General features: G+C 39.2%; 2 protein-coding genes across 3 annotated transcripts; both read right to left on the bottom strand.

Annotated features, from left to right (window-relative positions):
* Positions 1-3,392: 3,392 nt before the first annotated feature.
* On the bottom strand, positions 3,393-66,893 carry TTYH2 (tweety family member 2). The gene is made up of 14 exons (XM_070934727.1): positions 66,762-66,893; positions 48,874-49,046; positions 32,066-32,177; positions 25,587-25,807; positions 23,762-23,857; positions 22,502-22,574; positions 21,452-21,521; positions 20,054-20,109; positions 18,540-18,632; positions 16,901-16,993; positions 16,653-16,795; positions 15,501-15,686; positions 11,342-11,420; positions 3,393-4,017 (listed from the first exon to the last, which is right to left on the bottom strand). Exons 1-14 carry the CDS (start codon positions 66,891-66,893, stop codon positions 3,937-3,939), a joined length of 1,608 nt encoding a protein of 535 aa, XP_070790828.1. The 3' UTR covers positions 3,393-3,936.
* An 11,071-nt stretch (positions 66,894-77,964) lies between these two features.
* RPL38 (ribosomal protein L38) lies at positions 77,965-85,623 on the bottom strand. Of its 2 annotated transcripts, none has more exons than XM_070934728.1 (5): positions 85,541-85,623; positions 85,307-85,334; positions 82,655-82,715; positions 80,343-80,465; positions 77,965-78,043 (listed from the first exon to the last, which is right to left on the bottom strand). In XM_070934728.1, the coding sequence occupies exons 2-5, from the start codon at positions 85,307-85,309 to the stop codon at positions 78,018-78,020; spliced, it is 213 nt and encodes a 70-aa protein (XP_070790829.1). In that variant the 5' UTR covers positions 85,310-85,334; positions 85,541-85,623; the 3' UTR covers positions 77,965-78,017. The 2 variants fall into 2 exon arrangements, with proteins under 2 accessions (XP_070790829.1, XP_070790830.1); XM_070934729.1 differs by having other exon boundaries at positions 85,498-85,555.
* Positions 85,624-144,179: the final 58,556 nt, after the last annotated feature.

Raw genomic sequence — 144,179 nt, forward strand, 5'->3', positions numbered from 1 at the left:
ATCAACAGTTATACATGTACTTTCACTGCCTGGAATATTTTGGTCCAGGGAAAACTGTGTCAACTAATTGTGTCAGTTAGCATCATCACAATACCCTAACCCCCATCATTGGCTGGGCTGTATACAGTATAAACAATATGTATACAGTATACAGTATAAACAATAAACCCCACACTCAACAGCACAGATGATGTTACCTAATTGGGTAATGAAATGTATGCAAGCAAACAACCAAGGATTCCATCAATACATCAAAAAGGTCAGTTGATGTAGTAGGGGTTTGCCGTCATCAAGAAACTAATCACATATTGTCCATTTTGGACAAAGCTAGATGATAGACTACACATACACATTATGCTTTTAGCAACAATTATTGGACCTCACAGTCAGGACAAAAACTGTATAGGAACTTTTTTTCACCCCTTTCCCCACTGTACAAAAGATATGTTTAACTCCCACATCTCATTTCAGTTGGGGAAAGGAAATTTTTTGTTTAAAAAAAGAAGTTAAGTACAATAAGTAATGCCAGGTTGCTTTAAGAAAAGAGAACTGGAGTCCATTTTGAAAGTGTAACACTTGACGCTCTTGGAGAGCCAAATTAAGACACAGTTAATTGCTTCAATCTTCAATCTTAGGAAGGTGGGTATGAAGGTCATGATGTATAATTCAGTTATTTCCAATTTGAGATTTACGGTAAATTTTGCTGTTCACTGTAAATTTTCTTATAAAAGAACAGAATAATTCTAATGTTCTATTGTCACCAAAGTATATTATGATATTAAATTGAGAGTCTGAAAGACAATTAAGACTTACTGATTGTTAATTTATGCTCACGGTAGTTTTAAACTACTGTTTAGCATACTATTTTCCAAATCAAGGCAAGTCTTTTTTTGGTAGGCCTTGATTACAGTATAAATTACACACACTGCAGATATCTTCTTAAGAAGCATCTGCTCTGCTTATATATGCTTGCCTTTTCAGGTTTCTTTCAGTTTTATAACACCATATACCATACTACTATTTTATTTAATAACGTAATTAAAATAATGCGTGAATCTATTAATAGTGTGTCTTTTTTATTTTTGCCATCTGTAGTACTTAAAGTACATCTAATAATAACTAATCCCAAACACAAAGCTTTACATTGAAAACAACTGAAATCAAACTAAACTAAAAAAAAAACAGGAAAATGAAACTCATATTTTAGTATGTGTTTATTATCAGTTTCCCAGTCAGTACATATAAATCAGGCACAGCTTTGAAGTAGCCTGTGATAGTTAATTCACATGCATTTTTTTGTTTGTTGAAAAAAAAACAATTGTAGTTATCAATAGCATTACTCATAGCATAAAATTAAGATTCTCTTCTCCCTCTGCCTTAAAAATGTAGCCAATTACATATAAGATGGATATATAAATTATGTTGCTGTACGTGATAGGTACAAGTTATCCTTGATAGAAAGACACAGTATGTAATTGTTGTCAAGTAATTAAAAATCTTCATGTCACATTATGCATCTTGGAGGGCAGCTCTCTACCTTTACAGTTGTTGTCATTGTAGTGGTTGTCAGTGGCAATTTTGAACAATGTGCAAATTGTCCAAATATTATGTTGAGACCACTGGAAACGCGCATTTTCAGCAGCCTGTGAAGATATTCTGAGTTCTTTGTACTTAGTTGAGGAAACCCACCTGTTTTATGTTTCCAAGAGAGTGCTCACATATTACTTTCACTTCCAACTATGCCTAAGTAGAAAAAGATAAGCTAACTCATTTGGGAAAATTTAGCATAATCCAAGAAAATGTAACTTGTTAACTGTAAAAGGAGTTGCTTTTGGCAAAAGTTGAACAGACCTCTAAGAGGCTTTGATTCTTCAATTTGATATTCTGTACTTTGATTTCCTTCCTTCAGTGCTTCTCATCTCCTTGGAATCCCTCCTGTCCAAATGTTACTATTTCTTTTACTTTCTCTCTCCAATAGTAGATAACAAGAATCTGATTCTGTTTCAGAAAAGCCCACAAGATCTTTGTTACCTGAGGGGATGATATGACGGTATCTCCTGCCCGTGATTGCTCATACAAATGGTGACTAGACTGGAAAAGAAATCTTAACACTGGTAGTTGAAAATGGCTGCTGAGACAAAGGACAGACTGCCTGGCACTGTTTTAACCTCCAACACTTTGTCATTGCTCATCTCCTGGTGGCTGAGATAAAATGAGAGCCAGCAGTTCTCAGGACAGATATGTCAACAACTGTTCTACTTCAAGGACATGAAGAGCAGGATAAAAAGCAGTGGGAAGGGCAGAAAGAACAGCAGTGGCTATGAGAAGGAAACTACACTCTCACAGTGACAGAGGGAAACTGACTGCTTATAGCAGTCTGGGTTCAGTTTAGTTTGCAAGGAAGAATCTTAAAAAAATTAGATTGAGTATCCAAAAGACTTCTGCTGAGTTTAGGACTGACTAGCAGTCCTGTCAAGCTGTGTGAAACTGGGGACTTCTCTTTAGTCTTGAACTGGGGAACCTGACACTTGATTCACTTTGCCCAGTGATAGGACTTGCCCTTACAAGACACAAATGTGAAATGTGTGCAAGTAACAATGGAAGTTATGAACAGTTCCTAATTTCAGTTAATTTCAGATATTACAGTTCTTTCATGGATGGAGAAAGCAAGACATTATTCGGAAGAAACTGTACTGTCCTTTTCAACACTACCTGCATATTAGAGTAGCCAATCCAGCCCAATCCAAAGTTCCCTGGTATTTTTTTATTTCCTCACAAAGTAAGAAAAATGTATTTTGGAATATGTCAGCATTTGCCACACAAATACATTATCTTGGAAGGTTAATTTTTGCCTTTACTTTTAATTCCCTTTGGGGGGGGGAGGGGGAATCAGTGCCAAAATCAGAAGTTGGCTTGCAAAGTACATAAAAAAGGTGTAATTATTAATAACAGAAAACTATAAAAACAGACACAAAAATTATGTTCTTTGGGTAGCTAATATAAAACATAGACTAAAAAAAATAGCAAACCAAATGAAGTATGTAATAGAACAAAAAAGGCATTTGTTCTAAATAATACCTGAGGCCACCACAACAGGAGTTGGTGAAGTTCATGTCAATTCTTGATGCAAAAGAGTGAGTGACAAGTGGTAATATTGTGCATGGATTTTTGTATCATAAAATACCAAACAGGTTCTATCAAAAAGGATGATGGATGATACACTGCCAAGCCAACAGTAAGTTCTGTGCAGAGGCCTCGTCAGAGGACACTAAAAATTCACTCTTCTGTCAGCATTGCATGTGATTCAGGAGTGAGGCGCATCTTCTTTCATGGCAATCTCTTGCCCCATTTCTCTGAGGTTAGCATTGTACACCATGTGTCAAGTATTCTCTTTACTTGTACAGTGTACTGGTCTTATTATCTGCCCTAATAAAACAAAAAAAAAAAAGACAGAACCGCCCTATCAGAGATGAACAAAACTGCCCCGAAGTTGGTGCAGAAGAAAAGGAAACAGGACTTATAGCATTAATTGCAAACCCATGGCAGGCCTTATTCTAATTTCACATCTCCCTGCTTCTCCAATATAACAGAACAAAGTTTGTTATAAAGCAGTAGTGACAGGAACTGAGCAAGAAATCAATAGACCTCTGACCCTTAGCTCATTGGATGGAGGATCCGGGTACCATCCTGGGTCTGCAACGGAGGAAGACGTAATATTGGAAGAAGAAAAGCTGCCAATCAAGCACACAGGATAATCCTTGAAGAGTACCTGGATTGCCAGCAGGAGTTTTCTTCAGGCTGATCTGTTTTCAACACCTTTGAACACCTGACCGGTTTGCTAGGGAAGCAATCTTATTCCCAGCAGTCTATGTGCCTTCAGTTATTATTGGGTTTCACTATAGCATCGTGGGTGGTTTCTTCTCTACGATCTGAGTGCTAGGCTGGAAATTCGTTGCTAGGCTGTCGCCGGAAATCATCATTAACCGCAAGATAGGTGGCTCGCATACTTGGAGAATACTAGGCAGAGGAGAGAAAACGGGAGAGAAGTTATACGTTGTGATTTCAATGACAAGTTTAGGATTTTACTGATAGTAACTACAGAAAAAAACAACTAAGATTCCTTCTAAAGTCTCACAGATGAAATACTAGCTCTACAGAACCAACCAGAAATATATGTGCTGATTATTTGTACCATCAGGAACAGAAGAACATGCTTGACCGTTAGCAGCAGAGGTGGAGTGGGATGAAATGACAACAGAAAGGCAACTAGAAAGCAAATGTTGGTAAGACCTAAAGATCTTGTGATTCCAATGAGAAAATGGGATAGGCATCCAGCTGCTATTCTCCACTACTGGGATACAGCAGTAATGGAGAAAAGGAGAATCTTTCACAGAAAAGTTGTGAGTTGATTACACAAACACTAACAGCAAAGTATACATTAGACCAGTATTGAGCTTTGTACTTTTAAAAATTCAACAGAAAATGTAAAAAAATTTCTTTTCCATCAGAGATACAGAATATAGAAGGGACCTAGTTGCCCAAGCAGGAGACCCTATACCATTCCGGACAAACGGCCATCCAATTTCTTCTCAAAAACTTCCAGTGATGGAGCATCCACAAATTCTGAAGGCAAGCCTTGAAGGAGTTAGAAACAGAATAACAGAATTGGAAGGGGCCTTGGAGATCTTCTAATCCAACCCCCTGCTCAAGCAGGAGACCTATACCATTTCAGGTCATCTCCAGTCCCATTATCAAGAAAAGCCTTTAGAGAAGATGACAGAATTAAGTTAAGTTCTTTTCCCTATTAATTTCCCTATTTCGGTACTACCTCTAAGGAGTAGAGGTAAGGGTTGGGTTTATTAATACAGACAACCCAAAAAGTGATAGGAACTAAATGGGATCACAAATTTCTAGCATACTGGAAATATAGCGCTAAGGAACAACTGTGTGCCTATATACACACACTTTTTCCTAATTGAATCAGTGACCCATAATAAAATTAGAGAACAAACACCTTTCCTAAATCTGTATTCTTCGAATGAGTTGGAATTACAATATGTAGAAACACCCCCCCCCCCCATTGCTGTACAGAACTCACCGTTGCCAATGCGCCATGGGCAATTCACCACAGCCAGATCGCCATGGGACAATTCACCACGGGACAATTCAACAATTTTATTTCATTATTTAAAATAATTTAAAACTTTTGCCCTGATGCAAGTTGGCCCGCAGCAAGTTGCCCATGCTGAATTGTCCCATGGCAAGTTGAGCATGGTGAGTTGGCTGTAGTGAGTTGTCTTAGACCAGGTGTCCTGAAACTTGGCAGTTTTAAGACTTGTGGACTTCAATTCCCAGAATTCTCCAGCCAGCATAACTGGCTGGCTGGAGAATTCTGGGAGTTGAAGTCCACAAGTCTTAAAGCTGCCAAGTTTGAAGACCTCTGTCTTAGACCCTTGCTGTAGCTTCAGGATATCTGGGAGACATTAAATTAGAGAATGCAGGACTGGAAAATATAATTGGTAAATATGAGTGCAAGAATTTATTATGAGAAAGTTGTGTCTTTCCAGTCACAGAAAATTATTCACAGACTACTTTTCTGGAACAGAATAAAACTTGAAAGTGTTTCCTTAAGGCATTTAAATCTTATTCAAATTGGACTACTTCTATATGGAAAAGAGCTACATTTAATTTTACCATCAGCTTTGAGGTTTTTGCAATAGCAAATATCTGCAACACTGAGATTAAAGCCTCCAAAAACTGGCACAGCCCCAACTTTTAAATGCCCAAATTAGAAATAGTTCCTTGAATATTTAAACAACTGTTAGGCTTGAAAATGGATTGTGGCAGCTTGTAATGCAAATATCAACTAGTCTTCCTGATCATTCATCAAGCAGGCAGCCTCTCTACATATGCTTTCCATCTTTCAGGTAGATTGATATTAATTTTAATAATTCACATCACAGGGCATTTACTCCATGAAGCATATACATTTCTCAGAATAGTATACATATAAAAATCAGGGCTGCATTTAAACATGGATTTAATTTCCATTTCTCTAGACCATCACAACATAAACCTGAGTCTGCTTACATATCGGATGAGAACGCAGTGTCGCATGACTATGCAGAATGCAAGAATTCAGTTGTGACATTAGAAAGAGGCAGCTGTTACTCTGTTTACCTCCTAGTGACTGAACTAAAATGTACCCATTTCTCTGTTTTATGAGGCATGCAAAGTTCATCCATATAGAATGATGGCGAATGGCTTAGGATTTGTCTGTCTAGGGAATCGCTCGTCTCTGGAAAACTGGTTCCATTAATAGATCAGCAGCTTCAGCTTCCTGAGCTATAGAGCAGGATTATTCTGCTTTGTCACCTCAGAAGAGAAACTCAAGATCTTCCCCATTTGTGGCTGAGAGGGCCAGAGGCAATCTTTCTCCATTCCTTCTTGAATAGCCTCTCCAAATGAACAATAGGCACCAACTCTGATGCATTTCAAGAAGGCCATTAAAACAATATTGCTCCCCAGAGTTATTAATGGCTAATTTAGACATCGCCATTGTGATGTGATGTTAGTAGGTGGGTATTTAATTTATTGTAACTGTTTCATTGATTTGGTGTTTTATTTTGTGTAAATCACTGGCAGTCATACCTAGAATACAATATATAAAAAAAATTAAATAAAGTGTCACCCTTTGAAGTTCCTTTGGCTAGTTCATCTTTCAAACAGCTAACTCACCCCTCTCTTATTTATTATCAGAACTGTTAAGACACAATTATGCAGAGGCATAATTTGTATTTGATGTTTCATTAACATTAAAGTCTTATTTTTAATACTTATGAGAGCCTGGTTGTTGTGGTCCACCAGCAGCCTGTGGACCTGGCAGCAGATTCGGACAGTGAGGAGGCTGGGAAGGACCATCGGCCAGTCCTGGAGTCAGGGGAAGGCCCGGACGAGGGCTCTGCATCGGAGGCAGAGATGAGGCCAGGGCAGTGGTGAAATGTAAAATTTGTTACTACCAGTTCTGTGGGCGTGGCTTGGTGGTGGTTGTGGTAATGTGACTGGGTGGGTGTGGCCAACTTTTTTTTTTTTTTTTACTTTTAAAAGCATTTTTTCTATAACCTCTTTGGCCGAAGAGGTTGTAAAAAAATGCTTTTAAAAGCCTCTGACGATCCCAGCTGAGCCACACGATCATCAGAGGCTTTTTTTTTTTTACTTTTAAAAGCATTTTTTTGGCCGAAGAGGTTGTAGAAAAAATGCTTTTAAAAATAAACAAAAAAAACAGCCAAAGGACTGGTTATGAAGAATTTGTTTTGGACTACACTGAGAATGAATTAATTCTCAGCTGTTTTAATAAAATAAGTTTGTTCAGGACTGAATTGTGTTTGGTAATCACTACTTGGGCTTCGGTCACAACACTGGTCTGGGTTCAATTTAGTCAGCTACTTTGGTGGTCTTTGCAGCTATATAACAAATGACTGATTCACACATGCGGTTGTCATAATGTGTTTGGTTTATGGCTTATCATGAATTCATGGTTGTGGTCTATACTCCATGCTTTTGTTATTGGGATAGATTCAGACATCATGTAAAGCCAACCCTTCTCCCCCGCCCCCCAACACCCCAGGAAAGAATTCAATGAAATAAGATTGTTTTGCAGGGCTCAGGAAACATGCCTGCTCTGTGGCAATTTGTGCTTTTTGCACTGATCTCCCCCCAGAGATTCATGTGGCTCCTACTCTTTTATCATTCAGGAAACTATTAAGACCTGGGTGTACTGATTGGGGATAGGATAATTTTGTCCTTCCGTTTTATTCTGTTTTGAATACTCTGGACTTCCAGTCAGTGGTATCTTTTATATGCTTTCATAGATAAAGCATATTTGTAAGCCGCTTAGTCTTTTAGGACTCAGGTAGCCTATATATTAAATAAAAAGAAATAATAATAATGTGGCAAATGACAACTTCAGATAGGGACATAGGAAGTGGAAAAACATTGGCGTTTTCCATTTCTTCTGTACTTTACATGTGCATCTGCTCTAGTCTGTTACTTATCAAAGGCTAGGGACATATTTTATTCATTATAGATTAAGTTGCTGAATAATTTTTCCAATAACTTTCCTGTTCTTTTAATTCAAGTTTAGGGCTCAATGATGTAATTATTCTTTTTTATGGTAGTGTTGAGCATTTCCATCATTGGCCCAGAACTGACTGCAGCTTGTATTTTTTTTTTAAAAGAAACACAAGCTGTTCAGTGCCTTGGATCCCATTTTTTGTCTTCCTTGGAAACACCACTTCTTAATCTTTCTACTTTTGCACTTTGGTTCCAAGTGAAACACTTTAATCCAATGGAAAAGTAATGTCTGTACCGGAGGGAGGGAGGAAGGAAGGAATTTTACTTTCATGGTGATTGGTATTGTACTAAGATGAAGTCTTCTGAATTAGAATTAGGTTCATGGTATGCACTATTACCTTCAGTTGGCAGTAGAAGCTTATGGGGGGAATGTGATCAAGTGAAGTTCGGTCTCAACCATGCAAGAAATAGTCAAGAACTGAATGCAAAAGTACTGGTAATGCAATCCAAACAGTAAGAGATATCAATTAATATAATGCTAGTCCTATGCGTAACATACATAAGGAGAGAGAGAAAGAGATAGTATTACCCCTTTTAATACTTACCAAACCTAAATCTGTGTATAAACATATAAATAACTTCTCACTTCAGAGCCTCATACTTTTACCATGGGTTTTTTCATAATATTTTAATAGGTGGGAACCGATCAAATTCACTCAGTCTGGACACCTTTCACGCAACTACAGAAAGGCAGCAATTTTCTCTTGCTCTCTGCCTTTGTAATAGTTCCCCATTCCACTTCTCTATACAGATTTGGGGAAAACACTTCTAACTGATGAAGTACATTGTAATTTCCAAAGTTGTAGGCTTTGTTAAATCTGTTCAGCCTCAAAGGCCGCTGCTAGTTTGATGTTTTATTGAAACATGGCTGTCCTGTGGGAACTTTCCAAAAGGAAATCTCCAGCTGAGTAAACCATAACAGGAACAGACCATTTGGAAGGCTCACTGCATCAAATTCAAGAGCTTTTACTTATTGACTATTTAAATCAGCATGACTGGAAGTCTGGAATAAACTTTTTAAAAAATGTTATTCCCAGCATGGGTTCTCAGCATGAAGGCAATTGGGGAAGCAGCACTACTCAAGAGGGTTTTTAATTTTGCCCATTTGAAACACCACAATCAATCCATATGCAGCATGCATTGTTATGGGGAAAATTAAACAACCTGAAATTACCAGAAATTTTCCCCACAATTCTGCCCTACAAAAACCTTGAAAAGGTCTCCGTTGTCAATTAATGTAATCCACTCTGCTAAACATTTCCAAAATATGGCATTCTCCAGATGTGCAGGGACTGCAGTTCTTTGAATTTTCAACCAGCAAGACCAAATGCAGGGACTTATGGACATTGCAGTCCAAACACTTCAGGAAAGGAATGAATTTGCGGAAGGATGCAGTGAGTCTAAATTAGGGGTGAAATCTAAAATTTCTTACTACCGGTTCTGTGGGCGTGGCTTGGTGGTGGTGGGGTAATATGACTGGGTGGGCGTCCCCATTTTTTTTTTACTTTTAAAACCATTTTTTCTACAACCTCTTCGGCTAAGAGGTTGTAAAAAAATGTTTTCAAAAGGCTCTGATGATCCCAGCTGAGTTCCCTGATCGGCAGGGGCTGCCGATCAGGAACTCAGCTTAGATCGTCATAGCATTTAAAAGAAAAAAAGGTTTTTTTTCTTTTAAATGCCTTTGACGAGCCACGCGATCATCAGAGGCTTTTTTTAAACTTTTAAAAACATTTTTTCGGCCGTAGTTGTAGAAAAAATGCTTTTAAAAGTAAAAAAAAAAAAAGCCTCTGATGATTGAGTGGCTCAGCTGGGCATGAGGGAGGGGGGGCGCGGCGGGGATTTTTGCTACCGGTTCTCCGAACCACCCGCCTCCATCGCTACCGGATCGGGCAATCCGGTCCGAACCGGGAGCATTTCACCTCTGGTCTAAATGCAAACTAATGGCAATTTTAAATGCCCAGAGTCCATAGATTCTACAGTATTTGTATATTGGGAGGTTGGGGATATTTACAGCACAGGGAAATCTCTTATGAAAAAGTAGGGTGGGGGGAGGAGGAAAGCACCCCATCCCTCCCAAGATATTTTAAAAATGCAAGCACCTTAAAAGACAATATAGCTCCAAAACAAGTTAACTGAAAAACAAAGCAAGCATTGCAATTTGAAAGATTTCAAAACAACCACAAATAAATCTTATGTTAAACAAAAAAAGTGATATGCATTGTAACATTATATATTTGAAGAAAAACATTTTATAAAAGTAGAATAAGATGGGGAGAAAATAAAAAAGATACCCACTCATTTTCTAGATGAACAGAAACGTGCAATTCTTGCCTCTACAAACAAACAACGTTAAAGATGCAGGGAAAAGCCAATTTGATCTCGTGGTTAAGGGATCAGGTTAGACACTAGGAGACTGTGAGTTCTAACCCTGCCTCAAGCATGAAAGCCAGCTGGGTAAGTTTTGGCCAGTCACACGCTCTTAGCCCAAGCTACTTCACAGGGTTGTTGTTGTGGGGAAAATAGGAGGAGGAAGGCATATTAGGTATGTTCGCTGCCTTGAGTGATTTATAAAAATAATAAAGGTGGGATTAAAAAAAAATCTAAAAAACCAACTGAAATATACAAACTGTGTAACATGCATTGAATAACACAATCACGCAAGCTATAGAAACAACAGCCAAAGTCTGCCGATGTGATAAGAATTGCAGCACAGCCTCGCACAACAGTTTGCCTGAATGACTAGCAGCCAAATAGCAATGCAATGCAATGCAACACGACATTTTCTGCTCTTTCGCTATACAGCTGCCTGAAGCTAGCCAGAAAGATGCCATCTCAGTGGGAGATACATTCTACATTGTGTCTCATTGATATAGCTAAAATAATTGTGGGAATAACAACAACAATAACAACAAAGCCAGCTTCCAGAAAGTAGGGAAGCAGCAATTTTCATCTTCAGATAGCAGTATAGATTCTGGATTGTTGTTCCATTGAAAGGCCTGCATTTAAATCGTATACTGCCTGTTTCTTCAGGGGGGGAAAATCCCATAAACTAATATTTCATATTTTCTGACAAAAGCAGAAGGATTTTTCATCGCAGTTTTTAAAGAAAATATGTTTGTTAAATTGATCAGGAGTGTTAGTAAAAGCAGGGGGGAGGGAGAATAAAGGGTTTGTTATAAAATGATTTAGCCTCCGGAGCCCACCATACCGTGGGGGGAGGTGATCCTCTTCCAATCAGGGGGACGTTTTCATACCGTGGATTCCCACCAAAGAGCACAGCTTGGTTCCTGCAGGTAAAGAGGAGTCAGATCAGGAGGACAATCTATTAAAAGGAAATCTGTTATGGGCTATGAAATATTCCTGACATTTTCACAGAAGCAGGGGATCCTTGTTGGAGGCAGAAGCCTGTGGGAGTGGGAAAAGGTGGGAGTGTGGATACACAGGGTATTATTCACGCTTGTCTTTGTGTCGGAAGTACCTGTGGTGCTTCCAAGTTGAAACAATTAGCCAGTGACATCACTGTTGCTCGGGGGGACATCCGGTTGGGGGTTCTTTCATGTCCCCATTAATATGCTCACCAAAGTGGTATCTATCTATCTACTTGCGATTACATGCTTTCAAACTGCTAGGTTGGCAGGAGCTGGAGCGAATGACGGGAGCTCATCCCGTCACGCAGCAGCACTTGGATCTCAAGCCATTTATTAATTTTGCCCCTCGCAGCACCATGAAGATAGCTTAGAGAGGGAATCAGCAAGCATTCATAAATGCCCTGATCATCGTCTTTTTTGCCCTGGTATTTTCCAGATGCATTAGATGGGAACTTCCATCATTTCTAGTTCAATACTCAAAGATACAGCTGGCTGAGGAAAATACAAATGTTACTCCCAACACAGCTGAAGAACGCCTGATTGGGAGAAGCTACACCAGCTCTCATGAGTTGTCTCCTTGATCTGTAAAACACCGTGGGGAAGGAATTCATTCTGGAACTAACTCCTCTACATTCAGTGAGCACTATGTACCCTGTTTCCCCAAAAATAAGACATCCCCTGATAATAATCCTGATCGGGCTTTTGAGTGCAGGGCAATAAGCCAATCACTTATTTCAGGGTTCAAAAAAAATATAAGACAGGGTCTTATTTTCGGAGAAACACGGTACTGCGAAGAACACTGAGCCTTGAGAACAATAGCAAAGGACATGTGTATCCTCTTTCTTTTATGCACAATGGGTGTGAGAGGAAGGACATCCAGCAAAAGTCACTCAAGGATAGACAAAAAGAGCAGTAGCTAACAATCAGGCTTATCAATGCTCCAAGTTTATTTTACAACATCCTCCAAAGGAGAAAGAGGATGAGAAGAATAAGTTGGTTGCTTATCAAGTTAAAATTTAATGCAGCCTTTCCTAAATGTTCTTCAGACATGTGGGCCTCCCATTCCCATTATCTCCATATGGTAGGAAATTTGAACATGTAATCAAGGTTACTAGGTTGAAAGGCTGGCAACTCAGAAGTTGTACTGAACTGTGAAGTAAGTGTGAATATACAGTAGTGGCCAAAATTGTGAAAAACTTTTGGGAAAAGTGTACTTTCTAAAACTAGCTAATAACACCACTTTTTTGGGGGGAGTAGTACAGTGGTGGGTTGCCCCCGGTTCTGACCGGTTCTATAGAACTGGTAGTAAAACCAGAGGGAGGCTCCACCCACCAACCCTGACATCATGAGAACGCTTCTGCGCATGCGCAGAAGAGCGCGCGCGGCCCCGTTGCGAACTGATAGTAAAGGTAAGTAGAACCCATCCTTGGAGTAGTACTATAAAATTATATATCAATGGAAAGATAATTAATCAAGAATGTAATGCAATAACTTTTATGAAGGGTTTGCTATTAGAATAGCAGTTACAGTATAAAGAAGAAAAGTGAAACACATAGAAAAACCGAGATATATAAAAATTATACATTAGTTAATACTAAGTTGGGTAACATTTAGCATGAATTATGGCCTTACAACGTTTTCCCATGGAGTGAATCAAATCTTTTAGTTCTGCAGCTGTTATAATGTGAAACTAAGATTGAATGATTGCTTCTATTAACTGTGTTTTATTGCTGGGTCGCTTCTGACTAACAAATTTCTTTAGTCTGCTCCATAGATTTTCAATTGGGTTAAAGTCTGGGCTATTCCCAGGCCATTCCAGCAGTGGAATATGATTATCTTGAAACGCCAAAAAAAAAAAGGTAATGTTATTAGCCATCAAACCTCAAAAATACACTTTTCCCAAAAGGTTTCCACAATTTTGGCCACAACTGTAGTGCAGGGCATTCACGGGCCTATATTCCAAGTGGGAAACCAACTTTTCTGCAAATCGTCTTTATGTGGCAAAATTTATATGCCTGTGAAATCTCAGGTAGTTTTTAGGTAGCATTGTTTCCCTCTGAGGATTTACTATAATGTACAGTATCCGAAAGAACAGTTTTGAATCAGCTTCCATTTTTAACCCAGATCTGGAATCAGCAACTAGGGTATGTTTCTGAGGTCACAATTGGAAAAAAAAATCATTCAGCAAAGAAATCGCATAATCTCTTTGTCTTCCTACCTAAATTGGAGCCATAAAGGTGGGCAACACAATGCTCCCTTCCTCAGCTCTGTGACTGGGCAGAAAAGAGACAATTTGTTCGATTGCTCCTTAGCAGAAGCACTTTTCTTTTCTAAGATTTTGCAGCAAATGGTTCAGAGAGCTGAAGGTGGGAGACCAGATGGTTTTCACCAGTTATGAACACAGAAATGGGAAATCTCCTTCCCGCCATTTTGGATGGACTTTCTCCTCCAATGGACCTTTTCCATTGTTAAACCTCACTCAAATTCAGAGGCAATTCAATGGTAACACCATCTCCCTGAAGGAAACACTAACAATTATGAGGGTACTGAAGATGTGGGTTCAACAGCTGCCTGAAATCCAAAGTAGGATTAAGTTGTACACAATACACATCTGTATAGTGACAGATGGGATATGATGCCATCTCCAGAGCTTCCCCACCATGCTCTTTTCTGGTGGCTGCTGACATCTATGGCCTGAGAATCTGTACTGGAGCTAGAAGTTACTACATTTTCACAGAAAAGATGGTAGTAGCTGTATGTATCTTCTCATGCATAGATGAAAAATAAAGATTCACTTGAGTCAAAATAAATTCCTAATGAAATCCATGTATTTTGCTTGACCAAAATATGGAAATGGTTGCACTGTCTTCAAGATTTAACTTCTAGCCTAGCCTGCAGCCTTAGGATTTCTTAATAATCTCCCATCCAAGGCCTAAGCAACTCCGACAATGTTCGACTTTTTTGACATCAAACATTCCCCCCGTTTTTCTTTGTATTGCTATCTATTATTTCATTCCAAGCCAAGTCATAGAAAGGTGCAAAAAGGAAGTACCATGTATACTTGTAGATGAGCTGAGAATTTTGGGTTTCAAAATAAATCCCCAAAATTGGGTTCAGCTTATCTGCAGACCAGTCTGTCATGGCCTTTAAAATCATAGTTTTATAAATGCTGACATTGCGCTTTCAATTATCTGTCCACTGCTATAATTAATAATACAAGGACTGACTTATCCACGGGTGACCCATTTTCCATGGCATTTTTGGTTGAAATTTCAAGGGTTGGCTTATCTGTAATTATAAACGGTAAATGGCCAAGACTTCCTCCATCAAAAGTCAGCACATTTTCCAACCAATCAATCCATAAATATATTTAAACAAAGATCTTTTCATAAAAGGACATGCAAATTTATATGACAACTCAACAAGAAAAAAAACCCTTCCTGTGTTAAATTAAAGGATCACACTACAGTAATTAACGAATAATAAAAGATGCAAAAAGTAGGACAACAGCTTGTTTCACACATCTTCTCTAGGGATATTTTAAGAACTGCATCTAGTCTTTATTTTTAAAAATGTTTTCTCCAACATACAGTTCAAAAGTACGGCTTCTCAATGTTTTTCATCCTTAAGGCCGTCTTCTTTCAATAAGAAGGCAATTGCTACAGTTTGAATACCTAGCAGCTGTATAAACCTGGATTTGGGGTCTCGTGGCTGGGATGTCAGGACTATGGAGGACATGGGTTTACAGCTATTAGGTTGGTAAAATGGGAAAACATAATGGTTTTCAAAGAAAGATGGAATGATGGAAGCAACAACAAAAGGCAGCCCAAATCTGAACGGGGACAGACAGTATCAGAGTATATTAAGCTAAGGTGGAGAACACCAAATAGCAGAGGCTATGTCTGTTGCCACCTTGAAAACCTCACAGGAGAGGATGTGGGCTTAAGTACTGATTATTGCATAACTTCTGCATCTTCTACTAATTCCATGCATACTTACATGTACTCAGACACTGGTGCATTGGAGATGGTCTGGGCAGGAGGCTGAAGGCTTGTCTGGCTGCCCAGGCTGCTACTGTAGCTACAGAAACTACGGAGTTGCCCACGGTTGGGATTGTGGGCAGCAATACGTCGAGCCTGTGGGTTGAAGGGGTCCTCTTCGTCTATGTCATCATAATCCCGATCCCTAGAAGGAAAAAAACAACAACAACAGGCCAATTTAGAAAATAAAATAAAATCTGAACACAGGGGATAGTTAGGAACGGAGTGGCAAGTGAGAAGATGTAACACTCATTCCTGGAGGGATAGGGTATTTCAGTTACTTCAAGTATCCCTTAATTTTAAGGTTTCTTTTGTAATGTTAGCAGAGACCAGGAAAGGAACCATAGTATCTGAAAAAAGAGAGCTTTTGTTCCACTGTAGAAAACCCAACTTTAAGGGACTGTTCACATTAATCAGGAAGCAGGAAAAAAAAAGCAGAAAGAACTGATTGTGCTTCCTTCACCACTTTTAGGTAATGAAAGAAGAATGAACATACAGAAGTTATCCAAAAATTGATGTTTTTATGATCAGGAATGTATTATTTATTAAATTTATATGCTACTCATCTCATTGTTGAGTGACCCTGGGGAGCTTAAAACTAAGGAATGCTAGAGAGTCCCTATACGTGATGCTAGATAACAGGGAGAATATTCTTGTGTTGTGTTTTTCTCTCTCATAGATGAATTGCCTGATTCTCTCCTCCTCTTACTGTTCTCTCCATCCTCTCTCAACAAATGAAGGGTGAATATGAGAAACCCGGAAAGACACGAGAGGTTAACTATTCAACAACTGATGAATGCATTCTGGTAAGTGACATTAAGTGGCCATAACATTACTAAATAACCTTATGCTATGCTATTTAGTCAATATCTCCCACTGCATAGACTCTAGAATGCTTCTTTAAGTTCTTCAATATGCATAGCTCTCAATGAGGACGGGACAATAGCTCATAACTCTGCAACTTTATTGAAGGAGAAATCAGACTGATGTTCTGGTTGTTGCAGAACATCACCCATTTTTATTTTATTCATCCCTTTTTCAAAACATCCCTCTGTCGTCAGCAAGGTTATTTTGACTTTGTGGTAGCCCTGGGAAACTTATTCCATTTTACCTGCTGGCTAAATGTTTCCAGGCTCGAGGCATGGCACATATGATGGTGGAGAAGGATACAGCAGCCATCAGAGAGAAGAGGGTGAGGTAGAGCAAGCCTTCCACCCCATCGTAGCAGATCCCAACCAAGGCATCCAGGTAATCCTTTAGTGAAAGGAAGGGAGGGGGGGAAAAGAAGAAAGGAAGTGTCTTGCTCCTGTGCTACGAACACCTTTGTACCCAAAGCAGAGTGTGCCTTATGCTGCTTACCTTGTGAAGGCCCCTGCAGTCCAGCATGGCAGTCAGCTGGTGGAGGTTGATTTCAGAGTAGTTCAGTAACTTCTGTATATCAAGCAGGTCTTTCTGCAGCAAGGGCAAAAGCCGTCAGAGAAGGGGCATATATTCTATTGGAAAAGGAACAGTGTTCACCATACCTAGAATGACTGTCCAACCATCACTGTGAATAGACTACCGATTGTACTGCAGTTGTAGCCTATCCTTCCCAGCTGGCACACACAATATTGCCTCTCTGATTTTATCTTGTGATATCAAATTGGGCTGAGAGATGGTGAATGGCCCAGTGACTTTTTTTTTTTTTTGGCTGATTCCAAATTTGGAACCCTTATCCTTCCGATCTTAATTTAACTGTTGCCCAACAGTGGTTTTATAGAAACAGGGATAACTTTAGAGCTTTAGTGCTTTTACAAAACCTCATGAAGAAGAAAAGGGCGTCTTCTCTTGGTACTGCTATTAGTTATTACCAGGGATTCTCTCTCATTTGATTAAATGCTAAAAGAAAGGAAAAAGAACTACCTTATTGTTCACCTGTCAGCAATAGATATAGACAGAAAGTCATCTCACTTATGCATGGAGGCATTGCTTGATTTCAGATACTTTTGCTAAAGCTCCATATGGGAGCTCAAGGGCATGCCTGTCAAAGCCCATGGAACTGGCAAAACTGAGGAAGCAAAGACAACCTAATTTTCAGGAAGGCATATGTAATGTTAGTCTGAGATAACATTATTTTTGAAAACTGTCAGCCACAGTTATAGTAAGTTATTAATTTGGACTCTCTTTGAAACACTTTTTTCTCACAACTTTCAAATCTGGACCATGCAGCCTCTTCTCAGATAAACCAGTGGCTTCATCCCCTGCTCACAATCTCTCACAATGCCCTAGGACAAGTTTCTCAGATACCTGAGGAGCCTATAGGGACAGATCCACCTACCCTCTGAAGCAATATTACACTTCATTTCACACGGCAGACAAAATGTGACCATGCGTTATGTTCGACCCCAACTATCATAAGCCTTTGCTACGGTTTGCAGGTTGCTCATTCATGTTATACAGAACATCGAATGACATTTCCTGTCAAAAACCAGTTTGTTAAGCAACTGGCTTTTTTTTTAATCTAGCTGAAGAAGGCTTTGAAATTTCATCTACATCTGAAATATACAAATGGATACAATTGCTAACTCTTTTCTGTTCATATGAAATTTCACTCCATCTATTAGAATGGCTTCCAGTCGCTACAGCACTCTTTCCAACTTTATATTCTCTGGATATGTTGGGAGTAAAGCTCATAGAATTACTACCTGGAGAAAACCAAATCAGTGAAGACTATGATTACAGGGGATCCTAGACTTGTACCTCTGCTACTGTATGGTCATGGCACCTACATCCTGTCAACCATAACCTATGATTTTTCTGCTGCTTGCTTTACCTTCAGGTAGTTCATAAGAATATTCAACATTTCCCTGGTTAAATATGTACCCATATTTTGTAGTTGTCAAATACTGTTTCTGAAAACAGCAGGTGTGTGACCCACTTCTAAATGTACGTAACTCAGAAGCTTCCATCAAAGAACCTTGCCTACTTCCATAGGAAAAGACAACATTGTGCAACTTACTTTGGCTGTAGGGAAAAAAGGCACTGCAAACTGCACAAGACCCTGAATCTGGATCTGCATAGTTGTGAGAGAACGCTGGTAAATAGTCAGGGCCTACAAATAGAGAACACATCATGCAAGGTATTAGTCTTTTTTTTCTACATAAATCTTAACTTAAGGTACAGGTAATCCTTGACTTATGACCACAATTGAGCCCAAAATTTCCACTGCTAAGAGAGACCGTTGTTACCTGACTTTTGCCTTGTTTTACAACTTTTCTTATTTATTTATTTATTTATTTATTTATTTATTTATTTATTTATTTATTTAATGAGATTTATATACTGCCCTATCTCCAGCCGGACTCAGGGCGGCTCACAACAGTAAAAAACATCTAATGAAAAAGTTAAAAAGAAATTAAATCCAAATCTCATAATTTAACAGTTAAAAGTGCAATTAAGATTAACAAGTTAAAAATTAAAACCCCATCAGTCCAGGCCAGTCAAACGAAACAGCCACGTTTTCAGGTCCTGACGGAAAGAGCGGAGGTCGGGGGCCACCCGGAGCTCCAGGGGCAGTTGATTCCAAAGGGTAGGTGCCAGAGATATTAAGTGGATCACTGCAGTTGTTAAATTAGTAATGCTGCTTTACGTGAATCTTGCTTCTCTATTGACTTTGCTTGTCAGAAGGTTGCAAAAGGTGATCATATGACCCTGGGAGATTGCAACCATCAATAAATACAAGCCAGTTGCCCAGGGTCTGAATTTTGATCATTTGATCACAGGATACTGCAATGATTGTAAGCATGAAAAATGATTGTAAGTCACTTTTTTCATTGCTGTTGTAACTTTGAATGGTCACTAAACTAATGTTTGTAAATCAAGGATTTCCTGCAAACAGATTAAATACTACCCTCTTTCAACAACTAGGAGTCAGTCCACACTCTTTTACATCAACATTCACAACATCAGAAAGCTTTCTCTCCCTGGAAATCCAATGAACTAAATGGTTCTCTTACCTACAGTTCATAATTAATACCTTCTATGTAGAGGTCCAACTTTCCAGGACTTACTGAGATTACAGAAGCCACAGCTCCAGATTGAGTAAGGAGACATCAGAAGCTGGATCTTCCAAATTAACCAACATGTTCAGATAAGGATGTTTCCTTACCTGGGGAGAGCCCTGTGGAATGCAGTATTGCAGGCAAACTCTGCCCACACACCAAGAGTTCGATCCTGACGGGCTCAAGGTTGACTCAGCCTTCCAAGGTCAGTAAAATGAGGACCCAGTTTGTTGGGAGCAATAAACAAATAATGCTTCTAAATTGTAAACAGACCAGAGAGTGCTGTAAAGCACTAAGGGGCAGTACATAAACCTAAATGCTATTGCTATTTTTGTGGAGAGTAATGTTCATCAATTTTCCCTGCCCTATCATTGAAAGCAAGCTGATTCTTGGAATAAAGAGCCAGGTTTCTGTTTTCATTGCTATTGGGGAATCCTTTGCCAATGGCGTACAAAGGCAACCAAGTTCTTACCTGTTGAAAGGGGTTGGTCAGACTCTGTCTACAATACAGGTAATACTGTACGATTTCTACGAAAGCAAAGTGCAAGAGGAAGAGAGTTATTGTAGTTATTGGTTAAAGTGTGACACTTTTAGCAACTTCTAAGCCATACTGAGTCAGCACTGCTCAGCACCAGTTGAGACAACACTGTATGGAGTGTCTCAGTTTACAATGCTGGCGTTGTCTAATATATGTTGAAAAAATAATGCTGCAGAAAAGTTTGTATCTAAAGATTTTGCCAGACTTTTGACATGCGCAGAATGAGAAGCAATATTTGAGTAAATCTATTTTCATGTGCCGCATAAATCATAGCCTGCCATGAATGTATTATTTTGTAAAAATTTCAGCTTTCATTAATGATAAAGCTACATCTTACACCATATCTCATAAATACTGCCCACCTACCCGCATAAAAGCAACTGCAAATGGTAACTAATAAATGATTGGTTCATCAAATCTCTATCCCTACTTAACCCTTCCACACTTGCCGATTTTTCCAAACCAATCTCCCCTACTAATCTGAAGTTCTGCCTTAGTATGTTAAGAGACATAGCAAATGCCAAAGATAATTAGCAAATGGTCACTTTGCATAATCTCCCATCCCTACTAAATTTACTTAACCTTTTCTCTTTCACCCAACCCTTCAAAACAAGTTGGAGCAACTGCTAAACTGTGGTTCTACATTAATAAAAGGAAATAAAATGAAATCTGAGTCCCTAGTTTAAGGGAAAAAAATATCAAAACTTCGGCAAACATTAACAAAAGGGATGTTTTGGCCCAGGTTCTATAGCCAGGAGTATTCTCTTTTTGCCTCTGTTCACTGGATATGTTAAACTGGTTTGGGGAGGATAATTTAATGCAGAAGCAGAGTGGGGTAGTTTTTACCTCAAACAGCCATGGGACTCTTGTGGGGTAAATTAACTCTACTTGGTCAGTGTTCTCATAAGATGTCAGTTAATGGACTGTTAAGGTTAGATCAGAAGACCTCCAAAGTTCCTCTTTCTATGATCTTTCCATGCTACCAAATCAGAAGTAAATTTTAGAATGGCCCAACAAAAGAGGTCTCTCTAGGATCTACTTGTGTGCTCCTTGGTTTTTTTAACACTTCCATACATAGTCACAAAGTAGGTTGGAAAAGCACAATCACTTTCCGAGCACTTTTCACTTAAATATTCTGAGCACTTTCCACATAAATATTCACATTATCCCTTAATTAAAGTGTGGTACCTTAAATCTCTGGATTTTGTATACTGATGTTTATCTATGCAGGGCTGGCCCTAAATCTACATCACATTTTATTTCTCTTCAGTCAACTTTCAATTAAGGGTTTTTCCTCCGCTACTCAAATGATGGCAAAAGCAATATTTTTACCTGCACTGAGGTCACTTTTTGTCATATTCATAATGAATTTATCTGGGGACACGCAAAAGTCACTGGTACCCTATAAGAAGCAAAATTTTTATTTATTTATTTTGTATAATTTTTATTAAAGATTTTTTAAAAAGAAGATAAAATTAATGTTTTTTAAAAGGAAGTTGTTATCATTATTTGAAGTTGTACTTAAGGAGGTTACATGCTGATTTACATCTGAGGTTACATCTGGCTTAAGAAATTGTTTCTACATATCCCAGCATTGCCAAGTGAATGGATAGACTGCACAGGTAGAATGTGCATATGAATTTAAGATATTAAAGCTTCCTATGAATATGCATTTGTTTTAAATTTTATTCTTCTATGTTGAATTTGTACACCAATTATATCTGTATGAAAACAATGCATAAAAAATCAAGGTGTTTATAAAAGTTGACTTTTCAGATAAGAAAGAAACCAGAGTAATACGCAGGCTGCAATAACTGTTAAATATCTCATGCTTAGATGAAATTTACTTTCTGATACTCCCATCTGCCAAAAAATTAGAGAAACCAAAGTTTGTAAATAGCAGAAAGGAAACCATTAAATTTCTTCCTGGCTCACCTTGAAATCTTGGCAGAAGTGCCACTAACTTACAAGTAGAGCATTTTATGAGATTGGCAGTGCTGAAGGCACATGGCAAATTAATTTTCCTCTGCCTGACGCAGAGCAGGCGGGCAACCAAGCAAAACACCTTCAAGATGACTTCTGCTCATTTTAAATAACCAATCTCCTTGTTGCTCAAAATTCCTCCTGCTACGTGTGCATTGTGCTATGAGAAGGTATGATTCTGGAAACACAAAAACAGGAAAGGCTGCAGGAAGCAAGGCAAGGGAGAGCAAAACACGTCCTCCCCAAATGAACAGGCCTTTTAGCTGTCAGAAAGTTGGAAAGAATAGTTGGGAGGTCTCCGGTGGTCAGGACCTAAGGCATCACAGTAAACTTTGTGCATTGAGCCCTTAAAACAGCCACAGTTTGACGTTAAAGCTCGAGTTAAAGTGTCGGGCTTACCACTGCTGCTGAAACATCTGCTGCATAGGAAGCCCAGCTGAGACAAAGTGTGAAAAGTCCACAGCACAGCATCCTGTGGGCAAAAAATATACAACAAAGAATCAAAAGGAGACCTCAGAAAGGTGACAGCAAGACTCTGCACCATTGGTTTGAGCACTCTTACTGGATAGAGTCTTATGTTGCTGTTCTTCTTGCTCCTATAACATCTTTTAGGACAAGTCTTGATTATGCCTATCATAGAGATGCAGAGCATAACCATGCATGGAGAATATTGCCTGTAAATCAAACGGTGCAGGTGGGAACTGAAGTTAAACACCTTGAATCCAGTTCCAATTATTTTGTCTGCACAAACTGATGAAATGCATGATTGTCCTGGATATTTTTATCCAGATCACAGCTTCCAGTCTTACTAAAATCTACCCCCTCCTGGACATAGAGCTCTCTTTCTCGTTCACAGAAACAGAGAGTGGGGGGAGGAGGGAGGGAGGGGGGGGAGGAGATACCTGCACCGGAAAATGTATTTTTAAAATCAATACTACAACAGATATCCAAGAAACCAGTTTCCTCTAACTTGCAATTCTGGTAACTTCATTCATATTAAATTTGTGTTGCTTTTCCAGCCTGACTGGAAACAGCAAAGTCCATATGGAGTGGGAGTTAACAGAAAAATTATCTTCAAAAACAAGAAAACATATTAGTTTTTGCAGACTTGGGCTAGCTATATGTTAGAACAGCTGTGCCATAAAAGAAAGCAGATATCTAAGGTAAGACTATCAATCCCTCACTGAAAACTATTATCCTTTATTCTGTCCTTTTATTCTGTTGCATTTGCTTGTTCTGGTGCGGTCATTCTAATGAAAAGGAACACTTCCAGGAGTAAAAGAGAAAGCTAGTCTAACAACATCCTATATCACAACTACAGTGCATTCCAGAAACAGTTTCTAAAATTCAGATGGAAAATTGCTGGTTGGTGTTTTCATCCATAAAGTGTAGTCAGGTAGGGTTGTGATAGGTACAATAGAATGCAATGTAGGCAGCATGGAACTCTTGGATCCCTTCCACGTGAGCCTACCAATTCTAAGAAACCCTCCCTAAATCCCACAAGCGGAGACCTTTGCCAGGTGGTTTTTCTCCAGGGAGGAGTCTCTCTCTTAGGGTCCAAGATCATCAGACTGCATTAAAGACTTGAGTGCCTTGCGCATGGCTGTAAAAGATACCTTTTCTTCCTCCCTCTCTTGTGGAATGACTTTGTGTACTCACGTAATAAGCAGACACCTGGAGTGCTTTGTCAGCCCAAGGCAAGCAATAAGACAAATCACCAAGTCCAGAATGAACAGCAAGAGGTAAGAGAGCCATCTGGAGAAAAGAAAAAAAAAGAGAGAAAGAGAGAGAATGCTTGGGTAACTCATACATCCCTGGAGAAACTTAGCAGGAGGAGGGATGGTGAAATTTAAGCAGGACGCTGTTCTTAGGCTTTGTGGGCAACACCTCCGCAGAACCATGGAACAACAACAATATGGCATTTCTACAAATTATCCAAGTTTGTGAAGGGCAAACTCCTCCTCTAGAGACCTGAAGACAGACTGCTGAAATTGAAAGGGAGACATTATCTAAGGGACATTCAAATGCAAATGGAAACATATATGGCTAGCAGAATCAAACAGATTTGAGAAGCTGAGACTTCTCCAGTGCAATCATACTTTCTTGGGAATAAGCTATACTTACTTTGAAGCTAGCAGGCAGGTGATGACAGGTAGTAATAGACTTACAACCGTTCGTTCAGTGACTGTTCAAAGTTACAACGGCACTGAAAAAAGTGACTTACAATGTTTTCACACTTATGACCGTAGTAGCATTCCCATAGTCATGTGATCAAAATTCAGACGCTTCACAATGGACTTCTATTTATGATGGTTGCAATGTCCCCGGTGTGTGTGTGTGTGTGTGTGTGTGTGTGTGTGTGTGTGTTTTCATGTGATCCCCTTTTGCGATCTTCTAACATGCAAACTCAACGGGGAAATCAAATGAAGGTAAAGAAAAGTCAGGTAAGGTAAAGAATCTTTACCACTAGGATGCAGCGATATGGTGGAAATGTTAGCATTTTAATCACTTAAAATATCATTAAGTGTTGTACCTTATGATTCTTGATGAACGTATCTTTTCTTTTATGTACACTGAGAGTATATGCACCAAGACAAATTCCTTGTGCGTCCAATCACACTTGGCCAATAAAAAATTCTATTCTATTCTATTCTATTCTATTCTATTCTATTCTATTCTATTCTATTCTATTCTATTCTATTCTATTCTATTCTCTTATATACCTACATAATTTGGTATTTTTTTAAAAAAGAAAGCTGTTTCATGCTGGAAAGAAAGAATTAAGCAAAAAACACAGTCACTTGACCAGAATGAAGTTCCTCCTCCTATCTGTCCAATCACTGCCCTGTGATTGGACAAGGCCCATTCATTCCATCAGGGGTAAAAGGAAAGGAGGGAAAATAGCAGTAGCAATAGCACTTAAGACTTATATACTGCTTCACAGTGCTTTTACAGCCCTCTCTAAGCGGTTTACAGAGTCAGCCTATTGTCCCCAACAATCTGGGGAAATGAATGAAAGAATTCCTGTCTCTGTAATGGTGCAATGAAATCCACAAAGTGCTATTTTAAGGAGTCAGTCCATTGGTACAGATAGGATATCATCTCTGCTGATCGGCAATAATTCTGCAGGATATCAGAGCGGGCACTTCCCCCATCCCCTGCCCCAGGAAAAGCCAGCAATTGAACTATGGAGCTACTGTTCTCTCCAGTAGCTTCTGAGGCCTGAAGGAAAAATCCCTTTGAACTTTCAAGACCTTCTAGATTAGCTCAAACAGCTTCTAAACGGAGACCTCAATCTTTCCCCAGCCGAAGGCCTCTTAAATATATTTGACTTCATTTTCTGCATTTCTCAGTCAAGAGTCATCCTGAGTTGGGAACATGAGGAGGAAGACATCCAGCTTGGAGAAGGCTGAAATCCACAGACTCTTCAATAGCTCCTTACTGGCAATGTATTTCTCTTGCTATGGTGACCACGCTGACTTACCTATAATATTCTACATAGCTGACATCATTGGCAATCATGGACAAGTCTACAGTGACATCACTCCACACAGGAAGCCCTGACAGTTGCAGCACAATATTGCCTGCCATCTGCTGCATGAATTTGAGCGTTTGTACATATTCACTGTGGGTTGCAAAGATCTCATTCAGGCGAGCCACATGTTGCTCCAGAACTACTTTCATCTGTGTCGTAGTTCCTGAGACCTGCCAAAAGACAATAAGCAGACCTATGAGAACCAGCAGGCAGATAGCTTCAAACCACTTGTACAGCAGAATGACCACAATGACCTTGACTTATATAGGTAGTCCTCGACTTACGACAATTGAGCCCAAAATTTCTGTCGTTAAGTGAGAATTTGTTAAGTGAATGTTGCCCCATTTTATGACATTTCTTGCCACAGTTGTTAAGTGAATCACCGCAGATGTTAAGTTAGCAACACGATTGTTAAGTGAATCTGGTTTCCCCATTGACGTTGTTTCTCAGAAGACTGCAAAAAGTGAACACATGATCTTCAGACACAGCAATGGTCATAAATATAAACCAGTTGCCAAGCCTCTGAGTTTTGATTACACGGTCATGGGGATGCTGCAAAGGTTGTAATTGTGAAAAGTGATCATAAGTCACTTTTTTCAGTGCTGTTGTAACTTTGAACGGTCACTAAATGAACTGTTGTTAAGTCGAGGACTACTTGTATATTGATCTGGATAGGCCAAGTCGTCTTATGCAATTATCACCCCAAGAATAAAGGCAACACAAAGGAGATGGTGACTAACTTTCTTCATTTATACATATTATAATCTAGAACAGCTTTCCTCAGGCTGGTGTCTTCCAGATGCATTACATATCAATTCCCATAAATCCCCAGTGAAAAGGCTCTTCTCACAATAGTAGATAATGAAATTATCCTTCTGAAAAGCAAGTTAAATTAGCACCATGGGACTGGAATGAACCAAATCTATCTAGTCATCAGGGCCTGTTCACAGGCTCATCTTTCAGCTATCTTCCCATCCATTTTTTTTAATTAAAGGAATATTGGGAAAGGAAGGAGGGGCAAAGCAGCAACAAATGGACATGAAAATTGCTGGTCATTTGCCTACAATAGCAAGTTCAGGTTATCTCCTTTGCTTTCCATGCAAAGGTACAGAATAAATTTCTGCAATCCTGATGCGTAAAGTAGAACACCTAACATGCCAAGAAGTCATGTATTGAAAGGTACCATATTGTAGAAGGCCAATTTGTGTTTCTTCAATCTTCAACTGAAAAACAGTATTTGTGGAACCAGTATTTTTGTATATACGTTGTGTGTGTGTGTGTGTGTGAGAGAGAGAGAGAGGGGGGGGGGGAAGAGAATGAATAACGGAGAAGGAAAGATCTAGACCAGGGGTGTCAAACTCAAGGCCCGGGGGCTGGATCTGGCCTGTGGGATGCTTAGATCTGGCCCATAGGGCTGCCCTGGAAACAGCGAAGGACCAGTCCATGGTACCTCTGCTAGCGAAAATGGAGCTCGGGAGGGCCATCCGCAGTCCTCTCAAGCTCCGTTTTCGCTGGCAGAGGGTTGCAAGAGGCCGTCGCAGCCAAAAACGGAGCTCGGGAGCCCGTTTTTGCTGGCTGAGCGCTTGGGCCACCAGAGGAGCCCCCGAAAAGAGTGATGTCGAGCTGGCCACCCCCACCTTGGCCATGCCCAGCCCAGCCCTCCAAAGTCAAACACAACCCTGATGCAGCCATCAATAAAATCGAGTTTGACACCTCTGATCTAGACATACTGTACTCGTAATCATAATCATAATCTATTCCTCAGATTATTAGTAGACCACCAGCATACAGGAACGGAAACATAAAACAGAAGAGTCTCTCTGTGCGTGATGTGGGTGGTTTCTAAATTTGATATATAAATATAGCATCAACCCAGGAAAATACAAATAAGAATTTGTTTAGCACGATTTCACTAAAATGAGAATGAGTTACATTCTCCAATCTCATCACCTTGTGGTGCTCCTTGCTCCTTAGCTTATAAGCATTACTATTTAGTTGTGGCCCTCTGCCAAGAATTCCAGGAGAACTTCTAATAAGCATGACTCCCAGATACCACAGGTGATAGGCTACTTTTCCTGGGCATGATGCCACTTGAAATGCTCTAGCATTGCGTTCTTAGCTGCAGCAGGAAGACGCAAAAAGAGATGCTGGCAAAATGCCTAAGCTCTAGCAAGGCCTTTGAGAGGCTGCTGAAATTAGTCAATACAGGTACAGTTCTATAAGAAAGTACCTGCTCCCTTTCAGTTTTTCTGAATTGTTAAGTTTCCCTCCCCCCCCCAACGAATATTCTCAGAATTCATATGTGTTCTACAGGGATCAACCTGGGGGAAAAAATATCCCTTAGATAAAAGTGGTTGTGCCACTTTTAGTCACATTAACTGCAACCAAACACTTCTTCCAACTGGCGTTCTATCTCTCACATTAATGTTTGGAAATTTTGACTCACTCCTCTGTGGTGAATTGTTTAGATGCAGAAGTATCTCAAGGTTTTTGAGCATGATATAGTCATTTCAGGTCCTGCTGCTATATTTCTATGAGGCTTGGGTTGGATTTTGATTTGGCCATTCCAAAGCAATGTATTTATTTATTTTTTATTATTTGGCAAATGTATATTGCTGCTTACTCTCTCACCGCGACTCAAGGCGGCTTACAGGAAATAAAAACACAGTGTAAAAGAAAGAAATAAAATATAAAAATAATAAAATATTAACCCCCCTCTCCCCCACCCTGGCAACAACACACACTCATACCAGCCATTTAATGGGCTCCATCCCACTCTGGGTTCCTCAGACCCGATGGCAGAACCACATCATCAGGGCCTTCCGAAAGAGTGTCAGAGTGGGGGCCAGTCTAATTTCTGGAGGGATGATATTCCAGAAGGAGGGAGCCACCTCAGAGAAGGCCCTTCTTCTGGGTCCCACCAGATGTATCTCCTTGGGGGATGGAACCCACAACATTCCTTGCCTCCACACTCTAGTAGATCGGGTGGATGTGACTGGCAAGAGATGGCCCCTCAGGTGACCTGGTCCCAAGTCATGAAGGGCTTTCAAGGTGAAAACCAGCACCTTGAATTGCACCTTGAAGCAAATCAGCAGGAGAGGTGACACATATGCACACCGAGGCCTGTACAAAACCATGCGGGCTGCTGTATTTTGTACCAACTAGAGCTTCCAGATGCCTTTCATCTACAGCCCAATATAGAGTGCGTTGCAATAGTCAAGATGGAAGGTGACTAGGGCATGAGTGACTGTGAGTAGGGATTGTTGGTCCAGGAAAAGGTGTAACTGGCGCACATCCTGCAGTTGCATAAAGGCTCTTCTGGCCACGACTGCCATCTGCTCTTCGAGCAGGAGCCGTGAGTCTAGGAGAACCCCAGATTATGCACTGGGTCTGTTTTGGGCAGTGCCACCCCATCCAATTCTCCCTGGACCAAAGAACCCCAAACCAAGAGCTACTCGGTCTTGCCAGGGTTCAGTTTCAAGCCATTGTTCCCCATCCAGCTCCTAACAGCCCCCAGGCATTGCGAGAGGGAGGTCACGGCATCGCTTAACTCACCATGGGCTGAAATATACAACTGAGTATCATCAGCATATTGATATCTCAGTCCATGGTGAAGGGTGATCTCACCTCAACGGCTTCCTATAGATGTTGCAGAGAGAGTTCCAGCGAGAGTACTGAGCCCTGTAGGACCCCACAAAGCAGTGGGCGAGGTCTGGATCTCCCGCCTCCTATCAACACCAATTATAATAGAATAACAAAGTTGGAAGGGACCTTGGAGGTCTTCTAGTCCAACCCCCTGCTCAGGCAGGAAACCCTATACCTTTTCAGGTAAATGGTTGTCCAATCTCTTCTTTAAAATTTCCAGGAGCATTCACAACTTTTGGGGCAAGCTGTTCCACTGATTATTTAACTGTCAGAAAATTTCTCCTTAGTTCTAGGTGGCTTCTCTCTTTGATTAGTTGTCCTTCACCCATTCTTTTGTATATTTACTTGTATGTTTGGGTCACTGACTTATTCACTTAACGGACAGATGGCCTGATATTATTCTGTAGAAGTCTCTGAAACAAACCAAAATGTATCCTTTCTTCAACAATGGTAAGTCATCTAGGCCCTGAAGCTGCATACCATCCCCAAACCATGACATGATTACCTCCATGTTTGACAGCTGAAATGTGGTTCTTCTTGTGGAGCATAGTGTTTGTCAGTCAGTCCTCTATTAGACATGAACACATCTGTGTAACCTCAGAAGTTTTACTTTTGATATTTGTTCATAGAACATTTTGCCAGACATTTAGGGAGTCATCCATGGATGGATTTTCTGACAAACTTGAAATGAACCACACTGTTCTTCATAGTGACCAGCAGCACTCAACATACTAAAACTATCATGAATTCTATTTTCATTCAGAGCTTCTCTGATAGTAGTCATTAACACTAAATTTAGCCAAGTTGAAAAATGCCTGCATATCTCTGAATTTCTTCAGGACATTTTTGAGATTTCCTGGACAATTTTAAGTTTTGCTCTTTGTCTGATTTTGACAGTCCCCCTCTTTAAGAAAGTGCACTATTACCTCAATTTTCCTCATTGCGAAATAGTTTCTGATTGTGAGTCTGGAGTCTCAACTCTTGAGAAATGGTTTTGAAATCTCTCCCCCACCCCCACCCCCACCAATAGGCAACAATTTTTTTGAAATGGCAATCTTATCAGATTTCTTTTAGTGGGGCATGACTTACTTGAGACATCTGAGTGGTGACCTCTGTGACGAGGGAGCCAAAGTTAGTAGTGTATTTATTTAGGATTGAGCTGAATCAAACTAGCACCGATTATTTAGTGAGATACACAATTGGTCTTAGTTATTCTTTAACTGAATTTACAGTTTCCAGTGAACAATACTAGAACATCACATTTTTGGATCACTTTATGAAATAAATGAAACAAGGACCCTATGTTTGTCTTCTTATTTCAGACTCCTTTTATACTGTATGTCATAAGGATCCACATGAAGCTCTGATAACATTTGTTGGCAAAGATATGTAAAATTACAGAAAATCCCAAAGGGATCCTATAGCAGTACAGCAAAAGCAGGATGAGACAACTAGAAGGATGTTATGTCACCATCACTCCATGGCTACATTCCCACTCGCTCACTCATATCCTTTTGGCCCTCTCAATGCTTCTTTGTTCAACAGTCTTCCTCCCCCTTCTGTTTCAAGCAATCCTTCCTCAGACAATATATTCTCATGGGTTATCTTAGCCCAAATCCTTACACTATGATCTCAGCTCCCTTCAACAGTAATAAAATAACTTCAGATAACTGCTCTGAAGTTAACCGGAGCCAAGGCATTTCTTGATAGCACAAAAATCCATTTAGTCCATTTTACTGACTAACCAAAGTGAACGTTTCCAATCTCAAATTCAGATTTCTGACTTCCCGTTTTTTGCAGCCGATATGCCTTCCGGAAAAAGGGAAACTATCAACCTTACTTATATCCAACAGAGACAGTATATGATGCAACTACCTCTTTCACATTATGCCATTCTGAAGTACAGATGATAGTAGCTTCAGGGAAAAATATAATGATAGACTGTGGAACTGTTGATATAATCAATTCTTTGCCCAGTATTAACTGTCAGTTTCACCTCACCGAGAGGAATGAACCACTTAGGTAAAATTGCAGGAAATCTGTGCCAAAGAATTTCAGCAGCTGTAATGATTCAAGAGCAAGCCTTATTTAAGTAAAGGGTATTCAAGCCCACTTAGATATAATTTTCTTCCCTGCATTCTTCTCAAGGGCTCTTTTTTTTGTTCAGGTTGGCTTGTCTTCACCTGCCCTTTATTTTACAACTGCCCAAATTGCTATCAACTTGGCTATGAAATAATGCAATTTCCTTGATCAAGTCTGCCAGCTTGATCAGACCAGTCAGAGAACCTTTTCTTCAAGGCCCCCACCAACAGGAGGTGTGTGACCTATAGGAGGTGGTATAGGATCTCCTGCTTGAGCAGGTGGCTGGACTAGAAGATCTCCAAAGTCTCTTCCAGCTCTGTTCTGATTGATTGACAACAAATACCTGAAGGTGGACATTCCGTCACATTCTTTTCCTATGGAGTAGCTTACTGGTGAGATGGCCACAATTCTTATCCGAAAGATCCAAAACCTGTCCAGAAATGTTAAGATCAAGCTTTCCTAGAGGGTCATTTGAGATTGATTCTAGAACCATCAATATAAAATTTCCAGAAGTTCTTAGCAGGAAAGCTAGCCCTTTGAAGTAAGAGAAGAGATTTCAACAATGGAAGATCTCTTGGTATTAGCTATTCCAATGGATGACCATTCCAATGGAATCTTATTCTCAGATACTGTAGCTGCTTCAACTTCCAGCATTCCACAAAACCTATCTAAGGCTGTTCCCCTCAGAAGAAATGCCTTACCAGTGAATCAACCCCTGAGAGGGTGTGATTAGCATTATCAAGGGCGTAGATCAGCTGATAAATCCCATCGTTGGTTTCACTGTTGCCATAAAACCCAATGCCAACAGCCGCACTAAAAAAGAGAGAGGAAATACAGAAATGTGAGTAAACAGAAGAAGTTATAAATCAGGGCCATTTGTAGCAGCATCACCAAGTTTCAGACTGAAAATCATTAGTGTGTTCCATCTATTGAAAAGATATTTTTTTTAAAAAAATCCTTCAAATCTTTCCTATAATAGAGGTGTCTCTCTCTCTCTCTCCCTTCCTCTCTCTCCCCCTCCCTCCCTCTTCCTCTTCCTTATTCTTATTCTGTGAAACAGCTTGAATTTCTTTTTTTAGAACTGGCCTGTCAAACTGGCAATCTGCGGAGGCCACGCCCACCCCGGATCCGCAAAGGCAAAAAATGTCACTCTATCTAATTTTTACATTCACTCTTTCTACTTTTTCTTTTGTAGAAGGGAACAATAGCAGCATTCTTCCAATTGTCTGGCACACATGCAGCCTTTTACACAAACAAGCTACATAGTCACTCCATAAACAAACCACATCCCTATTTTAACATTTCTTCAGTTATACCTGCCCCCTTATTATTTTCAGCCTACTCACAGCATTTATGATTTCTTTTTCATCCGTTATTCTGGAATGTTAACATTTATAGCATTTAAAAAAGTGGATTTTATCAAATCCACTTTTATATCACTCCCATTTCATATGAATCTCCATTCCTTCCACAATTCTCTTCCTTCAGCTTCATCCTAGATTGTAGTTCAGCGTTTTAATTTTTTGCGCTTACTCTCCTCAAGGCTCCTGGTTTATGCCTCTTCGCTCATTTCCACCAAATATTCTTTGCAGCTTTTTTCTTTCTATATACATTATACAATATAATTTTAATTATCTTCATTTTTCAAGAACTTGCTCTCAATTCTCTTTTTTTCTTCATCCACAATCTCTTTCACTTCATTTCTTCAGGCTCTAAAGACTGGCGTCTTTGCCAAGGCCTTTGCCAAGTGTGATGGAAACCCCCTTTTCTTTTGTTCCCATTGGTTTCCTCATTTCTGCCTTCTTCATTCTTCTTTGTACAGGCAGTCCTCGATTTACAACAGTTCATTTAGTAACTGTTCAAAGTTTCAACAGCACTGAAAAAAGTGACTTGTGTCTGTTTTTCACACTTATGACTATTGCGGCTTCCCCTTGGTCATATGATCAAAATTCAGAGGTGTGGCAATGGACTCATATTTATGACAGTTGCAAGTGTCCGGGGGGGGGGATGTGATCAACTTTTGCAACCTTATGACAAGTAAAGTCAACTGGGAAGCCAGAATCATTTAACAACCTTGTTACTAACTTAACAACTGCAGTGATTCGCTTAACAACTGTGCCAAGAAATGTCGTAAAATGGGGCAAAACTCACTTAACTGTCTCGCTTAGCAACAGAAATTTTGGGCTCAACTGCGGACGTAAATCGAGGACTACCTGTACTTTGTTGTTTCCTTGTTTAATACTTAATAAACTTTTATTATTCACCTAGCATCCTTTTCTTAATTCTCATTGTTGCAACCTCACATATCCACGTGGCAGCCCAAAATATTTTACTCCCTTCCAAGCAATTTCCACATGCTGTTTCCTTTCATCCCCTTTCCATTTCTTCTGTGGGGAATAGATACTAATTCTAATTCAGTTTATTGTCTGAAATGCTTCACAAGGAACATGACAGGGAAGGGATGAGAAACGGAGACACACTGGGCCAACATGAGAAATGGTCTACTTTACAGAAAGCATGGACGGGCACTTGAACTACCTACGATTCGTATAATTTTTGTCCTCCAAAAGACTGTATGATGGCCTGATGATCAACACGGTCACTTGGCTACTGTTTGGAAAAGGACTGCAGGTTTTCTGCTGACATTAATGGCATGACACCAAGCAATCTAATTTCTGCCAGCCAACTGTTAATGTAATAGTAATAAGAAATCAGTGAACTGTTAACAGCTGGAAGGAAGCTTCATTACTTTCTCTTTCTTCTGAGTAATTCAAGACAGCAGGACAAGGGAGGGAGAGACAGAGAGAGCCAAAGTGTCTGAGGGGAACTGGGTGGTGGAGCTATGAAAGGGTTCTAATCCAAACTGTTTCAAATTAAATATAAATCAAGTCAAATTGAAAACATTCTGCTTTGAATAGAAAAGATCTGCTTTGAGTGCAAAACAGGAGGGTTTAAACATTTCAAATATGCTCCCAAGTTTGAATTGGATCTGTTACAGTAACAGTACAACAGAGTCAAAAGGAGGCCTTCTAATCCAACCCACTGCTGAAACAGGAGACCCTATACCATTCAGAAAAAAATGGATGTCCAATCTCTTCTTAAAAACCTCCAGTGACGGAGCACCCACAACTTCTGAAGACAAGGCATTCCACTGAATAATTGTTCTGTCAGGAAATTTTTCTTTAGTTCTAGGTTGGATCTCTCTTTGATAAGTTTCCAACCATTGCTTTTCGTTGTGCCCTCAAGTCAGTGGTGAAATCCAAATTTTTTTATTGCCAGTTCTGTGGGTGTGGCTTGGTGGGCGTGGCAGGGGAAGGATACTGCAAAATCTCCATTCCCACCCCACTCTGGGGCCAGCCAGAGGTAGCATTTGCCGGTTCTCCGAACTACTCAAAATTTTCCCTACTGGTTCTCCGCACTGCTCAAAATTTTTGCTACCGGTTCTCTGCACTGCTCAAAATTTCCACTACCAGTTCTCCAGAACCTATCAGAACCTGTTGGATTTCACTCCTGCCTCAGGTGCTTTGGAAAATAAGTTGACCTTTTCCTCTCTGTGGCAGCTCCTCAAACATTGGAAGACTGCTATCGTCACCCGTGGGGGCCTTCCCTTTATTAGACTACAGTAGACATACTCAGTTCCTGCAATTGTTAATCATTTTATCCTGCTTCAGAGTTACTACTGTTGAGTCAGGTACCACCTATTCTATACCTGTGCATCTGTTTTTTCTTGCCTAAGTGTAACATCTTACTTTTCTCATCACTGAATTTCATTTTATTAGATAGGGCTCTGTCAAGATCCTTCTGAATCTTGAGCCTATCTTCTAAAGTGTTGGCTATTCCCCCCCCCCCCAAGCTTGGTGTCATCTGCAAATTTGATGAGTTCCCTTTTTATCTCCTCATCCAAATTGTTTATGAAGATGCTCAAGAGTATTGGGACTAAGAGAGAATCTTGGGGTATCCCACTGCATGCTTCCCTCCATGTTGATGTTGTTCCATTGAAGGCTACACATTGTGTGCGGTTGGTCAGAGAAGGTTAAGCTGTCTATCCCACTTTTTTTTTAAACCAAGAAGTAGACTGTGATTTATTTTGCAAAATGCCTTACTGAAGTCCAAGTATACAATGTCCACATCATTTTGCTGGTCCACTAATTTAGCCACTTTGTCAAAGAATTCAGTAAGGTTTGTCTGGAATTTCCAGTAATAGCTTTACTTGTTTCAAGGTGTTTGCAGATCCATTGCTTATTTTTTTCAGAATTTGATGCGAGACTGATTGGACTGATTAGTTTCCTGGATATTTTTTCCCCTTTTTGGAAGATTAAAATCACATCAGCTCTTTTCCAGTCCTCTGTTAGTTCCCAGGATCTTTGAAAGATATGGTTCAGTAGTTCCAACATCACATCTGCCAGCTCCTTCAGAATTCTGGGATATAATCCACCTGATCCTGGTGATTTGAACTCATCTAGAATGAATAGATGTTGTCTTACTCCTCCTAGGAGAACCACTGTTTTTGAGCAAAAACCCAAACCAACCCATTTTCAAAATGCTCAATACAACCATTTCAGCTTCATGCATTCTTGCCTAGTTGCTCTATGTTCCTATTGGGATGTTACTCATTCAGGACAATTCAATTCATATCCCTAGTACATGAGCACATATAAGTGAAACATGTACACATGTAGCCTTTTGAGTAGGTAAACTTGTAGCCAGGGGATTGCTCACCCATGAAACTATTTTTGTGTAAAGAATATTCTAAAACCTGCCTGTGGATCAGCTTCCAGCTTTGGGATTGATTGGCATTTATATCCATTGTATCCATTTATAGGCATTATGTAAGGCAATCTACTGTAAGGCAGGCTTCAGTTCTATTCCTTTATAAGATGCTTTTAAAACGGAAAGAATTGAACATATAACATATCTAATACAAACTGCAGACATTGCAAAATAGATGGAAAAAGGGCCCGAACAATTTGCTTGTCTATTTCAGGTGCCTTCTTATAAACAGAACATACACTTTTTAGTCCAAGGATTTTTAAATCACTGAAAATTAATAAATATTGTAAATGTAGGACCTTGCCAACTTACAACCTGAACAGTTTTCAGTAAATTTATAATTTAGATAAGGGCTAAGGTCTACAATATTTCAGCTGTTCTGGATTAAATTCCCATACTTTCCAGCTAGCCAGGAATTAGGAAAATTGAAGTCCAAAATATTTGGAATCAAATTGGGGACAGATGAAATTCCCAGCTAATTCAACAGAGGATGGTCAACCTCATTTCATTCCCTCTACTTATAAATGAGTTTGTAAACTGGTTTGCATCCAAACGCTGAGAGATTGAGGCTAAAAAGCAAAAACAAAAAACAACCCCCCACACACAACCCCCACCTTTTTTGTTATGAAGAGTTATGAAAATTTGCAGAAAAATGTTGCTTTAGATGAAAAATATTTTTATGGTAAAGCTTCAATAGGGATAACTAAGACTGTTTCCTTCCAAGGAAAGAAATGCTGTTTGGGGAGAAACATTCACTAATTCATACCATATTCATTTATTCAGAATAACCAACATGCTCTATTTTGTCATTCATCTTTACTGCAGATTAAAATATTTGAGCCAGCGCTGTCCGGAGATGACGTCCAGTATGACGTCACAGAGAACTTTATCCTCCCACTGAAGTGATACCTATTTATCTACTCGCATGCTTTCGAAATGCTAGGTTGGTAGGCGCTGGGGTGAAAATGGGAGCTCACCCTGTCGCATGTAGCTCGGGTCTCAAACCTGGGCTGTGGGCTTTCCAGCAGACAAGTCCAGCATTTTAACCACTGAGCCATCACACTGCCCTAAAAGAGGCAAGGATGATTAAAATTTAATGATAGAAATTAAAAGGCAGTGGGACTTACCCAGGGGTGAAATGCTCCCGGATTGGACTGGACTGCCCGATCCGGTAGCGATTTTTCCCCTGTGGTTCGGCGATCCAGTAGCAATCACTGCCTGGGTGTCATTACTTCCTGGTTTTAACCAGGAAGTAATGGTTTTTAACCAGGAAGTAATGTTTTGCGCATGTACAGGTGTGCACATGCATGTGACGCACACGCGTGTAAGCAAAGTGTGTATGTGAGGTGCGTGCACTTCCAAACCGGTAAGGAAGGTAAGTAGATTTCACCCCTGGACTTATCCTATTAGCTGTTTGCTCCTCTGTAAGCCCCACAAGAGGCCGCAGAGCCATTTTTTCACACCTTTTCAGAAGGCCAGGAAAATAGGGGTCCACCTCAATTGGGGGGGGGTGTCAATGTTCCACAGGGTGGGCTCTATTCCTGGACCCCAGCAGTCAGAGTTCTTTAGCTGCCAGGTCTGCAAATACTTCCCCTAAATGAACAGGTGAGGGCTGATGTAATGGAGAGAAGATGGTTCTGTAGGTAACCTGGCTCTATGCCAACATAAGGTTTTAAAGGTCATAACTAATATCTTATATCCCTCTGCTCCCAACAGTTCATTAGCATCAGTGCTTGCTTTTATAGAGCTGCATGCAGAGGTTTAGGCATTTCTGGTCTGATTTGTATGTTTCACTGAATCCCTTTGTGAAGAGATCTCTATTCAAAGAGGATTTGTTGGAGCGTACAATTTTTGCACAAGCTGTACACTCAGCTCTTACCGGACTGTTTTTACAAGTTCTGCAACACTGATATTTCACTCCCACCTCTATTAGTATTATTTATATTCACAAGTACTCTTTAATTTGCTATTATATTATCAGAAACATTTACAGTGCAATATTATGCTTGATTAATATGCCCCTTCAAGTGCAAAGAGGTTCCACCCTTTCAGAAAGTTTAAGGTAAATAAACAATGTCCCAAAGTATTATTATCTTTATCAGAATTCAGTTTCAAATTAATTTTTAATAATTTACATAGAATTCAGACACCAAAACTGCCATGAAATGGCAAATGAACACAGCAATTTAAGCACTTCAACCTGCGTAGAGTTTCAGACATTTTAAACCACTGATTTCATGCATGCTTGCTTTTGCACAAGTCTGGGATGTAAATGATATAAACATTTCAAATTTCAACTCTCTACATTTATCTTTCCCTGAGGATTTTCTCTGGATGAGGGGTTTCTCTAGCCTGGGTTATGGTATATTATGATATTATGTGGATTATGTAATAATAATAATAATAATAATAATAATAATAATAATAATAATAATAATAATATATTCAAGGTTGACTATTATTATTCAAGGTTGACTCAGCCTTCCATCCTTCCGAGGTGGGTAAAATGAGGACCCAGATTGTTGGGGGCAATATGCTGACTCTGTAAACTGCTTAGAGAGGGCTGTAAAGCATCGTGAAGCAGTATATAAGTCTAAGTGCTATTGCTATTGCTATAAGATGCCTGTTGGTGTTGTGAAGCTGAGTTCATGAATATATAAGTGCCTTTGGAATAAGAACAAGCCCTTTTGTACTATACTAGAAAGGGTTTTTCTACAACTTTTTACTTTTAAGTGACCTGAGGTAAATCCACCATTGAAAAGAATAGAAGATAAAACAAAAATGCCTTATTACTAGCAACTAATGTGTAGATAGTAAAAGCCTCAAAATAGATAATACTATTGATTAAAGAATTATCCCAGAAAATATGTTTGCTATAAACAAGATGGTTATAATTACATACATCCATTTTTAAACAGAGACTTTACAGAAGAAGACATCAAGCGTATTGTGTTTTCTCTTGATTTGCCTGAGGATAAAACCTGGCAAGTTTTAAAATCTTTACAATTTTCCTATTTTTTTTTAAAAAAAAAACTATTGCAGCTAATTTAACAGTGTAACTTTATACTTTCTAGTTTTCTTGGGAGAAGTGCAGAAGCTTCTGAAAAAAAACTTGGTTGCTTAGGAAGACAGAGGAAATGCAGGAGGGTGAATGTCATTGTTAATTACTTAGCGGGATTATACGGGGAAAGCTATTTAGTTTGTGACTCCTGTTCAACTATCCTTGATGCCTCAACCAATAAAAATGATTCATGCCTGCCAGCTTTCCTTTTATTTTTTAATGGTTTCCCTGTTTCAGATGGGCTGTACTTTCTAAACGCTGATGTGCATTTCTCCAGTTGAACTGCACAGAAGAGTACTCAGCTATGGCTATGTTTATCTCCTGCTCATTAAACATTGATGCCAGCTTTGAATTACATTCCCTACGTGGAACATTTTTTTAAGGCTTCCGCGTGGAAGTATGTTGTAGGAGATTACAGACCATTATAGAAAGCATCCCTGGCATCTCTCTACTCTTCCACAAAAAAACCCAAGCAATATTGACTTGGAGACGCAACAGGGCATGGCCTATCCATTTGGTTAATGCATCTCACATGCTGGCAATAACATATAACATCCCACATGCGCAGTGACATGTAACAAAAAATTCATGGTCAATCATAGGATACTTACTGAGGCAATTTTTAACCAGGGGAGTAAATTCTGTTCTTCCAACCCCCTGGGGAAAAAATTAGTTGGCTCTCTTTTTTACTATAATTACTTTATATTTTAAAGTAATTTCATCCCAGAAACATGTAATCTGAAATCATAAGGAAACAGATAGGCCCTCCAAAACAAAGCCCAAAGAGCCAACAAAAGTTACTTTTTAATTAGACAAAAAAATTAAAAAAAACTTGGAAATAATCATATTAAATGTAATTAATGCAATCTAAAGCAGGGGTCCCCAACCCCCGGGCTGCAGCCCACTATCAGGCCGTGGCCTATTTGGAACTGGGGTACGTGAGCGGTGGGCTGGCGAGTGGTAGGCCGGCACACCAGGGGTCAAATGCTCCCGGTTCGGACCAGATCACCCGATCCGGTAGCGATGGAAGCGGGTGGTTCGGAGAACCGGTAGCAAAAATCCCTGCCCCACTCCCCATGCCCAGCTGAGCTGCATGATCATCAGAGGCTTTTTTTTTTTAAAGCATTTTTTCTACAACCTCTTTGGCAGAAAAAATGCTTTTAAAAGTAAAAAAAAAAAAAGCCTCTGCTGATCCCGCGGCTCAGCTGGGATCGTCAGAGGCTTTTAAAAGAAAAAAAGCCTCTGCTGATCAGGCAACTCAACTGGGATCGTCAGAGCCTTTTAAAAGCATTTTTTACAACCTCTTCGCCGAAAAGGAAAAATGGTTTTAAAAGTTTAAAAAAAAAGTTGGCCACACCCACCCAGTCACATTACCCCACCAAGCCACGCCCACAGAATCAGTAGTAACAAATTTTAGATTTCACCACTGCAGCACACATGCACATGCGCACATGCATGTGCATGGTCCCACCACCCATGCAAGTTGAGCCATCTATGCATGCATGTGTGCATGGCGGCCCACTGCTCATGCAGCCCAATTCCCCTTTCTACCCCACCTCCTGCTGATCTAAAGCATCTTTAATCAACTTTAGTTTTTGTTCTTACACTGATCACATCCAGAGTGTGGTTTTTTTAAACCAAAACATACACTGTTCTATTACATTATTGCAAGTTACAAGTTATTCCATTTTCAATATGCATTCAAAATTACAGCCAAATAAAACCAGAGGTATAAATTAAAGACAGGATTGTATACACAGTATTGTAACTATTTTGAGGTCACTGCATTTGTTACCAGTTGGCTTCCTGACACAATTTATAAATCCCACTACAGTGTAGTGGGAACTTAAGTGAGCGACTCTTAATCAAGTAGGTTTCTGTCTATTCAACTAATTGTCTAGAAAGAACCTGTTCAGAATCCCTCCTCCAGGTGAGATGCAAGCAGTTTGGGTGCTTGGGTGACATCTTGTAAGGGTGACATCTTGCAAATCTGAAAGTATATTTCTCCCCGTTTCCTTTGCAGCCTAAAAAACCGGGGAGTTCTCTTGTCCCACCCACATTCTGAGCCTCTTGCTCCATCCACATTCCTGCTGTGGATTCAGTTGCTTTTTATCTAACCCTATGCTCTGTCTGTCAAGATCAGGGGTGTCAAACTGGTGGCCCACGGGCTGGATGCGTCACACACAGGCCACGCCCACCCAAGCTCTGCAAAGGCAAAAAACATCATGATATGTGACACAATCGGGTTTGATACCCTTGGTCAAGATCATTCCCACATATCATTACAGGGCCCTCCTGGAAAGAGCTAACTTGCAGATTTACCTGAAAGTTTGGTGTGAGGAAAACGCTGGACATCTGTTGATTCTGCTCCAAATTGGACTCTAGCCTCGGAGCAGGTCCTCAATGGTGGCTAGAGTTCAGTGTGGCTTGGTTATCTAGGACTGTGATGGCCTGGTTTGTACCAGGCCTTGTCGCCTGGTACAAGCAGGCTTGCCTGTTTGTCTTCCAGGTTTCTGGCGCATATCCGCGCGGGGCGATCAGCTGCTCTTCGCACACACGGCAGTGCCGAAAACTGGTTTGCACAAGTGCGCTGGCCAGTTGATTGTCGGGTGTACATGCACGCTAGAACCCGGAAGTTTGGCTTTTTCGGAGTGCGGTCCTGACAAGTGTGCGTGCGTACATGATGTTTCCGCGTGACCTTTTCGGCACTTGGTGCTGAAAAGATTCTCTATCACTGATCTAGGAGAAGCTTGATCCTGATGATACAAGACAGGGTACTTGTAACCAGGGTGGATAAAAATCAATGATTTTTTTTTTAAAAATCAAAAAAATTGGATTTGATTTAAATTGGATTTTTTTGATTTAAATCGGATTTTTTTGATTTTTATTGAATTTATTTTAATAAAAAACTTTTGGGGTAAAAATCTATCGTAAGAGAGTTTTCTATTTAAGATCCATAAATAATTTAGTTTATTCAGCATGAAATGGAGCTTAGTTATGTAGCATGAGGCTGTATATTCTGCAACACTGGGACTATCGGTGAGTCAACAGTGGGTCAAAGGAGTAGCAGAGATGACAGTTGCTCTTTAAAAATTATGATTTAAATCGAGTTGATTTAAATCAAGCATTTTTACTAGTGATTTAAATCATGATTTAAATCAAATCCACCCTGCTTGTAACTAATGCACAGCTTGCTTATTTGTGCATTAGATCCATGCCCCTCATGGTTAGCTAATGGTGGTGAATTCTTCTTTGAGATGGGGATAGTTCCACCATCTTTTAAAGAGGCAACAGCTCACCACTCAACAGCCCATTGCCCAACTGTATTGGATAATTTTCATTTGGTCTCCAACCTTCCCTTTTAAGGGAAGATGGTTATATGATAGCTGGTAGATTATGTAGACTTGCAAGATTTATATCAGCTCTCCCTGATAAATCAGTCAGAAAACACAACTAGATGAACTAACTCTACTTTATTGTAGAAATACATTAACAGAGTTAATGTATTTTGAAAGTACAAACTTCCCACCACACTCCTGTTTTATCCACTTAGGCAGGTCCTTCCTGTTTCTTTCTCTGACTCTTAAGTCAGCCTTATAGTCTGTTTCTTAGGCAACATTTCTTCCCTTTGTCCCCCAAGGTCATCCACACATTACATGTAGAAAGGCAAGTCTGAATCATATACTTGGACTGCAAAAATCCAGATGACCACTAGATAGCAGCAAAATATTAATATGTCTATATTTTTTTGCTGCCATCTAATGATTATCTGGATATCTGTAACCTAGATATAACAACCGTTTCCTCAATTTTAAGTAGGTTAAGGAGTAAACATGAACAAAAAAAAACCCCTTGTGATTCTCATCTCCATAGAGTAAATAAATAAACATTAACAATCAACGACCAACTCAAAAACAAAAGGAAAACAAATTGTGATAACATGTTATAAAGCAACGTATCATTTAAAATCTAACGTATCAAGTCAATAGAACTGAAGTAACTTTAAGAGAGGATTCATGCCAAATACAAGTTTCAGTTTGATCATATATCAAGATTCCCCACTGATGTTTCCAAGCACATGGCAAGCAGAAAGTAAGACAGAGTTAAGTATATGGCATAATATGTATAACTTCATTCAGACTGTTTTTGCTATTCACTTAAAAGTCAAAGAACCAGATTTCCAGCTATTGGTATTCAACTCCTTACATTAAGCAGCTGCAATCAAGACACCCTAGGGAACTTAAAAGTACTTAGGTATTTTATTTCTCTGCTTCCTCCCCATCTTACTTGTTCAAAGTTCATACAATTTATCTGATTCCATGGAGATGGTTTTGCAAAGTTTTTAATCAGCCCGAAGGTCTGGAAATCACGTGCCTCTGTTCTGGGGAAGGAAGCAAGTCATGGGAAGAGCATGCTGGTTTAATCATTATGTTTATTCCTAAATACAGATAGTTCTATTCAGCAAAGAGAATTAGAGGGGGTGGGGGTGGGGAACCCTCCTTCACCTTGGGAGGCTCAGATGACTCTCAAACAATTAAGAACTAAAATCTTTGTAAGCCTTGGTTGGAACAAGTAACTGAATGATCTAATTGAGAACAGTGTTTATAGAAGAGCAACCAGCAGAATTCAATGGAAACTCATCAGAAAACACATGGAAAGGAAATATACGAAGCACATATGTGCTTGTTGCTAAGGTTAGCCAGATGGTGAAACAGAATGCCTATTTCTAATATTGCAAGTTCTTAAACAGAATAAAAACCAAAACATTAGCAATAAAAGCCAGAAGTAACTTGACTGGCCTGGTTTACTTACTGTGCTCAGCTACCCCATAGTTTGTTTGATTTTGATTTAAGATGTTATCGGGTTCATGTTTTCACACAACACTTTGTTTACAGGCTTTATCTGCTGATCCAATAAGAATTAACCCTGAGCGGTTAATATATAAATTTGGGCACTGTGATTACTCAGTAAACATAATCAGAATAACCATGGCAATGTATGAAGCCAGCTACTGTTTGAAAGTCTCAAATAGCAAGATACATTTAGGGCATATCTATTATCAGTTTTTATGCAAAAATGTGATAAACAGTTGAAACACCAAATCTGCTTGGAACAGGGCAGCATAGAAATGAAGTAATTAAAAAAAAATTAATGATGAAAGAAAAGGGTCTTTATTTTCTCTAATACGTCTCTTCTTAAGGTTGCATATGCACGGTTTAAAAAGTGGTTATTTCTTATTGGTGATGTGGAGGAAATGTCAGACAGAACATCAAAAATTCAGCTTTCCATGAAAGTGGACAATTCTTGCCACTTTATGTAATTTCACAAAAGACCTACCGACCTTCCCCAACTTGAAGCTTTCCCAATGTTTGACTACAACTCCCATCAACCCTAGCCAGGCCTAGCCATTTTGCTACTTAAGAGATGACAGCTGTTAAGTAACTAAACATATCCAGAAGACATTCTTTCTTTCCATGGATTGCCACTACTTGCAAACTGCATCACTCTTCCATGATTCTTTCATCCTGGGTTTCTGTATTCTGCTTTATTGTCAAGTATAATGCCACTCCAGACAAGAAATCGCACAGGGGAGGAATACAAACAAGGTTAATAATAATAAAAAAAGGAACAGAAACACTCATTAAGTTCAGTGAGCAGTAACAAATGAACTTCCTGTGGCTGTCTTTTGTCATTTGTTTGCTTTCATCAAGAAAGTTGCAAAAGTAGTTTAGCAGAACCAGGTTGATTAGGGGCTGAGGGGGAGAAGACATACAATTGTCTTATTTCTGTCTGGACTTTGTTCAATTCTTCCTAATCATTAGCTTTTGCTGTATCCTTTAGATGAACTAAATGCCTTTCGGCAGGTGTCTTTATCAGTGACAAATCTGGAAGGCATAGGTGCACCAATTTATAGGTTGCTGAGTAAAGATAAGATCAGCTGGTCAATGTTTTACGCTTAAACTGGCCCAGTTCAAAGGAAACAGAATGATACTATCAAAAGCACTGGAAGGTGATGTTGTTTGCATATGCCCACATTTGGGCCTTGAACCACAATTTAGAAAGCAACATTTGACCCCCATCTCTATGTAAGTTTAGGATGAGAAATAGTCTTGTTTATAAGATGGTTAAAATATTCCTTGATCTTACAGGGCATGTAATGTAACATTTGAAAATCTTCTTTTCCCTCATATTTCTAAACAGAGCAAAACAGAATTCAGTTGTCCATTTCCAAGTTTAAACTGTTATGGATGTTCAGGTGCTGAAGACGACTAGGTCCTATTTATACGGACAATTCTATGATATATTCCTGGCTTAACTACTTAGCTTTATCAAAGGATTAATGGGATCACTTGCCCATTTTCATATCTTGTTTTAAATTAATCAAGAGGATAAGATTTCCTATCATGTGCAACGTCTATGACTATAACCGTTTCATTCAGAAGGACAGTGAAGACGGTCTCACACAGACAGGAAACGTTTAGAAGATCATATTCAAGTCCAGCAGATGAAGATATAATCTCTCTTTCCTGAGGCTCCCAGTTACCTTCACCTCTAATTCAGAGTCTATATGCAAATGTCATGGGACCCTTGGAAACCAATTATGCCATCCCTTTGGAAGAAAAAGTAAAAACAGATTCCTTAATTGTTTGATTTCCTTTAGCTTCTTGGAATTTGCTACAAGGGAGATGAATATTGGAGCACAATAGACTTCTCATCCTGGCAAATAGTTGGGGAAGAAATGGAGGTAGTGACAAATTTTATTTTCTTGGGCTCCCAGATCACTGCAGATGGAGACTGTAGCCAAGAAATTAAGACACTTGCTCCTGGGGAAGAAAGCTATGGCAAACCTAGACAACATACTAAAAAGCAGAGACGTCACCCTGCCAACAAAAGTGTGTATAGTCAAGGCTATGGTTTTCCCAGTTGCAATGTATGGCTGTGAAAGTTGGACCATAAGAAAGACTGAGTGCCAAAGAATTGACGTCTTTGAACTATGGTACTGGAGAAGACTCCTGCGAATCCCTTGGACTGCAAGACGATCAAACAGGTCAGTCCTAGAGGAGATCAACCCTGATTGCTCTTTAGAAGGCCAGATCCTGAAGATGAAACTCAAATATAATGAGAAGAAAGGACTCACTGGAGAAGAACCTAATGCTGGGAAAGACTGAGGGAAAAAGAAGAAAGGGACAACAGAGAACGAGGTGGATGGATGGAGTCACTGAAGCAGTAGGCGTGAGCTTAAATGGACTCAAGAGGATGGTAGAGGACAGGAAGGCCTGGAGGAACGTTGTCCATGGGGTCGCGATGGGTCGGACACGACTTCGCAACTAACAACAACAAAAAGACTTCTCAGCAATATTAAAGAAAAACCTAGAATTATGTGTGATGCTTTGGGGCACCGACAAATGGGCCTTCTTCTCTGAGTCAGGCATGGAAGTGAAGCCAATGAACCTCTCCTTTATATGGGTGGCAGGGGGAAAAAGAGCAGGTAATCAAGCACTTGGCTAATAGAAAGACAGTGAGGTGAACCATTATTACCATTTCATTTATAGAATTGGGAAGACAGTTTCTTTGAAAGCATTGAGAGGTTGTGGTGAATTGATTATCACCATCAAGACAGAGTATAAATGGATGAGCTCACCTTTCAGTCAGATCCTCAAGATAAACATTATTTCTTGGACCACTTACTTCTTGGTGATCAAAACTTGTGGCTTGTACAATTATCTTTCTGAAAAGCATCCTCACAAAAACATAAAAATAAAAAACTTTAAAACAGGCACAAGCACAAAGAAAAATATTGCTAAGGTATCTATAGCCTATGGAACAAGAACTACTAGAGGCAGAAACCAGATTCAGGGTAGGTAGGGAGCACTTGAGATCGCATTGTTAACATTTGATGGATAATGGAAAAGGCAAGAGGGTTCACAAAAAGAGCATTTACTGCTTCATTTGTTTTTAACTGTGTAGATCACAAGGTATCATTGACAGCTGTTAAAAATAGGATGATACCAAGCGATCACATCAGCCTATTGAACAATGTACAGGCTGATTAGGAAGCAATCAAAGACAATATGGAGCAAATAAATATTCCCAAATTAATGGAGGAGTGCACTGACATTGTTTTATTGCCCCCTTTATAATCTGCATATAAATGAAATGAACGTCACATAAATACTGCAGTACGGGAAATGGAATTTCAAATTATAATTCTAGGAAGAAACTTTAATAGCATCAGATATGCTGGTAATACCACTTTGATGCCTAAGGAGTCTTTTGTTAAAGGAGAAAGAAGAAACTAAAAAAGTCAGTCCTCTTCTGAATATTAAAAGAAGTACATTATTATAAAGCCATGCCCATACAAATAGGCAGAGAAGTAGAATAAGGAACAGATTTTGTCCTTCTCGCTAAAGAGGATGATAACTTTATCCATGAAATAAAAAGGCATCTGCTGCTGGGGAGAAATAGTATGATAGATCTACTCAAAAGATTAAAGTGAGGAGATATGCACTGACAACAAAGCCATGCACTATTAAGACCTTCGTTGAAAGTTGGACCACCAGGAAAGCCAAATGGAAAAAAAATAGTTTTTGAATTATGTGGCTGGAGAAAAAAAGTTAAGAATATCTTAGAATGCAAAGACAAATCATGAAATACTAGATACCAAACAAATAATGAAGCAAAAGCTTAAGTGACTTGGAGACATGAGTCATGAATCACAGGAGAAGAACCTTCAACAAATAGTAACAAGAGTTGGAAGGGAGCTTGGAGGTCATCTAGTCCAACCCCCTGCTCACGCAGGAGACCTACGCTAGGGATTCGAACCGCCGAACTGTCGACCTTTCTGATCGACAAGCTCAGCATCTTAGCCACTGAGCCACCTAGCCAGGCTCAAAACAACCTTCAAAACAACCAACAGAAGGCAAGGAGGTTACATATTCACTAATGATAAAAGCATGGATTTAATGGAACAAATGTTTACTTCTTCATCAGGAACATAGTAAGTTTTTGTTCAGTTGCCAGACCTATATAGGTATTATTTGACTTACAACCGTTCATGAAGCAACAGTTTGAACTATGACATCACTGAAATAAGTGGCTTACAACTGTGGTTTTTGAACTTAAAACTGTTGTAGAATCCCCACAGTCACAACTGTGGTTTGGGCGCTTAGCAACTGACATTTATTTACTGCAAGTGCACATCCTAGGGTCATGTGATGGCCAATTGTGAGCTTTCTAGCTGGCTTCCAACAAGCAATGGAGAAAACTGGACTTGCCTAATTTTTTCATTCCAGAAAAAATAAAAAGTAGAAAAGCTACAGTAATAATACTCAGTATCTTATTTTGCAGTAACTTCAAATCTGTGATAGCTTGGGAAAGTTTCCTTGGACACAGATTTTATATTCTCAGGTTTTTTTTCAATCTTATACACAATCTTATCACAAGAAGAACAGGTGAAAACCCAGTGGGAATTTATAGTATTTAGAATAAAAGACCAATGGGTCTTCCTATGGACCCACTGCTTAATTGAACGCTGTATTCTTGAGAAGAACCAGCCCTCAGGATACCAAGGTTCTTGAGTTACAACTTTTTATAGAGGATACTTTTAAAAGCTGTCACTGAAGGAAGCTTTCAAAGTTTTCCCACACCCTTATTACAGATCAGGCTGAAAAAACTCACCAACACATGAGAGCAGCTACCACAGCAGTCCAGGTGATGCAACAAGAATTGGGCTTCTTAGTCTCCGACTCTTCCTCCTTCTTGCAGCAAGATAGGCAGATGAGATAGATGCCAAGGAAAACAAGGTTGAGACCCAAGAAGAGAACTCCGGTCAGAGCCAAGAGGATCAAGGACTATGAGACAAGAAGGGGAGAATTCTCTTTAAGCCTCTGTTTCTGGCTTTAAAAAAAAAAACCCAAGTAAAACATTTTCCTGCCACCGGTCAAAACATATTATATATTTGATGCTGGAACCAGAGCTACTAGCCCTAATGCTAATCTCTAGCTTTGGTCTTACCATAATTTCAGAACTAAAGACTTGCTTTTTATCATCACTTGACTCTTGTAAACAAACAGTCAAAGAATGGATAGAAAGATTCAGCAAGTGGACTTCTTAGACACCACATATAAAGTTAGTTTAAAACTAGCCTTTCTAAAATGAAATTCACTTCAAATTTGTCTTGCTTAAACTACTGGAAAGCAAAGGAACAGAAAAGAGATCAAATGTGTTAAGATCTATTTTCATCCACATGCCAACCTGTATAGTTTAAATTTGGCAATCACCAACTAAATTGTTAAATTCTGCTATGGCATCCACTTAAATAGCTATTTATTTACTACATCAAATATATACTTTTCCAGTAGTTAAATAAACATGGCAAATTAAATTTAATGGAACTTAAATAAGAATCCCTTAAATAAGAGTCGGGAGGTTAAAAATGATCCTATTTTATTTTACTTTATTTATTTTACTATTTTATTTTATTTTATTTTATTTATTTCTACCCTGCCTTTCTTATTTTTACAAATAACTCAAGGTGGGGAACATATCCAGCACATTTTTCTCCTCACCTCCTCCCTATTTTCCTCATAATAACCACCCAGTTAGGTGGGTTGAGCCCAGAGAAAATGATTGCCCAAAGTCACCCAGCTGGCTTTCAGGGTTAAGGCATGACTAGAACTCATGGTCTTCATAAAAGATGTTCATATTGCAGACCTTAAGGCTCATTACATTTGAAAATATGCATGTGTGATAAACACAAATCACAAATATTAGCAATATTAGCCACTACCAGGTGTATACCAGTGGTGAAATGTAAAATTTGTTACTACCAGTTCTGTGGGTGTGGCTTGGTGGTGGTGGGGTAATGTGACTGGGTGGGCATGGCCAACTTTTTTAAAAAACTTTTTTAAAGGATTTTTTTATAACCTATTCGGGCGAATAGGTTGTAAAAAAATGCTTTTAAAAGAAAAAAAAAAAGGGCTCTGATGATCACAGGTGTGACGCATGATCGTCAGAGCCTTTTTTTTACCTTTTAAAAGCAGGAAGTAACGACACCCGGGCAGGTGGGCGGAGCCTCGCGCCATCATTGCTACCAGTTCTCCGAATCACCTGCCACAATCGCTACCGGATCGCCCGATCTGGTCCGAACCAGGAGCATTTCACCCCTGGTGTATACCCAACTGTATCAGTCATTTGTGACTTGAGTGGTTGAAAGGGGGAAAAAAATTAAGAATCGTCACCTGTTTTCCAAAATCATAAGAACTGGTCTTACTTGCTGGGGATAAGTAATTAAATGACCATTAACAAGCTTTATGTGCCTAAACAGTAGTACCATTCTCCTATAAGAGGTCATTATGCCTCAGGCAACTTTACCATTAATAGCTGCACAAATATAGGCCGATTCAAGGCCTTTTTATGGCTGGCGGTGATGCAACTGCCTATTTGCTGATTTTTAAAAATGTTTTCCAACCCATCATCCATTTAACTCTGTAACACAGAAGTGGTTTTAGTTTTGCACACTACATTTAGAATGCCTGAAGCCAGCCAAATGCTCTACATGAAAGATGGACCTCTCTTACCGTCTGAAACAATTTTTTGGGTTATAAACCATTCTGCATTTGTAGGATTACAAATGGGCCATAATAAACATTAGGAAAAGTGCAGTGCTAAAATGCAAATGAAATCCCCAATTAAGCAGGAAAAAAATAGAATGGCTTCTGATAAATCACATCCTTCTCTCACAAGGCTCTCAAAAAAGAGCCTGGTGGTGCGGCAGACTAAAGCACTGTTATTAACAGTTATTAACATCAGCTGCCTGCAATTACTGCAAGTTCAAATCTCATCAGGCTCAAGGTTGACTCAGCCTTCCATCCTTTCTAAGGTAGGTAAATTGAGGACCCAGTTTGTGGGGGCAATAAGCTGACTTTATATAAAAATATACAAAAGTATGAAGGCTATTGCTTAATGCATTGTGAGACGCCCTGAGTCTCCGGAGAAGGGCGGCATGTAAATCAAATTAAAAACAAAACAAAACAATATGGTGTCTATACTCGGTTATTATCTGTTACGCCAAATCTCTTTCTATCTTTTGTGATTATTAAAATGTTGGTTCTTTATATTTTAGAAGAGTTGGTTCCAGAAAGCAGGACGAGTCATCCCTTTCTTTCAAAGGTAACATTTGATAATACGTCCAAAAGTTTTTCCAAAAGCCTATCCATTCTTGCAGAACCTTTGCTGCCATCCACACTTTTATTGGAAATATATACAAGATATATAAACTCCATTTTGACTCAGTTGATTTACTTTCTCTTGAAGACTTCGAACAAGATACTAAACTGTTTTGCAGAATGTACAGGTAATCCTCGTCTTACAACAGTTCATTTAATGATCATTCAAATTTACAATGGCACTGAAAAAAAGTGACTTATGATCGTTTTTCACACTTATGACCATTGCAGCACCCCCAGCATTATATGATTTACGTTTGGATGCTTGACAACTGACTCACACTTATGATGGCTGCAGTGTCCTGGAGGTCACATGAACACTTTTTGCAACCTTCTGACAAGCAAGGTCAACGGGGAAACCATTAAGATTCGCTGAACAACTGTTACTAACTCAACAACTGCAATGATTCACTTAACAAACGTGACAAGAAAAGTCGTAAAATGGGGCAAAACTCACTTAAAACATTTCTCACTTAGCAACATATTTTGGGCTCAATTATGGTCATAGGTTGAGGACTATCTGTATGCACCTGATAATAGATTGGCCCATCATGCACAACATTTTTTCGGATGGATGATTTCCAGTCCTTTCCTCACCCTTCCACTTTGATCTATATTTTTTCATAGAAGCTGCATTTCCTTACAAATAGTCCTTGACTTACGTATGACCACAATTGAGCCCAACATTTCCATTGCTAAGTAAGACAGTTAAGTGAGTTTTACTGCATTTTATGACCTTTCTTGCCACAGTTGTTAAATGAATCACTCCAGCTGTTAAGTTAGTAACACACTTGTTGACAAAGTAACTAAGTTAATGGCTTCCTCACTAGGTTTGCAAAAGGTGATCACGTGACCCTGGGACATTGCAAACTTCTTAAATATGAGCCAGTTGCCAAGTGTCCAAATTTCGATCACATGACCATGGGGAAGCTGCAATAGTTGTAAAGTGTGAAAAGTGTGGTCATAAGTTCCTTTTTTTCACTGCTATTATAAATTCAGATGGTTGCTAAATGAATGGTTATAAGACAAGGTTTGCCTGTATTTACCTCCCTCCCTCCTTCGTTGCTTTGTTCCTTCCTTCTTCCCTCCCTCCCTCCCTCCCCTTCCCCAATCTGCAATAATTTACAGTGATATTTTACGACATCAAATGAAACAGTATATAATTAACAGAATACATCAAGGCAGAGGATAATATAACAAAACAAATAAATAACAACCAGATTGCCAATATAATCAATTACGACACTGTAACATCAAACTCCAAGAGCCCTGAATAAAACCTTTTATCTTAGCAGCCTTATGGAATGATGCAGTCATTGCCAGATGGATCTCTGGGGGAGTCTGTTCTACATAGTGGTTTAAAAAAAACCCATTGACTGTAATAGACCGTATACTTCCCTTACAAGGGGGACACTGAGCATCCCCAACTAGGATGAGCACACATTTGACACTGCTTACAATTGACAATATGGGAATCATCAGGGCTTGCTGGGAAATATTGCTGATGGGATGCCACAGCTGGCATCAAAGATCAGTGCCAATTATGCATTTAAGTAGAAATGCAGATAGGTTCACACTACTTGTACGTTACAAATGGTTGGTGAATCTTATTTTGCAACAAATAAGAGATCTATAGTATTAGAAGTTACTGGATAGTGTACTTCTCCACTGGATAGTGGAGAAGTACACCTGCCCTCCCTGCCATATGGGTTGCAACTCCCCAGAGCCCAGTAGAGGTAGTCCTCGACTTATGACCACAAGAGCTCAAAATTTCTGTTGCTAAGTGAAACATTTGTTAAATGAGTTTTGCCCCATTTTACGGCCTTTCTTGCCACAGTTAAGTGAATCACTGCAATTGTTAAATTAGTAACACAGATGTTAAGTGGCTTCCCCATTGGTGTTTCTTGTCAAAAGGTCATAAAAGGGTCATAAGAACATGACCACAGGATACTGAAACTGTTGCCAAGCGCCTGTGACCACGGGGTTATGCTGCAATGGTTGTAAGTGTGAAAAATGGTCATAAGTCACTTTTTTCAGTGCTGTTATAACTTCAAATGATCACTAAATGAACTGTTGTAAATTGAGGACTACCTGTAATTAGCTGGCTGAGAATAATGAACTGCTCATTGCCTTCTTTCTTTAATTTATTATTAAATTACTAAGGCTAATGCCCTTCCCTGTGGATATACTTTACGACAGTATCTTGGGCATCTGTGCAGCTTCCTATACACTCTTTCAAATGCTTCCCTGTTCAGGATATTTACATCAAAACTATTTAGGACATTAATAGAATTTATACTATCTTCCTTCCAAAAAAGAGCTTGGAAGACTTTGCTAACAACTTTCCACATACTCACCAGTTAAACTACTGGGCCAGACTTCATTAGTTAATACAAGGAAACTGTGATACTTGCCTTCCAGTGGAAGATTAGAGGTCTCAAAACTTAAACTTTCAGCCTTGTTGCCATGATTTCACTGTCAGAGGGGTGTGCATACGTTATGTATGTGTACCATATATGCATTTACTATTACAACATAGCACACGCTTTCTAAGAAGAGCGCAGGTGAAGTGCAGATTCTTAATCACATGGAGGCCATTTAGGGCAACAACTCATAGTGACTGTAATATCTTCTCAACTTTTTCAAGCCTCTCTTCAGAGATGTGGAGTATTCAGGAGAAAAAAAAAGATTTTCCAAGAGGTTTTTAGGAACATTTTCCAATGGCCTAATTAACCAGAAATTTACTTGGACTGTTGGGGTATATCCCATTAATTTATTTTAAACATAGGCTGTTTTGCCTTTGCATACTTTACAAATTCTAGTTTTCCATCCCTCCTTGCATATTGAAATGTTCCAATCTGATGGGCTCTGTCTTTACTTGTTAGGTTGCTAATTATTTTTTTTAAGCAAAGCAATTTTTGGAAACAAAGATTTTACCGGGAAATCATAAGGGTGGGAAAGTTTTAACTCTATCACATTTTGTTTGCCGTTCTTCCTAAGTGTTCAGAGCCTACCCACTGAATCTGAATTTTTTCTCACTTTTCCTTATGAGAAAACATGTGCATGGCAACTTCATAGGTGTTGCTGTTTTAATCACAGTGCTTTCCATTGCGCATATAAATGTATCCCTGTTGGTTTAGTTTCTGATGACATGTTTGAAAGCAATATGTCACCCAAGAGTCAGATGAATGTTAGAGAAAGTCCATAACAACATGGCACCTCTTGTCTTGGCAACTGGGTACCTATAGTCCTGACAAGTTGGGTTTCGGCTCAGGCCAACAATACCCTTACTTGGAGCCCTTGGACAACTTGCTTGTGCTCAACCCAACCTATCCCCCTCCTCCCAAAGGGTTTTTTTTTTTAAAATAGAAAGAGGGAATGCTATGCAGGCTACTTTCAATTCCTGGAGGAAATCAAATAAAGAAAATATTCATTTCAGATCTAAATGATAGTTCAGCTCCAATTACAAAAATAAACTGAGAAAATAATAGCAATGGCACTTAGACTTATATACCGCTTCATAATGCTTTACTAGCCCTCTCTAAATGGTTTACAGAATCAGCATATTTCCTCAACAATCTGGGTCCTCATTTTACAGTCCTAGGGAGGATGGAAAGCTGAGTTGAGCCGGTGAGAATCGAACTGCTGGCAGTGGGCAGAATTAGCCTGCGATGCTGCATTCTAACTGTTGTGCCACTCTTGCAATGAAGCATGAAGGGCCTTGGAGGGTATAACTTACAAAAAGCCTATTTGTGATAGGCTGTAAATGATCAGTCCCTCCCTACAAGTCTCATAGGACAATATAGAACAGTGGCAGTCTCCATACAAAACATTTCTAACAATATTCCATGGTCACACTCATTGCAAGACAGCAGTAACTAGGCAAATGTGAATGAAGCTGCTGGGAGGTTAGGTCATTCTACAGTACCAACTGTGCACTTGTTCTAATCTCAATGAAGGACACTGGATTTGAACTTTAATGCTATTAAAGTCTGCAATCTGGCTACCTAAAGACCTGCATTCACCTTGCATGAACTTAAGTGGGACTTTTAAGACGTCACAATTTTTCTTTGACATGTTGTTGAAGCAGACCAATTCATCAAATATCAGAGCAAATTTCTCTTTATTTTTCTAGAGTACCATCCTTGGGTAAATTCTGATTTTATTATTTATTATTAATTAGTTATTTGGTTTAAAATGGGATTTTATTGTACATGTTTCTTAACTTGTGTTCGCCGCCCTGAGTCCTTCGGGAGAATGGCGGCATATAAATACATGTAATAAATAAATAAATAAATAAATAAATAAATTAGAGCTCTTCTTTGTCTGCTTAAATGCACTCCAAAAATAATATTTAGGTTTTATTAATGTTTAGAATGGTTTTCAATTAGCCTTCAGCCATTCCACTTTAATATAAGATAAAGGACAGTTCAGTAAAGATGTTAACTCAATGTCCAGCACTGGGCACTCAGTATCAAAATGCTGTACTCAGATGGACCAGATGTTCTTAGCCAAATAAAGAAATACATAACATTTTAGTTGTTCGTTTATTTAAATGTATTGGCCGCTCAACTCAGCTGGACTCTGTAATCTAGTAGCAAAGAGGGATTGTATTAATGGATGCATTAAAACAGTTCTCCCAAGAAAAATAAAAGCTTTCCTTTCTTCCACTGATTGCAGAGGCTTTGGTGCTGCTTTTGGAGCCTGTCAAACAGAGAGCCTTGCATGACACAGGGGCCAAGCTGGAGTCCCCAAGCGAGAGGCAATTTGTTTAAAACTAAATCACAAGGATTGCTTTTGGACACAGAGCAGCTTTTCTGTTGCTGAAACCTAGTTGCTATCAAAAGGCATCTCTGACCCCATTAGGACAGAAGTATGCTTTGTCGGATGGTGTTAAGACTCGAGGTTCCCATTCAGCACCTTCAGATGAATGCTGGAGCAAAGGGAAGAAGGGAAGTGCAGGCACACTGGCATACAAAATCCCTTAAAAGCACAAACATCAGCCAGGATGACAAAGGAAGCCAAAGGAGACCCTACACAATAAAGACATTTGTAAGAGCACGATTGGGTGAGGGAAGAGATATTTTTCATAGAATGTAGCCCCAACATAAAACAACTGCAAGTATTTATTAACCAAAAGCCAGCTTTTTGCGGCAAGAAAAAACTTGTAATTTGACGTGAAAGAAGAACAGAAACTCTCTCTTGCTCAATGCAATATTTTGGGCCTTCGGGGGTGAAAACCTCAAAGTCCCTCACAGGAAATATCAAGAATGTGTAATCTTATGACTGCTTCCTTTTGATCTACATCACCCAATTCAACCCACCTCCCTTTAAAATATTTCAGGCCATCTTCAAAAGAATCCAAGTGGCAGTAAAAAAAAAATCCAGATGGAAGGGTTTTAATCTACACTTGCAAGAACATTTCAAGGGGACAAAGATCTCTTTGTACTTTAGTGATAACTAAATGTACGTAATTTTTTTTTAAAAAAGACCATAGACTAACATAGCATAGTGAAAATGTTTCAATAAAACATATTTTCAAAAAACAGATGATGGGTAGAAATAGAGACATGTATTCATCACCTTTTAAACACTATAATTTGGTAACTAACTGAACATAAATTTTGTCAGCTTCATTCATCAGCTGTCTTTTTTTTTTTTTAATTTGATTTATATGCCACCCTTCTCCGGAGATTCAGGGCGGCTTACAATGCGTTAAGGAATAGCCTTCATACTTTTGTATAGTTATACAAAGTCAGCTTATTGCCCCCACAAACTGGGTCCTCAATTTACCTACGTTAGAAAGGATGGAAGGCTGAGTCAATCTTGAGTCTGGTGAGATTCAAACTTACAGTAATTGCAGACAGCTGGTGTTAATCACAATGCTATCAGTCTGCTGAGCCACCAGGCACCAGGTCTTAATTAGAAAAGTTTGGCAGTGGTATTTTAAAAACTAATAATAACTGAAACGAATCTTCTATGAAACAGAACTTGTTTTTTTTTTCTTTGTAAAGAGACAGTAATCCAAAAACATAGTGATTCCATGGGATTCTGAACAGCTTCTATTCCATTTTAAAACAAAGTACATTTTTAAACCATTGTAATGCAACTATTTATTTACTTTGTCTTCTCCATATCAGACGAACAGGAACCATGTCAGCAGAAAAGAAGAAAGATCCATGAAGGGAGTCCATGTGGGGGATAAGGGCTGGTATAGATGTTGCAATGCCAAGGAAAATCACCGAGATGTGGTATCTGAAATTTCCATGGTCTATTCATGAACACATCTCTCACACTCTGATTACTTAGGGTGCTAATTTGGAATCATTGTTCAGCTCCAGCATCTTTAAAACCAAAAGTAGAACCATCACTTGGAAATTGGGTTTGTATCAAGTCCAGCTAGGTTGCCATCTGATACAGAGATTCTTCATAGCTATATGCAGAGTATTTGGAGTAGATAGATGACCAGCAAGACCAAGGTTAATAATGCTCATGGATGCATGTAAACAATCTTTCCGACATCAGTTCTTCTAGAAAGTGCTTTTGTAAATAAGTAAATCTAGATTAGAAGTCTGTATGGAATTACATACTTGCAGAAGATGCCCATGTCAATCAAATTGAGCAGAGGTGGCGCAGTGAGTGCTGTACTGCAGCTACTTCAGCTGACTGATAGTTCAGCAGATCAGCAGATCAAATCTCACCGGCTCAAGGTTGACTCAGCCTTCCATCCTTCTGAGGTGGGTAAAATGAGGACCCAGATTGTTGGAGGCAATATGCTATTTAGTATACTGTCTTTGATGTAAGCTGCCCAGAGTCGTCGGAGAGTGGGCGGCATAGAAATATGATTAATAAAATAAATATGATTAATAAAATGCCAGTTCTGGGACTGCAAAGGGTCAACATGCAGGGTGTGATGGAACTGGAAGACCTACAAGCGTGCGTGAAACAAAACAAAAATTTGTGTTTACAAGGTTCTAATCACTTGACTTGACAATAGCTATAGATTTTAATAAGATGTGATGTGCTAGGGAGGGAAAAAAACAAGGCTTTTACTTTAATCAATGCACATCTTGGAGACATATTCCTTTTCAGAGTGTAATAGCCTGCCAGAATCAAAGCAGCAGACAAAGGATGCTTGATCATGTGAACAGGGGCTTGTAATTGGCAACCACTGTCCCCATAGCCTATATCCTTTGCCTGCAATGAAAAGCATGCAGTACACATTTCCCTGCCACCATCAAGTGCTCTTGAGATGAGAAACAAACATCAGAAATCCCCTAGAGTGGGCAGCTGTGCCATGCACCATTGTTCGCTTCTTTGCTGGCGTTAAATCTAGCCAAACGGTGCCAGGTTTCTATGAGGCAACAATCCACAGCCTGGGCAGTATCTGCTTCTCCTTGGGTAATTTCCAACCCTGAGGTCAGGAGAGTGTGGGAGGAAGAAGAAATCATTCTACTTCCTTCCCAACCCACCAACTTCACATGTTCATAAATGGCTGCTCAGTCTCGTCTTGGCAGGATGCCCTTTAATGTCAGGTCAGCAAAGCAATAGTAGTGCTATCTATTATCAGCCTATTATTGGACAAGACCAATTTTGCAAACAGCATCCCTTACTCACTCTCTCTTTCCTAAACTTACAGTCACCACAAACCTCAGTAAGAGAATGATGACGCACCATTAAATGAAATATTCAACCTACCAATGAAATGTATAAATTCTGGGCCATAACTTTTCTCTCCTCTGCTTTTTTATTCTTAGTCTCAATAAAGAAGGAAGAAAATCAGAATTCGCACTATTTTTTGTTAACTCGAGAAGGAAGAAATGTCATTCACTGTATCACTGGAATATAATCTGCATACTGACTCCCAACTTTGATTGTAGATTAGTATCAGTATCAACCCAATTGATGTGACTTGTTAAACCAAGACTGATGGCAGAGGAATACAGCTACTCCATAGCTGTGGGCCACACTTGGCATTTAATTGCATCTCAATGGCCATATTCTGAAAGTAGTGGGCAATGTCAAGACAGTAATTTGTACTCAATTATAGTTAAATAAAGTTTATATGATTACCACCCACTTAGGTATTGAATAATGTTTACCTTCTATTGCGTTGCAAATTCCAGTTCAGTAGTATTGGAATTTGGGAGGTTATACCATTGATAGTTGGGGGACATTAGGCCTCAGGATTTCACCTCTAATTCAGGGCTTAACATTATGCACAAGATCAGAATTTAAAGTGAGCCCATTGAGACTTGTTCAGTACACCATCGTTAAAATAAACAATGGCTAATGCATTATACAAATCCTACCACACAAAGTGATGCTTGGAACAGACCGAAATGTGGTGTGACACAAAAGAGGGCCTGAAATCTGACATTTAGGAGCTCACATAAATTGCTCTGCATGAGGATTACATACTGAAAATGGAGACATTCAGACTGAAATTTATTTGATTCAATAAAGACAGGAAAACCCTGAGTATGCAGCCTTCATGGTGGCTTTAGGGGGGAAAAAAAAGCAATTATTTCTCCAGTCCTGTTTATTAGATGGAATGTTTGACAAAGGCCAGAGGAAAGGGGAAGTAAGGAAACTGGAAATTATAACTATTTGGAGTCAGGGTATACAATGCAGGCAGATGTGCATAATTAAAAATATTCTTCCTTTTGTGCCTCTCCCTTGTACCTCCTCACAAAGTTTTTGAACTGTGCCTTTTACCAAAGTTTAAAATAGATCTGCCAACCTGGCATTTCTAGAAAAATAAATAGATTCTCAAGAATCAAATTAAACTAAAGTATAATCATGTGATTTTTCAAGATTCAAAAGGAAAAAAATTATAATATTTTTCTTGGCTCTTATATGTTGCGAAGTGTACAACTCTTGTACTATAAAGAAAAATCCCTAAATTCCAGCTTCATCAAAATGTATATTTATCCTAGAATATATATGTGTGTGTGTGTATGTGTGTGTGTGTGTGTGTGTATGAATTTTTTATTAATGTTTTTAATTAAATTTAGAGACATTAAGAAAGAAATACATTTAAATTCTGGATCATCCAAAGCTTCCTTCCATCTTACTGGGAGTGAAGAGTTATTAAATTTGTTCATAGCTGTGATGAAGAATTAAAATTCTTAATAAAAATTATATTCTTTCCTTATACCGTAATATGCTTAGATACATTATTTGGACAATAGACAGAGGAGACCAATCAGCTCTCCCATCATGTTCTAAACCTGCTTTTTAAAACATACAGTTCTTAGAATTTGGATCTTTATTGCCTGGGCGTGTTCTTTTCTTGATTTTATTGTGTTATTGTTTGGTTGTGTGTGTTTTTTTAAAAAATAAATGTTTCTTTATTTGAAAAACTCTGAAGTCAAGTGTTAAGAGAAAAACAAACATTTACTTATACTACATCCCTGTCCACAGAAAATTTCAGCTTTTATTATGGGATATCATTAGAAAAATTCTGAGAAACTCTCAGGTTAACTATGAAAAATTCAGACATTTTGAAAACAACAGACCAATAAACTTTTTCATTTGTAATTATAATACAGTTGATCACATACAATATGGCACTCGTTCTGGAAAATCATGATAATTTTAAGGACACGATTAATAGTTTCTAAATCTTCAGGATGTAGTACTAAGCTGTGGTTTGTTGTGATATACACAATTGAAAGAAGCTGCAATAAATGTAGGGTTTAAAAGCTCCTTCTCAAACTTACATAATTTAGATAAGGAACTTGCTTCTGCTTTTAATTTAATCAAAGCCTCCCAAATTACCTGAGTAGGAATTATGATTAATATTGATAAAGAGTTAATTCTGAAGCATAATTCAGAAATCATTTTTGGAATGGGCCTATTTGAATTATCATTAATACAGGCAGTCCTTGACTTACAACAGTTTGTTTAGTGACCATTCAAAGTTACAACAGCAGTGAAAAAGTGACTTATGTCCGTTTTCCACACTTACGATAGTTGCAGCATCCCCATGGTCATGTGATGAGAATTCAGATACTTGGCAATTTATGACGATTGCAGTGTCCTGGGGTCCTGTGATCAGCTTTTGTGACCTTCTGACAAGCAAATTCAATGGGGAAGCCAGGTTACTTAACAACTATGTTACTAACTTAACAACTGCAATGTTTCACTTAACAACTGTGGCAAGACAAGTCGTAAAAATGAGGCAAAACTCACTTAACAAATGTTTCACTTAACAACATAAATTTTAGACTGAATTGTGGTTGTATGTTGAGGATTACCTGTACTAGACAACCGATGACCTTTGGGACATCATTTCATAAATATTTCCTTGCCAGTTTCCTTAATTCAGGGAGATATTCAGAGATGTTTCTGCCTTCAAACTACCCCATGTTGAACAGCATAGCCCAGTCATAGATCAGGAGTTGACCACAGGAAATATTTTATGATATTTTGTTTTATATCATAAAATGTTCTATGATAATGTTTTTGTCATAAAATGACTTAGAAAATTTGCCAAAATTTCAATTCCACGGGTGTCATAGGTTTTGTATGTATTTTGTAAATTAATCCATTTATAGTAATTTGGTGGAAAGGGTTTTGCCATCTGATGTCCATTTCGCCCAGTTAGGGGTAGATACAAGAAATTTAGTAGCGTATATAGATTAGCTATCATATATTACTATATATAGCATAATAAATCATGACTGAAAACAGGCTGATGAAAAATTTGTCCTGGAAGTTCAAGACCAGAACTGCAGGGCAACACGCAAGGTTTGCTCCAATTTCTTTCTGATAGTAGAGCTAAGCTAAACAATACACATATCTATAGACCAGCATTCCCTAATCTTATCACCTTCTGATATGTTTAGACAGAAACTCTTCAAACTTTATATTGCATTCTCCAAAAATGATAAATGAATTTATACAACTGCGCCATCGTGAATAAAACAAGATATTTCATCGTACGTAATTAGGAGTGGATAAAAAATAATAAGTAAGTTTAATCATACTTTAGGCTTATTTTTATCAACACTCACATTTTGGTTTTCTCCAACCACTCAACACAAACCACCATTTTAAAAAGCTACACATTTTAAAAGAAGAGCTAAAAATACTGGACTTTATTTACATATAGAACAGTCTGTTGGAAACAATCTGCCTTCACAATATTTGATTGCTGGAAGGTTTTAATAGATAGCTAGATTCACAGATTTAGCCATCTCTCAAAATTCACTCTGGGTTTTGCTTCTCGCTGCTCACATTCAAAGTAGGTTTGGCCAAACAATGTGACAACATTGGTCCAAAAGAAAGAAATTGACTTTCCTGTTTTAACTCATGCTCACTCCACAGATTCAAAGAGATATGGGCTAAACAAGTCTGATTCATTTTATCAGGTCTAAAGGTTACATTTCATTGTGCAGTTTCAGACTTGCACGTACATTTTTTAAAAATTTATTTTAACAATAACAAAAAAGCACATTTGTTTTCCTGAATTTGTATCAAATACTGCTTCACAAATTCTTTCTCTCTCTTTCAGGAGATACTTCTGGAGGAGCAAGAGGCTCTGAAAACCTACCACAAAAAGGCATCAGGAAACATTTATTAAATTCTTGCTTTAACCATCATCAGATCCAGAATTCTCACTATTGTAAAAGTTGCTATATAGTGTGCCCATAAAATAGGTTAGAGTCATTTGTGCCAGTGTTTGTTTTCCTGCATATAAAGTCCATTAGATGGTTTTCCAGGTGAACACCTAAAGAGTGGCATTTAACAAAATATAATTGCAGCCATTTTCCATTGTTCTGATTGTTTCCCCTCCAGACATATTAATGACACTTCTCTTTGCCATCTGCGGCACTAGCTCCTGGCATATTAGAGATGTGCATGTCTCAATTATATGGGAATTGTTCAAAATCCTGGACTCAATTAATCTAATTCTTCAGGCCTGCCCATACAATGGGAAAATTTTCACCCACAAGCCCCAAATCTCCATTGTACAAAATTGCTTGTGACATTAGAGGTTTGTGGTATTTGTAATGGTACAAAATGAACACAGCAGATACACTTAGTCAAATACAAAAGGAACACTGATGAACAATTCATGGTTCTTCTGGCCAAAATCATCTTGACCCAACAATGCTGAGATCCTATATGATTTTTAAAAGAAAAACATGGCTATTATATATTAAAAAAACAAGGTGCAGAAATCTGAAATGAAATAGGGAAAAGAAATCAAGAGAGAGAGGAGAGAGAGGAGGGAGAGAGGGGGGGGGAGGGAGGGAGAGAGATAGAGTATTGATTAGAATATATCTGGATTTCCAGTAAGCATCTGATAATACTGAAGGACAGTAAAATTAATAATATTGTTTGAATGTTTTATTTTGTAAGAGTTATCTGTATTTTTTTTTTTAAAAAAATCAAATGCAAGGTAGCAAAGAAATATATAGAATGTCCATTTCTTAAAGTGAAACTGTATATGTAAAAAGAGCAGGATAGGAAGAATATTGATGCTTTTGAATTTTGGAGAAAACTTCTGAGAATACCATGGTCAGTCAAGAAAACAAGCAAAGGGATCATTGAACCAAGCAACCCACAGTTCTTACTCAAGGCACTAATGATCAGGTTCAAATTACCCTAGCTAGCTCTCAGGACTAGCTCTCTGGAAAAAAGGTGTTATATATTGTCCTACCCAAAGGGGAGAATGTTAGGAAATGACTATTACCTAACTTGTTGGGTTGGCAATATATAAACCATCAATATAGCTTTAAGACTGCTGTATTGCATCATACTGTGTCCTGATTGGTTAGCTCTGTAGCCAATGTCCTTAAGAGGGAGCTAGAAACATGGTTTGTTTTTCTTTGCTGCTCTTTGCTGTTTTGTGCTCTCTGATATCTCTGTATGCTACTGTTTGCAACTCCAGAAGAACTGTTTATTGTGAATGACTATGACACTGGTAAGAAGACTTTGTTATTGGATTATACCTGGACTGTCGTTTTGACTATCTACTGCTTTATATGTGTATGAGCTGGACTGTTTATTGGACTGTGCCTTACTATTTCCTGAAAGTAAACACAACTCAGTGTATCTCTGTGTTGGCTGTGTTTATTTGTAACTAATCTCAATCACTTTCATGTGCACACCCTTGCTACTCAAGGGTTACTCTGCAAATTCCTTAACAAGCCCTAATGCTGGAAAAGGTGGAAAGAAAGAAAAGAATGGGATGAGAGGTGATGGACTCAGTGACAGTAATGAAGAAGACCTAAACGACCAGGTTAGGGACAGCTCATCAAGGAGAAAATTCATCTGTCAGGACTTGATGGCATATATGGTAATGTACATATTTACATTCTCATAAATAAAATGCCAAACACTTAGTCTGCTAACCAAATTACACAAAAAGATGGATGAAATTTAAGTTCTCTAAGGCCCTCCTTCAGTGGATCTAAATGAAGGATCAGCAAACTGTATTGCTTTTACGGGTCATTCCTTGAGAGTCTACCATCTGGGGCCAATTTTCACAAAGTGATACAAAGTGGAGCCAAACACATTGACCTGCTTTATCCCCTGAGTCATACTGTGAGGCATAAATTCATAACCAAGAAGTGCAGATCAAAGAATTCAACATCAACTCCTAAAAACACGATACAATCTGTGGGCAATTTGGTTATATGTCAATCTTCACTACATCATTGCAAAGGAATCATTGATTTCCCCTCATCCCCAGTGGTAGTAGCCAATCTGTTTGGCAGAATGAACTATGAAGATATAATAGTATAATTTTAGCATGCTTATAATACCAATCTCAAGAAGTAGCAGAAATTCCAATATATACATTTGGGCTCTCTAGAATACACTACATGCAGCAGAATAGACAGGCAATGAAATCTTATAGAACGTCTACACTATTTTAAATGAGTTTACATTTCCAGGACCAGGTAAAAATGATATTTCCGGGTGCTGAAGAAGCCTGAAGAAGTTATTTCTACGTTGTGTGTGAGGATTTCTGGAGTGTGATGAGTTGGAGGATAGAAAATAGATAAATTACATAAAAGATCCCAAAAATTTCAAACCGGTCTGCTTGTCATATGCTCTGGGTTCTTTTTTGGAAGAAGCGATGTCAAGAAAGTGAGAATGAGGAACCAGGTTAGAACAGAACAACACTTAAAACCAATGACTGAAGATGCAGAGAAATAAATCCTGGGCTAATTATTTGTCAAGAAAGAACTGGCTGACCAAGACACAGCCTTCCTCAATATATAATGGATTCAAGATTTCTATATATCAAAGAGCAGAGGGCCATCTTTTAAGAATGTTGTTTTATCCCACATTATAGATCTAGCATAGAGCAGGAAACAAATAAGAGATCTTCAAGAATCCTTCCAATTCTATGGACCGACTTAGGCAGCAAGATGACTTGGGGGAGCAAAGAACCAAAAGGAAACCAACTGGGGAAAACTGAGAGAGGAAGTCCACTGGCCAGAAGGGTTTCTAACATGCATTTCCTCCAGATCAGATAAACTTCGTTTTATTTTTGTAACTTCGAGGAACAATCGATGGGCACCTGGTTTTAAAGCAGCCAACAGAAAGCTCAGCTGCCTCCACCTTTTTAAATGACAGAATCCCAAAGGCTGCATTTTAAGGTAAGGATATCACGCCAACATCAAAGCACAAAAAGGCTAATTCCTTAGCAACCAGAAATGCGAAAACGGCAAAACGTTACACGCCAGCACTTAGAAAGAGAGAAAGGGGTGGGGTGATGGGGGGAATCACAACCATTGCTTTACTACACCAACAAGCCAACCGGGCAGAAACTACTCCAGACTTCACCACGCTTCATCGCCTCGCCGATCTCGAACGATTCAATGACCGGCCGGGCTGGGGTAGAGCCAGAACCGTACAATGAGGGTTATATTATTTTGGATTTGCAAACCAACCCGCCTCAGTCTATCGTCGGGGAGCAAGGAAGGCCCGCGAGGGGCTTCATCGGCGCAAAGAAACCATGGGGGTGGACGGAAAGAGAGGAGGAGGGAAGGAAGTTGGAAGGTCCCTTGGGTAAAGATCCCCCCACCCAAAAAAGGGGGGCGATTTTACTGACACGGACGGCGTAATTCGTCCTGTTTGGAAAGGCACAAGCACCGATTCTTAGGAGGCAAACCCTTTCAAGATCTTAGCTGAAGACCCGAAGCAAACAGCCGGTTTTCCATTACGGACAATCAGATCTGGAGAACAGCCGGAGGGGGAAATCCGAAGAGCCAGCAAACGGCCGAAGCTTCGTACAGCCTCCGGTTTGAGGGAAGGGAGGAAAAGCGGCAAAGACATGCAAAGCCACCACGAAGGCGGAGGGCGAAAGCGCACCTGCTGGTAGTCGTCGTCCTTCGGGCGGAAGGCGTTGGGCACGGGTCGCAGGCTGAAGCTCAAATGGGGGAACCCGTGCAGCCACGATGTCCACCAAGGCGCGAGGTACTCGGCCCGCGCCGCCAGCAACATCGCTCCCGCCGTCCCTGCTTGCAGCACCGGGGCCCTCGAAGCATCCGCTCGCGCCCGCACGCGCCGGTCCACTCCGAACGCTGGCCGGAGCCCTGCCTTCCCGCGTGCCGCCTCGCGGAGCTCGCCCGCCAGGCCCCGCCCCCCTCTTTTCTTTTCTTTCGAGCGGCAAAGGGCGCGGAAGCTTGAAGGGTTGCAGCCGACGCCCCCTGCAGGATGTCGGAGACGGTGCTCAAAGGGCTTTCCTGGCTCGGGGCTCTCCCCCCCCTCCCCCCGCGTCAGTCGGGGGCACAAAGATTTGCTTGCTCCAGGCGAAAAGAAAGAAGGTTTTTTTCCCCCCCTCCCGCCTGGAGGATGTCCTCGCTCGTGGGAAACCCACTCATGCCAAGTTGTGAGGATCGCACAGAAGTATTTCAAGGAGGATGTGCGTGGGAGGAGCAGAGGGGTGGGGGTTACTGCTCCTGCCACTCCCTCTGAAATAGAATGTACAATTTGAAACCATCAAATGCTTTTTTAAAAAATATTTCATTCAAGGTAGTAAAACAAACGAATGAGAATGTTTACAGTATTAATATTAATAACAAGTTATTTCGGGTTTCTCACATGCTCCTAATTACTGGATAACACTTCAGTGGAAAAAAAATGGAGGAAAAATTATATTGACATGGAATGAAGTGGGAAGAATTTAATCTTATTCTTTAAAGGGCTCTGCCAACCCCCCCCCATTTTAATTCATTCTAGAATATGTTCTATTATCGGAAAAATGTATACTCTGGTTAGCTTGTTCTGTTGTGATTCACTGTGTTGTCATAAATACCACGAAACCATGAAGGAAAGAAGATATATACATGTAGTCCTCGACTTATTACCACAATTGAGCCTAAAATTTCCATTGCTAAATGAGATAACTGTTAAGTGAATTTTGCCCCATTTTATGATTGAGTCATTCAGTTGTAAAGATACTAATGCGATTAAATGAACCTGGCTTCCCCGTTGACTGTGCTTGTCAGAAGGTTTCAAAAGGTGAGCACATGACCCTGAGACACTGCAACCATCCTAAATACATGCCAGGTGGCAAGCGTCCAAATTTTGGCAAGGTGACCAAGGGGATGCTGCAACGGTTGTTAAGTGTGAAAAACGGTCATAGGTCACTTTTTCAGTGCTGTTGTATCTTTGAACAGTCACTAAAAGAATGGTGGTAAGTCGAGGACTACCTGTAAACCCTTACACTCCATTCATCTTTTCCATGAGGATATACTTTGACCTCTTCCCCATGGGGCCCAACGTATTTCACCACACAGCTTGTCTGTGGTATCAGCTCCAGCAACAAGACTGAACTATGGACAGAGATGCATATAAGGGAAAAGGAGAAATTTGCAGACACAGCTAAACAACTTGTTTTCCTCCCATGAACCAAGATAGAAGAGATGCTGATTATTCACTGCCAGGTCTCTTCATATTCTTTGTTTGCCTTTGAACTGATCAGTAAGAGCTCAGGCTGACAGTACCCCTCAGTGGGCCAGGTTTCACCAAAGGACTCCCAGTTGTAGCACCTCATTGTATTTAATTATTTAAATTTTTAAAAATTCCAAATGTAATACAATACAGATAATGTATGTGATTGCTACCTGTCATCTCCATATCTAAACTGTGTGCTATGGAAATATCCCTGTAGGTGATAGATCATATGCAGATTTCTTTTCTGGATCAATACATGGAGTTTGGATGTGCAACTCTTCCCTCTCTTCAGTGATGTTCACACATAATGCTAAGCCTTTTTAGCATGATAAGTATAAATAAATATAATCTAATAAAAGAAATAAGGAATAGTAGCCTTCTTGAAACACTAAGGCACAATGGATACATCCATCATATTAAGCTAAAAGCTATTGTGTTACTTAGTGTATTGTGTGCACCCTAGTTTCTTTCTACAAGACCTTTTTTTAATTTCAATGAATAAATTGCACAGAGATTCAGCTGGATCTACATGTATATACACATACAGTTATGTGCATACATCAGTCAGGACAAGCTTAAATGACTGCTTCTAAACCACTGACAGCATTATTTTTATGCACCATCAGTACACATAGGATTTTATAGAATTGTACAGCAGCAACAAGAGTCAGATGCTTTGCCTCCTCATAATAAATTTGAAGAGGAAGAGTGAAGAATGAACCTAAAGGCTGGTTCTCTAGCTATCAAGGCCAGCACTATTTTCATTTCTGTTGTAACTGTGAAAAGGAGATTTGTTCTTCTGTCTTATGATCAGTGAAAGGATAAACGAAAAATAGATTTAAAAGGAACTGTAGGAGACATTTCTTTGCAAGAAAATACATTTTATGAAGACAATCCTATTTGCTCATACAAACCAAGCTAACTCAAAGCTATAGACAGAAGTAAAATAATAATCAGGGCTTACTGAAATGTGCTATGAACAAGAGGATAAATTTTGTGCGTAGGACTGAGTTATTCTGCTACGCAGTAAGTGTAAAGCTGCCCTTTGGAAGCACTTTCCACTAAAGAAAGGCAGTAATCTCATAATTTATTTAAGTACCATACATAAGTGATCTTCTGGGTCTAGTCTGTTCATCAAACAGGCTGCCCTTTCATCTGTAGAAATTTAGCCAAAGGAGATGGAGAAGGGGCACAGAGTCAACCAAAGTTATTATTGTCTGCTGCCATTCTGATATTCAGCAAAAAACAAACAATGGTAAAATAATATTATGTCAATGGACACTAATGGAATGAGGAAAGCTGAAAAGGCCAATTCATTTTCATTTAAGCCATCTTCTTTCCTGCAGGAAATTTCTTTTTAGCTTTTGGAAAAAGTACCTGTGAAAATGAATGCAGGCCAACACAACTTAGTTAAATTGACCTTAAGTGGTTTCTTTAGAGCTAGTCTTTTACTAGAGAGTACTTTCCTAAAAGGCTTGGCAACTGTGAAGTTCTCTGAGAGTGGGATACCTGGACCTACATGCTGGTTGGTTATGTGCCATCCAGTCATTTCGACTCCTAGCAGCCACATAGATAGATTTTCATAGATAGATAGACAATCTATCCATCAGGTCATGTAAGTGTTCCAATTGTGTACTCATCACTACCATAACGGGGCTGCTGGTCATCCTCTTTCCTTCCACTTTCCCAGCATTAGAACATTCCCTAGAGAGCTAGGTTTTTGCATATATCCGAAGGAGGATATTGTAATTTCTACTATCTAGTTTTATAGTAATCTAATTTTAGAAATGTACAGATTCACTGAAATGTATTTATTTTACTGGACATATATGCTGCTGTACCAAGTGTGATTCTGAGCAACGTACAGAACGATTAGATCTAAGAACTCCCTAAAACCAAGGAGAAATGTCCCGAATAATTAATCAGTGGAATAATTGTTAATAATTATTAATAATTAATCAATGGAACAGCTTGCCTTCAGAAGTTGTGGGTGCTCCATCACTGGAGGTTTTTAAGAAGCGACTGGAAAGCCATTTCTCTGAGACAGTAGGGTCTCCTGCTTGAGCAGGGGGTCAGACTAGAAGACCTCCAAGGTCCTTCCCAACTCTTGTTATTCTGTATTCTGTAGATTACACAACAGAATAAGCACAATAATGTAAAATAAGATTGTAATAAACAAAAGTCTGTAGAGTTTCTCAGTCATCGAGGTAATGGTTGTTCAAAAGGTGCTTTTTCAGGAGGCAACTGGACTTGTTTTTTCTTTAAAGACGTTTCGCTTCTTATCCAAGAAACTTCTTCAGCTCTGATAGGATAGTACCCACTATCCTATGGAAGGATTTATATTCCTTGCAGACAGCTGGTCATTTGCATCCTTTTAGAGGATCATTGAAGCACTTGGAGGTTTATCTGTGTCCTCAGGGTCACCTGAGTAGTGCTCCCGGTTCCTGTAGTCTGCAATTTTTTTCCCTGGAAATCCATTCTTACTCCCACACCATTCAGAGTGTTCATCCCAAATTGTATAGCTAAAAGTCTGTAGAGATTCTCAATCATCCAGGTTATGGTTGTCCTAAAGGTGCTTTTTCTGGAGGCAACTGGACTTTGTTTTTTCTTTGAAGATGTCTCTCTTCTCATCCAAGAAGCTTCTTCAGCTCTTCCCCACTATCCTGTCAGAGCTGAAGGATTGTAATAAATAATATCCCACATGCTGAGGTTCAATCATAATACCATCCTGATCCGAGAGCTTAAAATGGCTCCCTTAGCTCTCAAAGACCCACTGAGACAGCCTGGTTTCGTTAGCTTTATGAAAAGGACGTATCAGAAGGAACACTGTTCTACAGAAGGAATCTGTAACTGAGAAAGTCTAAATCTGAGATTCCTACATACAGCATTCCTGTGAGGATAGGACTTGTGGGAATCATGTCATCTGGATCTCAGTGAAGAAACAGAGTGGTGAGAGAAGTTGGCCCTGCAGATAGCCAGAACCTGAATCATGAAAGATGACCACTATCAAACTGAATTGTCCTTAGAAACAAATGGTGCAGCCCTTGAAGAAGGGTACATTGACATATTTTCTAAATCACAGTCTGAGATTGCATTTGGATTGGGTGCAATTTCCAGGTAGTCTTCAAGGATAGTAAATCAGTGAGATAATAAATTAAGCCCAATTGATTGTCAAAAGGAGAGGAATAAACTTTTTCACTATGTAGCAGCACATATAAATCCTGGGATAGATTAATAGATCTAAATTATAAAATACTGTTGAATATTATCCTTAGTTATTGTACAACACAATTATTCAAGGAATATAACGGCAAACCTGCTGTTTACAACAAAAAACCCCTCATTTGATAGATTATCAGATGTGTGTTTCAGATTCCTGGATGCGTAATGATATCAACGGACAGCTTGGCAAGGAAGAATACAAATTACTTGTGACTGGGCAAGATCAGAGATATCTTTGAATATTACTAAACCAACATTTTTTTTTAAAAAATATCCATTTTATTATTTTTAAACATTGGGGAAAAAAGATTTAAATTATGCTTAAGAAGCAAATCACAATTCATTTCCCTATATTATCTAAATAGCTTTAATCTGAGTAGTGATTTATACTTAAAAAGGACTTTTTCACAATTCTATCATATTTTCTCCCACTTCAGAGAATTACTCTACTAATGTGAAAATATGCTTTTTCTGTACCTGTCACACTTGTGAAAAGAACTTCCTTGGCATTTAAAGACTTGCTTAAAGCAAATTGTATGTGTGTAAAGCTTTTGCAAAACTTTTATTTGAAAGAGAGTATTTTGGGAGTGGGAACAAGAGGAAATTAACCAGACAGCTTAACAGGCTATTTCTTTGTAGGCTTTATGAATCATTGTACCAATGGTCTGTATTTATAGCTTCCAAGAATTTATATTCTTTGGTTAATAGAATGTATAAATCCCAAAGATTTTCCAGTCTGAGGTCATGACTTCCAGCCTGATGCAATTAATCTTTAACATCTAACTGAAGGATCCTTTCAAGGGAATGGTAATTAGCACACGATTGGAATGCTATTCTATGATGCTAGATAAAGAGTCTTTACATGCATAGTGGTAGGATTTATGTTCCATTAGGTATTTCACGCTTGTTTAAAAATAATAACAGAACCTGAATCCTTCAGGTTTATTCTCCATTTTGTACGTTGCTTCCTGATTTAGCATGTTACATTCACACTGCACAAATTGCTTTTCTATAGACTAAAACTATAAATCTGTTTAAGCAGGAATAGAAACTGAGCGAATGAGGAAGTTGTGTAACAGCCATGATTTTCTCCCAAGATTTGTCATTACCTCTGAACCTAACTATAGCAACCCCTGGTCTTGTTGATGTGCATGTCAGTTCATGTATCTTTGTATCCTTTTGTAACCTAATGTGGTCTGACATAAAATGTCACCTATGCCAATGCATCTGTTCCATTTTTATAGAATTCTTCCGGGGCAAAGGAATATAAATACTGACCAAGTTTAAAGCTTACATTCATTAAAAATATATTCTATGGTCTGAAGGGTTAATATGCAGAGATTAACACTGAATTCAGATGTCAAACTGATTTTAAAAAGTAGTTATTTCCGCCAAAATACCATGCATTTATTGTTAGTGAAGACAAAATCTGGTACAGCAAAGCTACTTAAGTTTCTTCTCCACTTTTAATTTTCTGAATTTAATAATATTTTAGACCTCAAGTTTCATGAGCTGAACTCTTTTCACAGGAAAAAAATCTCCTTCAGTTAGGTGGAGATAGCAGCAAAATCACTATTCTTTCTGTAACCTGCTGAAAAATTTGTTTTTGGGGTTCCTCTGCTGTATCTTAAGACCTTTCTATTTGTGGAAACGGAAGTCGGAATCAAAGCCATGCTTTCTTTCAAAAAGTATGAAGTGACTTGCAAAAATATCTAGCTATAATTTTCCTCTTGGATTTAGATTAATTGTTCTAGAATTATCAGTTTGTACCGCAGATGGGGACTACAGCCAAGAAATTAAAATATGCTGTTCCTGGGGAGGAAAGCTACGGCAAACCTAGACAACATACTAAAAAGCAGGGACATCATCCTGCCAACAAAAGTGCGTATAGTCAAGGCTATGGTTTTTCCAGTTGCAATGTATGGCTGTGAAAGTTGGACCAGAAGGAAGGCTGAGCGCCAAAGAATTAAGGCCTTTGAACTTGAGAAGACTCAAGTTCCTTGGACTGTAAGGCAATCAAACCGATCAGTTCTAGAGATCAACCCTGACTGCTCTTTAGAAGGCCAATCCTGAAGATGAAACTCAAATACTTTGGCTACCTAATGAGAATGAAGGACTCACTGGAGAAGAGCCTAATGCTGGGAACGATTGAGGGCAAAAGAAGAATGGGACAACAGAGAATGAGGTGGCTGGGTTAGGGTTAGGAGGAATATTGTCCATAGGGTCATGATGGGTCGGACATGACTTCGCAACTAACAATTCCTCCTCATTGTTTAAAATCCATTAAAAAAACTACTGGAGTTTTAAAAAAATTCAAAGTATGCAATTATTAATAAACAATGCTATGGTTTAGGAGCGCTCTGTTGCGTGTCTGGAGAAAATATCAATATAAATTAAATTACAAGATATCTATATGGGCAATACCCAGACATGCGATAGAAAATATAAGTGTAGAACAGAAACAAGATAGGACCACATATAAGGAACTTCTTATAATGGAAGGGAATATATTGCAACTAAAGTCTTTAAATGTATTAAGAGAAGAAAAGATAGCCCAGACTTTGTTTCAGTTCGGACAGTTACATGCGAGATGGAAAGAGGATCAGAAAATTGGTATCATAAAAATTGATGAAAATTTGGTAAAACAAATTAGAGATGAAGGTCAATCGCATATAGAAAGGTTATATAATGCATTGATAGAAATAGATTCAGAAACTGAATTAGTTAGATTGCATGATAAAATGGGCACAGAATATCCAGGAACCAATAATGATGGAAACCTGGGAAAAAATTTGGGTTAGAAATGTGAAATTTACACAAGCACAAAATTTCAGAGATTTTTATAAAATGCTTTATAGATGGCATCTAGATCCTAAAAAATTAGCGTGTATGTATCCGAACCAACAACCTAAGTGTTGGAGATGTGATTGTGATGATGCAACTTATTATCATATATGGTGGACATGTAAAAAAGTTAAAGCTTTCTGGATAAAAATATGGTGGATTATTCAGAAGAGAATATATGGATTTAAGAAGATATGTTATTACTTAGCTAAGCAAATAGGGAGTTAAAGTGAAAAAGGGACGAAAAGAGTTTATAGATAGTTAGCATATGTTAGATTAAGATTGCTAAATGGAATACCCTGTTATTTCGCTCTGGGAAGTCAGAGGGGTGGGGGAGAAGGGGGATGGGAGGGAGGGGTAATGGGGAGGGAGGTGGGGCTTAAAACTTGCTTAAAATGTTTGTAAAAACTTTTCAATTAAAAGAAAACAATGCTATGGGAGGGAATGGGAGACATCAAAATTATATATGCTTATATGAAAATTAGGCAAAATTACATGAAAATTACATGACAGATATGAATCTGTCGGATATGAATTGTAGCTGAAACTGAAGCTTCCAATGCATTAGCTTCCTGCTTGATTTTATAATATCCACTTGTATTTTATAATATTGAGAAATTCATCTCACAATGAATTTCTCAATATTATATGTAATAGAAATCTTTAGGTATGTTGCTTACTTTTAAGGCTAGTAGTGTCCCATTGCGAAATGGAATTAAGAGATTTTCCATTTACCACTGCAAATCAGCATAAGCACATAACAGCTCTTCTCACTTAGCAGAGAACATGTAATACATGTTTATGTCTGCTTCAGCTGCAGTACTAAAGATGAAAAGGAGATAATTCTGCTATCTCAGTCTTTTTGCAAATACACAAGACGGGAGAAATGCTACTCAAGGATGTGACTCAAAATGCTTAATTTAAAAACAAGTGTTTAGAGAAAATGGTAACTCAAGTCTATATTTAACATTTCTTCCCTTAGGGCTGACAAATTCTTTGCGGATTCCCTTTTTATGTCTATGCAGCATAAAGTGTTCCATCTACTTCTACCACTGGAACAATGAGCACAACCAACAAATGTTACGTTTCACAGATAAAAAGCTTCTCATCTTTTTCTGACAAACAATTCTCTAGCGTAGAACAATACACAGTAGGAAGCAATGCCACCGTGTCAGTGTCAACTAGAGACCAAAGGGAACTGACCGGATTTGAATTGTAGCTGAAGCTGAAGCTTCCATTGCATTACCTTCCTGCTTGATTTTATAATATCCACTTGTATTTTATAATACTGAGAAATTCATCTCACAAAACTTGCACTAGGGGCTTATTAATGGGATAGTGGCAGTCATAATTGTAATACTGAATATATAATTACAACTCTGAGGCATGGGATTTTTATTCTTTTCCCTCTAGGATGATGATGAGCCATCAAATAACATTATATATTGCAAGTTGTTATAATTCACAAAGGAAAATTTGTTATAAAACAACACCTTATTCATACAACAACATTTTACTCATTTAATTGGGTTCCCTTAATCTAGTTTTAGGACTTGTGTACAGATGGATCATTTTTTTAGATCCTATTTATACAGAAATATTGGAAATTCAAAAAAGTTGGCAAACATTTAAGCATCACTATATTTTCTGTGGCAGAAAAGTTATCAACCTTTATTGTACTTAAGATACCCAGTGCTACCATATTCTAATCAAAATTGTTAAGCTATTGCTTAACGCATTGTAAGCCGCCCTGAGTCTCTGAAGAAGGGCGGCATATAAATAATTTTTTTTTTTAAAAAAAATTCTGCTCGGCTACCAGCCTGTCAGTATCTTTACAATTAACCTACAGGAGGATTTATATTCAAAAATAGAAAAAAGACTTAGGAAGCCATTATTAGTGTTTACTGCATTTTGTATCTTGTGTTTCCTCTGAAGCCATAGAATTGTTTGTATGTCTGAGGAGTATCACCTCTTATTTTATCCCAACTACCCCTCAGATAAAATAGGCTAAGAGCAAACAATTTAACTCTCGTGAGCTCCACAGTTGAGTGGGAACTTGAACCTAGCCATCCCCGTCTAATACTTTAACCATCTCATTAGACAAGTACAAAATCACTCGATTAAATTACAAATTGGCAGACACTCTCTATGAAAATCTTACCATCCATATCAGTATTGAATGGCCAGCAAACTATGGTTTGTTTATCTTGACATGGAATATTTATAATTTAGACAACACATTAAATAACAGTTGTACGCTGTGGCGTGGTATGTTTGTAATGATCTAGAAATGTAACAAATACATTGAAACAATTTTCTCCTAAATCCCATTTTATTTTTGTAATAAAATGAAAAGCCCAGTTTTCAAGAAAATTCTTATAAACAGATGGGCGCTTAGGTAACCACTGATCTGGTTGTAATTATGGCAAGCAGGAATTCCAGTGGACATTAGGAAGTTGAAGTATCATAATTTAAAAACTCTGATAAACTGATAAACTAGCATGAAGACTGAAGTTTCATCTCAGCTGAACAGTTTTTCAGGCAGCCAATAGACAAACATCTCCCACATGTTCTTCCTCTGCAAGACCCTGAGTTTACCATTATTTTACTTCTGGACAAGTAGATGCATCTTGAAATACAGCATTGCTATTTTTATTTTCCACCTCTGGGCTTGATGAGTATCAAGAAGTATTCTTGGAAATAAAAATGCTAGGGGGCATAAGCTCCATAGCACGCCAGTTTTCCATTTTAAAAGATATGAAAAACCTCTGAACAGCAAGTAGTCTGACAGCTGCAAGAAAATTATTCGTAGGTACATTGGTGCCTATGGGCATCACAACATACTTTAAAATGCATCTCTTTAATTATAAGATTTAGAACTCCTGCTTGCCATGATGACCAGACCAGTAATTAGAATCAAGTTTTAGCTATGGAAAGAAAGCTGTCAGTGATCGATGGAAACATATTCTATATACTGAAGACCATCCCCTGCATTATTCATGAACACCGTCTAGAGCCAACAAGAGACTTTCAAAACAAGATCTGGAATGAATAAATACCCCCTCTTCAGGTTGCATGCTTTTATATAGAATGCATACAGTATACCGACAATTCTGACTATTGTTACGTGTTTCAGCTTTCAAAAATCAAGCGTGACACAGAGATGCCTCCTGATCTTGGTCTGTTAGAGCAGTCTCCCTAGCTTGGCCTACTCAGATGCACTGGGGTAAAATTCCCAATACATCTAAAATATGCCTGCTTTGGAATAGCTACTTAAGGAGGATTCATGCCAATTTGCATATTATTCCAATATTCAAGAACTGTATTTTCAAGAGGTCGTCTCACGTGCATCAGAACTGTAACCACTCTAGACCAGAACTGCAGGTGGGAGCTGCACAATGTAGTACCCAAATCAATCCTATTTCAAAATTAAGAACAGACGCTTTTTGTCTATGTCTACTGATTTCACACTATGGAAGGTCAAATGTTTGCTAGGCCAGTTATATTTCCTGCCAAGCTACTCACAGAAAAACATGACACTGACAAGAGAGAAAGTTCATTCCTTTATTACAACCCATCGACCAAATTCCAAAGAGGACAGATTCACTTCAGTTCCTTTACTGCCAAACCTAGAGAACAAAGAGAAACACATACTGAAGAAGAGCAGACAGACAATATTTTCATTATTTGTTTGTAAAACTATCATTTTAACCATTTTCCCAAACACAAGTTGTTTAACTTTGAAAGGAGATCTTCCTGAGCAAGTGTAAGAGCATAATTTGCAGCTTCATAGCTAGTTTTTAATTGGTGGCTTGATATAAATGTCACTAAACATCTAAAATTATCTATGTTCTTCTTCAAAATGACATCTCTTTATTCTATCCAGCAGAGATGTTGAATTTGATGGCTTAAATGCAGCCTCCCAGCTCTACAATATTCCCTGCTACACAAGTGACATTTAGACACAGAGCTTTAAAAGCTTAGCTTATTAGGCTGACATTTCATTTGTATCTGCTGAAAAACTCAGAACTCTCCCATCTGCCACATCCCTTGGTGGATATTCATTACACTGCTTTTCAGTCATTTGCCTCTAAATCTGTTCTGTATGTTTAACCCCCCACCACCCCCTCCACGTTGCCAGTTCTGAAACAATACTGGTGCTCATACAAAATATGTATTATTTGGATTAATCTACAAAACTACTGCTTTCTGGGATCATTTCATTTCGTTGCACCTATATTTTTAACACGAACTAAGCACCAATTTATTGTTTTCATTAAACCTGAACTATCCCTTAAAAGCAAACTTTCATGTTGGTATCAACAAGGAAAATATATTTCTATTTGTTAAACAAACAGCAGAGTAATTTAATTTACAATGCAAAGGGATTTAAGTGATTAAATCCCACTAACTTTGAAAGCATCTGCTATACTCATTGACTGAAATCAATGGAAATTAAACTTCCTTAACCATAGTTTTCTTCTCAGGGGAAAAAGACTGTCCTTCTAAGAGATAATGCCTAATTAATACAGCAGTATCAAGTAACTTCAGCCAATTTAGAGATTCAATTTTTAAACATTTTAAAGTGTGAAACTGCCTTTCAAGTTTAAGCCACTATACCTTCAGATTAGGATTAATTTCAAATCAGTTTTAGGCACATAGTTTGGTTTTTATTGAATGAAGAAAGTGACCTTTCAATTTATCAGTCACTAGTGAGTAGCTAAATGTTTCATTTTATTCATATCATCTGACAGTTCCAGAAAACTGTTGTAAGATTTTATCCTGGAATTTGCAGTTTGTGTCAAAATACAAATAATATTCAGACTAATTCTTTTACAGCCTCCCTAGAATTGCATCAAGAGATCCAGAACCAATGCCTAGATATGAAGCAAATCACCAAAGAGTAATTCAGCTATGACACAGGCATTTTTATTTAGTACTGCTGACTTTGGAATAACAATTTAATCAATGCTGGATAAAATAGCAAATGTAGGTTCACAGCTCAGCAGTTTGCCTGCACTTGGCTTTGACCTCAGACAAGAGCTGTAACTGGGAATGCCTTCATCCAGTTTAGGTAACTGGAGAGAGATGTGGTCAGAATAACTGATGCCTTAATACTCCACATCTGGAGGATTGCAATAAGATGAAAAGTATTTAGAAATAACAATGACCCAGAATGCTGTAGCCAGCTTCTTTAGAGAAATTCCATTTAGGAAAATAGGACTATTTTATCTAAATTGTTTCCAGGCTTAATTCAAACTGTTGGCAATGATATTCAAAGTTCATTATCAACTAAAATATCTAAAGGGCTGTTTTTCCTACCCATGACTACTTTGCTGGCTTTCCCTTCCCACTTCTTGGAGGTATAAATTATCAGTTGACATTAACAGGAAGAACTTATAGCAGTTCTGCCAGGCTCTGGAATTTCATCTCAAGGTGGCCTCCCACTTTCATCTACTAAGAAGTTAGTCATTTTCTATGATCTGTTAAAATGAATGAATCATCTAAGTATCCTCACTTTGATGTCACAGCATCCTAAAATACATGAAGTTAACTCTTCAGACAAGGCAGCTGATTTTATTTCTTCACATGTTTATTTTCAGGAAGCCTATAATCATTTAATTTTTTCAAACTTGTCCAGTGCCCCAAATGTTCAGGGTTTCTCCACATGCAATGCATAATAACAAGTCATTTTAGATTTATAGTTTGCCTTTTATCCAGGTGTTCAAAGCATATTATATAGTATTCTGTGAGACAAGATTGGCAAAAATGACCCAATTAGAATACTCATCATCTTATGAAAGAACAAATAGACAAAACTATATACCTAAAACCCCACAATAAGGATCAACTGGCTAAAATGTGGGACGATTTGCTTACTATTAATTTTATTGCATGTTGCACAATTCCACTTATAAAGTCAGTTACCTGGTGGCAGAGACTGCTTCAGTTTTTCAGCCTTTTCCTTATCTGTGATGACCAAGGTGTACAGGTATCGGCTGCAACGCACCTTGAACTTTACATTGTCTTTATTCTTCTTGATCTTAACAGCTATTGTATAAAAATATCAGGGTTATCATTATGCATTGATTATACTAAGGAACAAACTGCCCAGTAAGAAACAGAATTTAATGTAATTTTGAGACAGAACATTTTATTATATCCACTTTATCTCATGATGACAGAGACACTTGTGAAGTAGAACTAAGTTATCATACCTGTTTAAAAATGTTTTTGTTTATTTAATTTAATTAATTAAATTTATATGCCGCCCCTCTCCGAAGACTCAGAGCGGCTCACAATACATTTTAAAAAATTATTATTAAAAAATTATTTAAATAACATACTGGAATAATTTTGAGGCTAATACTTGTTATAGACTCATAGATATCAAAAGTACATAAAAACAAGCCAAAAACTAGTTTCTGTGATTTTATTACCAAAAACAAGCACTAACATCTTTACAGTAAAGGCTTACAGTGTTAAGAAAAATCTGTGAACCCTTTAGAATAATCTGTAAACCTGCAATGTGATATCAGCTTGACTATTGGTACTGGTAGATTTTATACCCAATATATGCACTATATTTTTAAGGAACATTCTGAGGCAACATTCATGATCTTGGAGAAAATATGTGACACCTTAGGATAATCTTAAAAGTAAGATTTAGCTTAAGAGTAAACTAAACTTAACTGCTCCAGGAATACAATACACTGGGATACTACAAAGAATCCAGGATGATGGCAAAAGATCTGTAGGCTATTCTTACAATGTCCGGTGAAAGTATTCATGGGTCTTCCATAAGGAACTATTCAATAAGTTACTACAATAATTTCGATGGACAGAGGGGTCAAAAGTAGAACTTTGGGGAAAAAATTAGAAAATTTTGAGAAAACCATCATATTTCTGCAAACGATTCTCATCCCAACCAGCATGCCAGTTGTACTATTATGATTTGGGGTTGCTCTGCACTTTTGGGATTAAGAGGGAAAGAGTCTGGACTATACTGAGAAGTTCTACAGGAGTCCATCTGCCTATAAAGTAAAACATAAGTGAATTTGGGTCATGCAGCACAACGATCCCAAACACACAAGCATATCTACGAAGAATGGCTGAAGCAAAAGAAAGTTTGCATTTTGGTATGGCCAAATCAAAATCCCGATCAAATGAATTGCAGCATGACCTAAAGCCAACTGTTTCAGGTAGTTTTCCCTGTATCCGACTCTGGGCATGGTGCTCATCTGTTTCTTAGCCTAAAGAAGCCAGCCAGTCATGTGACCAGCATGACTATATGCTAGGGCTGTCAAACTTCATGCTGATGCCTGGTTGAGCAAAGGGGAAAAAAGTCCCGACATGTCATGTGATACAGCCCTGACTATGTGAGTTTGACACCCGTTATACGCCAAGGTGCATGGAAAACTGTTACCTTCCCACCGAAGTGGTATCTACCATTGAGTTGAAATAACTCTATAAAGAGGAAGAGGCCAAAATATTCCCAAGTAAATTCACAGGATTAACAGGGACAGGAATCCCTTTGCTGAAATCACTGCTGCTTCAGGAAACATCACTTTATTATGTAAAGATTCATGTACTTTTTCCAAAGTGTTCAATTATGGATATTTCTAAAGGGCTCAGAAGCTTGTATGCAGTTCTGCAGTACATTTCTAAGTTTCAAAACCATTATAAAGAAAAGCTTTGATTCAAGCATAATAGAATTCCCAATCTGTTTCTAAAAGCAAACATGATAAAAATATGTTTACTGGCAATTTCTTAGCTGATTATAATGCCCTAGAAATTTACCATTGTTAAGTAATGCCAATGAAAGCTACTACAAAACTTTATGGTTTTTAAATGACTCTAAATGATGTAAATTAAAACTGCTTTGGAAAATGTTTCACTATTAAGCTTCTAATCATTTACTTAATGATCTTTTATATATGACAGAATATTCAGAGACATTATTTAAAAGTGTCGGCAGAAAGAGCCATTGCTTTTAAAACATGGAAAGAGGGAAAGAGAATGCATGACTAAGACATGGCTCTCCAAATGCAGTATTTGGACAAGACCTGGGTTGCTATGGAACATTTTAAAAAGTTGATAGTGCCCACAATTAATATTAAAGAATACCACTCTAACATAATAATGGATATTATATTTTCAGCATAAATTACAATACAAGACTAAATCACACAACCATTATAATTAGTGAAACAAAGCAAAGAGCCCCAATTGGTACTCACATTTTGCATCTTTCCTCCTGGCAGTCAACAGAAAATCTTTGATCTCTTCAATTTTTCGAGGCTATAATAAATACAAGAATGAACATGAGTATGGTGTCCAGTGCATTGTGAAAATACATTTTATTCCTGCAGCCTGACAACTTTCCCTTTTTTTGCCAAGCCATTCTATTAAACAGAAAAATGTAACTTTTATGAACTCATTTTTAGCAAAAAGTAGCATCATTTAAGGAAGCAGACAGGAACAAATATTAGCAATAAAAAATATTTGTAGCTCAGAGATGAAATGAGGGGTCCTTGGTGCTCTCTGAACTTGGTTGTTTATTTGCAGACGTTACATTACCAAACTAGGGAACATCATCAGTGCTAGTGCTGGGACTAGCACTGATGATGTTCTCTAGTTTGGGTAATGAAAGGCCTGTAAGTCAGGGGTGTCAAACTCGCGGCATCATGTGACGTATCAGGACTTTTTTCCCTTTTTGCTGAACTGGTTTGGGCCAGCATGTGATGCAACTGGCCTGCGGCCTGCAAGTTTGACACCCTGTTATAAGTAAACAATCAAGCTCAAAGAGCACCAAGGACTGCTCAATGAATGTTAAGACATAACAACCCAGTGACTATGAGCGATATTGATATCTTATCAATATGAAATCTGGGAAACTCTTCACAATATTCTGAGTGCTTTAACTTAATGAGTTCGCTAATAAATGAGGGCCTGGAAATTTTTCTGTTTCCATATTTGCTCCTAATACTAGCATTAAAGACATCTAACTGCCATCTCTGTAATTTTTGCCGGCTAGTCTTGCTTACGTATCATTTCATGAAATCATGTTGTCATCTGGATAAGCCTACTTCCCCATCCCTTTTCTCCTGAAGAAAATACAGGGGGATTGGTTGAATGCCGTTTGGAGCAAACCTAGCAATTTTCCAATAAAAATGTCCATCATAAATTGTTCTTAAGGCAAGGGTCACTTGGGAGAAAACAGGCCTGACAACTAAAGGTAACTGGAGTATCTTCAAGCATGTCAGAAAACGCAGTCCATCCCCATGAAGAGACTTGCTGGGATCACATATGGAACATTTGTTGAAACTGCTACAACTTTCTTCAAGCTATAATCTAACCCTTTCCTGTTGTTCCAGAATTGGAAAGGCTGATGGATTGACAGGCTTTGGCTAGCGTTTTATACAATTAAGACTTTCTAGATCAGGGGTCTCCAACCTTGGCAACTTTAAGACTTATGGACTTCAACTCCCAGAATTCCTCAGCTAGCAAACCTAAGGAGGAATTCTGGGAGTTGAAACCCACAAGTCTTAAAGTTGACAAGGTTGGAGACCCCTGTTCTATATGCCTTTGTAATTCCAACCTTTCACCTAACTTGGAGTAAGTAAAAGTGACGAAGATCAATCAGAAGTTGGTGAAAGATTTCCATCTCCCTTTGCAAGTGACACAAAACTTACCAAAATGAATATTCTACCCTATTCTGATATCTACAGGCAACACATATGCATCAAAGTATCTCGCTACAGCACAAAGGAAGATGGTTACCTTATTCTGATTTTATCCAGCAAAGCTCTCAATCAAAAGCAGCATGTTTCAAAAAAGCAAGTACAGGTAGTGCTCGACTTACAACCAATCGAGTGCAAAATTTCTGTTGCTAAATGGAACAGTTAAAAGTGCGTTTTGCCCCATTTTACAACATTTTTTTGCCACAGGGGTTAAGGGAATCACATCAGTTGTTAAGTTAGTAGCCCAGCTGTTTTACTGTGAATCTGGCCTCCCCATTGATTTTGCATGTCAGGTTGCAAAACCGTCATAAATAGGAACCAAATGCCAAGCATCTGAATTTTGATCATGTGACCACGGGGATGCTGCAATGGTCCTAAGCGTGAAAAACGGTCATAAGTCACCCTTTTCAAATGGTCACGAAATGAATGGTTGCAAATTTGAGGACTACCTGTATTCTGACACCAAACTGTGTTCCTCCAGTTTCTTCTCCCTCAGTACTAGTACTGTACCTTCCATACATTTTCCTTATAGGAAGGAGGGATGGTTTAACCCCTCTGGGCTCAGATACTAACTGGCTCAAGTCTGGGTTACTACATTGATGGGAAACTTTCAGGAAATACTACAGATACGGACTGGATTGCTAAACTGAAAAAAGTATCCTGGAAAGAAGGCAATGGCTAACCACTTCCATGGTTTATCTAGGATAACCACATGGCCTTACAGTAGTACTAAGAGCCAAGCTACATCTGAAAACTTACATTTTTAAAAAAGTTGCTTTCCATTGCTATTCTCCTAGAATAACGCCTATTCCATATATTAAATGCAGGTTTTTATTCCATATATGGAATAGAAAGAGAGAGAAATCGGATGGAATTATTTATTTCCATATATTAAATTTAACTCAATGTAAAAAATGTAAATGTAAAAAAGCAACAACAAATAAAACTATGCCTGATTTGTTTAAAACGTGAAAACGAAGTATGGGGACACATTTAAACATTCATGGAACATGAATAATATGTTAGCCATTCGTCAGTATCAAAATGCCCTTCGCGGGAAAAGGCTTTTTCCTCTGTTATCTTTTTCGAACCGACTTCTTCTAAGGCATCATCAGAACAACCACCGATTCAGGAGCATCCGCCGCTTACCATGGCGAGGGTTTCTGGCCGCAGCTGCCTGCAGAACAGAAATCAAATTAGCGAGTTAACTGCCGGAATAGGGGGTTCGATCGCCGATTTATTTTCCTCCCGCCCCCCCTTTTCCGCCCTCCCCAAACATTCACGGTCACACACTTGGCACCTTAACGCTCCTCCTCCGCCCCCTTCCCACCTGCCCCCACCTGGATTCTCCACCGATGCCAACGGATTGTAACCGCCGCTTACCGAGAAGCACGAAACAACGGCAACGCCACCCGGGAGAGAAAAGAACAAGCACTTCCGCATCCGGGTAGTTAAACCCTGCTTTGGAGCTTAAGCTACGGGGGCCGAGGAAGATCAGAATAGCAAGCGAGGCAAAACTAGCTGGAACTCGGCGGTGTTAGAGTGGACATGCGTGGAGTTTGTAGGCACTCTGTAGCTGGGTATCAAGGATGCCGTACGGCGCATTGTAGGTGTCAAATCAGTCTTGTATGTACGTACAACTAGAAGCTTTGGACTAGAATTTGCTTACTTGTGAACTGTTCCTACCTGCGAATTTAGCGCAAAATGCGCACTCTATGAAAAACAGCAGCGCGGGTACAATTTGCAGCAGCATGCATTAAATGCATAAAAAATGAAGCAACAGCCACCATGAAGATAAAAAATTGTTTTCGTTGTCTTATTCAATCAGAAGCAAAACAGAAACCATTCCCGAATAAGCCCTTATATTTAAACTTTATACTTACACTTTAGCCCTTATACTTAAAAAGAGCAAAAGATAATTGAGGACACAGATCCATTTCTTTGTAGCTTTCGACCAGGACGTAGGGTTGCCAGGTCTGCTTCGGACAAGGCGGGGGGGGGGGGGGGGAGGGGGGTGTAAGTAGTAAAAAAATAAAAAAATTTTTTACAATTAAATTATATATTTTCTTACAAACATTTAACACGTATTAAAATAATCACTTCAAAACTTTACTTAAAATTCAAAACATCAAATATATTATAATAATATGTAAAATATTAAATTACATTTTAATTTCATCATAAAGCTTTTGAATAAAAAAAATGTCCACTATTTTGTGAAAAAAAATAGTGAACATAATGTGAAAAAAGCGGACTGTCCGCTCAAATAGTGGACACCTGGCGACATTAAGAATCAGCAAGCAGTAGCGGCAGGGATGAAATCCAGCAGGTTCTGACAGGATCTGGAGAAGAGTAGTTCGAAGAATCGGCAAATACTGGTCCCAGAGTGGGGTGGGAATAGAGATTTTGCAATATCCTTCCCCTGGAGTGGGGTGGAAATGGAGATTTTACAGTATTCTTCCCCTGCCACGCCCATCAAGCCACGCCCACAGAACCAGTAGTAAAAAAAAATTGAATTTCATCACTGAGCAGCAGGACCTAAGAAATTTTGATAGTGGCACTGCTAGGCAGTGTCATGATGAGGTTTCTCTCTCCCCAGTGAAAAATGGGGAACAACCAGATGCTTAAATGTATTGTAGGACGGTTACATTATACACCTTAGAAAAGCGGTTTTCCATAGCAGTTTATATCCATTCCGAAAGGATTATGAGATAGCAGGTTGGAGATTCTGCTATCTTATGATGGGAAAATTATGCAGAGAGAAGGGTTTCTAAGAACCAGTCAGAATGGATTGAAAGAGCATGGAAACTTGGGGAATAGAAGAAAAGGAACGACAAAGGAATAGGACTGAGCACCCACTGAGGAATCTAGTTTGAGAAAAGAAAATGTTTGGGATGACAATTTGGCCTGACAAGAGTTCTACAAATTTGCATATTATACATGCTATTTTATTATCTTTATTGTCTTCCACCCCGTTTATATCATGCTTTCTGTAGAATGGCAAAATACAAGGGTGTACAAATGTATTTTGAGTAGGATAAAACTGTCTGAAGTCCTTAAGCAGAGGAAGTAAACTCACAAGGACAGTCATGGTTTCACTTAACAACTGCTTCACTTAATGACCAACGCTGATCCCAATTGTGGTTGCTAAAAAGCGCTACCTACAATAGCAACAACATTCATGTGGCAAATTTCAAGTATTCAGAATGGTTCACGCCAGTGGTGGGTTGCTACTGGTTCGCCCTGGATCGGGTAAAGTGGTAGCCGTGGGAGGCTCTGCCCGCCCGCCTTCTGCGCATGTGCGCCCACAAGCGAACCGGTAGCAACGGGTTTTGAAACCCGCTCCTGGTTCACACGTTTGATCTTGGCAATCCTGATTGAAAATTAGCATGATCGACATAATCCCTCCCTACTTGCAGAAAGAGTTTAGGGCTGGTTTACTGAAGAAACTGAGAGAAATTATTGCTGAGGTGAAATTTAAACTGGCATGATCCCATTTCATATTCTCAGCACTTATAAACTCTCAGATCTCAGTGCTTAAATATAAATGGATCTACTTGTGACTTGAATTCCTGAGAAAAATCAATATAGAACAGCATTCATGTTTTGCTCTATTGATTTATACAGTATCTATTACGTTGGCCTCTATATACATTAAGTTGAAGTGGTAACTGCATTTATTAACATCTGCTACAGTGATGCTAGCATCTTTGGGCCATCAGAAATGGCAGTTGTTTCAGAAAGAGACTCCGTAGATAAAATGGACACATGCCCCATCTTTACCTCTCCACAGAGAAGCATGTTCTGTACACCTTCTTCTTGCACTGAGGTAGTAGTAAAAATACTTGGAATACTTGAGTTTATAACCTTGGGCATCTACTTTGTGCATCTTTATAATGAGTTTTTTTAAAAATTATATCCTTTAAAGGACGATCTGTTGGAGGCTATCTGCCAATGGCAGTCCATCCCACCGCTTTTCCTTCTTTTATCACGGTCTCCCTTTCTGGCCAGGATTCAAGACAGATAGTTGGGTCAGAAACCTGAATTGATAGTTTAGACAGGCCTTTTATAATTAGATGATAATCTACAGTCACCCGCCTTTACTTTATGCAGGAGAAATAGAGGTAGGGCTAATGCAAAGTCCCTGCGTGTCTTTGGTTTATTTGTGTGCCTTTGTATATATTTGTTCCTCATTTCCTTTAGCAGAGCCATGTACGTAGTGATAAAAATAAAACACAAGGGGGCACCCTGAATACAGCTTTGAAATAAAGCGGGCAAGGAAGAAAAATGGAAATGAAAAACAATCCATCCCCAAAGGGAGACTAATCATAGTTGCAATCCAGCTTGGCTTGCACAGGAATCATGTTCACCTTAGGAATTGCTTATTATCCTGTCATTAATCATTATGTGTGTGCAACTACCTGCTGTATCATGGAACCAAGATCATCTGCCAGTAGCAATGGCCAGCCCTCAGTGAATTTAACCCTCAATGAGCTTAACTCACTCTATGTGACTAGATCACATCCTTCTGCCTTAGAAACCCTCCTGTGTTTCCTCACTACTTTCTCTTCTTTTAACTTACTGGAAAAAGGATAATCAAAATCAATCCATAGTGCTGCCTTATTCATAGGAGCCCTCCCTCTCTTATAGATACAAGATAATCCTCGACTTAAGATTGGTCACTTAGCGGCTCTTCACAGAGCTACTTACGACCCAATTTTGAAATTACAATGGTTAGCCTCCCCCATCCCTGACCATCATGATTGCATTTTGAGTGCTTGGTAACCTGCCTGCATTTATGGCCATTTGCAGCATCTTGCAGTTATGTGACCACAATTTACAATGCTTTTTGTTGGAAACCAGTGTTTCCTTCAGGTTTCCGGCAGAAAAGGCAATTGGTTACAATGGATTTGCTTTAACGACTGTGGGGTTTTCTTAGCAAATGCTGCAAAAAAGGGTGTAAAATTGGACTGGGTCGCATTTTAACTGGTTCGACTTACGGCCTTAATTCTGGGGTCAGTTACGGTCATAAGTCGAGGACTACCTATATAAATATTATGAAAGGTAATCTTTTCTGCGCAGCTCTCTGACTATGAATAACTAACTCCTCCCCTATCACAACACTGAAGAATTCAAGATGAGCATTTGATTTTCACGGAACTCCTAATTATTATCCACGACCTAAAATGTAATTTTATGTTACCAATCTTACTTTGCACCTTTCTTCAGGATTACTAGGGTGATAATGAATGTAAATGGGTAACATGTTTATAAATTCAGATAATTTCCATTTTGAGTATATCTTCCTTATCTTACTGAAGCCTCTAAATTAGACCTCCTCCCTCTCCTCTGTCATTTTATAGATCTGGAACTAAAGCTGAGATACAGAGATTTCATAAGAATGATTTGTTGTTGTTTTGGAAACAACATCTCCCAACTGCAAAGTGAATGCTGTTTAATATGATCTTTGTCATGAGAAGCAATCATAGCTTCTGGTGACATTTGGTGAAGCTTGAAGTTGTTTAGAAGTTATCAATCAATTTTATTTCGGTCACAGACCGGCATAGAACAAATAGCAATTATGTAAAATAGGAATGAAAATAAAAAGTCATATTGATAGACTCAAATAAGGTAAAGATAAAATTATTAATGTAAAATTGCAGAGGTCATGAATTCAAATGCAAAAGAATCCTATAAAACTGCAATGGATTTTACAAGAAATACTCTAAATGCTATAAATAACTATGATAGATAACTCTAAAAGGAGATAAGAATACTAAAATTTCTAAAACATGAAGAGAATATAAAGCTATGCTAACATATATTAAATTTAATATTTGCTGAAGGCCTGCTATGATTTGTTGGGATTAAGACTGTGATGGTCTGCCAATTATTAGCAAAGAAGTAGCAAAATAAAACATAGAGCAGTATATGCATATTTAAAAGGAAAAGTGGGAAAATGGTGGCCGGAAGGCAGGGGGCGGAGGTGGGACAATGAAAGGGAAAAAAGGAAGAGAAATGTATTGAGTGATCAACATCTAATTAAGGTTCAGCTTTATCTCACTTGGAGGAGTTGCTTATGTTTAATCAGAGTTTTGACACAGAACCAGAGGACATTTATCACATATTTCTATAAAAAAAGCAACCCAGAAATGCATAACCCATAGTTTCAGTATCTCCCTCACCTCAAGGACAGACCCACAGTATGTTATAGAATCTTCCCTCTAACAGACGAGAATGGAGGACATTACAGCGAGCAAAAATAACAGATCTTTTAGTGTTTGGGGGTGGGGGTGGGGGATGGGACAATATTGTAAAGGTAGCATGCAGAAGGAACACTTATTTTGTGGCTTCATATGGTGGAGCCTAGCTGAGGTCATTTTGCAGAGCCACATCTTGGGCGCATTGCTTTGAAAGATGCGTTGGCCTGATCAAATTTCACTGGAATCAATACTTGGGGCAGAATCCACAATGGCTTCAGGTGGCACCAGTAAATTATTGCTAAGAAGTCTGGGATTTGTCTGAAGAGTCAAAACAACTTGGGTTGAAAACTTTTATGAGCCAGTAACTTAACATGTGCTATTTAGGCATGGCTTTTAATCAGAACAATTCCATCTTCAGCCTGAAAGTTGAGTGAGGAACACAGTGAGGAACCAAGACCAAATTCCTTAGGAAGCCTGATTGTACAGCTTCTAATGGTTCTAGAACCGTGAAGGCGAACCTATGGCACATGTGTCAGAGGTGGCACGAAGTGACCTCTGTGGGGATGAGAGCCATCACCCCAGTTCAGCTCCCACCAGCCAGCTGGTTTTCGGGTCTCTGCCGCACATGCACGGGGGACGGGGTGTGTGCAGGGGGTTGCATGCGCACACGTGGGGCGCATGTGGAGGCCCCGTGTGCATGTAGGGGGGTGGGCTGCATGTGGAGGCTGCATGCGCATGTGCAGGGTTAGAGTGCATGTGTGGGGGCTGTGCGCGCATTGCATTTGGGGGGGGTCAAGTGTGCACACGTGTGCACGCACGCGTGTGCGCTTTGGGCACTCAGTCTGGAAAAGGTTAGCCATCACTGTTTTAGAATTGTATGTGAACATATTTGGAAGCCTTAGGGCAGCTATGATATTGTTTTGGCTTTGGATACTTTTAGTTCACCAGGTATTGCCTTCCTACCCTGTGAAAAACATCTTAATATGGTAACTATACTTTTTCAATCTTTCGTTTTAAAGACTTAGAAGACTAATATTTGGCAAGGCTTGGACCAATTTAAGGGCCTAACGGTGCTGGATTATGTTCAGTGTGGGAGAATCTGGAATGTGCTTTTTGTTTCAGATAGAGTGCTAGACAGATTTAAGGAACATGCGCTGTCATCAACTTGGCTAGATCATCTCATCATAGGCTTCTGCCCTTTTCTCCATAGCTGCTGTAATTGAATTAGCTTGTTTTTAGTCCTTTAAAATTCCAAAGAATGTTGGAAGGAATTAATGCAGATGTACTCCAGATTCTTTCCCTCCATCAGCAGGATAATTCTTGTCAACAGAACAGACTGGACCAAATGTGGTGTTAGAAGAGAAGCTGACAAGATAATGAGCCATATCTGGCCAGGGGCCTTAGGGAAAAATTCCAGAAAAAAAAAAAGCCCTACATCATGTACCTTCAGATCATGCTCTGGCACAAATTATCTAACATTAATACATATATAAAATCCTGTGGTTAATTGTGGGAAGGGTTGGGGGCTAAAATAATTGGGGACTAACTACTTTGAAATAACGTATAGGTCAGTGATGGTTAACCTTTTCGGCACTGAGTGTCGAAACTGGAGTGCGCGCCAGAGTGCCGGAATTCGGAAGACAGCAGCTGGCTAGTGTACATGCGTGTGGTGGCCAGCTGCACTTCCGGGTTCCGTCACGCGCATGCACACCGGCCAGCTGCTCTCTTCTGGATTCCGGCACATGCATACATGCCAGCCAGTTGGTCTGTACGCGCCGGCCACGCACACCCGAACTCGGAAGAGCAGCTGGTGACAGTGCATGTACCCACAGAGAGGGCTCTGCGTGCCGCCTCTGGCACACTTGCCATAGGTTCGCCATCACTGGTATAAGTGGTTCTTGACTTACTACCACAATTGGGACCAGAATTTCTATTGCTAAGCAAGTTGGTTGTCATGATTGTTAAGTGAATTACTGCAGTTGTTAAGTGAATCACTCAGTCACTGAGCAAATCTGGCTTTCCCATTGACCTTGCTTATCAGCAGTCTTTTTTGGGAAAGTCGAAAATGGCAATCGTATAACCCCGGATGCTGCAACCATCATAAATCATGACCATTGTCAAGTTCGATTACATGACCGTGAGGATGCTGAGACAGTTGTGTAAGGATCAGTGTAAGTCACTTTTTTCAGTGCTGTTGTAACTCTGAACAGTCACTAAATGAATGGTTGTAAATTGAGGACTACCCGTATGACCTACATACAGACATACAGACCTAAAAGCTGCTTGCATCCAGGGGTGAAATTCAGACGGTTCTATCCGGCTCGGGCAAACCGGTAGTGCCGGCCGCGGGAGGCTCCGCCCACCCACCTGGACATCGTCATGTCCTGTTTTTGACCCTCTGTGCATGCATAGAGGAGGTGCGAGTGCTCACATTTGCGAACCGGTAGTGAAGGTAAGTGAATTTCACCCCTGCTTGCATCCAAAAAATGGCATGGTATCATGTCTATGATAATATCACCATGTTTTCCCACAGTGCGGTATTCTCTCCTGTCTCTAAAAGGCAGCATTGTGCCAGTTCAGTTGCTCAATTTCACGCTAAACTGGATATTTTGTGTAAGGGTTCCTGAATGATCTCTTATTTCAGGGGTGCCAGGATACCGATCAATTAGCTCTAGGGCTGTTGATTGGTATAGTTTGAGTCAATACAACAATGGTTGCAGCCAGTGGTGAAATCTTCCCTGGTTTGCCACCGGTTTGCTGCCTGTGCATGCACGGTGCATACCAAATGCGTGCTGTGTGCTTGTGCACGCACAATATGCATGAAAAGCACACTGCATGCACATGCACATTATGTGCCAAATGCATGCTGTGAATGCACGCATGCACAGTACATGCCAAACGCACACTCCATGCAGAAAAAAGGTTGGGAAGGTATGTAGAACAGTGGGGGGGGGGAAACAGCTGTGCCACGTGATTTAGATTCACTAGAAAGCGATTTTAAATCACGCGGCACAGCTGATTGTCGGCAATACTGGTTCGGAGGAACCAGTAAATTTTTTTTTAACTACCGGTTCGCCCAAACCTTAGTTTTTATCACTACCGGTTTGCCCAAACTGGTGCGAACTGGTAGTATTTGATGAAATGCTGGTTGGCATTTGGTGAAAAGCGGTGGCTGGTTGCAGCCCCAGATGGCTGGTAGGTGGCATCAGGGACCTTTCTACTTGACCGTTCCTGCAGCTAAACAGCGTACTTTCTGCAATTACACTAGCGAACTCCGAGTGGGAAGGGAGAATGCCACACTGCGTGACCTTGACTTGATTAAGTCAAAATTAAACGTCTTTCTAAAAACACTTTAATGTAAGTGAGAAAGAGCCTGCTGAGTTTCAGCTAGGAGATGGAGATGGTATCTGACCTTTTCCAAGACTGTAAAACTGTGACCACTTAGCCTACATCGGCAAAGGAAACGAGGACACTTTCTCACATCTAGGGGAATTATTTTGGAGAAAGGAAGCATCCGTCTTCAGTCTAAGAGAGATAGCATCATCCCATCTATCAAAATGTGACGGAGAGAGGGAACATGAGCTACGGGAAAATGTACTAGCCCTTCTGAGAGCAAGGGATGTGGGGGGGAAACCTATCGGCTTGTATATCTCTTGCATTATGTGGAGGTAGAAAGGAAATCGATAGAGCTGTCATGCCATTAATGCATTTAGTATTGCAAACTCTCCAATCATGGCAATTGCCAGATGGATGTTTCAAAAAATTTTTTTTTAAAAAAGGTGAAGGAGATAAGCACCTGACACATGTTGTAAGGAAGTCAGGAAGAAGAGCAACTCTTGGGGAAAATAGAGCTAATAAATCACGGTGACCTGAGCAAAATCTAGAACAGGTTACTGATGGAAAAGTCCCTTTAAATAAATAATCATTAAAAAGGTGAAATACCTCCACATGAACCAGGTTAAAGGGACATTTGTGTAATCATCTTTCAGGGAGAGAGTTCTATTTTACAACAAGGACAATGAGGAAGGAGGGGCAATTCTGATCTGGGCAGGCTATACCTATCTTCCATTCTTTCTTTGGAAGTATAGGTTAGTCCAGGATGGGCATAATATAAAACTATGAATTGCCAATGCCATTTTGAAACAGATTAATAAAGTCTCATCAGAAAGACTGAGAGATCAAATTAAACCTATCAAACCAAGATTGGTGTCTTAAGTTTCAGGTTGTGTGCCTATTCCCTCCTTTTCATCCACTCACCACTTTATATTTCTGGTGTTTTTGTTTCCTTCTTAACTTCTTTATTGTCTCTTTTGAATTGTGTGTAAATATGGTTTATCTCTATGTGTCTGTTGATGGCTGATTTGTCTGAATGCCAAAGTTCCAAAATTCCTTAGCATTTTTACACCAAACTAATTTCAAAAGCACTAGGGCAGTGATGGCGAACCTTTTAGAGACCAAGTGCCCAAATTGCAACCCAAAACCCACTTATTTATTGCAAAGTGCCAACATGGCAATTTAACCTGAATACTGAGGTTTTACTACCTAAAATAATGATAAACAAGGCAGAGTACAACTAATTGTTCTAAGAAAAACATGATAAATGCACTTTTATGCCCCTTCATTTTTTTCTGTTTTTGAAATATTACATTTAGCAATAATAAAAAAGAAAAACTTTTGTAATATCATTTCTCTCTTTCCCTCCCTCACTCTCTCTTACCCACTCTCTTTCTCTCTCTTTCCCTCCCTCTCTCTCTCTTACCCACTCTCTTTCTCTCTCTTTCCCTCCCTCCCTCTCTCTCTTTCCCCCTCTCTTCCCCCTCTCCCCCTCTCCCCCTCCCCCTCTCTCTTTCCCTCTCTCTGTCTCTGCCTCTCTGCCTCTCTCTGTTTCTCTCTCTTTCCCTCTTTCTATCTCTCTCTTTCCCTCTCTTCCCCCTCTCTTTCCTTCTCTCCCCTCTGTCTCTTTCCCTCCCCCTCTTCTCTCTCTTTCCCTCCCTCCCTCTCTCTTTCTCCCCTCTTTCTCTTTCCCTCCCTCTCCCTCTCTCTTTCCCCCTTTCTCATTCCCCCCTCTCTTTCTCTCTCTCTCTTTCTCTCTTCCCCCCCTCTCTCCCCCCCCGGGGTGGGGGAAAGGAACCCCTGAACTGGTGCTGGGTGGTGGGAATCTGATGTCTGGAGGCCGACGAGCCCAGGAGCAGTGCACCCACGCTCAGCTGGTTAGCTGAGAGCTGAAGCCCAGCTGCTGGTGGGGAGGTGAGCCATCCCAACACAGGCAGCTCTGCAGAAAAAGGAACCAAGAAGTGAGAGTGAGCCCACGCTGACGGAGGGTCACATTGTGGCTCCGCGTCATAATGGACTCCAGGAGGAAGAGGGGACCCCGTGTCCCCCATTGTGAAGCACACTAAATTTCATTGTGCTGCACAAGGGGCAGGCCATAGAGGCAGCAACAGCAAATGCACTGCCACGAAGGCAGAATGCTGTTTCGCACATTGTTTTAGACTTGCAAACAGTGGTGAGAAATGCGACAGATAAATGTGATAGAGCTGGGCTGGGGTGATGTGTGTCCACTAGACAAACAATCAAATAGAAAACAAGACCCTAATCAACGTTTTTGCTTTGCTTTATCTCAGTTTTGTTTTACTTTATTTTTATGGGATTGCATGTTTCTCAATAGAGAATAAACAGGATGAGATGAACAGCCTGGTATTGTTACTATACAGCATCAGACACAATAGGTCAAGATAATTAAAACAATGCCCATACATTCAAAAAGTAATTATTGGAGCATCACTGCAATTTTCAAGGTGAGAAGATTTAAAAGACCTTTTTTTAAAAAAATACATAGTGGCTGGTTTAAAAGAAAGTCTCCTCTCCCTTGGCATAAAGCCTGATAAGTAAACAAGGATTGTTTATAAATAAGTCATATGAATGATCACTGTTGGCCACCAAAATTTCAAAAGGACAATTGAATCCACACTAAGTAGAGACAAACCATTTCAGAGGCTTCATACGACAAGGCACAGAACTTTCAGGTACTAAGAAATCAATAGGTTTAATCATCTTTTCCCATTCAGAATGGGAACAAACTCTGTAAAAAAAAAAAAGCTCGGCTAAGAAGAGTCTGTCTCCCATAGAAAAATAATTGTGTTGGAAAAACACTTTTACATGACAATGCTGATCAGAATTTGGCTGGAGAAAGAAAAGCAGATGAGCTGGCTAACTTTAAAGGAATCATAATGGAAGATGATGAGTAATGGCCAACTTCTGATAACAAGAGATTAATTGCTGTGAGACTTGAGAGAAGCTTTCAACTTTGTACATATAGGGCAGAAAAGAAAAGAACTGTTTACATTGATTCCTGTGGCTCCGCTATTAAATGAGAAGCAGCGTCCTTTCCTTTAATTAAGTTGTGATGTTGGCAGCTTAACACTCAGGCTGAACATGGAATATCCTTTGTGAGGAGCAAAGTTTTACCAATTCTAAACTGGCAAGTGTCAGTTTCTTTTCCAACCAGGCCATCAGTCAACTGACTTAGAATATAATATATCACCTGTAGCATCCCAAATCTAAGCCGCACTCATCCTGTTCTGGAAATCACCCAAATCATCCAATTATCAAAATACTTTCTTCAAGTCATTATATTTCTTTTTTGAGGGCAGTCAGAATACCTGTCCTAAATTACCATAATTTCTGTTTCTGGATTTCCTTTTAGAGGACACGACACACAATTCTCCTCTCCACTCCTCTCCTCTCCACTCCACTCCTCTCCTCTCCTCTCCTCTCCCTTCCCTCCCCTTACCTTACCTTACATCACGAATAAGCAATATCCAATTCATGGGACAAATCTTTTGATATCCATCAGGTTCTGTCTCCCACTTAATTTTATTTATAAAGGTATTTTAAATATTTATTTCTCATATAGCATACTATATACGGAGTAACAATATATATTAACATTTCATTTAGATTAGTAGAACACGATAAAATATAAATGTTAAAAAGATCTATGTTCAAATTCCAATGTCTAGGTCATATAATGAAAATTGACTCAGCCTTCCATCCTTACTAAGGTAGGTAAATTGAAGACCCAGTTGTGGGGGCAATAAGCTGACTTTGTATAAATATACAAAAGAATGAAGGCTATTGCTTAACGCATTGTAAGCCACCCTGAGTCTCCAGAGAAGGGCGGCATATAAATCAAATTTAAAAAAAAAAAAAATTCTGAGGATGAAGCTAAAAGGCTGCAAAGCAAAATCTTGTTTTCAGCATCTTTGAAAGAATGCCCTACATACACAGCATAAATATTCTTAGAAAATAATGATGGTGGATGCCTCAGTCAGGTATTTTGGAAATTTGTCCACAGGCCCAGCATAAAAATAATGAATTGGGGTGCAACCTTCTGGAAGCTGAAAAGAGCTTGAAGTTCACACCAATTTCCTACCTGTTTAAATGAATGTTTTATGATGGTGACATTCAATGGGGCAGTTAATGCCCATAATATGATCCCAAAATTCCAATGCTGCTTATAGAACCCCAAATTTCCTGTTTTTTTTTAAAATGAAGTATCTGCATTCATCTTTTTATCCCTTCTAGGCTGAACTTGCAAACTATAGCCCAAATCTGAGCAAAGTATACTTCCTACTGTAGATGGATTCTGATTCAAAGCTTACTTTAATGGTTGAATTTCTCTCCCCAGTGCTTTCATCTTTGCCAACCAGTGTAATCATGGGAAATAGGAATTTAGCACAACACATCCAAAGGACATCAAGACAAATAAGGTAACTAGGCCATTTTTTAGGCTCGTGGTGGCAAATTTGATTTTAAGCATATTATTCACTGCATATCTACAGTCGCCTTATACCAAATCTCTTAAACCTCAATATCAATAATGATGAAAAAAGTGATTTGAACTATACATATTGTAAACCTACATCAGTAGTAAAATAAAGGATGCATAGTTTGAAATAAGTTGCCCACAAACTGAACTCAAAACTTGATGAGGATTCTTTTTCTTGCCCCATCTAGTCATGTAAACTGCCCCAACTGTTATTGATCACCAATGTTCAACTTTTGCTGAGATGTTTGACATAAAAAAAAATCCTACAGTCTCTCACACAACATCTTAGATTCTTAGCTTTGTACCAAAGAGAACATTAAAAACAGAGACAGAGAAGCATAATCTCTGTAAAATAAAAGTATTTTGCCTTCCCTTTTTAAATATTATTTTTCCACAGAAAACTCCAATAGTGTAGATATGAAGAAGCTTTAGAAAAAGGCAAAAAGAGGAACAAAACAAAAAAAAAGGAAAGAAAAGGAAAGAAAAAAAGAAAAGAAAAAGACGCCAGCCTTTCTGAACAGTGTTGGAATAAATTGGGAGGAGATGACTTCTGTCCTAAAAGAGTAATAATTTTAACTAAAATCCAATTCCAGATTGAGATTTGGATAAGGAAAGTTATTCAGCTGTCTTGTTCTTATGGAAGGCAATTGCATTTGATGTTCTGTAGTCAAAAGCTGATGTTAAATAAGATAGAGAAAATTGGATGATTCCCTGATGTTTATACTGGGGAAAGAGGTCATCAGTGCTGAATGATTACATTTTTTGTCCACCGTTGTTTGAAGGAATCTCAGGACAAGCTACACACAAGCTTTTTCTGGTTCCATTTGCACAAATACCTTGTAGGGAGATTAGATAGAGAGGCTATGATTACCAAAGAAATGTCAGGGCTGAGCAGAGATTTGTATATGGATTTAGATCAATTTATTATGATGATTAAAGAGCAATCCAAAATAGAACACATACATCCTTGAACGTAAGACAAGATAACCAATATAGGAACTACCTCAGAATTTAATCAATCAGTTGCTGGGATGCACTATAATGCTAATCACCATATAAAATTAGCTCACTTTCTCAGTAACTGCTGAACCATGATCAGACAGAAAAAAATTGCTCATCCTTGTATAGTAGGGAACCATTCTGAGTAAAAAAAAAAAGCTATTTTGAAAGAATTTATGTATAGTAGGAATCAAAATATATATTTTGAATGCTTCGTTGCAGATATGGAAGGAAGCTGTTTTGGGCAGAGGTATTTCTTCTGGTTCCCTGAGTTTAGGTACATTTTCCAATAACGTCCTCTCTCTAAAACGCCAGTTTGGTCTAGTGGTTAAGGAACCAAGCTAGAAAGCAAGAGAACATGAGTTCAACTCTTGCCTTAGCCATGAAAGCCAGCTCAGTGACCTTGGGCTAGTCTCTTAGCCCAATTCACTTCACAAGTTGTTGCTGTGGGGAAAATACGAGGAGGAAGGTGTGCCAAATATGTTCATCACTTTGAATGATAAAGGTGTGATAATAAAACAAGCAAACAAGCAAATATGTAAATAAATAAATACACAGTTGAAGAACTATGGCTAGAGGGCTAGGCCAGTTAAAGAGGTAAATAAATCCCAGTGTTTGCTGGTCAAATAGGTGGGAGGACAAATCTTGGACGAAAGCTTCATTTGAAATACCTTGCCTGTTGCTCTTCATATTCACCTTTGCATCATGGTGGGTGAGTGTGCTGATGAGGAAGGTCCCAGTGGTAGAAGAGAATTTCTTCTGTGTTGTACAAGTGGATAAAGATGTTGTTGCCCTTGCTTCATGCAGCCATCTACCTAGGACCGTGATGGTGAGCCTATGCCACAGCTGGCATGCAGAGCCCTCTCAGCAGGCACACGAGCTGTCACCCAGATCAGCTTCACTGCGCAGGCGCGTGCATGCCTCCCGCCAGCCAGCTGATTTTCGGGATGCACAGGGGGCGGGGCACATGTGGGAGATGCGTTTGCATGTGTGGGGCCCACATGTGCATGTGTGGGGGTTCCGGGGGTTGCGCATGCATGCGCGGGGGATGGGCGGGAACATGGGGGGGGGTGCAGTGCGCCCCCCCGGCCCATTTTTGGGCCAGGGAGGCTGCTAATTTTACATCTGGTTCACCGAACCAGTAGTTGCAAGGACTGGCTGGCCTCTCCCACCCCACTCCACCCGTCCAAAGTGTCTCCACACAGCCCATTTTGGATGCCAGGTAAGTGCAGAGCTCTGGGAGGGTGAAAAATGTGCCTCCCAGAAGTTCTGGAAGTCTGGAAATGAGCTTGTTTCCAGCCTCCGGAGGGCCTCCAGAGCCTGGGGCAAGCTGCTTTTGATCTCCCAGAGGCTTGAAGAAAGCCTCCGGAGTCTGGGGAGGGTGAAAATGCCTCCCCTGGCCATGGTGCAGGAGGCCGTGTAGGCCACGCCCAGCAGGGCCACGCCCACCCAGCAACCAGGCAGAGAACCAGTTGCTAAAATTTTTAATGTGCAGGGGGCAGGGGAGTATGGGGGTCATGTGTGTATGCGCAGAGGGGGGTCATGCACGGGGGCGTGCACATTGCATTATGGGTGCCAGCACGCATGTGCGCTGTCGCACGTGCATGCACTTTTGCTCACAAAGAGAAAAAGGTTAGTTATCACTGACGTAGGAGCTGAAGACAAAGGGCAGGAGTGAGACTGACTTTAGGACAGAATCTATTGGTTTGCTTGGCTGCCCCTTTCAATTCCTGAGGCTATCGCTGAGCACAGCTCACACTGGAGGAGGATGACATTGCTGAGCTCCAGACTGGTCAACCAGGATCCACTGGCTATGAGGCTGTGCATAGGATGCTCATAGCATGCACATATATGTAGCATGAAGAGACACTCTGGCCAGTGGCAGACTTTACAGCCCAAAGTAAAGGAATAAATGTTTCTTTATTCCCTGCACATTGCATGACTTTCTGGAAGGCAAGCTATTCATGTGTTTTATAAAGTTTCCATGGAATTCCTATGGCTGGAGTAATAATTCATACACAAAAAGTCCAGTGGAATCCAGGAATGTGTTTGTACATGTGTGTGTATCACTGTGCCTAAGTTTGCATACATATGATGGAAATACGAAAGAGTACCCCTGCCTGTATGTTGACTTGGTTAGTGTGTTTCTTGGGAGTGGTGATGGTTTCTGAGCGTGCTCTTGTCGTTGCTGACATTCAGATTCAAAATCCCTTTATATGTTGTGGGTGCCTTAAGTCTTCAAGGGCATTCTGAAGCTCTGCAATCTAAAGGACAAAAGATCATGCACATCAACTCAGCAGGCCGTCATCAACCAATCCTCCTTCCTTCCAAGTTCTCATTTTGCCTGGAAGAAACTGATACTGGTTTTGTTTGTGTTTTTGTCAGTCCACTGCTGTGAGGCTACTGAAAAAGGGAAGGGGGAAAAAAAAATCAATCTCTAGGTGAACCTATAAATACCAGGGAGGAGATCATTCATTTTCCTGGTTATCTTCAAGGTTAGGTTTTGGGCAGAGAAAAGATTTAGAAGAGAATATCTGTTTTAAGGCTTGTTTTTAAAGTGACCCTTTGCTAGGCTGACTGGAATTAATTATTATTATTCTTTTTACTGCCCTGGTGTCCTTCTGCTCTCGAGGAGTTCATTGACTGAAAGGTTGTATCTTCTATAAAAGCCAAGAGCTGGTTTGGCCTAATAGTTAAAGCACCAGGCTGTGAGTTCTAGTCCCAGTTTAGCCATGAAAACCAGCTGGGTGACTTTGGGCCAGCCACTCTTTTCTCAGCCCAACCCACCTCACAAGGGTGGTTTCTGGGGTTCTGGGGAAAATAGGAGGAGGAAGGTATGTTGGATATGTTCACTGCTTTGAGTTATTTGTAAAGTAATAAAGGCAGGATATAAACAAACAAACTAGCAGCCACAGAGCCAGCATCTCTCCGCACACTCCTTCCAATTTTAATCCCATGCTCCTTGTGCAAAGGGAATCCCTGTCTTCAGGAAGGCTAATGTTTTTGAGAATGGGATCTCATAAGTGTGGAGAGCTTTCTCAATACTCTCGAATTCCAGAATTTAGAAGGCCAGGTCCGGTAGGCTGTAGTTCTCTTCCAGGCAGAATAAATGCTAATTTATAAAATTAAAGGTGACGAACCACTTGCTATCTTGATTAGAACTCAGACTTTCCTTGTCTCCTTGACCTTTCACTGCACCACCACATGTCAGCCCCATGTATGCCTTGCACTACTCTGGATTCTACAGGCTTGTTATAAAGCCATCAGCTTTCAGCAATTATGTCAAGTACACATTTACAGTAATTAAGGCATAACAATCTCCATCATGCAGAAAGTTGGAAAATTATCATATATCATTATCAGTTTTTAAAGAGCACCATTAAAAGCCTAAATACAATTCTGAAAGACCTCAGATTTCTTGGCCCCTTCAGGTAAGTAGGCCCTCCGATTTCTTTTTTCAAGCTGCTGTCTTGGGTCTAAGTACTATATTAACTGTACTATGGATATTAACATCCATCCAGACTAGGGCTATATTGAAATTTGCTTTGCAATTTCTAAAAAAACCCAACACTATGTTTTTTTTTTTTCCTCCTGGGGATGTTTCTGAGCCTATTTTATTAGAAACAGCAGAGAGTGTTTTATGGTTAGACATCTTTTCCATCAATCTGAAGTCCTCCTGGCAGCCTGCACTACCTTCCTGTCTGAAACAATCCAATGGAAAAAAAAAGCTCTCAGGAATATATTTCATTAGAATTTAATTGGAAATCTGGGAGTTTGGAAATCCAAGGGGTTTGAGGAGTCGGGACCACTACCGTAGATGTATGCATTCACATATATTTCTTGGATACCTTGTTCAGTGGCATATCTTTTGTATGTTGACACCTGGAGTGGATCAGGGGGTTGTTCAAGCAGGTTCCAGACTAGCATAACCACATAAGCACCAGTCTAGTCTGGTCCATCTTGGTCACTGCACTGCACTGTTCCTTGCCAATAGTGTGCTGACATCAGCAACTCGACTCCACACCTACCACCAATCTTCCAAATAGCCCCCTTGGCATCTTCAGCCAAGGTAAGAGGCTCTTCCTGGTCATTTTTCATCTTCAAGTCACCAAAAAGCCTAACAAGCACTTTTAGTTGGGTTGGTTAAAATTGTCTGCAATGTACTCCCTTTTTGGCCCAGGATAGATCATTCCCACAACCTTGGTAAACCACTGCCTCGTAATTAAATAAGCACAAAAATAACACGCTTCTCTGATAAGAATTTACCAAATGTTTTGTCTTGTTTAAGAGAGAAGATTCTCAAAAGTAGGTGCTTGTTCATTGTACTGAATGAGAAATGGTAAAAAAATTGCATTCCCTCCCCCCCCCCCCCATAGCATCAGTTCACAGTTTCCAAAAGGAATGAGGCCAGGACATAGAAAAACATCTGAGTTTTATTCTGGATTAAAAAACATATTTTCTGAATATGACCTTGATCCAATTCCTTAGTCTGAATTACCATGAATTTATCTACACCCTTGAATCATTGTGTGAGGTGGTCCTTTGAAAATATATCCCAACTAAGATTCATCAAAGGATAAATATAACCAGATCTTAGATAAGTGTAGCAAAATATCTTTCTCAGAGAGTTTTAGAAACCAACATTCAGAAAATCTCAGGCTGCAATCCTACAGATGACAGATCACCAACATGGAACCATTGTGATACGGCCAATCTGCCCTAGTCAGCATGGCGTCTGAATTAGCCAATATTATTAGAGAGTCAATTTGGTCTAGTGGTTAAGGCACCAGGTTAGAAAGCAGGCGACTGTGAGATCAAGTCCTGCCTTAGCCATTAAAACCAGCTTGGGTGACTTTGGATCAGTTACTCTCTCTCAGTCCAACCCACCTCATAGAGTTGTTGTGGAAAAAATAGGAGGAAGGAAGGAATGTTGGATGTGTTTGCTGCCTCGAGTTATTTGTAAAATAATAAAGGTGGGACACAAATAATATATAAGTAAATAAATAAGGAAGATCATAGGTTGCCCATCCCTTCGGGGAAATACAATAAGCTCCGTTGAACTCAGTGGCCTCACACTGAACCATAATGAGGCCTATTTGATTTTGCCTTAAGGGAGGAGTGCTTAGCTTTTCTGGGGTGAGTGATGTATTTGGTCTTTGAATGATATGCTCTAGGATGACCTCCAAGAACATATAAAATTACAAATGGGGCTAAGAAAGCTTAAAATGCTTTCATTTACACTTAATTAGAATTACATATTATGAACACAATTACCCTTTAATCACATATATATTCAATAAAGGAGAATATTTGTAGCTCAGGGTGTGAAATGAAGGGTCCTTGGTGCTCCCTGAGCTTGCTTGTTTTCTTGCAGCAGACCTTTCATTACCTAAACTAGGTAACATCATTAGCGCTAGTAAGGAGTGCTGTTTACCTTCAGTTTATATTCTGGTGTCTTGCCTCTCTGTGTGAGTGGGGGGCGGTCTTAGGGATTCTTTGGTTGGGCTTTTAACTGATGGCTCTTTGGCAGTCTCTTGATTGGGGTATTACCAGGGGTGGGTTCTAAATTTTTTTTACTACCCGTTCTGTGGGTGTGGCTTGATGGTCATGTGACAATTATTTAGGATTTAGCAGAGGTCCTGGTCTACCAGGCTTTTAACTGCTTGCAGAGCTGTACCGATTTACCCATTTATTTTTTGCAGGCACTGGTCTACCCGTTTATTTTTGCAGGCACTGATTTACTCATGTATTTTTGCAGGCACTGATCTACTCATGTATTTTTGCAGGCACTGTCTACTCATTTGTTTTCTTTTAACACTGATCAGCTGTAGGGCGGCCCTTTGAAGCCCCACAGCAAGAGTTTAAACAGTTTTTTTCCCTCTAGCCATCAGCTGGGACTCAGGAGGCACCAAGAGATTGGGGGTCGGGCCAAATAAAAGATAAGAATAATGCGGGGGGTGGGGTGGGTGCAGGGGGTGGGGGGGCAGAACCAGTTCGGTGACGTCATATTGTCACCGGTACCGGCTCGGGAGAACCGGGCTGAACCAGGAGGAACCCACCACTGGGTATTACTTACTTGATTGTTTGTCTGAAGTTGACCTTGGAGTTAATCTATGCTGATTTGGAAGCTGGTTACTGGTGGAGAGATGCTGGAGTCCTTATCTCTTTTGGACTGATTGATTGCCTCTTTTGCATAGTTTATATATGTTGTTAATGTCTATGTGTCTATTGATGGCTGATTTGTCAAGAGTGCCAGGCTTCTAGAAATTCCCAGGCATTTTTGGACTTGGCTTAGTCTGGGATCACCCCCACCCACACAGAGAGGCAAGACACCAGAATATAAACTGACAGCAAACAACACTCCTTACTACCACTGATGATGTTATCTAGTTAGGGTAATGAAATGTCTACAAGAGAGCAAGCTCAGAGAGCACCAAGGACCCCACACATACATATTCATTTTACTTTTTACACCCCGTTAAAACAAAACTTGGTGATACTTGGGGATAGCATGTAGCCTTTTCCACAGTCCTCTTACTGTACAGAGTGTGTTGCCATCGTCTTGTCTTGAGTAACAAAAGCACAAATGATAATTGGCAAGCAGATCCTCATTGGAGAGGAAGAGCTGCAGTTTCTCCTTGGAGGGTATAATTTTGGCTACCAGGGCAACCTGACCAACTGGGTCCAGTGCAGATGTAAAAATGCTCAAAGGCTGCAGACCTGAATCTGTCATCATCAGGATAAGGATTGCAGCAGCATGCTTAGAAAGATAGATTGGAAGTGAACAATGATAATTATGGCTTGCGTACCCAGGGAGATGTTTATAACTCACTAAAATCTACCTTTTCTGTTGTTGTTGTTGCAAGCCTATTAAATAAAGCTGTTTAACATAGAACAAGGAATTACAGCTCCTTGGAGGCCTTTCCATTCTGTAGCTCATATGGCAGAAAGCCTGTGGATCTTGATGCCTGTGTTTTCTTTCCTGGGGGGAGATGTGATGAGAAATCTCTTTAGCTAGTCAATGCCAACTCTTCAGAGCCTCAGCTTAACTTCCGTTAAAGCGTACGTGGGCATCTCATACATTTATGTATTTATTGACATTCTTTAAGGGGAAAAAATGTAAAGGTTTTCCCTGATCAGTTGTGTCCAACTCTAGGGGGTGATGGTCATCTCTGTTTCCTAGTTGAGGGAGCCAGTGTTGTCTGAAGACACTTCAGTGGCCAGCATGACTGTATGCCAAAGTGCATGGAATGCTATTACCTTCCCACTGAACTGGTACCTATTTATCTACTTGCATTTGCATGCTTTTGAACTGTTGGCAGGAGTTGGGGCAAGAATGGGAACTCATCCCATCGTGCAGTACTTGGGCCTCAAACTGTTAACCTTCTGATCCACAAGCCCAACATTTTAATCAGTAGGTCACCATGCCCTATTTACATTCTTACTTTAGGTTTATATGCTACCCCAATCAAGGGCTCAGTCTTGGGCTATTGATATGCATGCTTTCAGTAAAACATTAGGTAAAGGTAAAGGTTCCCCTCGCACATATGTGCTAGTCCTTCCCGACTCTAGGGGTTAGGGTTAGGGTCCCTTACTCAGTAAAGCATTAATTGACTCCTATTCATGGAACTGAAGACAACAGCATTGTTAATCTGCTTAAAAAAGGAAGAGCCTATTTTAGTTTAGAAGATGTTTGATCATTATCTATGTATCAGAAGTTTTCCAATCCTGAGTGTTTTTATTGGTGTCCCTGACACCTTATTTTCATAATTTGCACTCCCCCAGTTGCTAAAACCTCCTTCACAATTCATCTTCTTCCTGTCCGGGAATACGGTGTCTCCTATTACACAGGCCAAGCTGAGGCTTCCTTGGCCCTCTTTCTCCTCAGTTCCTTTTTTCTTCAAGTTTTGTGTCTCTTTCTTTCCAAGCCTATGTTGTAAGATTGGCACATCCCTAAATATGTCCTATTTCCCTCCCCCCCCAATGTCTTCCATCTGTCTAGGAAGAAAAAAATATATATCCCGAAATGTTCAGGATTAGAGGACCGTGAGATACTACAGACATGCACAGCTTTCAGGAATCATAAGGACACACTTAAGGAAAGAGAAGCCCATGTTTTACTCTCCTGATTTGAGAGACAAGAAATGGAAAAGTATTGTGCTTTTAATGCTTGCCTAATTGCACGTGGACAAAGCACCTAGGCAAAAACTGTCCCTTAGCCTTTGCCGAACAAACATGGGTCAGCAAAGGATACCTTGAAACGTAACCAAGCTATACTTTCCTTCCACCTCAGGGTGTCACCAATATTTTCTCTACTTCAGAGTGTCACCAATCAACACTTTCTTTCCTTCTACCTCAGAGTGTCACCAATTAATGCTTTTGCCTTGTCTCTTTTGTAAGCTTGCCAAAATATAAATGAGTGTTTTGCTTTGATCAGGGTTCCTCTTTTAAGAGAGATAACCCCTTTGCTGCTGCACAACAATAAAGGAGATATTTATTTATGTGCAAAGGGGATTTCTCCTGTCTGGTGACGCATTTGGTCAGCTGTCTCTGGGTCAATCAATTGCTATGTGAAAGAGCATGGGGGGTGGGGGGTGGGTGGCTAGCATGCAAATTATGTAGAGGTGTTGCAAACCAGAAGGGCCAGAAGGATTGACACTGGCTTTCAAGAATTTTTGGTTGTTTGGATGCTAAAAAGTGAGCACCTGGATGCTACAAAAGTGAGCACCTGAAACCTTAAATAATAGAGGCCTTTGATTCATGCAGCAAAGTCTAGTTTAAATAGCAGAAACTTTGATGTCATTTCAAAACACGATGACCTTGTAGCTCACAGGGACTTTGATTTCATGTAACAAATGTTAGTTTAATGGCAGAAACCTCTGATTTCATTAAAAAAAAACCTCTGATTTCATTAAAGAAATATTTTTGATTTTGAAAGATTGCTTCAGGCCAACATTCTGGGAAACGAACCCAAAGAACCTAATTGATTTAATAAGCCATTGGGACTTTCAAGGTGCTACAGAAGCACAAATAAATACTTTCTCTCCACATAAACAGCTTCATCACCTCCGCAGAAAGCTGAAATATGGTAATCTTTCTACTTCTGTCATTAGACTGCTGAATACCATCTTGCAGCAATGTTCACCTTTATGTTCTTTGTCAACTCTTGGCCACTTCAGAGTTCTTTTACTAAACCATTTGGTCCGTCCAAACACTTTTCTGAAAGCAGTTCCTATGAAAATAGGTTTAGTTTTCATTTCTTCTTTTTCACACACGCACCCTACTCCAATTCTGGAATTGTTTCTGCAATTGAAACAAAGAAACAAACACCATTCACACAATTCTGGTGGAAATTATGAATTCCTCCCACCTACGTTTTTATGACTCAAACGTAACTTTCCTGAGCTCATTTTAAATAGAAGGAGATCTAAAACAAATAAACCATATAAATTAATGCCTCAGTTGGGATTATTTCAAGCACAGTGTTTGCAACGTGCCCATGACAGCAACAGCAACAACAATGGCACTCAAAGTTCCCATTTATGAATGGTCCAGATAGATCTTTTCGGCCTGGATATAAAGACTGGCAAGCTTGCCAGGCTCTAGGGTGGCCTTCTGGCCCTCGTGCAGATGGTCCATTGGGAGTTCAGTGCAGATCCAATGAGTGGTGCCTCGTTCTCAATGTGCCTCTTCTGCAGCTGGGCTGCTCTGCGTATCACTCCCGCTGATCATAAAATCACAATTGATATTTCCATTAGTTATAATTTACAAAGCGATTACCTTTAATTTCTCTTTTATTGTATTTTAATGGCTTAAAATTTCTTCTTGATGAGGCTGAGCAGACAGAGATGGTTCAGGGGGAGGATTGGATGGCACTGTTCTTCTGTCTTTATACCCGCAGCTTTTTACAACCCCCTCTTTTGCATTTAATCTGATGCCAGCAGCTGCAGAGCCCTTGCCCTGACACCAGGCAAACGGAGATAAAGGGAGGAGAACAGAAGTCACCCTGGTATTACCTCTCCCGGCAACCAGTGCTCCATGCCTCACTTCACTGCACATTTGTCTTGGCTAGCACCACATTTACATTACTGTATCACTAATGGGTAGGTTTTTTTGTACAAAGCAGTTGTAAATCAGAGCCTGGAAAAGTTCAAGGAAAAAAAAAAGGATGTTTTTAAAGGTGACCTGTCAAAATTACTTCTCCCTTGTTAGTGGAATCTTGGGAATGGGTTTTGAGGAAAAGACAAGTCATCTGAGGCTGAAAAAGAAATCAGAGTTAAGTTCCAGCATTTAACAATGATCTTTTTTGGGGCATGTATATGTGAATACACAGAAATGTATCTCTATCTGGCTAAGGATTTTAGAGTTAGGACATTATCTGAATCATATAGTGTCAGCTCAGCCAGTGCTACCACATGCCAAATGCTAAACTCCATCTTGGGGGGAAAAGCTGTGGAATTTCCATAAAAAAGGATTTCAGTGTAAGTATGTCCTATTATTTGGCACAAAAACAGGAACGCACACACAAAAGGTTACAGCTTTGCCTGCAGTTTGCATATGGCAGTTAATTTGTAGAGATGCAAATTTAAACACAAATAGTGTGACATAAAGAAGAATACAATGAATTTCATTATAATGGGGACCACTGTGACCAGGTGAGTTAACTCAGTCTGCTGTCCAGAAGATAATTGTATCCTTTTCAGTGGATTTGGACCAGACAATCCATCATTTAGAAGATACCTTCAGCCAGACAATTCTCCTCTGAAAAGGTGAATGCAGTTCCATTCTAAGACAAACCCAAACTTCAGGCACAGTACGCTGAAAATTTCCTCCCCATAAATTAGGTTTGCCCAATCTTAACCCTCACTTTTTATTGATCTAAAGGGCACCTAAATATGAGCAAGCTTCACAGTTTTGCTAGAGAGCTTACAGCTGACATGGATGTGCAGAATATCTGGAAGAATCATAAATTCTAACAGCCTCACCTTGGATTTCATTCTTTAAGGTTTGGACCGAGATCAAGAATTAAACCTGTTTTCTCCTACTTGCTTCATCAGCATGGGAGTGCTAATGCCAATTTATTACAAAGCTTCCCATCCCTGCCCATTTTAGGACAATGGCTGTAATTTAGAAAGGGCTGATCCGTTTGCAGAATTGCTCTTGGCTGCAAGGCATATTATACTTACAGTGAGCCTGTGGTAGAACTCTGGACAATAGATTGGCCATTCATGTACTGTATACTTCCTCAGCTAAAGTTTTACCGAATTCTATAGTATTTACTTATGAAGGGAGGCAAATATACATTTCCCCAGATAATGCTAAAGATCCAATCTGGGTTGGTCACTGAGACTGGAGGTTTTGTCTTCCGAGCTTTCAGACTTGTGCTGGAGCCCATCTTCAGGGAACTTCTCTCTAGCAGAGTGTGTGCTTTGGGCTATTCTATGTGGAGTATTTATGTGGGATGCGGTGGCTTAATGGCTAAGTTGCTGAGCTTGTCAATCAAAAGGTCGGCAGTTCAGCGGTTCGAATCCCTAGTGCCGCGTAATGGGGTGAGCTCCCGTTACTTGTCCCAGCTTCTGCCAACCTAGCAGTTCGAAAACACATAAAAAATGCAAGTAGAAAAATAGGAACCACCTTTGATGGGAAGGTAACAGCGTTCCATGTGCCTTTGGCATTTAGTCAGGCCGGCCACATGACCATGGAGATATCTTCGGACAGTGCTGGCTCTTCGGTTTTGAAACGGAGATGAGCATTGCCCCCTAGAGTCAGGAATGACTAGCACATATGTGCGAGGGTAACCTTTACCTTTATGTGGAGTATTTATATGTAACCTATTGCATGTGACTTTTTAGATGTTGATTTGGGTGTTGAGGGCTGGCTATTAAGTTGTTGACTGTCATTTGCATGTGCTGCCAAGCCCTCGCCTCCTAACTACTTAATAAGCTGGTGGTAAAGCAGCACTTCTGTTGACTGTTGGGGGACCTGTTTCCCAGGCTTTAATCACTTCCCTGGCTGTTTTTGCACCTGCTCATCCAATAATCTTTGTAGATGCATTTAGTCAGCCTTTACATAGAAATGAAAATAATTTAATTAGGCAGACTATGGAAGAATGAGAGTTATATCCAACTTGAACAATTCGTTGGTGGATCAGATAAAGCCCATGTTATTTCCTGCAACACAGAACTGGTAACCAGATGTTTGCAGCTGATGTTTGATGGCTGAAATGATTGCTGGATTTCCTTCCATCAGGATGTGCAAGTGTATTAAGGGAAATGCTCTGCCTTCAACAGTAACCAACCCAATGAATGTTTTAAATGTGAATACATTGTTTACGGCTATGAATGGTTTCACAGTAAGTCATTCCAATCTGGATACTGAAAAACTTCATCTATTCGAACGAGGTAGGAAAACATTCGATAGATACGGTTAATGCTGACAGTACCTTTGAATAATAGGCATTTCTCCCCAGATATCTGCTCTTTTGCTTGCAGCATTTTTTCTCACTCTACAGTTTGATTACACATATATTTAAAGGCAATGTCGGGTTTGCAAATTCCAAGTGAATTCTAAAAAAGAAATATGTTTTCTCTAATAAAAAAAGGCTAGCTGGTTCCCTTTCCCCCTACTCCTTTGTCTCTTATAATGTGTAGGACCAGGTTTACTGTCCTTCACACATGAGGACTAACCTTATGCTTGCTTGTTTGCTTATGTGCCATCTAGTCATTTCCAGTTCCTAGCAACCACATAGATAGACTTCCTTTGTGAAGAGCTGTGCCTAACCTGTTCTTTCAGGCCTTCCAACAATGCATTCTTTGCCACTGTAACCAGTAGGGGGTTCTACTTACCTTCGCTACTGGTTTGGAACTGTGAGCGCACGTGTGCACATGCTCGCTTTGCTCACGCATGGTGCTTTTGCGCATACGTAGAGCATCCGTGATGATGTCCAGGCAGGTGGGCAGAGCCTCCCCCACCACCATTACTAGATCGCCCAAACCCGGGAGAACCAGTAGAAGTCCACCACTGACTGTAACTGAATCCATTCTCCCTGCTGCTGGTTGACCTCTTCTTCTCTTTCTTTCCCTCCTTCCCAACATTAGAGCCTTCTCTGGAGAACTGGGTCTTCACATGTGTCTGAAGTCAGATAATTTGAGCATGGTCATTTCTGCCTTAGCTGAGCACTCTGAGTTGACTTGTTTGACGATCCACTGGTTTGGTTTTCGGTTGTATATGGTGTTAGAAATCTTTTCCAACACCAAAGTTCAACAGTTTTCCTATTCTCCTTCTTCAAACCACATGGATGTTGCCATATCAGGTCATCCCAATCCATTCTGAATAGAATAGAATAGAATTGTTTATTGGCCAAGTGTGATTGGACCCACAAGGAATTTGTCTTGGTGCATATGCTCTCAGTGTACATAAAAGAAAAGATACATTCGTCAAGAATTATAAGGTCAACACTTAATGATAGTCATAGGGTACAAATAAGCAATCAGGAAACAATATCAATATAAATTGTAAGGATACAAGCAACAAAATTACAGTCATACAGTCATAAGTGGGAGGAAATGGGTGGTGGGAACGATGAGAAGATTAATAGTAGTGCAGACTTAGTAAATAGTTTGACAGTGTTGGGGGAATTATTTGTTTAGCAGAGTGATGGCATTTGGGAAACAATTGTTCTTGTGTCTAGTTATTCTGGTGTGCAGTGCTCTTTAGCGTCATTTTGAGGGTAGGAGTTGAAACAGTTTATGTCCAGGATGTGAAGGGTCTGTAAATACTTTCACAGCCCTCTTTTTGACTCGTGTAATATACAGGTCCTCAATGGAAGGCAGGTTGGTAGCAATTGTTTTTTCTGCAGTTCTAATTATCATCTGAAGTCTGTGTCTGTGTCTTGTTGGGTTGCAGAACCAAACCAGACAGTTATGCAGGTGCAGTTGACAGACTCAATAATTCCTCTGTAGAACTGGATCAGCAGCTCCTTGGGCAGTTTGAGCTTTCTGAGTTGGTGCAGAAAGAACATTCTTTGTTGTGCTTTTTTGATGACGTTTTTGATGTTAGCTGTCCATTTTAAATCTTGCAATATGGTAGAACCTAGAAATTTGAAGGTCTCTACTGTTGATACTGTGTTGTCTAGTATTGTTAGAGGTGGAAGTCAGGAGTGGGTAACTTTTGGTCCTCCAGATGTTGCTAATTACCCCTGCTAGCATTCCCAACTAGTGTCACCCTATGGTTACCAGTATTACATATTGATTTGTTCTTTGATTCAAAGAGACTTATTGTCTACCTGGTGCCATGTATTTGGGTAAAGGTAAGAGTGTATAGGTACAAAAGTATGGCTAAATAAGAAACATTCAATGCAGGTCTTAGGGGCAAAAGGATTTATTCTAGAAGATTTCAGTTTACATAGTCAGTGGAAGAATGTCAGAATGGAGATCTTCAAGAAGACTCACAGGGAATGGTTCTTAAAAAATAGTTGCCATGTAAACTACACATGGAGGCTCATGTACATCTGAGCGAGTGTGCAGAGTTGAACAATAAAAGTTGTAAATCTGCATTTGCTCAAACTCTGGATCAATAACAACAAGTAACACTTGTTGGTGATGCAGAGACCTTCTTTGTAACCATCTGTGAGAGGTCAGTTATGTGGGATCCTGGGAACTGTTGTTGAGCTGCAACTTTCCCACTCTTCTCTTAAGCCAATGTTTCTTAAAGTTTGGTCCTAGGACTCTGGGGCTTCCCCAAGTCCCTCTCAGGGATCTGCAAAATCAAAATGCTTTGCCAGCCAACGTTGAAAAATAATACAATATTAAATCCCATCAAACAGTTATGAGAATTGGCAGTGGCAGCAAATGCATCAATTTTAATTTTTAACATGGTAAATATTGATAAAGGTAATCCATACAAACAAAAAGTCATTTGCAGTCCTCCATAATTTTTAAAAGTGAGAAAAGTTCCTGAGGAAAAATAAAGTTTAAGAAACACAGTCTTAAATGTTTATCCTAAATTGGGAGGCCACTATTTTTGTGTGTTATTTTAGGGTAAACTGAAGATCGTGTTTAATCTTGTTTTTGTAGTTCCTTGTCTTCTTTGACCTTTGAAGGATTCTTATATTTAGGTGTCCACAAAAATCTTAAAAATCTAAAAACATATTTCATTGGAAATCTCCCGAATCTAAAAGTGATGCTGGTTTTTAGTATTGGGTAACCCCTGCCTTTCACTGGTCATACAAGCTGGGATTCAAGGGCCTAGGAAGCTTAGGTATTAAAATCAGATCCTTTATTGTTTCCAAAACATTTCCGAGATGAAATTTAGAAAACTCTATTTGAGACTTAGAAACCAAGAAGCCAGTAGGTGTCAGTGTGTGTCAATAGATATGAAAGAACCACAGATTCATCCAGTACACTAATATCTGGTGTCAGGTATCTGGGAGAATCCATTGGTCCCCACTAATTGTGAAAAAAGATTGAAATTACCTTTCTTCTTTATGGGTGATAAAACATCATACTAATCTTCAACAGTTTCTTAATTAGAGACATTGATCACCAAAGCAATGAGTCAGTGACTGGGTTTGCATATTGTTTTAAGTCACATTTGCTTAACTATGGTTTATTAACTAGGTTGCAACTGTTTACATCTATGTAACCAACTAAACTATGAACTGTGTTTTATAAAGTATGATGGCAGACTTCAAATGTTGGTTGGTTTTGCTACAACCAACAAATGGCATTTAGACTCAGTACAGAGCATGGGAATCAGCAGTGATTCCTATGCTCTGCACGGGAATATTCTTACCACTGGTTCGCTGCACGGACGCTCGCTTCACGCGCACCTTCGCGCATGCACCTGGCCTTGAAAACATGCCTAAATAGGATGGCATAGAGCCAGGGTGGGTGGGTGGGTGGGCGGGCCTATCTGTGATCTCCACTACCGGTTCGCCTGAACTGGTACGAACCGGCTGAATACCACCTCCGATGGGAATGCTGGACTGAACCATATGAAACTCACATGAAAGTCCTATGTAGAATTCTTGTAGGAACCACATCAGACAACATGTAGCACGTTAATCATTCCCTAAAATACAAACTCACTTTTCATTTTGCAGATCAGTGAGATGTTGAGATTAGTTGATCAGTCCCTGGCATGCACTTAACACATGTCCTAGGCCAGAGGTGTCAAACTCTAGCCTCTGCCAGTGAAAATGGAGTTCGGGAGGGTTACTGTTTCCAGGGTGGCCCCACAGGTCAGATCTAAGGACCCCATGGGCCAGATCTGGCCCATGGGTCTTGAGTTTGACACCCCTGTCCTAAGCCATTGGAACAGGCATGATTTTCTCATCTTAAATAGGGTAACTGTTTTAGCACAAGTCCCCAAAATGCGGTGAATAACTCACTGTCTTACAGCCAGTTACGTCTTGGTGTGTTGTGAAGCAACTGTGCTGTTGTGCTGTTCCATGGAGACAGAAATGGAAGAAAGGAGCAAGAGGCTTTAAGGACAATCTTCTGATGTATTATACATTCAGGGCATGAAAGCATGACTCTATCAGAGAACATGGCCAACTCTGTGATGGGATCACTGAACATGAGCAGATTATCTACAGACACATAGCTCTCTCACAAAATTTGGACTGGGAAATGAAAGTCTTTGGTTTCTAGTCACACTTTTGGTTGGAATTAATTGCTCCTCTGTTCCCCTGGATTTGCAGCTTCTTAAGCTTTAAAACAATACTTTTCTGGTAACTTTGACCAAACAAGCCATCCATGTTGACTTCATTATGTTTGACAGAGTAAAGAACCTTTTCCAGCTTCTTTCTCTGGAAGGCCTTGAAGGCCATTTTTCAATTTTTATAGGAACCAAATTAAAGTGGACAATGCTGCTGAAAAGACACTATCAAAAGAAGCACAATCTTTCTCCAGAGTTGTGCTTCGAAGTAAGGAAAGAGCATCAGCTGAGAAGCTGCTCCTCAGCAAACCTACTCAGGTAAATATAAGGGGACTTCAATGTGAAAGTATGTACGGTACTATTTTAAAAGCTGGCCATGGTTCCCATAATATCAGAGTAGGAGAACTGGGCCAATCGGCGGCTGTGAAAGTAGATTGATTCCTTCCTTCCTTCCTTCCTTCCTTCCTTCCTTCCTTCCTCCCTCCCTCCTTCCCTCCCTCCCTCCCTCCACAGCTTGACAGCACTCCCAGTACCCTCTTCCTCTTCAGAATGGGGGTGGGGGAATAGTCAAAAATAGCACAGGTTTTCTCCTCACTTTCTTTTCCTTTTGGGTGGAAGAAGAATTCATTGTTGATGCAGAATCTGAATCAGGGCAGCAATTTTCACTCCTTATTTTTTACCTCTCCAGTTGGCATAAGTGACAAACATTAGTGTGGAGACAAGAGGATGTATTTGCCCTACATTTCCAGTTCCTTTTACAATAAACTCCCCATACAAATAACACAACTGTTTCTTTCAGCTCTCACCCTTTGTTCCTCTGGTCCATACAAAACCATCAATTGAACACACTTCTTTTCTATACAAGCCTTATTTAAATTGCTACTCTTAGCATTATGCAATTCTATATGTGCTTATGGAGTCCAACTGAAATCAATGAGGCTTATTCCTAGATAAGAGAGTATTAGAATGTACCCTTCCCCCCCAAAAGTATTAAATTCACACAAACACTCTCAGACAGCACTGATTACATTTGTACATTTGCAACCATTTCTGAAAAGCACCACAAATTACTTCACCACGAATTCATTCCCATCTTACGACCATTGGCTTATACAGTTAGTCCTCAAAGTACCACTGCAACTGAGCTCAAAATTTCTGTTGCTAAGCAAGACAATTCTTTTTTTAAAAGTTTTTTTAATAGTTTTTAATAGTTTTTAACAGTTTTCCTCTTTGCAACATTTCCGCGTCAGTATACATATAGATCCATGTTTCCCCTTACATCTATATATTTGTACATGTGGTTCTATTATCCTTTATACATACTAGTATATTAATATACTAATTTATAAACATACATTTTGTGTCATATATATTTATACAGACAATTTATACAGCAAGACAATTCTTAAGGGAGTTTTGCACCATTTAATGACCTTTCTTGCCGCAGTTGATAAGTGAATCGTTGCAGCTGTCAAGTTGGCAACACGGTTGTTACATGGGACTCTGCAACTGTCAGAAATACATGCTAGTTGCCAAGTACCCAAATTTTGATCACACAGGGATGTTGCAATGGTTGTTAAAAGTGAAAAATGTCATAAGTCATTTTTTTCCTGTGATGTTGTAACTCCAAACGATCCCTAAAGGAGTAGTGGTAAGTCAAGGGCTACCTATAATATATCCACCAAATATCAATGGAAAAACTCTACTGGTGACTTTGTCACACGTTGCATCCATCAGAACTTTGTCAAAAGTAGCCAAAGGCATTCACAAATCACGCTGCTCTCTTCTGTTTGAGCAAGCAACCAACTTTCTAGCTTTGGAGGCAAAGGAAAAACCCAGCTTTAAATTTTAGGTAGCCAGCAATTGGCTATGGTTGTTCAGATGCCATCATTGGTTGCATTTGCCTTGGTCTGGAGGAAAACAAAGCATGTCTCCAACGTCAGGTGGAAGATAAAACCTCCACGGCTAAAATAACTGTCAGATGAGCATGTCCATAAGACACCCCACACCTCCCTAAAGGAACAGAATTTGGGAGGAACAGGATAAAAATCTTTAAAGTTGGTTCATTGCTTTTAAGGATCAGGAATTTTCACTGAAGGGTTTTGCTCTTGGGATCATTCAGGGGATGTCAGGTTATTTGGGTTTTCTTCTGCCAACCTCACCTCACATCCGGGCATGTCTGGCACCGGCTCCCACTTTTGCATGGAACTCCTGCTAGCTTTTCCCACCAAAGTGGTACTTATTTATCTACTTGCATGTTTACATGCTTTCAAACTGCTAGGTGGGCAGGAGCTAGGGGCAAATGACAGGAGTTCACTCTGCCACGTGGTGCCATAGGCTCAAACTATTTGAGTGCTGACAAATCCAGTGTCTTTAAGACATTGAGCCACTGCGGCCCCTAGACAATGGTACACCCTCTCCATAGTGGTGTCAAAACAAAAACTCCAGGGAGTCCAGGTGTTCAGGGAGTCAACCAGGAGATGAATTCAAGAGAGATTTTTTTCCCCCTTTCTTTTGCATTTTATACCCACACACTGAGAAGCTGAAAGCCAAACCAACTACCATCTATCCATAGCTCTGTGCATCTACCTTTTACTTTACTTTTTTTTAAAAAAGAGAATGTTGAATTGCTTATAGGGCAATTAAATTTGGGCTTGTCCTTCTCAGATGATTTCTATATACAAAAGATTTTAGATATTGGAAGAAATTACTCCAATGTCTGGGAAGAAGAGGAAAAGAAAAAGAAAAAGAACTTCCCAACGGAATCCATTTTTTCCTCCTTCAAAATTGCTCGGTTTTCTCTTTGTGCTGGGTTAGGGAGGAAGAGAAAGAGGAATAGCATACCCTCTGGAAACTACTAAGGGTTGAACTCTATTCTTTTGAGAAATATTTGCCATCTTTATTTATTTATTTTACAAAAAATATATTGTTACTTTTGTTTTGGGGTTTGACCTCATGAATTGTTTGGATGTTCTGCTGTTATTAGCAATAGCAATAGCACTTAGACTTATATACTGCTTCATAGTGCTTCACAGCAGTTGTGAAATTCAACCGGTTCTATCCGGCTCAGACGAGCCAGTAGCACTGGCGGTGGGAGGCTCCGCCCACCCAGCCGGATGTCATCTCGTCCCATTTTTTAGCCTCTGCGTATCTGTGGAGGAGGCGCACACGATTACATTTGTGAACTGGTAGTGAAGGTAAGTGAATTTCATCCCTGGTTTACAGTCTTCTCTAAGCGGTTTATAGAGTCAGCATATTGCCACCAACAATCTGGGTCCTCATTTTACCGACTTCGGAAGGATGGAAGGTTGAGTCAACCTTGAGCCTGGTGAGATTCGATTTGCCAAACTGCTGGCAGCCAGTGATCAGCAGAAGTAGCCTGAAGTACTGCACTCTAACCACTGCACCACCATGGCTCTATTAGGGTTATTGATTAAATTAGTATTTTTCTCCTTACTGTGGATATTCTATTGTTACGTGTTTTTCTTAATTGTGGTGTTTTTCTTGCATTGCATTGTCTTGTAAGCTGCTGGGAGTCGGAATGATTTGGCAGTTTTTAAATTTAGTTCATCATACTATTACTATTTACAACCATTTTCAGAACATGTAAGATGGAGTTGAGTGGCTTCCTGAGGTTGGTGAGGTTTCACATATAAAACATGAGGCTTATCGATAGAGAACGAAGATTTGTGTGTGAAATTTGCTTCCATCTACCCCACCAAGTTATAATGTTCCTTCCTTCTTCCTTTGAAAAAAATATATACTGCACATAGATGTCAGGAGGCCTAGCAAATAGTGTCATAACATTTTGACCTATTCTGTTATCTCTGCAGTTGAACTCTAATATGGCGTTAACTAGAAATCACAACAGAAGTTAACAGCTAAACTTTGTTCCTTATCTGTTTGGTCTCCTCTCTGCACAGCATGGATCAATAATGGGCAAGGTGTTGTTCTTTCAGAGGTAGCTGAATTTCAGTTACCCATTGGTCTAGCAAGCCCAGTGATAGGAATTGTGGCCTAGTTGATACAGAAGAGCCACACGTTTCCTGGCCTGGGTTAGATAAACAAAACTGATTATGTGATCACATCTTACTATATGTAGTTCATTCACAGTTCAATCCCTGATGGCTGACAATCAATGAACTTAAATGGAGGCAGAGCTATTCTTCTAGCATTGTGATGTCCTACCATTTATGGTCTTTACCTTTAGATGAGGTGTGTCAAACTCATGGTGTCAAGGCGGCATCATGTGATGTCTTGTGACTTTCCCCCTCTTTGCTAAACTGGGCGTGGGTGTGGCCAGCGCATGATGCATCTGGCCTGCGGGCCAGGAGTTTGACAGCCCTGTTTTAGATGCTACATAGATAATGGGGTGGTGAAAAGGAAGAGATAGAATAGTCATATGGAATGTTTCTTATGTTATTGAGAGGATCCTTATGAGACAACCCAAGAATAAATTCTGAGCAACACATGAAAATAATCCAATCAATGAGCACATTGCATGCAGTTTGAGGGGGGGAGGGGCAGGAAGAGGAGCTGGATTTTGAGCAGTAAAAGGGCAGACTGCAGGTGTCTTATGTTTGCACCATTATTCGTTTCCCAAGAATTGCTAGTAACTTGGAACTAACTGTTGGAATGTACCCTTTTCTGATTAATTGCATTAAAAATATTTATGAAATATATTCAACTGCTTTAGTCTGGAAGGACTCCAATTTGTGGCTATTATGTAAAAAAGAAAGGTTGCAGCTGGTTACATAAATAAACAAGATTAAAACTGTGAAATTAGTAAAGAAACATAAAGGCTAAAAAAAGAGGAGAAGCACGCAAGAACCATAAAATCCTAGAGTTGGAGATGACTTTTAGAGGTCATCCTGTCCAAAGTGCTGTTTGGTGAAGGGTTCAGTAGAGAATTTCTGACATTTGAATGTCCAGCCTTTGTTTGAAGACCTGTAGGCTCGATTGATTAGTCAGCTGATCATATCGAGGTTGAAGACCTGTGGAAAGATTTGACAGGAAATTGGTAAGAGAGAATAAAAGATAAATTTATGTTAGTTATAATATGGATCTTGGAAAGATTAATTAACAGTGCTGGGTATAACGTTGACACATGTCCTGCAGAAGTCCTTGGAAGGCCTTAACAAACAAGAAGGCTTTGAAATCATGAGACACTGAGTCAAGAATTGGTGCTTGAGGCAAGAACACTGGGAGAAAATGGGAGGAACACAGTTGGAAGGGATGGGCTATTTAATTAAGAGAAATAGAGCAGAGAGAACACAATGCCGAAGAAAGTGAAAAACAGAGAGGGGATGAGTGCAGAAGCGTAAGTCCCACTTGGTTTTAGAAACACATACCATTTCCTTGCCTCAAGCAATCCACCCATCTAGCAATCTACCCACACAGGGAACGTTTAGCAAGAAGAAACATTTGTTTTTTTAGGCTTTCAAAACCAAATTAGTAACAACATTGACACTGCAGCAACCGCACAAATGGAATGATTTGAATTTGGTCTATAATGGGCCGAAATGCTGGGTACGAAGAACATTTGCAGTAGGCCAATGTTCTTTGTATCCTAAAAATATAGGATTCTGACAATTTTGGCACACCCTGTCCCTGCTTGTTTCATTTAGCACAAGCCCACGTGCGAGCTGAAGCAGTGGAACAGCTTGCCTTCAGGAGTTGTGGGTGCTTCATTATTGGAGGTTTTTAAGAAGAGACTGGACAGTCACTTGTTTGAAATGGTATAGGGCAGGGGTATCAAACTGGCAGCCTGTGGGTCAGATGTGGGTCGGACTAGGAGACCTCCAAGGTCCCTTCCAACTCTATTCTGATTGATTGATTGATTGATTGATTGACTTGCACGGCCTGGCCTGCAGCCTCTCACTCCAGTTGTTTGTCACCTGGCAGCAGAGTGATTGAGCTGCTTCTTTCATGTTAGTTGCTAACAGTAGTCAAGTCCTTCTGGAATGACCTTTTCCCACAGTCTGTGAGGTGTGTTGCCTTTGACAAGAGGCCTTAACTGGAATACTGGAACTGGAACGCAACTCTTGTTTCTCCTGTGAAGTCTCAAAGAAAAAAGAGAGCACGAATAACTATTCCCCAGGTTCCTCTGCCTGTTGGAACACAGTATATGATCTTTTCTGAAGAAATAATGCTACATGAAATCCACTTTTTTTCAACCTGGAGAATATTTCTTGTTGCCAATTTCATTTAGGGAAGGTGAATGCTTTTTCTGGCAAACCCTGCCTAGCAACTCCCCCTTTATTTGGAGTTCCAACATTTTGAAATGTGGCACTTTATTTTTCAGAGCTGATATCAGATAAAGGATTGAATGGATCTGGACTATGGTACCGGAAGGCTATTATAGACCTGTCTATAGTAGCAGTGGAGAAAAGAGAATTTCAATATTGCATTTCCTTCTTACCCTAATGATTCGGAGCTAGGTCAGAAGATTAGCTATTATCATGAGCAATTTACAGTAGTCCTTTAGTGAAGAAAATTCCCCAGGACCTTTGGAAAAAGAGAAAGAGTGAACATGAAGTAGGAACACACAAAACTATCTCATTTCCCCTGAGATAATTGTTGTATTTGATCCCATGTTATTTTAGTCCATCAGGCATTTTTCTGCAATTTGGGAAGAGATGCTATTGCTCAAGTCCTTCTTGACTGCTCCTGTTGGGAGTCAGAAATCGGAATAGGTTCAATAACAAAGAATGAACTTTGTGTGTTAAAATTTGAAAATTTAGTCCCAGGTAGCTTCAAATGTTTGGATCAGATAGCAAAGGCTTTCACAGAGACTGCAGGGACTGAAACTGGAAGCTTTCTGTCTGTAACACCTGTGCTGCTATATCATTGTCTCCGCCCAAGCTTTTCTAGAGTAACTTAGTAATGGGAAATAATTTTTAGTATTAAAAAAATTGCCACTACGTTCTCCAAATGAGCTTCTTCCAAGTGCTTTCACTTTCTGTCTGAATAATAATCCAGTGCTAAATACAATGCTAAGTAGAAGATGTTTTATATTGCTCTTATCAGCTCCTAAGCAATGATCAAAAGTTTACTCTATCATGGGCCCTGGTTAGTGTTGCTTTCTTGTCCCACCAGAGATGCAGTTATGGAGTTATCTGGAGGCTGGGGCTTTACTGCAAGCAACAGAAAGTGCTGAATGGGGGTGGGGCAATCCAAGAGGTCCCAAAGAAGAAACTGGGCATCTCCTGCTTGACTCCTGCAAAGTTCTTGCTCAACTGGAGATGGCTGTTTTTGCCTTTTGCATTCTGGGCATTCGAGCAAAAAGGAAAAGAAGTCAGCTGTGAGTTAAGGACTCCCAGCTACTCTTTCTAACACCCCGCCAAGAGAGCTGAAAAACAGTTGGGTTCATTCTGGCTTTCCATTGTCCTCCTCATGGCTTGTCTTGCAACACATTGGCCATGATTATACGGTTGTTCAGGGTGGTAAGTTCAAAGATTAAGAAAGGAATGACCCACACACTCACTTTGGGTAGTTTTTCTATGATGAAATCAAAGGAATGAATGAGCATAATTCATCAAGAACCCTGGGGGCGCAGTGGTTAGAATGCAGAACTGAAGGCAAACTCTGCCTACATCCTGGAGTTCGATCCTGAACGGGGCTCAAGGTTGATTTAACCTTCCATCCTTCTGAGGACCCAGATTGTTGGGGGCAGTATGCTGACATTGTAAACCCCGCAGAGAAAGCAGTAAAGCATTATGGGTGGTATATACCATATTTTTCAGAGTATAAGATGCACCTTCCCCCCCCCAAAATGAGGGTGAAAATCTGGGTGCGTCTTATACTCCAAACGTAGCCCCGCCCAGCTTCTCAAATGAAGGTTTCAGAGGCTGAAAAAAGCATCAGAAACGAAGCTTCAGAAAAGAAGCTCCCAAACAGAGCTTCAGAAAAGAAGCCCCCAAACAGAGCTTCAGAGGCTTTTTTTCTGAAGCTCTGTTTTGCAGGCTTTCAGAGGCAGGAAAAAAAGTTTTTACTGAAATGGAGTTTCAGAAGTTCCAGAGGCAGAAAAAAAAAGCAAAAGAAAAGCAAGGCAGAGCTCACAACCAAGGAACCTGTTGCTAAAATTCACCTCTGGGAACAGCTGATTGTGGGTATTCTGGAAGGCCGATCTACCTGCCAATCAGCTTTTTTCTTATTTTCCTCCTCAAAAACTAAGGTGCATCTTATACTCTGAAAAATACGGTAAGTCTAAATGTTATTGCTATCACTATCGCATTTATAAAATTATAAAAACAAAGGTAATTAAAAATATAAACAAACAAAAAATTAAATAGCTGCAAATATAGGCTCCATGAATTCCTCAAGAGCCTCAGTACTGAATTCTGAGTCCCAGTCCAGATGTCCTTACATGACTTTATCAGCTCCTTACCACTTGCAACATCATATTCTAATCCTAAAGCTTTTACCTTCCACAGCTTGTACTGAATTTAGATTAATGCCAGATTGCTGTATCCCGTTATTTTCTGTCTTCCTCCTCCCCCAACTCTCTCCCTCTCTTTTAGTTTAGATCGGTGTAGATTTTTCTCTTTCACTTAAAATACAGTTGCTATCAGAAGGATGAAACTCCTTTGTTTTCTCTATTTGTGTCTCAAGCTGGGAATTTAATACAGACCACCAGACGATCAATGGAGAGTCAAAGAAGGTGTCTTTGACTGGGTGGATGCAAAGGGAATTATGTCTCTTGTCCTTTTTATGTGACTTTCAGTTTAAAATTTAGCCAATCTTTATTAATAGAATGAAGTGCACCAGTTTATTACAATAGTTTTCTGCTCTATCAACATGAATATCTTCTTCCTAGCATGAATATCTTCTTTTTGTATTCTGTTAAAACAGATGCTTCCTTATCTTAAAGTTACGGCAAACTTCCTTATTTATGGCTAAGCAGAAGTCTCTTTATCTACAGCTAAAACAATGGGCTTTTTATCTTTCCTACACTTGCGTTTTTCTATACGTAAGATATATGTCTTCTTTTGCTACATGATATATTCAGTAGCTTATACTGACAGGAACCAGCCTCTGACAGGAACCAGCTACTATCTTTCCTTATTGTAAACATAAGAAAAAAAATATTCCAACGTTGCATTAACAAGTTGTCCAGCTTAGATTTAAAATATATTGTTGAGTTTTTTTCAGGACTGCAGTACCTTTTATTAAAAACTTCCTGCTTATATTTGTGCCTCGTGTTCCAGGCTAATATTAATGCACCATCCCTTAATTAGTGGATTCCTCTTTTGTGTTTGATTTGCATATGATATGCTCATTATTTTTATTTTTATTTTTTTCTTCACTGTGAAAAACTCTAAGTATCAAAATAAGGAGAATAAACTAGTAGAAGGAATCTTCTGTTACTGGATTTCACCCTCTGCCCTTGGAAACATGAACTATTTAAGAGACATTTTGTCTCCAAACGTCAAATAGATTTAGATAGAATATAGGCAGAATTAGAAAAACAAAAGCTTCATAATAAAGTTGTAGTGGTTCTTTGTTGAATAAGAATATAAGGGTTATAATGGATGCGCTGCAGTGGTGAAATAAGCTACCGAACCGGTAGCTACCGAACCAGTAGCTTTTATTATTACAGGTTCGTCCGAACCGGTTCGAACAGGTAGCATTTTACCCCTGATAATGCAATGGTCCCAATTTCATGTCTACCAGTGTAGAATGGAGTCACATTTTTATACCATTTTAAAAATACCATTTTATTCCATTCCATTTGAAACTCTATGTTTCCTCTTCTTATTTGAGACCAAGGAGCAATACTGCTGGAAAATTGCTAGTTATTTTCAGGCGGTATAGAGGTGCATCTAGCTTTTCTTATAGAGTGTCTGATGTCAAGGAACCAGTATCCAGTCCAAGACACATAACTGCAGATCATACTTAAAAACAGAAAAAGAAAACACTTCATAGCTGTCTTATTTTGTTTACACAGTATGCAATCTCGACTTGCTGAAAGGTTTAATCATTAATTAAAAAATGAGTACAAAATTTGCCAGATGGGAGTTATGTCCCCTCAAGTCATTTCGATGAAAGCATGTTTAATAATTCCTATCACTGAACAATCCTACTACTATTTTGTATAGTATGTTTTTTCTGATTGTGTTTGGCCAGAAATCTCACCTCAGAAACAGTACCTGGAATACTGTCTGATCACAACATAAACCCCTGGGAGAACAGAAATAAACAATATAGGTTCAAGATATTTTCCTGTAAGCTGTGTAAGACCTCTTTTACTCTTTCATTGTTTTCCATGGAAGTGATATCTGTGTGGGAAGGAGAATGCAGAGATAAATACCTCTGTGGATGTTTACCAACAAACTACAGAACAGTCCAGCAAATTCTTAAAATACTTCTTTTACTTGTTCTGCAACAGATACCATCCAATCAGATTTCACTTCCAGCTTTTTAGTCATGTAACTTTTTTTTTTAAAAAAAATTTGAGTATTTTACATTTTAAAACCAGCACACAATAGCAAAAGAAGTCAAGAGACAAAAACAAAAACAAAAATATGCGCACATCAGACGTTAAAATACAATACTAACAACAAATATATACAATTTTACAACTTTCTGCATCGACTTTTGTCTTTACTCTTAGCTTTTATCCTCCCGCTCCTTCTCTTTATTTTTAAATATTCATAATTAACTGTTTTGTTAGCAGGATCATTATTTACATTTATATCCAGTATGTTAATATCAAATTTCACTTTATATTCTTATTTCTTAATTTGATTTCTATTTTCCAACCATGTAAAAAACCTATTCCACACTTTATAATAATCCGAGTCTTCTCTTTCTTTGATCTCCATTGTTAATTTATCCATTTCGGTGCATTCGAAGATTTTCTTTATTATTGTTTCTTCCAATGGTGTATTGGTCGACTTACACATTTGCGCTAGAGTAATTCTGGCCGCCGTTAGAATATGCAATATAATATAATAGAGACTTTTTTCCATTTTTCTATCAATCATTCCTAGGAGGAACATCTCTGGTTTAAAATCTATCTTTTGGAGTGTAATCTCTTCCAACCACTCTTTAATTTTATACCAAAATTTCCTCACCCTTAGGGCACATCCACCACATGTGGTAGTATGTCCCTAGTTTGTGACCGCATGTCCAACATTGGGGTGATATATTGGGGTACATTTTTGCCAGCCTCGCTGGTGCTAAATGCCATCTATAAAACATTTTATAGCTGTTTTCTTTGTATGATACTGCCATGGTCAATTTATAATTTTTCACCCAGAATTTTTCCCATTTATCCAATTCCATGTCCAAAATTCCTAGCCCAACTTATCATCATTTCCTTTACTGTTTCTTCTTCCAATTTGTATCCTAATAGGTAATTATAGATATTTGTAATCATTTTTCTTCCCGATTCTAATATTAATTTATCTAATTCCAATTGTTTCCTATTTATGCCAAATTGTTCCTTATCTTTTTTAAATCTAGTTTTGATTTGTATTTGTAAATATGGCCACCATTCCAAATTTATTCCTTGTTTTTTCAAATCTTGTATTGATTTTAATTCTCTAGTCATGTAACTCTTATGCCACAAGGCTTACCTTGTGATTTAACAAATGGCTGCCCATGTCCATGAAAAGATTTAGAAGATCATTCCCAACTTTTGTTCTTTTCAACCCCCTTCCATTCCAAGAACTTTTAATCAAGTCTGTCAGTTTGATAGTTTTTGACAAGTTTTTCCTCATCAATCAAAGTATGTTGACAGATTTCTTCTGGTTCCTAATGTGTCATTCCTATGAAAATGTCACAAGGCTGCATGATCCTTTACATGGCTGTGACAGTTGTATTGATCAATCAGAAAGTGTGATGAGTCTTTCATAAACCTTTCATTGTAGGTCTTACATAATAAAAAGTGACACCACTGTTCTTGGAGTAGCAATAATTGATCACAGAAATACCTGCCACACAGCATGTGATCTGTATTCTTTTACATTTCAGACATTCTGACTTCACAAAATGGGCAATATTTCACATACCTTGGCTCCATAGCACAGGAAAAACAAGGTTGCCTTAAGAGTTTGCTTGAAACATTGAATGAATGCTGCCACTGCAGCTTTTGGTTCACACATCTGGTGAGTATGGTAGAAGCCTAGCATTAACTATATAAACAAAAAAACAACAACACACCCCATGTTAGTTACTGATACTGCACTGCTACTATATGGAACTGAATCACAGATTGTTCAACAGCTAGAGATTCAAAAACTGGATGCCTTCCAAATACACTGTTTCCATAGGATCCTTGGTATCTTATTGATAAACGGCATAAGAAATGAAACCATCCATCAGCAGTCCATCAGGCAACAACTGCTGATGAAATCTAAAAATGACAGCTGAAATAACTTGGCCACATTTACAGAATGGATCCAGTTTGCTCCCTCTACAAGCTGCTCTGGAGAACTCAACCGTAGAGATGGAAAGTTCAACATAGGACATAGAGAAAAACTGGGATAAGATAAACATTAATTGATCTAGCTCACTGCAAGGTAGCTTCAGAGCAAGCCAAATCACAACAGTGGACACGGTGCTTTGGCAAAGCATTGTACCAAACCCCATGCAGCACCCACAGCGGCAAATTGGTTGTGAAATCATATTCTCCCTCCCTCCCTCCCTCCCTCCCTCCCTCCCTCCCTCCCTCCCTCCCTCTCTCTCTCTCTCTCTGTATATATGTGTGCAGGCGTGTGTATAGCTTCATTTAACCAGATATATGTATTTTGTATTACTTAGTAAAAATAGCTATCAATCAACAATTTATTGTTTAGCTAAACAGATAATAAAGATATCATTTAAAATATATAACAAAACATAGTTACATAAAACATTTTGATAATAACTGCATAAAAACATAATTTTTGAGGAGGGAGATGTGGACACTAAATGCTCATGAGTGAAATCATTTATAGTCCATGGCATATATTTCTATAAATCGCCTTCATATCCTGTTCTTGCTGCAAATTTATCCCTGAAGATAGCTTATTTGTCTAAATCAGCTACAAGGAATTTCACTTTAATTGATCACCTTCATTTTAAATATGCTTTGACAATCCCAAATTAATATTTCTCTCTCATTTCATTATATATTGTACAAAAGAATGAGGAATGGTCCAAACTTTCCAGAAATGGTCCATTATAAATGCTATGATGTGCCAAACATCTCTGAATATCATGCCACACAGAGATCCTGCGGTCGAATGGCTTGCAACTCTTGATAGAGTGAGCTAGAAAGCAAATCATAGCAGCAAATTTGCAGAATATATGTTGCTTTTCTAAATAAATCCAGGGAAAAACTGGATTGCTGTAAGGTCCACTTGCACAGCATTTCCAAGAAAATAAAGGCAGCAAAAGGGATTTTGGTTGCAGCCTTACAATTAACACCATAGACTAATTTTCTACCTCACACGAAATGGACTGTAACCTGTGAAAGTTTATTTGAAATTGAAATTTGAAATTTTTAGATTTTAGGTTGCTGTAAACCATATAAAGTTACTTTCAACGTGGCTTTGCACAAAAGTCAAGAATGCTGCTACATGTTGAACTCTTCATCTGCTTTGCCCCAATCCAATCCAATCTAATCCAGTCCAGATTGTTCAGCCTACAAAAGGCGTGTCAAACTCAATTTCATTGAGGGCCGCATCAGGGCTGTGGTTGACCTTGGGGAGCTGTGTGGGCATGACTGACTGGGTGGGCGTGGCCATCTTGACACTACTCCCCAAACTGCTGTCATGTTTCCTCTTCGCATTGGGTAGACTGGGCCGAATCCATGCTGACCCGATGTTTCTTCTTCGCATTGGGTAGACTGGGCCAAAGGGATGCAGGCTGTCCCCTTACATTTTCCAGGATGATCCTGCGGGCAAGATCCGATCACATTTGGCCCGTGGGCCTTGAGTTTGACACCTCTGGTCTACAATTTCCAGAATTTCCAGATAGCCTCCAACATTTTGGTATGCATTATTGAGTGCATCATTTTGAGAAATGTGTGGTTTGGTGTTGCTATCTTCCAGGAACTATGAGTGAGGACAGACACTTAAAATGTTGATCAAATAAATCTTCCAGTACCCCTACATACTAATTTGAAGCTGAAAGAATAGCTGTGCCTTAGGTCAAGACTGACAATCCAATGGCCTATGTGCCACTCCTCAGTCTTTGTTGTGGTTAGGGAATTCTTTAAATCCCACCAGTAAAATCCAGTTGTAAGACTAGTTTGGTGCTACAGAAGCAAACTACAGTAGATGTGCCAAAATTATAATAGAATTTTATGTCCTTGTAACTTTGCTCCTCCTGAAAGGGCTCAACATTTGAGTTCTGTTCTGGATAATGATGATGAATTAAACTTGCATGCTGCCCAACTCTTGAGAACTGTCACCACTGGCCTTCTTCCAGCTCTTGGCGATTGAAGTTTTTAAAAATCCAACTCCCTGGAAAAAACTTTACTTTAACCCTGAACTGGTTATATAGATTCCAGATACTTGCTTAAGTTAGCAGAGAGTGAAACTTGTTTTTTCTCCTGCTAAGTAGTGTATTCTTCTAATCACTGTGTGAAAATTAGAGAGCAGGACATCCTGGCATCATTGTTATATAAACACTATTATTACTTTTTTTCAGCAGCTCAAAGCCAGAGTACTGCGTTGTTTGACTTTAGCTGTAAGATGGTGATCTAAAGTGTCAGCACCAATCACTGGCCTGGGGTTAGCATTTCCAGGGCTGTTGAAAAGCTGCCATTAGCTTAAATTAACCAGTGTTATTCCTTACTAAAACCTACCAGCTATTTTTTGAACCTGGAATCTGTGTTCTTACCAATTTCTATGCATTAAAAGAAACAAAACAAAAAGAGTAAGAAAAGAATTATTATCAAGTTATTGGTAAAAGCAATTGGTAAATTGGTAAAAGCAGGTAATTCTGAGTCTGTGCCAAAGCCAATCTGAGAATTGCCTTCTGATTCATTCAGTGGATTAATTCTAAGCATTTGTGAGGGTTTAGCAAAGTTTAGATCCCATTGCCCAACCAGAACAGCAAAGACTTGGCTTCAGATCCTCTCTTGATTAAAAAAAGGTAAAGGTTTTCACTTCCAGTCATGTCTGACTCTAAGGGGTGGTGCTCATCTCTGATTCACAATGAAAGAGTCAGTGTGGTCCAAATATGTTACACCATGGTTCTGTGTGCTGCACTGGCTTCCAGTGAACTTCCAGGTGCAATTAAAGATGCTGTTGTACCTATAAAGCCTTGCATGACATGAGACCAGATTATTTGTGGGACCACTCTTCTTCCAGCAGGTCCAGCAGAATGTGCATGCCCTATCTATTGAATAATGTCACCTGGTGGGACCCAGGAAATGTACCTTCTCTGTTGGAGCATTTGCCCTCTGGAATCTCCACCAAGTCTCTTGAGATCCGTAAACCTCAACCCTGCTAGTATTTCAGAAATCCTTGAAGACCTTGATGTTCCTTCATGCATGGCTTCTGGAGGCTAGGTGAGCCCATCACTGTGTGTTTGTCTTCTTTGGAGCTGGGTTTGTTTTCAGCCATAATTTTTTGTTTTAACGCTATGTGCACCATCCACAGTTACAATGTGATTAAAAATGCATCAATCAACCAATCAATAGTGCACTGAATTATTTTGCCCAGCCCTGTTTATTTATATACTTGCTGTGATAAAATGGTGAGTGAAGTTTATGGGAGGAGGAGTCGAGTTTGTTTTCAGCCATCATTTTAATTTTTTTTGGTTTGTTCTTATTGTATCTGCTTGTTTGGTTTTTAACTCTATGCGCACCACCCAGAGTCACACATGCATCTAACTAAATAAACAGCTTATTGAATTATTTTGCCCTACCTTATTCACAAGCTTGCTATTGCAAAGATAAAATGGTGACGTGAGATTAGTGGGAGGAGAAGAGAACAAAAATTGCTACCTTTGAGTTCCTGGAGGAAAGGTGAGATGTAATTGGAATAGCTAAATATAGGCTGCAGCCTTAAACATACTTCCCAGGTGTTACATCTTATTGAACACTATGGGGTTTTTTTCTCATTATAAGTGCATGGGAATGCATTGTCAACATTTTGCTTTTACTGCTCCTTACTTGCTGGTTATTATTCCAGTTACTGAATTTAGGCCAAGAAAAAAAAAAGCAAGGATTAATATGATTTCCCCTCCCCACAAATTCTTCTAATCTAAACTATGTAAATTCATTAATTTGGGGAAAATCTTTAAACCATTTCAGGTTTTCCAAATCTGAACTTTTTCAATAGAACTCATAGGACATCCTGAGCTTCATCAGAAGGATAGACTGCTTCATTACATACCTTTGGGTGTCTTTGAAAATCAAAGTAATTAAACTAGTATCAACAGTAGAGACCTTCAAATTTCTAGGTTCTATCATATCTCAAGACCTAAAATGGACACCTAACATCAAAAACGTTATCAGAAAAGCACAACAAAGAATGTTCTTTCTGCGCCAACTCAGGAAGCTCAACTTGTCCAAGGAGCTGCTGATACAGTTCTACAGAGGAATTATTGAGTCTGTCATCTGCACCTCTGTAACTGTCTGGTTTGGTTCTGCAACCCAACAAGACAGACACAGACTTCAGAGGATAATTAGAACTGCAGAAAAAACAATTACTACCAATCTGCCTTCCATTGAGGACCTGTATGCTGCACGAGTCAAAAAAAGGGCTGTGAAAATATTTACAGACCCTGTTCAACTCCTACCCTCAAAATGATGCTATAGGGCACTGCACACCAAGACAACTAGATGCAAGAACAGTTTTTTTCCCAAATGCCATCACTCTGCTAAACAAATAATTCCTTCAACACTGTCAAACTATTCACATTAGACTGCATTACTATTGCTATTGGTCTTCTCATCGTTCCTGTTGCCCATCTCCTCCCACTTGTGACTGCATGACTGTAACTTTGTTACTTGTATCCTTGAGATTTATATTTATATTGATTGTTTCCTAGTATGATTTGATTGCTTATTGTACCGTATGACTGTCACTAGGCGTTGTGCCCTGTGATTCTTGATGAGTGTATCTTGTCTTTTTATGTACACTGAAAGCATATGTACCAAAGACAAATTCCTTGTGTGTCCAATCACACTTGGCCAATAAAGAATTCTATTCTATGCTAGTCTGTATTTCTATTCAGTGAATCTGGGAATGGTATCTGCTAAGGATCCATACAAATATACTTTACAAATTTCTTCCCCCCCGCCAGGGCTCCAGAGACCCCAAAATGCAAGAGATGCTAATTTCGCTCAGAATTTAATTAGATACATAGAGAAGAATCTCCACCAAAGCCGAAATTAGCCATTGAAAGCTTTTAAGATGACTCTGCACACGCGTGTAAGGCTGCATTTACATGAAAAAAATGCCTTTTCAAAATAACCTCACCTCATTTCCTCTTTAGTTCTTATTAAGAGATCAATATAAATGCAGTTAAAACAGCACAAACAACTCTTTAATTAGCAAACCGTGTCCACTTTAATATATTGGGTGGTTATTCGTGAAGAAGGTTGCTTAGCAGCTTCTGAAATACCTGTTCCCTATTATGGGATTGTTTTTTCCCTTTGAACATTATCTAACCAAAACAGCCTGCCCAAGTCCAGTAAGTATTCTAATTCTTCCTAGATGCTCGGTTCCTTTGAAAGGACTATCCTTTCACTAGAAAACAAAGAACGTGAAGACAAAAGTAATCTACTTTGTGTAAATGACATTAATATTACAGAAGTAAGACTATACACTAGTGAATAATAGTCAGGTATCTAATGATGAGTGTCTTTTTTCATACAGATGCAGTCTTGATATCTTTAGCAACAATCTGATGAAGTATTTCTACTTGGACCAACAATATTTATCGGTAAAATCTAATACTGTAAGTCTGCAAAGTACTGCAGAAAAGAAAAAAAGCAAAGCAAGGCAAAACGAAGAATGCAAAAAAAGGGAAATACGATTAGTACATATCTTAATCAAATTCACTAGGGAGGCTTCAGTTGTTCTGGTACCAAAACAAGCCTCTTTTTCCTTTTGTCGTTGTTATAGTTCTTTTTGGGGAAGAATATGGCTTTTTTTTTTTTTTTGCTGCAGTTCCAGCACTATTTCAGCTTCCTCTGAATGTCTAAAAGTGAAATCTATGAATGGATGGATTACATTAATAAATCTTGCTTTCGGGACACATATGCAGACAGAGGGAATAATCAATTAGGATACATTCACAACTTACCATTTCATGCTTGGATAAGAAGTTTATGAGGTAGGATTTTTTTTAAAAAAAAAGAACAGAGGAAATATCGACCCCAATCTCTGAGATATAAAAGATCGGGAAATGTTTCCTTCTTAAACAGATCATCAGTACTTTTCCTTTCTTAAATGTGAGCCTGTGGAATCCAGATCTATGGAGTTTTACTTGTAGAAATGAATTAGATCTGTTAAAAGGATGCCTTTCACTTTCCGGGACCATGGTAGCAGAGTGAGAATTCGTCATATAAAAACATGAGCTGCTCACTCAGTTCATGGTCCCGATGTTTTATCAGCTTTATTGTCAGGTTTGATTCCCTGAGCAGAAAAAAACAGGAAGTCACATAAATTCAAAACAACATTTCCTAACTAATCTTTACATTTGGGAATGATCTCTCTTGTTGTTTTAGTATTTTGCATATGAAAGCCTATCTTTATTTTTCAAGATTGTAGCCTGGGTTCTGTTTAAGAAGAAAATTTAGCTGTTTTTTTTTAAAAAAAAAAGTAAAGAAAAGAAAGAAAACAAATACTTTCTTGTGCACCTTCCGCCCTTATGTTAGTTGCTGGAGAAGATTTTGAAGTTTTGCTCACTGTTTCTAATCAGTGGTGGGATTCAAAATTTTTTACTACTGGTTCTGTGGGTCTGGCTTGGTGGACGTGGCATGGCTTGGTGGGCGTGGCAGAGGAAGGATACTGTAAAATCTCCATTCCCTCTCCACTTCAGGGGAAGGATACTGCAAAATCCCCATTTTCTCCCGATCAGCTGGGACTTGGGAGGCAGAGAATAGATGGGGGTGGGGCCAGTCAGAGGTGGTATTTACCAGTTCTCCAAACTACTCAAAATTTCCGCTACTGGTTCTCCAGAACTGGTTAGAACCTGCTGAATACCACCTCTGCTTCTAATGGTATGTGAGAATGATCTTGGGAGACTGAATCCAGAAAAGCTGCCTAGGGAATGGTCAGATAAGAGACAACATAATCTGCAACTGGATAGTGGGCGAGGCAAGAGGCTCAGAAGGAACCTGTGAGATGTAAATGCCTTATTCCCTAATGTGTAAATAATGTATATATGGGACATCGGGGGTTAACTTATTCTTTGGTTCCTAATGTATTCATAATTCACCACTCCCATTCTTGGCTCCACCCCTTGTATATATAAGGAGCCACCTTCACCATTTTCCTTGCTTCTATCTGTGAATATTCAGTGAATATAGAATGCCTGTTATAATTAAAGAGAAATATATTTAAACCTCTAACTCTTATTATCATTATTGAGTCTGATCCTGAAAATATTGCAACAAGCTGGTAGCAGAGGATGGTTAATTGACTCAATAAATACTTAAAGATGTCTAAGAAAGATAGGCCCAACACCAGGGCCTACAGCAAAGAAATAGAAACTGAACAAGAAATAATCAACGAATCCACAAACGCGATTTCGAGAGAATCCGAAGAATACACCACTGAAGAAGAAGAACTAATAAATGAAAATAATGACCAGGAGGAAATCGAAATAGAAAATAACGAACTCAGGTCAGAGATATTAAAACTATTAAAAAGCCAGAAGAATGATGAAAGCCTCATCGCGAATCTCCAAGAAATGCTGAAAAACAGCGGAGCAGCGAGAGAGAAAAACATTGCTAAAGAGAAACCCAAAGACCAAAAAACTGTGAGTGATATGACTACAGAGAAAGTCGTTATGAAAAAGAAAAGATGTGATCCCGCGCGAAATTTTGAATGGCAGCCATCTTGGTTCCAACAAGCCTCCAAAGTGAGCGAAGCAGAGCCAATCAAAATGCTCAGTTCAAAATTTCTGGCGCGAAAAACGTTATCAGACAACGAAAGCGAAAAGGAAGATTCAAACTCTTCAGAAGAACCAGAATCAGAAAGCGAAGACGACTTAACGAAATCCCAAGTAAAGTCAGCAATGAAGACGCTTTTTGCTGCATTTGGGCCAAAATTAAAAATTTCCAAAGCGACAACGAAGAAGCTAGAGAACAAGCCGATACCTCAAGACCTGCACGCTCCCATCCTGACTTCGAGAGCGACGACGCCCGAGCCCAGAGAGCCATGTCGATTCCGCCCTACACCGCAGACCGGATCAAGTACCAACGCACACAAAAGAAAGAAAAGAGCAGTCGCCGCCATCAAAACTCCTAAAACCGAGCCAGAAACCGACTCGTCTGAAGAGGAGCGGAGCGAGCGAGCTGCAATGGAGAGAACCTTCCACGACGACGCCAAAGAAGAAATGAGCAACGCGCATGTGCGAAACTACGTAGACGGTCCGGAAAGACTTGAACTGGCCAGAGAACCGCGCAGACTCGTTGCGAGCATCCCCATGCCGTTTTGCAATTTCCTGCACTTGCGAGACCACGGACTACCTCAGGTTGTAAGTAATGGACAAAATAATGTGGGAAACTTACCCAGTGACTTCCCAAAACTTAGAGTTGATGGCATTAATTTGCAAGAATGGTATCAACAGCTTCAGGTTGTCTTTATGAAAGAAAATTTACTATTCTTTATCACTAGTCCTCCAAGAAGACCTTGGACTTTAAAAATAGATTGTTTACATCATAGAGCATTTTTCTTAATAATATCTAGCGTGTCTCCTGCAATGTATCATAGCATCAAACCAAACCTAACTGTTTCAGAAATAATTCAATGCATGTTTAATCTGTTTCACAGCGATAGTGTAGCTACCACTACAAGAATGTCTAAGGATTTCTTTTCTTCCAGAGTAAAACCAGGGGTTTCCATAAGTGAGCATTTGATATCTCTAAACAAAATAAGAGCTGAGCTGCATTTGAGGGGGGAAGTGATTTCAGATCAAACAATGAAAAGTGTTATTATCAATTCACTTGATTCATCATGGGATAGTTTTATGTCACACTTAGACACCATCAATCTAGGATATTTATCCATAGAAAGTCTATCTAACAAATTGATAGCAGAAGACAATTCAAGAAAAAATCGTTCCAGCAATCACACAGAACACAAATCTTTTAGGAAGGTAGCTTTCCAGGAAAAATACAATGAAGCTTTTAAATGCCATAATTGTGGGTCCAGGGAACACAATAGAAGAGACTATCCCAAAATCTCAAAGGAGAGACATAGGTCAGAGTATAGGAGCAAATACAATTATAGACAGTCTTCCACAGATAGACATAAATATAGAAGCCCACCAAATTACAGAGATAGTAGAGGGGGTAGAGAAAATTCAAAAGAGAGAAAATCTGGTTCACTGAATGGACTAAATAAACAAGACAGCACTAAAACACAACAAAATGAGAACAATAATTGGCTTATTGATTCTGGGGCAACCAACCACACCACTAATAACAAAAATATATTGTCTTCATTTACAGAAGATAAATTTGTAATAAAGGTAGCTAATCAAGAAAAGGTTCAAGTATTAGGCAGAGGAAATGTGACCTTGCCTGGCCTAGGAAAAATAGAGGGGGTATTGTTAATTCCAGAAATACCTCATAACATACTAAGTGCCATAAAACTAAGCAGAGATTCTGACATCAATATAGTTTTCTCAAAGGGGAAAGCAACTTTAGAGAAGGACAAAACAAATGTAGGCACTGTGATGATTAAAGGAGGCCTACCCTATCTAATAACAAAAGAAAGATGGTTACATAACATTGATTCAAATATGGAAGATTGTATTGAGGCAGATGATGAAAATGTTAGTAACAGTGACAATGATGAATGTAAAATATCTCATGATCACGCAAATACACACAATGAGAAGAAACCAAGAATAGGTAAACCAATTCATGATGAGTGTGCTCACATCTTGCATAGGAAGTTAGGACATGCAAGTTTTCCTGTAGTACAAAAAATGACTGAACACGCAGAAGGCGTCAAAATAAAAAATTGTGAAAATTATTTGGAATGCTCAGTATGTAAATCCACTAAACTAAAAACTAGTCCCAGACCAAAAAAATCCAACAGATCAACTAACAAAATTTTTGACTTAGTACATATGGACCTAGTTGGTCCATTAACTCCATCAATCACTTATAGAAAACGTTACTTCCTAACAATAGTAGACGATTACAGTCGCTATGGTTTTGTTTACACATTAAAACACAAGGATGAAACCTTTCAGAAATTTAAGGAATTCTACAAACGCATAGAAACACAACATAATATCAGAATAAAACAAATTATGACAGATAGGGGATGTGGATTCATGTCTAAAGAATTCTCCCAATGGTTAAAGGATAGAGGAATGCTACATTTCACGTCTAGTCCATTTTCTGCGTTCCAAAACGGGATTGCAGAGAGAAAGAATTCCACACTACAAACCATGATTAGGTGCACATTAGAGGATGCTGGTTTAGGCAAACAATTTTGGTCAGAGGCCTTACATTATTCAAATTACACTCAAAATAGAACCTGGTCCAGTATTGTGAATAAAACACCATATGAGGTGATGTATAATAGGAAACCCAAATTAGCACACATGCACATATTTGGAGTCACTGCAGACGTACACATACCTAAGCAGTTGAGAAGAAAGGGAGAAAACGTATCCAGAAGATTAAGATTTATGGGATATGAAACTGGTACCAAAGGGTACAGATTCATTGATAATAATAACAAATTTATAGTCTCCAGAACAGCTGTGTTCCATGAACAGGCCAATTGGTCTAAATTACATCTTAATGAAATATTTCCAAATAAATGCAAAGATACAAAATCTTGTGAGGAAGGGACAATAGAAAATCAAAATATCAACAAAAATAAAAACAAAACCAAAACTTGGACAAATAGTCAGCACAAAATAAAGACAGACACATTAACAAAAAAGGAAGCAAGATATTTGCATGATAACCATAGCAAACCCGAAAGAGCTATTAGAAACAATAGAAATCAAGTACCAAATAAATACAGAGATTACATAATGCATATGGATGGTGAACAAATGACACCTAATACATATGAGGAAGTATTAAAACTCCCTCGTGAAGAAAAGGAAAAATGGGAACTAGCTATGAAAAAAGAGATGGAAAGTTTGCAAGGATTAAATGTGTTTACACCTGCGATTGCACCTAAAGATAAAACGATTATAGGTACCAGGTGGATTTATAAAATTAAGAATCTAGAAGGAGGCAATACTCTATACAAAGCTAGATTGGTTGCACAAGGTTATGCACAAAAATATCCGGAGGACTACACTGACACATACTCCCCCACAGTGAGAACAGAGAGTGTTAAAACAGCTCTAGTAGTGGCATCTGCACTCAATCTTGATGTATTTCAATATGACATACAGACTGCGTATTTACACGCAAAACTAGATAAGGAAATATATGTAAGAGCACCACACAGTCAATACACTAATAAGAATGAAATTTGGCTATTGAACAAGAGTCTATACGGATTAAAGCAATCTGGCAAAAGATGGTACGATTGCTTGGTAAAAGTACTTAAGACCATGGATTTCAACGCTACCACTGCTGATAACTGTTTCTTTGTAAAAAAGAGTGATGATCATATTGAATTTGTATTAATTTATGTAGATGATATTTTATATATAGGAAAACACAAGGAGAGAAGAGAAACCTTTGTAAATAAGCTAAACGAACATTTCTCGTTGAAATCTCTAGGTAAGGTAAACAAATACCTTGGCGTACAAATTAACAAAACTAGAAGGGGATTCAAACTTACTCAGAAAGATAAAATCATTGAACTTCTGAACAAATGCAATTTAAACAATGCCAAACCCTGTGACACTCCTATGCAAACTGATTTCCTTAGAAACACTGATGAATCTTCCCCTGAATTCAAGGATAATACATTTTATAGATCAGTCATAGGTTCACTTCTTTATATATCTAATTGGACCAGGTCAGATATTGCATTACCACTCAACTTATTGTCAAGATATGTTAGCAAACCAACAATGTATCATTGGGAAGCAGTCAAAAGAATTCTAAGATATCTGAAAAGTACATTAGACTTTTGCTTAGTATTAGAACCTAGTAATGGTAAAGAACCAAAACTTACATGTTACGCAGATGCGGATTGGGCTGGAGATATATCATGCAGAAAGAGCACTTCTGGTTATATTTTTCTATTAAATGACTGTCCAGTTTACTGGTACACTGGTAAACAAGAACTGGTAGCCACTTCGACCACAGAAGCGGAATATGTTTGTTTGTCCAAAGCTGCAAATAATCTTGTATGGTTTAATGATTTGATTTCAGATGTTTGGAAAAAACCTGCTTTGCCTTTTGTTATGCATGAAGATAATAAAGCAGCCATTGAAATATCCAGATCCGATGCCATTGGACAAAGGTCCAGGCATATAGATATAAAATTTAAACATGTGAGACAATTGTCTCAAGATGGATTTATCAAAGCAGTGCATTGTGATACCTCTGAACAATTAGCTGACATATTGACGAAGCCTTTACCTTCTAAACAGCACAAATATTTAACATCAAAATTATATGTCTTATATTGTCCTGAATCTGAATGTAATTGGTGTTGTATAGCGAACCGGCATTTAGAGGGGGATTTGTGAGATGTAAATGCCTTATTCCCTAATGTGTAAATAATGTATATATGGGACATCGGGGGTTAACTTATTCTTTGGTTCCTAATGTATTCATAATTCACCACTCCCATTCTTGGCTCCACCCCTTGTATATATAAGGAGCCACCTTCACCATTTTCCTTGCTTCTATCTGTGAATATTCAGTGAATATAGAATGCCTGTTATAATTAAAGAGAAATATATTTAAACCTCTAACTCTTATTATCATTATTGAGTCTGATCCTGAAAATATTGCAACAGAACCTTTCCTCGTTTCTCAGGCTGTACAGCAGACAGAGAGAGAACTGTACTTTCAGACATTTGAGATTCTCTTAATGTAGCGTTATGATAAAGTAGAATTAGTTTATATGACAGCTCAGATTTAATCCAGGAAGTTCTTCATGTTTATGTGGGGTCTAGCCTGAAAGGGGCAATGCGGATTTGCACTTTTTGCACATTTTTTCAGAGGAAGACATTTGAGTTCATCAGAAAAAATGAATTCACCAAAAGAAAATCAAAGTTGGGCTGGGAAGGAAGGGACAGATCAGATGTAATCAAAATTTTTAATTCCAAGCGAGGAGATCAATTGGAGAGCAAGTTTTCTCAGTTTGCTTCCTTCCAGATACTTTGGAATTATAATTCCAAAATTTTGTGTACAGTAGTCCTCGACTTACAATGTTCATTTAGTTGGTTGTACATGATTATAGATTAAAACATATAGAGTGATAAATATATAGAGTGTTATGGTACAACTATGAAAATAATGGTCATAACTATGATGTACAACATTATGTATTTAAAAGAGACTATATTGTATGACTACAAGAATAATGGTTATACTCAGGGTGTATAATACTATCTATACTTAAAAAGGCTTATACAGCCAATACACTGTCATTGCAAAACTGGAAATGTGATGTATAATAAAGGAAAATGTATAATAAAAAATATTTTTTAAAAACATTCATTTAGTGACTGTTTGAAGTGACAATGTCATTGAAAAAAGTGACTTATGAGCATTGCAGCATCCCTATGGTCACATGCTAGGCACCTGGTATATATTTATGACAGTTGCATTGTCCCTGCGTCATGTGATCATCATTTGTAATCTTCCCAGCCAGCTTCCAAACAAGCAAAGTCAATGGGAGAAGTGAGATCTGCTTAACCACTGCATGATTCACTTAGCACTGCAGTGTTTTGCTTAACGAATGAGGCAAAAAAGGTCATTAAAAAGGGCAAAACTCACTTTAAACTGTCTTGCTTAGCAACAGAAATTTGGGGGTCAATTGTGGTTGTAAGTCAAGGACTACCTGCATTGTAAATTCTCCTCACCTCTGATATCAGGGCACACCAGGTTGTAAACGTACTGCTTCCTTGTATGCAGCACCAGATTTTGAAACATTATAATTTTCAGAGAACGAGTTTGTCTTTGCAATATCTGAATAATGAATGTTTCTGCTGTAAGCCCAGACCTCAATCCTACCAGCTGAAAAGACATGTTGCAAATGAAGAATTATGAGCGGAGCAAATTAAACAAGTAAAAGTTGTTTCAAGTTTTTAGGAAGTGTGAATTTAAAGCAACATGTTTATTAAAGAAATTAATTTAAAGATTTGTTTATTACTGCTGGTTACTAATAGACACTAGAATGTACAGCCTTGAAACTACCCTTAGGGCTCCAAAATTAATTTGGCTTTATAATAATATTCGATTTTTGATAACGGCATTTGGAATTGATTTTAGATATTTAGATATTCCGTGCAAAATATTAAATATTCATTGGCTTTGCAAACTAGCTTTCTATAAAAATGAATTATCTTCTCTCATCACTGTGAAGAAATTAAATAAGTCTCTCTGTGTTTGCATTTCTATTTTATTTATACATAGATACAGATAATCCTCCCTTACCAACTGTTCGTTCAGTGACTGCTCAAAATTACAACCACACTGAAAAAGGAGATTTATGACCAGAGCTTGAAGTTGTGCCAGTGTCTCACCATCTCCATGGTGACACGATCACATTTGTGACCTTCCCAGCCAGCTTCCAATAAGCCAAGTCAGTGAGCAAGCTGACAGGAAATCACAAGTCATGATTACATAACATGTTTAACAACAGCAGGAGATTCACTTAATGACTGAAGCTGGAACTGATGTTGTAACTCATTTCACTTTATGACCACATTTCTTAGTGATGGAATTTTCGGTTCAAATTGCAGTCGATAATTGAGGATTATTCTGTATAAACACACACACACACATTTATTTTCTGTATATCCTGCGTTTATTATTTTTTTATATAACTCAAGGTGGCAAACGTACCTAATTCTCCTTCCTCCTCCTATTTTCTCCACAACAACCCTGTGAGGTGGAATGAAGAGAGAGAGAGAGTGGGGGGGAACGCACACAACACATATACAGTATCTACATATATAACTCTTGCTTAGTTCTTAGTTCATCCATGTTTTGGAGGAAATCATCACTCATGTGACGAGTCAATCTCTTATTAAAAAATCATAATAAAGTTGATACAATATGTTTTAGTGAGAGACATCTCCACTTTTTGTTTATAACCAGCACAACTTTTGCCCACTTTCAATCATTTATATGAAAGTAAGATGTGTAACAAAAAAACAATAGTCTAATACAACTCATATCCTGGTGTGGTGTTTGTGTTTTTTGTGTTTCTGTGTGTATGTGTAGGATTAGGACTAGAAAGCAATTACGGGAAGCAATATTAAGAGCTGAATGTTACACTGATTTGAACTGAATATCTACTTTTGCTTACTGACGATGATCAGGGATGGGAAACCCTTGTCCAAGGGTGGGTTCTACTTATCTTTACTACTGGTTCGCAACGGGGCCGTGCATGCGCACTTGCTTTGCTCACGCAGAAGCAATTTGATGACATCGGGGTTGGTGGGCGGAGCCTCCCGCTGGTTTTACTACCGGTTCTATAGAACCGGTGTGAACTGGGGGCAACCCACCACTGCCCTTGTCCCACATGGATGCCACTTCCCCCCCTTCCCTCTTTGGTGGACTTCAGTTTCCAGTGGAAAGCAGTCTCATTCTATCCACCCAGTGGTGAAATCCTCCGCCGGTCACCACAGGTTCTCTACCCATGCATGCGCGCTGCGTGCCAGATAGGCTCTGCGTGCGTACATGCGCATTGAATCCTGGATGCATGCTGTGCGCATGCACATGCACAGCGCGCACCAGACACACACTGTGCGTGCATGCGCAGTCCACACCAAACACACGCTTTTGGATTTGTGCTTTTTAAAAAACTTTTTAAAGCACCGGTTCTAGAGAACCAGTAGTAAAAAATGTTTAAAAAGGAAAAAAAAAAGTTCCGAAGATCAGCTGAGCAACACGCGATCGTCGGAATTTTTTTTTTACTTTTTAAAGCATTTTTTTTTACTACCAGTTCGGGCGAACTGGTAGCATTTCACCCCTGCATCCACCATAGTTTATCCTCTAGTGTTGGGAGTTATGTTTTCAGTGATGAAGTAAAAC

Source organism: Pituophis catenifer, unplaced genomic scaffold (genome assembly GCF_029215685.1).
Source record: "Pituophis catenifer annectens isolate HBS135680 unplaced genomic scaffold, rPitCat1.0.hap2 SCAF_2, whole genome shotgun sequence".
In the NCBI taxonomy this organism is placed as follows: domain Eukaryota; kingdom Metazoa; phylum Chordata; class Lepidosauria; order Squamata; family Colubridae; genus Pituophis; species Pituophis catenifer.

Excerpts from the sequence above, each read along its gene's own strand:
- TTYH2 (XM_070934727.1), bottom strand. The coding sequence starts at position 66,893 with ATGTTGCTGGCGGCGCGGGCCGAGTACCTCGCGCCTTGGTGGACATCG. Across the intron at positions 25,808-32,065 it reads TCTCAGGGGTTGATTCACTG|GTCTCAGGAACTACGACACA; the intron begins GTAAGGCATTTC and ends GTCTTTTGGCAG. Across the intron at positions 15,687-16,652 it reads TGGAAACATTTAGCCAGCAG|GGATCGGGATTATGATGACA; the intron begins GTAAAATGGAAT and ends TTTTCCTTCTAG.
- RPL38 (XM_070934728.1), bottom strand. Across the intron at positions 80,466-82,654 it reads CAGGAGGAAAGATGCAAAAT|CTGTTAAGATCAAGAAGAAT; the intron begins GTGAGTACCAAT and ends TTTATACAATAG. Across the intron at positions 78,044-80,342 it reads GAAGCAGTCTCTGCCACCAG|GTTTGGCAGTAAAGGAACTG; the intron begins GTAACTGACTTT and ends TTTGTTCTCTAG.